Genomic DNA, 144179 nt, shown 5'->3' on the forward strand with positions numbered 1-144179 from the left:
ATACTATACTTTTTGCACCATTTTAATTGCTTTCCAACCTGCAAGTGTCTCCTATATTTAGGCACAGTAGTTAATTTGGCAGTTTTGGAAGGCTCACAATTTTCACCACACACATACTAGAGGAGTAGAACTTGGGTCTGGATTAGAGGTCTGCACGGGAACGGGGATCACGGGAATCCCCCGTGGGAATCCCCTCCTAACCCACAGGACTCCCACGGGGACCCCCTCTGGCCCACGGGACTCCCACGGGGACCCCTCTCTAGCCAACGGGACTCCCACAAGGATGGAAGGCTTTGGAAGCAGGGTTCGTCCATATAATATAATGGACACGTCAGCCTTAGTAAAAGAGGGGGTTTATAAGTTAATTACCTGAACAGAAAACAAAAAAAAGGGTTCCACCAAAGAGATTCCACAAGGAAAACAGCAGCACAAACACAAAAGAAACTGTGGAATTGATGATCCTGTCAGAAGTAATTGCTGCTTTTTATGGGGACGGGTGGGGATGGAGGTAATTCCTTGCGGGGATGGGTGGGGACGGAGAGGATCCTGACGGGGACGGGTGGGGACGGAGAGTATCCTGGTGGGGACGGGTGGGGACGGAAAGGATCCTGGCAGGGACGGGTGGGGATTGAGAGGATCCTGGTGGGGACGGGTGGGGACGGAGAGGATCCTGGCGGGGACGGGTGGGGATTGAGAGGATCCTGGCGGGGACGGGTGGGGATTGAGAGGATCCTGATGGGGACGGGTGGGGACAGAGAGGATCCTGGCGGGGACAGTGGGGACGGAGAGGATCCTGATGGGGTCAGGTGGGGACGGAGAGGATCCTGGCGGGGACGGGTGGGGACGGAGAGGATCCTGAAGGGGACGGGTGGGGACAGAGAGGATCCTGACGGGGACGGGTGGGGACGGAGAGGATCCTGGCGGGGATGAGTGGGGATTGAAAGGATCCTGGCGGGGACGGGTGGGGATTGAGAGGATCCTGGCGGGGACAGGTGGGGACGGAGAGGATCCTGGCGGGGACGGGTGGGGATTGAGAGGATCCTGGTGGGGACGGGTGGGGATTGAGAGGATCCTGACGGGGACGGGTGGGGACAGAGAGGATCCTGGCGGGGACGGTGGGGACGGAGAGAATCCTGATGGGGTCGGGTGGGGACAGAGAGGATCCTGGCGGGGACAGGTGGGGACGGAGAGGATCTTGACTGGGACAGGTGGGGACGGAGAGGATCCTGACGGGGACGGGTGGGGACGGAGAGGATCCTGGCGGGGACGGAGAGGAACCTGGCGGGGACGGGTGGGATTTCTGTCCCCGTGCAACTCTCTAGTCTGGATCCTCATCTTCACAGCTCACTGCAGTAACCACTAGGCTACTCATGGGAGTTGCTTGCATATGAGCAGGAGTATGCTTATAATACTTGATGCTGTCATAGCACTTGGTATCACCTTTCAGTTTCAGTTCTTAGGGGGGCAGGACAGGGGCAGCATCCATTTGGGGATTACAGAGGGTAGGGTTACCAGATATCCAGAATACCCTGGACATGTCCTCCTTTTGAGGACGTGTCCGATAGTCAGGAAGGCTTTTCAAAACCCAGCACTTTGTCCGGGTTTTTGAAAAGCTGTTTCGGACAGGGAGGAAGGCCGCGCAGGTGTGACCGTCACGCAATGATGTCATCATGTAGCGTTCGTGCATGCGCGGACTTCCTCCCTGTCTGACAAGAGCAGACAGTGGGAGGCGGGGTTCGTGCAGGCCTGGGGGCGGGGCTAGGTGGTCCGGATTTTCCGAAAGGAAAATCTGGCAACCCTATGGAGGGGTCAAGTCTTAATCCATCCAATGCATTGCTTGTTTGGTTTATTTTTAATCTTGGATGTGATTGAAACAGATCTAGATAAAAGCATAACATCTTTTTAGATGTGGATGTGGCTCCTTGTTCCATTATCACTGAAAGACTATCTAATTTTGGGACTGTCCTACTTCTGCCCAGAACATGCTCCCTGGACCCTTGCCATTCGGATGAATTCAGTGGAAAATGTCCTAACTCTGCCTGTTCAAAAATCACAATTTAGACACTTTTGACAAATGGACATGTTTTTGGCCATATTGAGACATCTAGCTGCTTTGAAAATGAGTGCCATAATTTAGACTCCTTTGCAAAAAGGGCAGACTCTTGAAGGCATTTGTTCTGGAATCCCCCCCCCCCCCCAAAAAAAAAAAAAAAAAATCACTATGAACAATTTTGGGCTGCCCATTCTTTTTAAAATCCTCAAGCTCCACTTTTCATCAGTGAATTAACATTATCAGAGATGGGCTATCTAGGGCCTAGCTAGTCCAGTCAACCTTTTTTTGTTCTGGCTCATGTATTTTTTCAACTGAGGCCCTGATGCTCAAAGCTCTGGTAACCTAGTAAAAAAAATACCAGGTTGGGAGTGATTTTTCTTTAGCGAGAAACACTCAACACAAAGAGCATGCAAATGATATGCCTTCTATTTGTGCAGAGTAGCCTGTTAAAAGGGGGGAGGGACTGTGCCCGACGCCTGCTCAGAAGAGCTAAACAGTAGGTACAGCTCAGAAGAGCTAAGTAGTTCCCAGGCTCCTCTGCCCTTGCCTGCTGCCACCGTGAAAAGTCCCAAACCTTTTCTGGCTTCTTCCGTCCTGATTGCTGACAGTGTTGCCACTCTTCCCCTGCCCACAATCAACTGAGCCAGCAGGGAGAGAGTGAAGCCTCGATCAGCTGAACCGGCAGGGGAGAAAGCAGAACCACGATCAGCTGATCCGGCTGAGATTGTATGTCCAGGCAGTACCCTTAATCTTTCTGTATATGCAGGGTTACCATTTTTCGGCTGCAAAAATCTGGACACATGGCCCTGCTTATTCCGCCTCCAGTCTCACCCCAGCCCCTCCCAGTTCAGCCTCAAGCCCCGCCCCCCCAAACCTACTCTCTTCTTCCCCGGCAAGCTTCGCTCGCGTCTGGAGGGCTTGGAGCATGCATAGATGTGTGTGACATCATTTGCGCAAAAACAGATGCTCTCTGGATGCGGCTGTAGCTCATTGGGGCTTTCCAAAACTCAGACAAACTGTTGGATATGGGCTCAACTCTTGTGTGTGTGTCCTGCACATAGGTTTGGGACATATATTCACGCAACACATGCACAAGCAGCTACCAGCAGCTCCAGACCTGCTGGTAAATTTTTCTCACTAAAAGATGGGTGATAGAGAATGACACGGTGACAAAATTCATCACCGTTCCCGTCCCCGCGGATAACCGCGGGAAACCATCTTCATGTCATTCTTTAAGGAGAGAGGAAAGAATCAGAGACGCGGCAGAGGAAATTAGGCCAGTAGAAGACCCGAAGCAGCGTTTAGTGTGCCTGCGACGCTGCTGCTCCTGCCGGGTTTGTCAGCCCTGTAGCGGTGGGAGGGTCAAAGGGGGTTTCGGTTGTGCCGAGTCGGCGGTGGCGGGGGGGGGGGGGGGGGGGAAGTCAGGCAGGTAGAAGGGGAATGGGAAGGAGGCAGGCAGGCTGGCATCGGAGGAGGAGTGGGGGGGGGGTTCAATGGAAGGCAGACAGGATGGCATGGGGGGGGTTCCATGAAAACATGCTGCTCAGGGGGATGGGAGGCAAGCAAGCAGGCAGCAGGCATGGGGGGGGGGGTTCAGTGGAAGGGGAATGGGAGGCAGGCAGGCTGGCATCAGAAGGGGGGTGGGGGTTCAATGGAAGGCAGACAGCCAGGATGGCATCGGGGGGGGGGGGGGTTCCATGGAAAAATGCTGCTCAGGGGAATGGGAGGCAGACTGGCATGGGGGGTTCAGTGGAAGGGGGATGGGAGGCAGGCAGGCTGGCATTGGAGGGGATGGGGGGTTCAATGGAAGGCAGGCACGCAGGATGGTATCGGGGGGGAGGATTTCCATGGAAATATGCTGCTCAGGGGGATGGGAGGCAGGCAGGCTGGCATTGGGGGGTTTCAATGGAAGGGTTATGGGAAGCAAAGGAGGGGGTGGGGGGTTTTCAATGGAAGGCAGGCTGGCATCGGAGGTGGGGAGGAAGGAGGCACTGGGGGCACTAAGGACATAGAAAGGGGCACTATGGACATAGGAAGGAGGCACAGGGAGATTCACAGACAGAAAAAATGACAGACAGGCAGCATGCAAGGAGAGAGAGACAAAGAAAAAAAAATACCCAGACAGACAGACATCTACTCTAGCACCCGTTAATGTAACGGGCTTAAAGACTAGTATAATATAATTGTTTCAAGAGAAAATCTGTCTCTCCAGGAAATTAAGCATTCAGAACTGAATTGTGACCTCTTAAATGACCTCTCCTGTTCTTCCCACAGACTGGAATTTATATTGGCTCTCCATATAAATAGCATACCAGCAGAATATGCTATTTTGAGCAATTCTTCAATGCTAATCCCATTTTTTTTCAAGACAGCTGGGAAAAAAAATACACAACCTACTTGCATAAATAGGAAAATGTGAGTTTTACATTTGATCTACAAAATGATTTTCTCATCTTTGCTGTCTGTTTGAGGATGGTTCAAGGAAAGACTGTATCTTGATGTCTGCATTCCAATACCACTGTCCCAGAAACAGATCAACTGAACCATTATGCAAACTGGATGGTTTCCTTGAATAGGCAACATTGGTTTTTTTTTAAAGGGGAGTAACTAAAAGCAGCAAAACAATAGACCCCCACTAGCCCCACAAATTCAAAGAACCACTGGCACTTACTTTTCATTTGCAGGGCTGATGGGCAAATTTTCAAATAGTCCCACTTACTCAGAGAAACATTATTTGAAAATAGCCCTTACTGGGGGTAAATTTATTAAAAATAATTTTGCATGTAGACACTGTTTTACACACAGAAAAGGCCTTTTATAAAATTACCCTCAGTATATCCTTGTATAAGGTATCCATGTATAGGCATTCTCTGGAGTAGAACAGGAATGAAGTAGCATTGTACTCATGTGACATACATTCCGCCAGATAGAGCCTGACCAAAACCGAATCTGTGATTGAAGTTGGTTGCTTAGTTTCAGCTGAAACCGAGGATGAAAATGAAACTGACTCTGTCCACCCTCCCTGACCCGTCACAGCAGCCCCACCTCCTGAACCCAACCATCGGTGGCAACCTCCCTCACAACCCTTCCTTCCAGCGGCAGCCACCTTTTGAAACCATATCCCCCTTGGCGGCAGCCCCTTCTTAGGCCTAATGTATCAATAATGGGTAGGGAGCATAGGAACCATCCCTGCTCACTCCTGTGCTTGCCGGCTCCTCCTTCTAAATGGTGGCACTTTAGCCATACTGAGATTGTTCCTGCTTATACTGGTTCCAGTCTCAATATGACTGCTGGGACCTCTCACAGCAGTCTCATGAGACCGCTGCTGGAAATCCCGAAAGCCATTTTGAAGTTGTAGTGGCACTGGGCAGGAACAACAAATGAGCTTTGTTCGTGCCCCACAGAGGCCACTAGACTAGTGGTTCTCAACCCTGTCCTGGGGGACCCCCAGCCAGTTGGGTTTTCAGGATATTCCTAATAAATATGTATGCCGGTCTCCTTCATTATATGCAAATATCTCATGGGGTAGGGGAGTGGGAGTGAATGTTGATTCAGCTAAAAATGCTCTGGAATTTTTTTTTTTAAGTCAAGGTTTATTTATTGAAAATTTTTGTCAATCAATAAAACAAATACGCAATAGCAACTCTGGAATTTTTGGCCAAAAATTTAACCTGGATTTGGGCTGGTTTCAGTGCTAAATCTGAAACCAAAACTGAAATTCAGTTGGCCTCTACCTCGGATTCTATATAGGTCACCCAAATTTGGGCTCGGATACCAGATCTGTGTGTAATTAGTTAATTAGGTGCTAGCATAGATAGATCTTAAGAATCTACAGTCGGGTGACTGGTAGGTGAAATTTTTATTATCTGTTAGGTTTCAGCTTAATAAATTCTTAAGATCCATCTTAGGTTGTAATTTATTAAATAAAACAAATAAAGTCTTTCAGTGATGAATTTTAATTGTTTGTAGAGGGATCCTTGAAAAAGCTCCTAGTGAAACATGTCAGATCCAAATCTCCCCAGGTTATAAACTTAAAACGAAAAAGAAATGAAGATATACAATACTTGAGATAAGTACATATTTATTATCAATAATAATCAAAATTAAGGTTTATCTTAAAAACAACAATAATAGACAATGATTTAAATAAATAAAAGGTCAGTGATGAATTAACACCTACGATTCTCCACTATAAAGTGATTTTGAGCGGTGGTGGTGGTATAACTGAGGCCTGTTAGAGATCTAAAGTAAATTAACATAGAAACATAGAAATAGACGGCAGATAAGGGCCCACGGCCCATCTAGTCTGCCCACCTTAATGTCCCTCCCCTACCTTTGCCCTGTGAATAGATCCCATGTGCCGATCCCATTTGGCCTTAAAATCAGGCACGCTGCTGGCCTCAATCACCTGTAGTGGAAGACTATTCCAGCGATCAACCACTCTTTCAGTGAAAAAGAATTTCCTGGTGTCACCTCGTAGTTTCCCGCCCCTGATTTTCAACGGATGCCCTCTTGTTGTCGTGGGACCCTTGAAAAAGAAGATATCTTCCTCCGCCTCGATGCGGCCCGTAAGATACTTGAATGTCTCGATCATGTCCCCCCTCTCTCTGCGCTCCTCGAGCGAGTATAGCTGTAATTTGTCAAGCCGTTATTCGTATGGTAGATCCTTGAGTCCCGAGACCATCCGGGTGGCCATTCTTTGCACCGACTCCAGTCTCAGCACATCCTTGCGATAATGCGGCCTCCAGAATTGCACACAGTGTTCCAGGTGGGGCCTCACCATGGATCTATACAATGGCATAATGACTTCCGCCTTACGACTGACGAAACCCCTTCGTATGCAGCCCATGATTTGTCTTGCCTTGGACGAAGCCTGCTCCACTTGATTGGCAGACTTCATGTCCTCACTGACGATTACCCCCAAGTCTCGTTCTGCTACCATTTTTGCTAGGATCTCGCCATTAAGGGTATAAGACTTGCATGGATTCTGGCTGCCCAGGTGCATAACTTTGCATTTTTTGGCATTGAAGTTGAGTTGCCATGTCCTAGACCATCGCTCCAGTAGGAGTAGGTCGTGCATCATAAATTCTGGACTTTGGACAAGCTGTACTGTGAACATACACACTCGAAGGGGTTCATTGTAAATTGAGTGACTTTTATAAAATAGGCTTAAGATAAGTGTCTTTTTGGACTTCTCACATGGATGTTCTGTTAGGGTGTGCCAATTTTGGAGATATAATTTTACAAAGTACTAGTGAAAAATGGTTCAGTTTCATGTGGAAAATGAACAACTAGCTTTAAATTTTGTGTAATATGTTATTTACCTACCCGGAATTTCTAGGAAATTATGCAAAAATACATAAATTACTGAAATATGTTAAAGTGCTCTGATAATAGTTTTTATGTGTTTGCATTTACATATTAATGCCTTCTGTGCCTCAGTTATCAGTTTATCTTATTTTCCCATTTGACACTAATCCCCCTCTTTTATTAAATTGCGTTAGCAGTTTTTAGCGCAGAGAGCCGCGCTGAATGGCCCGTTCTGCTCCCGACGCTCATAGGAAGTCTATGAGCATCGGGAGCAGCACGAGCCATTCAGCGCGGCTCACTGCGCTAAAAACTACTATTGCAGTTTCCTAGAAGAGGGGGGTAACAGTTTCATTTTCACTTTCATAGGTTTTCAACATAGCGTTGTCATAGCAATAATCTAATATTGAAAATGTTCAAAAGAAAAACTAGACTGCAAGTTTGGACTCATTTACATGATTTGGTGGTGGGGTCAAGCAGAGAACTACCTGTAGCTGAACTACCAACTGTCAGGGATCTCATTAGAGATGGGAGGTATTTGAGAGACATCAATGATCAAGACAATTACAGCATTGATGAACTGGCAAAGACCTAATGACTGGATTACTTACTCAGTGGTACAAAGCAAATCCACAATTCAGTGCAGTGACGTAGTAAGGGTGGGGTAGTCTGCCCTGAGTGCTGTCTTGGTGGGGGTGCTGGCACCTGTCCTCATCTCCGCCCCCACTCTTTCCTGACCCCACCCCCACGCATGAGCGCCCCTTCCCTCACACCTCTTTCATTTTCCCGGTGCGAGCAGTATCATGAACCGGCTGCCCACATGAGTGTCAGCTCTCTCTGATGTCACTTCCAGGTCCTGTGCTGAGGAAGTGACATCACAAGGAGAGGTCAACAAAGAAAAATGGGGAGACCCAATAATCCACAGTGAAAACAATCCACTGATGAAAACAAAAACAAAAAACTGTGGATACAGATGTTCTGGAGATAATTTATTATACACTGACATATAAAAACATGAAAATTCAATTTAAAAAGTACAATGATAGAAAATACAGTGATAAATATCCAACTGGACCCAACACCCTAGTGGGGTTTTTTTTTTGGTTTGTTTGTTTTTTGCTACTTCACCTTGTCTGCGGTGTTCTTTGCTCACATGTTTAAAGACAATAGACTGTTTTCAGTCCAATTCTTTATATGTGAGTTTGCAAACCATTGGACCCCTGAGGAAGGCGTGTTCGCCGAAACACGGACCGTGTAGGGTCCGGTTGGATTTTTATCACAGTATTTTTTATCATTGTACTTTTTTAATTGAATTTTCATGTTTTTATATGTCAGTGTATAATAAATTATCTCCAGAACATCTGTATCCACAGCTTTTTGTTTTTATCACAAGGAGAGCTGACATGATGCGGGCAGCAAGTTCACGATGCTGCTCACGCTGGGAAAATGAAAGAAGTATGGGGGAAGGGGGCGGCACAAGCGGCAGGGAGTCGGGAAGGAGTGGAGTAGAGGGCGGGGGAGGGGCACTACCACCCCGGGTGCCACTTACCTTCGCTAAGCTACTGATTCAGTGGTCCTGTTATGAACAGCCATGTTAGGATTAAAGCAAAGTTGAAATCCGTGTGGGAATAAGCCAGCAAAATTTCTGTGGGTAGAGCAAAACTTTAAACAGCCATGTTTTAGGATTAAAGCAAAACTGAAATTTGTGTGGGAACAAGCCAGCAAAGTTTCTGTGGGCAGAGTACAACAAAAGGAGAAAGACAGATTTATGGAAAAGCTTGACACACTGATGGGCATACTTACCTGCAACTGTGAAATAAGAAGTACTGATGTGGGATGCAATTCTGCCTGTGTCAGTGAAATGCACAAATTGTGATTGAGTTAGTCTTTATAAAAGACCAAAGAAAGAACGCTGGGAATGTTGAACCTCATCAAATTGAACCAGTCCGACTCCCTGAAACCAGATGACAAGAACCGCAGAAAGGAAGGAGGGAGGATAAAGGTAAACGGAGAATGGAGAGTGAAAAAAGAACAGCAGAAGAGCAAGAGATCTGTGTTTGAAGTGGAACAGGGAAATTCGGATAACGTGGGGAAGAACCATTAAAGCGGGGATCTCAAAGTCCCTCCTTGAGGGCCACAATCCAGTCGGGTTTTCAGGATTTCCCCAATGAATATGCATTGAAAGCAGTGATTGCACATAGATCTCATGCATATTCATTGGGGAAATCCTAAAAATCCGACTGGATTGCGGCCCTCAAGGAGGGACTTTGAGACCCCTGCATTAAAGGAAGCTTCTGTTGCTCTAGAGCAGTGGTTTCCAACCCTGTCTTGGAGGACCTCCAGGCCAATCGGGTTTTCAGGCTAACCCTACTGAATATGCATGAGAGAGATTTGCATATAATGGACGTGACAGGCATGCAAATCTGCTCCATGCATATTCATTAGAGTTAGCCTGAAAACCTGACTGGCCTCGTGGTCCTCCAGGACAGGGTTGGGAACCACTGCTCTAGAGCACATGTGTCAAACACAAGGATGGTGGGCTGAATCCGGCCTGCCTGGCCGTTTTATGTGGCCCGTAGCTGTGCTCCTGGAACTTCCCCTTCTCACAGCCCAGCATGTCTTCCCTCCAGCGCCGCCCTGATGTCGCTATCACGCTGAAAAATCTTCCGGCCTCGGCAGTGATTCAGCAATGTTGTCCACGGCTCCCCTTCCTGCTTTCCGTCAAAATGATTTTTAATGTGAGCAAGTGCAAAGTGATGCATGTGGGAAAGAGGAACCCAAACTATATATATGTGTCACTGGGTTCTATGTCAGGAGTCACTGCTCAGGAAAAGGATCTTGTTGAGGATACATTGAAACTTTCAGCTCAGTGTGTGGTGACGGCTAAGAAAGCAAATAGAATGTTAGGAATTATCAAAAAAGGAATGGAAAGCAAAGATGAAAATGTTATAATGCCCTTCTATCGCTCTGTGGCATTGTTGCACCTCGAATACTGTATGAAATTTTGGTCGCCTTATCTCAAAAAACATATAGCGGAATTAGAAAAGGTACAGAGAAGGTCGACGAAAATGATAAAAGAGTTGGGACAACTTCCCTATGAAGAAAGGCTAAAGTGGCTAGGTCTCTTCAGCTTGGAGAAGAGACAGCTCAGGGGGAATATGATAGAGATCTAGAAAATAATGAGTGGAGTGGAAAGGGTAGATGTGAATTACTTGTTTGCTCTTTCCAAAAATACTAGGACAGAGAGCATGAGATGAAGCTACTAAGCAGTACTGTAGAAACAAACCGTAGAAAATATTTCTTTACACAATGGAATTCACAATTGGAATTCATTGCCAGAGAATGTGGTGAAATCAGTTAGCTTAGCGTGGTTTAAAAAAGGTTTGGATAATTTTCTAAAAGAGAAGTCCATTATTGAGATGGCTTGGGGAAATCCACTATTTATTCCTAGGATAAGCAGATAAAATCTGTTTTGCTACTTGGGTCCTGGATTGGCCACTGTTAGAAACAGGACACTAGGCCTGATGGACCTTCAGTCTGTCCCAATATGCAATTCTTATGTTCTTATATTTCAGCTGTCATTTGATGTAGGTAAGACTTGCTTTAAGAAGTTTCTGAAGATAGATTGAGCAGTGATTACTGCGTTGTTTTGAGATTGCGCTTTTTCAGCCATTGTGCCAGGAAGCAGAAATTATGTAATACTTACCGCAAGTAACCTCTCTTTTGCTTGATTTTATGCAATTTGGCGCCATCTATTGGGCTACATTTTACACCCCTGAGAAAGGCCTCTTTGGCTGAAACACAGACCGTGTTGGGGTCCAGTATATGTTTTATTATAAAGGACTTTCTATGCCTGTCATGTTTTATTCATATATTTGTGTATTTTTAACTGAAATTTGTTGACATTTTAAATAAACACATTGTCCACAAAGTGATTTGACCTGTGTCCCTTCCCCACTTCTTTATTCTGCTCTGATTCCGTACAAATGTAAGGAAGTTCTTCTTCACCCAGAGAGTGGTAGAGAACTAGAATGCTCTTTTGGAGTCTGTTATAAGGGAAAACATCCTCCAGGGATTCAAGACAAGGTTGGACAAGTTCCTGCTGAACCAGAACGAACGCAGTTAGGGCTGGTCTCGGTTAGGGCACAGGTCTTTGACCTGGGGGGCCGCCGCGTGAGTGGACTGTTGACCGCAATGGACCACTGGTCTGACCCAGCAGCGTCAATTCTTATGTTCTTATGTATCTAAAAATGACTTAGGCCTTCACAGTGCTGCAGTATGCCCAGAGCTAAAAAGGGTGTTTTAGGAGGAGTGGTGAGGGCGGGATTTGGGAGGGCCATGGGCTGTCCTAGACTTAGATGTTCTGCATGTATAACCGAAAGTTTTACAACACTGCCTAGACGGAACTTGGACGTTGTGACTTAGGCCATCTAAAACCAGGTCTAAGTCACAAGAAGGTATCCAAAGTGACCAGATAACCACTGTAAGGACAAAGTTCAGACCCCTACACACTCCTCCAATGATCACTGACTCCTCCCCCCGCCATAAAAATTGTAATAACAACTTTACATATCTGCCTCCAGAACATCAGCACCTGGCAGCCTGGCATAGGACAGCCTAGTAGAGCTGCAAAGAGGTGGATTAAGTGGTCTGGGAGGTGGGCTAGTGAACCATGGAGAGGAGGACCCAGGCCCATAAGCTACTCTAACCACTGCATGCATGGTGAAACATGTGCACCCCCCAATAAACCCTCAAACCCATATGTACTGTCATATAAGTGGCACCTGCAGCCATAAGGGCTATTGGAGTGGTAGACAGGTGGGTCTAGTCGGTCCTGGGGGGGTGTTTTGGGGGACTCACCATGACCTATAAGGTTGTTGTGGTGAGGTGTATGTGACACCCTTTTTGTGAAGTTCACAGCAGTGCCCTGTAAGGTACCCCACTACTCTGGTGCAATGTTTGGGTGTCCAGTCCATCGCTTTGCTGGCCTCGCCCATGTCCAAAAGGTCTTTTTCTAGGTGTTTTTAACTTGGATGAATTTTTGGACAAAAATGGGGTATACAGATGAACTATTAGTAGTCTGGACGATCAGACGGCTGGACGTACAGTTAGACGATTTTCAAATAAAAATATATATTGGACGTATTTTTAGAAAATGGACCTTTTCCCATGTCCGACTTGCAACTTAGGCCCAAAACGGACTTAGACATATCTTTTGATTATGCCCCTCCACGGCGCTATTCTATAAATATGATTTGTCCGACAGCATGAGGCATAGAAACATAGAAATTGACGGCAGAAAAGGGCCATAGCCCATCGAGTCTGCCCATACCAATGACCCACTCCCTGACTTTTACTCCCCTATAGATCCCACGTGAATATCCCATTTTCTCTTAAAATCTGACACGCTGTTGGCCTCAATCACCTGCTGAGGCAGGACCTGCTTTTACTGGAACATTGGTCCACAACCTGGCAGCTGGGCTTCAATGCGAAAAAATGCAAGGTCATGCACCTTGGTAACAATAATCCGTGTAAGACATACACACTGAATGGTGAAACCTTGTCCAGGACTACAGCAGAGCGGGATTTGGGGGTGATCATTAGTGGAGACATGAAATCAGCCAATCAAGTGGAGAAGGCTTCATCTAAGGCTAGACAAATGCTGGGATGAATCCGTAGAGGCTTTGTTAGCCGGAAGCCAGAGGTCATAATGCCGTTGTACAGAAGCATGGTGAGACCTCATCTGGAGTACTGTGTGCAATTCTGGAGGCCGCACTACCGTAAGGATGTGCTGAGAGTTGAGTCGGTTCAGCGAATGGCCACCAGGATGATCCTGGGGGCTCAAGGATCTCTCGTATGAAGACAGGCTGCACAAGTTGCGGCTATACTCTCTCGAGGAACGTAGGGAGAGGGGAGATATGATAGAGACATTTAAGTACATCACTGGCCGCATAGAGGTGGAAGACGACATTTTCCTTCTAAAAGGACCCTCGTCCACAAGGGGACATCCGTTGAAAATCAGGGGGGGGGGAAATTTCATGGGGATACCAGGAAGTACTTCTTCACTGAAAGAGTGGTGGACCATTGGAATGAGCTTCCGGAACAGGTGATCGTAGCCAGCAGCATACAAGATTTTAAGAATAAATGGGATGCCCACATCGGATCCCTACGAGGGTAGCATAGAGGAGGGCAGCTTGGGGACGAGTGATAGAGTGTAGATTAGGGGAGGGTTGTTGGAGTGGGCAGACTTGATGGGCTATGGCCCTTTTCTGCCGTCATTTTCTATGTTTCTATGTTTCTATGTTTCTATAAGTGTGTTTTTCCATGGATCTGCCTTTTCTGCCCGTTTTGGTGCCTTACACTCATTAGAACGCATTTTTGCACTGAACATTCAGCACAGAAGTAGCATCTAACATTCAGCGCGATATATAGAATTTCCCCTTATCTGGATAGCGCCTACTAGAAACACATACTTATTAGCAATAAGAGGGGAATGAGGGCTTGTGAGCTGTAAGGAGAAAGGTTTATGTCATGTATGGAATTTTATCTTGACGGTAAGAAGGCTGACCAATTCTCTTTGTTTCTATTGGTTCTCTTTGTCTCCATTAGTATTGCAACTAGGTACCACTCTTTTCATTGTATCTTGCCTTAGGCCAAATTACTATAAAAATATTTTTGTAGCTATTATTAATGACACTTCCTCAGACTTTTTGAGAGTTTATTTTTAGTGTAAAGAAATACTGTAGCAAATCAGTGGAAAAAATGCAAATTGCATTTTAGAAAGAGTAGTGAGCACAGATACGATATTAATTTCTTTGTTAGTTTTGGACAGAGATTTTCCCACAGTTCTTAAGTTCTGCATAGATGTAGCAGTTTTTCACATTTGATTAAGAACATAAGAACATAAGAAGTTGCCTCCGCTGAGGCAGACCAGAGGTCCATCTCGCCCAGCGGTCCGCTCCCGCGGCGGCCCATCAGGCCCATTGCCTGAGCAGTGGTCCCAGACTAGCCCTATAACCTACCTCTACTCCTATCTGTACCCCTCAATCCCTTTATCCTCTAGGAACCTATCCAAACCTTCTTTGAAGCCTTGTAACGTGCTCTGGCCTATCACAGCCTCCGGAAGCGCGTTCCATGTATCCACCACCCTCTGGGTGAAAAAGAACTTTCTGACATTTGTTCTAAACCTGTCCCCTTTTAATTTCTCCGAGTGCCCCCTTGTACTTGTGGTTCCCCATAATCTGAAAAATCTGTCCCTGTCTACCTTTTCTATACCCTTCAGGATCTTGAAGGTTTCTATCATGTCTCCTCTAAGTCTCCGCTTTTCCAGGGAGAACAGCCCCAGCTTTTACAGTCTGTCAGATATGAGAGGTTTTCCATACCCCTTATCAGTTTAGTTGCTCTTCTCTGGACTCCCTCAAGTACCGCCATGTCCTTCTTGAGGTACGGCGACCAGTACTGGACACAGTATTCCAGATGCGGGCGCACCATTGCAGGATACAGTGGCAGGATGACCTCCTTCATCCTGGTCGTGATACCCTTCTTAATGATACCCAACATTTTGTTTGCTTTTCTTGAGGCTGTGGCGCACTGTGCCGATGCCTTCAAAGTTGTGTCTACCATCACTCCCAGGTCTCTTTCAAGGTTACTTACCCCTAGCAGTGATCCCCCCATTTTGTAGCTGAACATCGGGTTCTTTTTCCCTACATGCATGACCTTGCATTTCCCTACGTTAAAGCTCATTTGCCACTTTTTGGCCCATTCTTCTAGTGTCGTTAGATCCCTTTGTAGATCTTCGCAGTCTTCCATGGTTTCAACCCTGCGGTAGAGTTTGGTGTCATCCGCAAATTTAATAACTTTGAAATTTGTTCCTGCCTCCAGGTCATTAATAAATATATTGAACAGGAGCGGTCCCAGCACCGACCCCTGCGGAACTCCATACTGTATTCACTTAAGGGGTAATTTAAATATTTTCCATGTTTAAAACATGTTTTACACACACAAAATAATTATTAAACTGTATGGGCCTAATACACATATACAAGAGCACATATATTTTTACACAATCTGTGTGTAGAGGTTCCTGGGGACCAGGGCATAGCCAGACACTCACTTTTGGGCAGGCCTGAGCACTATCCTCTGGCATCTCTCTCTTCCCCTCCCCCAGGTCAGTGATCGGGGTGGGGGTGTTACTTAACTTCACTCCCTGACCCTCCCCTTGGTATATTTAAATCCTTTAGGTCTTTATCAGCAGTAACTCATTCCACTTGCTCATGCCAGCTGATTCTGCAAACAGGAAGTTACATCAGAGGGAAGGCTCAGGCCCATGTGAGCAAAGGGGAGTGCATTGCTACTTGGTACCAGTGAAAATCTAAAGGATTTAAATGTACTAGGGGGAGGGGGAGTTGAATTAATTGACTCCCCAAATGTCCTAGAGCAGCGGTCTCAAACTCAAACCCTTTGCAGTGCCACATTTTGGATTTGTATGTACTTGGAGGGCCTCAGAAAAAATTAGTTAATGTCTTATTTAAGAAATGACAATTTTGCATGAGGTAAAACTCTTTATAGTTTATAAATCTTTCCTTTTGGCTAAGTCATAATAATAATATTGTAATTTATAGCTAAAGAGACATATGATCAAGAAACTGTTTTATTTTACTTTTGTGATTATGATAAACATACCGAGGGCCTCAAAAAAGTACCTGGCAGACCACATGTGGCCCCCGGGTCGCGACTGAGACCACTGTCCTAGAGGGAGAGATGTCAGGAGTCTGAAGCTGGCAGAACTTGGGGATCCCTGCCAGCCATCACTGTTGTGTCAGTGCTGGGTGGGCCTGTGCCCATCCAGGCCCACCTCTAGCTACATCACTGCTGGAGACATAGGGTGGGGCTGTGTACTTATGCATGGTGTAATCAAACACATTTACGCTTTCTTTGGATACATGTATGAGAGAATGTGTGTGTCTATAGGGATAGCTCTGAGATCCTGTTTTATAAGGCAGAAGAATTGTCATACTAGGTCAGACTAAAAAATTCATCATACTCAGTATCTAGTTCCCAACAGTGCCCAATCTAGGTCACAAGCACCTGGCAGGATCCCAAAAAGTAGCAAGAGTCCATGCTGCCTAACCCCATAGATAAGCAGTGGCCTTTTCTCAAAGTCTGTCTTAATAATGGTTTATAGATTTTTCCAAGAACAAAACAAGGAAAACTGCAGATTGGATGTACACGATGCAGGCTCTTTATTCCTCAAGGTACCGGTGATTTGGAACACTAAAGGGTTTGAAAGATCTGTATTTATCTGCATGAATTAGGATAGTCTTGCTTAATCAGGTAGCTGTGCTCTCCATTACATTGTGAATAAAAATACAGGGGGTAGCAATCAAATGGTATGCACTGGTGCAGAGTGCAGACTCCTTGGGTAGGTGTTACTTGCAAGGCACAAACCAATATTCAAAGCAAAAAAAAGTATCCACAGGCGATTTGTTTCTGCTTTCTCTGTGTCCCTTTTCCTGGCTGAAACCTGTTCCTGACCTAAGCCTCCCAGTCATGCAGCTAAATTTACACTGATTCCTATGAATAATGATAATAATTTTTTTAATAAAGTGAAAATGGCTTTGAAAGTTTCTCTCAAGCACCTTTACATAGTGGGTAACCTTTAAATATATATTTATTGGAAATATTTCATAAGAAAAAAATAGACCTCTTTTTGGGAATGAGAGCCAAGATGAGTCCCGACTCCTTTCCACATAAACAAAGAAAAAAGGGTATACTTTTTATCAGGGCGATCTCTATTGCCTTTTGTGTAAAACAGGTTAAGTCAGAAGCTTCTGTACAGCTGGGAGAACAAATGACTTCATGATACGCTCACTAGTTTTGCTGCGTTGCAGCTGATTCCCGAGTAATAGCTTCAAAACACAGCAAATTTTATCGAGGCAGTGAAATGGGGGCAGACAGGAGAATGTAGGATTCAACAACAAAGTGAGCCAAAACCTCGGACTATTTCCTGTGATGCTTTTCACTTCAGCTTCCTTTTAGCCTTATAAGTAGGTTCCGACTGATTGCACTGTTATCCTGTTCAGCATCTTTTTGTGCCGTCTCACTTCCGGCCAGGGGTTCAGCCAAAGAGAATGTTTGGCTTCCCTTTATCGCATGCCATGAGTAGACTGGGATATACTAAACAGACATTCCCTGAAAAAGGGATCTCTTTCAGTATTATTTAGCAATCTGGCTTGTGCAAGATTTCAAGGATTCTGATTCTGATTAGCAACAACACATTACCACATGCTTAGTGCATGATAAAAATGTGTTATTGCATGCCACAATTTTGGTCAAATTAATGAGCAGCATCTCATGCAAATACATACAGAGTAGCTTATTGGCATACAAAAAGCTTAACACAGATTGTAATGAAGGCTGCGTCCATGTTAAACCAGGGTACTGCTACTATTTATTATTTCTATAAGAACATAATTTCTATAAGAACATTATTTCTATAAGCGTAATTTTTAGTCACCCATATCCTTCTATGCCTCTCGAAAGGAGATGTGCATCTAGTTTGCTTTTGAATCCTAGGACGGTCGATTCCGCAATAACCTCCTCTGGGAGAGCATTCCAGGTGTCAACCACTCTCTGCGTGAATTAGAACTTCCTGATATTTGTCCTGAACTTGTCCCCCCTTAGCTTCATTCCGTGTCCTCTTGTCCGTGTCAAATTGGACAATGTAAATAGTTTTTTCTGCTCTATTTTGTCGATTCCTTTCAGTATTTTGAAGGTCTCGATCATATCCCCTCGCAGTCTCCTTTTCTCAAGGGAGAACAATTCCAGTCTCTTAAGTCGATCCTCGTATTCCAGTTTCTCCATCCCTTTTACTAGTTTCATTGCTCATCTCTGCACCCTCTCCAGCAGTTTTATATCCTTCTTTAGGTTGGGAGACCAATGCTGGACGCAGTATTCCAAGTGGTGTCTGACCATTGCTCCGATCTACTCGTGACTCCCTTCTATCAGTACACCCAGGTCCTTTTCTTGTTCGCTCTTATAGTGCTTATAGTGCTACCAGATGCACGCAGTGCTGTACATTAAACACGCAAGAGACGGTTCCTGCTCAAAAGAGCTTACAGTCTAATTATGAAAGACAAATGTTGAATCTATGTATGTTGTATAGGTATGGAATTATAGAGGGAATGATGCAGTAGAGAAGGTAAGGGATTACAGAGGGAATGACAGATTTTTGTGCTTTGCAAGTTGGTAAGGTTAGGAGTAGGACTTAAATGCAGCTTTGAAAAAGTGGACTTTAAGCCTGGATTTGAATATCAAGTTCAAGTTTCAAGTTCGAGTTTAATAGATTTTGATTTTTATGCAATATCATATATTTCAATGCGTATTACATGTTTCCAATACATAAAAAGAGAGCAGGGTGGACAAAATAAAATATGATAAGACATTACATACAAATCATTTTGTTCTATTACAAATTAGTACAAACTGGTACAAATGGGTAATGGGAAGAACACAAAGGATGGGATCATTTAAGAAGAAGTATAGAATGAATTGATTGAAGATGCTTTAATCATTTGTAATGAATTCAGTCGGAATATCACCAAGAAAAGGGGTACCATATTTTGTGGTGAAATATCCTGGATGCATAGCCATGCCCCAGCCCCACTCAGTTTTGCCACCAGCCCTGCCCCATTCTGAATCTAGCCCCATCCTGTTCTGTCCTCAGCCCCGTCCCCAGAAAGCTTAATCTTTTTATTGCTGACCTCCGGGGCCACGTCCGAGGGCCTCTGAGCATGCGCGGACATGTGTGACATCATCCACATATGCTCAGAGGCCCTCTAGGCGCTGCCAGAGCTTTACAAAACCTGGATAAACTGCTGGGTTTTGGGAAGTCTATCCAGACACCCGGACAGTCCTCTAAAAAGAGGACATCTCTTGGTTTTCTCAAGATGGCTGGTAACCCTAGTCAAAACAGAGAGGCCTAACCAGCTCCTGAGAGCACTGGTAAGCCATTAAAACTCATGATGCTCTTGGTAGATCGCACAGAGGTTTACAAGGCCATATAATTCCAAGTCCAAGCCTCCTTGCAGACAACCTCTTGTTTTCAGAAAAAAATGCTCTCTCCTTGCAACTTCCCGTTGCCTGCCTGAGTTTCATTTTAGAGAATGACACAGGGACAAATTTGTCCCCGTCCCCGCAGGAACTCAATTTCCCCTTTCTGTCCCTGCCCCATTCCTGTAAGCTCTGCCTTAACCGCACAAGCCTCGAACACATAATTTTAAAGTGTTTGAGGCTTGTGCAAATGAGGATAGAGCTTAGACATTGGTGGAATGAGGCATTATGACATCACAGTCTGAGCTCTAGAATGTTGCTACTTATGATTTTAAAGTGTTTGAGGCTTGTGCAAATGAGGATAGAGCTTAGACATTGGTGGAATGAGGCATTATGACATCACAGTCTGAGCTCTAGAATGTTGCTACTTAGGATTTTAAAGTGTTTGAGGCTTGTGCAGATGAGGACGGAGCTTAGGCATTGGTGGAATGAGGCATTATGACATCAAAGTCTGAGCTTTAGAATGTTGCTACTTATGATTTTAAAGTGTTTGAGGCTTGTGCAAATGAGGATAGAGCTTAGACATTGGTGGAATGAGGCATTATGACATCACAGTCTGAGCTCTAGAATGTTGCTACTTAGGATTTTAAAGTGTTTGAGGCTTGTGCAGATGAGGACGGAGCTTAGGCATTGGTGGAATGAGGCATTATGACATCAAAGTCTGAGCTCTAGAATGTTGCTACTTATGATTTTAAAGTGTTTGAGGCTTGTGCAGATGAGGACAGAGCTTAGACATTGGTGGAATGAGGCATTATGACATCACAGTCTGAGCTCTAGAATGTTGCTACTTATGATTTTAAAGTGTTTGAGGCTTGTGCAGATGAGGACGGAGCTTAGGCATTGGTGGAATGAGGCATTATGACATCACAATCCGAGCACTAGAATGTTGCTACTTATGATTTTAAAGTGTTTGAGGCATGTGCAGATGAGGACAGAGCTTGCAGGAATGGGGCAGGGACAGGAAAAGAACTTGTCGGGATGGGACGGAAAATGAGTTCCCGCAGGGATGGAGAAAGTTTTGTCCCCATGTCATTCTCTATTTCATTTGTGAGGTTTAAAGTCAAGCCTTCTCACCTGCTCATTAAAATATCTAAATAATTCTGCAGCCATGACCCCATCTCTGTATACCACTTCCTGAATGAAAAATAGAAAAACACTGCATAGGGCAAAAAATGAAGATTTGGATTGTGTGCTGATTGAGTGGGTTTGGCAAAGAAGGAGTGAATGCATGACATTGACTACTTTGATTGTAATAAAGCAAACCAAAAAATACCATCAAGAACTGAACACTGACTGTGGGTGTGAATATTCAGAAGGTTGGCTGCAGAAATTTAAGAAGCGCCATGGTGTTAAATTTCTCGAAATCTGCGGTGAAAAAGCTTCTGCTGATTATGAGGCAGCTGAAAGTTACATAGATGAATTTGCTAAGAGAATATCTGATGGAAACCTTGGTCCTGAACAAATTTACAATGCTGATGAAACAGCTCTCTACTGGCATTATGTTCCTAGAAAAACACTTGACAACAGCTGATGAACAAGCACCATCTGGTTTTAAGGACCCAAAGGACAGGGTAACTGTTTTTGCATGTACCCAAACTACAGACATACACAAATTACAGTTGGCAGTGATTGGAAGCAGCCAACATCCCTGATGTTTCAAAGGTGTACATCGTCTACATATGGACCATTAAGCTAACATGAAAGCATGGGTAACCAGGAAAACATTTAAGCCTGGATTCTGTTTAGGACGCCCAGTCTCAGAAGCCGACAGGCGTCCTATATAGAATCAGGCCTAAGGTCGCCTAAAATAAACCCGATTCTGTAACTGACGTCCATGTTACAGATGCCGGTTACAGAACCGGATTATTGTAGACGCAGCTGCTAAACTTATCGCGGCAAGGGTTCTCCCTGCCACAATAAGTATAGTGGTCGTGGCAAGGGATCTCCCTGTTGCAATAAGTATAGTGGCCATGGCTGCGGCCGCCAGTTCCCCCCTGAATGAATGAACAAATGAGGCAGGAGGGATGCCCAATCCCTCCTGCCCAGAAGACCCCCACCCACTCCGAAGATCGCTGGCAGGAGGATGTCCAACTGCTTCTGCTGGAACCCCCCCTCCCAAAGATCACCGGAAACCCCCCATGCGCAAACACCCCCCCCCCACATACACTCATACACATGCGGAACACCCCCTGCTAACCCACCCACTAACCTAAGATTCCAGTTGGTCCATGTGCCTAAGGCCACGCCCATAGGCAGTCTCCCATCCCCCTTTACTATTCCATTGGCTGATGATATCAAACCTCTTTGCTTATGCCAGAAGTCTGTCATCTGAAAATATTAATAAGTTAGAGGTGCTGATATTAATAAAGTGCCAAATATTGACATAAATGCACCTATTGTGCATTCCTTCAGCGATGGCGAGATCGCTGAAATGGTGTTAAATAAAAAAGTGCATGAGGATAATAGTGATGATGAAGACCTTGTGAACATCAGAGAAACATCAGCCGCATGTGGCTCTCCAGGTTTTATTTGCGGCCCGCGGTCTGGACGCGATCAACAGCATTCCTCTTCCCCTTTCCCTTTCCCTTTTGGAGCAGCATTGTGTCTGGCCAGCTTGTTCTGTTCAAAGCCACGGGTTGGCGGTTCCTCACGCTATCCACTCCTGCATCGGAAGCCTCTCTGATGTCATAACATCAGAGAGGCTTCAGACGCAGGCGCGGATCTCGCAAAGAGCTGCCACCCGCGGCTTTGAACAGAACGAGCCGGCCAGACACGCTGCTGCTCCACAAGGAAGAGAACGGAAGGGGAGGGGAAAGAGAAATGCTTCTGCTACATAGGAAAGGGGGACCCTAGGGAAATGCTGCTGCTGCTGTACAGGGAAAGGGAGAGGGAGGGAAAGGGGAAGAGAAAGGGGGGAGGGAACTGCTGCTTCTGCTGCTGCTGCATAGGGAAAGGGAGAGGGAGGGAAAGGGGAAGAGAAATGCCTCTCCTGCACAGGAAAGGGGGAAGGGAAATGCTGCTTCTGTTGCTGCTGCACACAATTGGGGAAAGAGAGGGAAGGAAGGAAGGAGAAGGGAGAGGAGAGGAACAAGAGAAGAAGCCAAGTTCATGGGAGGGAAGGAAAGGAGATATCAGACCATGGAGGGGGAGGGAGAGATGCCAGGGCATGGGGGAAGGGAAGGAGACAGATGCCAGACCAGGGGAAAGGAAGGAAGGAGGGAGGGAGAGAAAGGAAGGAAAGAGATGCCAGACCATGGAAATAGGACGGAAGAAGAGAGAGATAGGAAGGGAAGGTAAGACATGGAAACGTAGATTTTGAAAAGAAAGCAGAAAAATGTAACATTAAGGTAATGCCAAAGATGGATGCAAGGCAGAAAGTGAAGACAGAGAGAAAAACAGTCAAAGGACAAGAAGGCCCTGGAAACATAGTTAAAAGCACAGAAAAATAAAGTCACCAGCCAACAAAGGTAGGGAAAATGATTTTATTTTCAATATAGTGATTGAAATGTGTCAGTTTTGAGAAAGAAAAGATATTAAACTTTAAATGTGAGGGCTGCAGAAAAAATAGAGTACTTGGAGGGCTGCAGAAAAAATAGTTAATGTCTTATTAAAGAAATGACAATTTTGCATGAGGTAAAACTCTTTATAGTTTATATATCTTTCCTTTTAACTGTTAAAGGAAAGTTTTATAAACTATAAAGAGTTTTACCTCATGCAAAATTGTCATTTCTTTAATAAGACATTAACTATTTTTTCTGCGGCTCTCCAAGTACCTACAAATCCAAAATGTGGCCCTGCAAAGGGTTTGAGTTTGAGACCACTGCTGTAGATGATATGGTGAAAATGTGTGACCAGTTAATTGCTGGCATGGAACAAAGTGCATTTATCAGTGAGCATGAGATTATGGCAGTCTACTCGATGAAAGAGAGACTGCTGAAACAGAAACTTCCTGATTTCTCTATTTTAAAAGAAGCAGGCTTCGTTCTCTGGGATAAACAAATTAAGATCTAGCTACCTTCCAGCCTGCTGCAAACAATCTCCCATCTCTCCCTCTAACCAGCTCTGTGGGAGGACATTTCTTTATTCAAAACTCTTGTCTTTATCAGCTTATAAAACACAGAGCCCTTTTATTTTTGTATTTGCTTTTATTATAATATAATTCAAAGATACCTTTGAAAAAGGAAATACAAAGAAAATCACAAAAAAACCAATTAGCCTGGGTACAAAGGAACATTTTCTATTTAAATACTGTATAGTCTATCAACTAGAAAAGGACTTTCTTGGGACATTGAAAATAAACAAAGAAAAGGCATAAGAAAATAAAGAACAGTACCTGATGCTAAATAATTCATAAACCTAATCTACTAAGGCACATTTGAGGTTATACAATACAGACACCCTTACATTCCACAAAAAAAATTGTAACTGAGCTATTTCATAAAAAAATATATCTAGCACCCTGTTAGGTAATAAAACATTTACAAGGAAAACTTAATTAATAAATCAGCTCCTAATGACGGAATTACTTGACGATACATTTGAAATTTCTCTCTCCAAAGCTGCATCTATCTCGAGACATCAGGGAATATTAATATTTGTCTTCCAAATAGGAGACTTGCTTAAGTTTAGAGTAAAGTCTCAACCTCATTTGTATTTCATCAAGATAATGAAAAGAGACTAACATTGCTCTTTCAGAAATCTCTATATCAGATGACTCTAAGGGGCAAATTCTATACACGGCATCCTGATTTTAAGCGGCCTACCACTGTCCAATCGAGACACACTTTTTTTAAAAAAACATCCCAAGGCAGGCCGTCTACATTGTAGGTGCTCCGTGAGCCTAATGAGGTGCATAGGGCCACCTAAGCTCGCTTGCTTAGGTGCCCCTAGGCGCCTCCCTAGGCCTGCAGTAGCCACCTGAAATGTAGGTCAGCAAAATGCTGGCCTACATTTCAAGTAGACGTGACTGCTGAACTGATTGTGGCAAGGGAATCTCAGAGAGAGCGTGAACTCGCAGGCCTTGAGCATGCGCAGATGCTCAAGGCCCAGCAAGAAGAGGAGACCGATCTTCAGGCACTGGCACCAACGCACAGGACATGCCGGTGCCGGTGCCCAGGCCCAGATGACAGTAAAAAGCGGCGAGGGGGTGCCCAATCGCAGTGGGGGGGGGGGGGGTGCCGGATCATGGGGGGGGGAGGGTGCCGGATCGCGGGGGGAGGGTGCCGGATCGCAGGGGCGCCGCTCGCAAATCGAGGCACGCTCGGTTTCCGAGGCGCCGATTTTGCGAATGTTTTGCTCATCTTGCAAAACACTCGCAAACCGGTGCACTCGTAAACCGAGGTACCACTGTATATTAAATCATATTATTTATTACAATATTATATTTAAATATTTTTAAACTCTTCCAAATACTTTCCCCTCCCCTCCCCCCACCCTGGATGTGTAAGGAAATCTAAGAAATAAAAGATATACATTATCTCTATTATCGTATGTTAACAAATGCAGTCAATGGGCTCCATACTTTATTAAATAAGGCACTTCAATCACTTAAGACACAAACTGTTCTGCACTGACTGACGTGTCTCTAACTCAAATTTTCATGCAGGCAGTGGCATTATACGAGTGAGCGGCACCCGGGGCAGTGGCACCCCTCCCCTGCCCCCTTCCCCACCCACCCACCCCTGCCGCCACCGCGTCCCCTCCCCTTTCCCCATACCTTTTTTAACTTCTCCAGCGTGAGCAGCATGCCAACGTTGGTGTCAGCTCGCCCTTTGATGTCACTTCCTAGACGCAGGTCCCGGAAGTGACACCAGAGAGAGTGCCAGTGCCAACACGGGCGGCAACCTCATGCTGGCGAAGTAAAAAAGGTACGGGGGGAACGCCAGGGGCATGTGCGGGGCAAGGAGAGGAGCAGGGAGGGCAGAGAGGAAGAAGGGTGCCACGCCCTTTGGAAGACCGTGCCCGGGGCGGACTTCTCCCCCCACCCCCCCACACACACCCTTACTACACCACTGCATGTAGGACAGATATAAAATAAAATATAGGAATGCATGCACATCCCGACCATTTTCATAGCCTTTTATTTTCCATGTTGTTGAGTAATCTGTACTCTTTCAGAAAGAGTGTGCACGACTGAGGAAAGAGTCGCACTATTCGCAAGGGTCTCTTTTACAAAACCGTTACGACAGCTTTGTAAAAGGGGCCCAAAGAGTGCGCATTACTGGGGAAAGAGTTGCAAACGTCAAACACTTCAAGCATTTTAATCACAAACTTGTTCCAAACTATGGTACTGGAGCAATAGCTTAATGGAAGCTTTGACATGCGCCATCTTTAGTCGCACATAGTCTTTCTTAGCCAAAAACATCTAACACGTATTATCATCTGTCTGTATTTGGCTATCTGACGATGGTGCAGGAAGAGTGGCAGTCTTCTTAAAAACTTCTTCCAGAGTCATCGGTCTAAGTAACAAAGGTTCCTGTTCTAATGGTCTGTTTAAATCACAGATTGAAAGGCAGTCAAGGAGATTGCCCGAGAGTTAAGCTAGCTTGCAAATAAATTCACCCTGAGTGCAATAGGTGTTGAAAACAATGGTTACTGGTACTGGAAAAGCTGAGTGTAGAGTAGACTCTCTCTAAGCTATTACTTAGGTCATGTCTACTGCACCGAAGGGCTACATACCATCCTGATTTTCCCATCAACCTGCACAGGAGGCAGAATGCCCAGGATCTCATCACAGTGTGTTTCTGCACAAGGTTATATATAGTGGTTTAAAGTGTCAAGATTTGAAGATTCCTGCTCATTTGTTTATAGATGTCAACAGCTGTGTGGACAAGCTGTTCTGAGATTTTCAGACAGCAAGCATAGTTGAGTTTCATTAATAAAAGGAGCTGGCATTGGAGTAAGATCTGACTGAGATTGTTTGTAGGTCACCCTAAACCTTTGGCAGATGGCTGCACATCTCATTCAGCATCTGGCCTCTCTGTAAATAAGACTCTCAGAATATTCAACATACCTCTTCTTATAACACTTCAAAAGCACTTAGGGAATTCCAGTAGGTAAATAGACTATATCCATCAGTTAAATACGAAGGAGATGCAATGACATAAAATTTTATGGCAATCAAAGTACTTTCTGTTCCATTTGAAAATAATTCAAACTTTAGATAACATTTACTTGTTCCTTCCTTCCAATATTGTGATATGTTTCTTTATTAGCTCTTTGGTGCTTTACACATCCAGGGAGGGTGGGTGGTTGGGTGGTTGGGAGGAAATATTGATAATGATATTTTAGGTAACTTGGTTTCATATTATATTATTTACTTGGTTCTTATGTTATTACTATATGCAAAATAATGTAATTATTGAATGATAGTTCTGTTATCTATATAGATATTAGTGTCATGACTGAATGCAATAATATACTGTTCTTTTATTTATATAACACTGTTCTTGTTTAAAAATCAATAAAGAATTATAAAAAAAAAAAAAAAAAAGAAAATAATTCAGACTTTAGATAACATTTACTTGTTCCTTCCTTCCAATATTATAATATGTTTCTTTATTAGCTCTTTGGTGCTGGCAGACACTCAATTAAAATGTTTAACATGTTTATTATACTTTCAGAGCAAAACAGATTGGTTGTTTGGGAAGTCTCCCCATTCCCCTGCTTCTTATGTGTTCCTACAGTATCACCTGCTTTGGTACAAACTTAAGGGGGCAGCAGAGCCCTCTGGAGAAGGAGGAAAAGTTGAAAACCTGGAGTGGATTCTTTCTGCATGATTCGCGAGCATGGAGAGAATAACCTACTGTTCAGGAAGACACACCTATCTACTAGAAAAGATATTAGCAAGGTAAGAACCTAATCTCTTTTGTGCCTATAGAAAGCTAATTCTCTTTTAGAAAAGAATGATGGTCAATATATGTTCAAGACTTTGTCTCCATTTTTACTATTTAATTCATGTGAAAACTGATCTTCCTCAACTAGCAGATTTCAATTAAACATAGCTATCTTAATGACTTGATGAGTTATCTTCTTTAATCTTTCTCAAGACTCTGCTGGACATACTACATAAAAAAAAATCTCATTCTTTGGGATGGTTCACCCTTGGCATCTTTGGGGTTGATATTTAAAGCAATTTAACTGGTCAGAAACTGCTCCTGGCTGGTTAAATCACCTGTTTAGGGCTATCCACTAATTTTCAGTGGCATTTAACCGGTTAGTGCAGAACTGAAAAATGGTTATTATGGGGGCGTTTTGGGGGAGGAGTTGGCACTTGGCTGGCCAGATTAACTGAATACATAGAATTACATAAAAGTCAATCCTATCTTTATGCAGTAACTCATAGATGGATAAGTGCTGAATATCACACTTTACTGGCTGTGTTAGCTGACCGGCTGAGTCCTTGCGTCAAGCCCCTTCACTTGTTCAAAAGTAGGTTGAAAACCCACCTTTCTGAGATTAGCCTTCAACTCTTAATCTTACTACATGCTTTCTTTTTTTTTTTTAAATTCTTTATTCATTTTCAATATTTTCAATAAGTGCAATACAAATTAAATACATTTTATATTTAAGACATCACTTAGTACTCTTTCAAGAAACAAATCAATCTATATCCCTCCCCCCTCCCTATCCCATAACTATTATAAATTTTTAATTTAATAATCAAATCTTCAAAAAGCTCATTAGATATACATTTCAAATCCATAAGAGATAATAAGCACTAATAAATAAACCAATACATTAATTTTACAAGAATTCAGAGAATCATTTAAAAATAAATCCACCCTCCCTCCCTCCCCCTGGATGTGCACATAATATATCAATAAAAATCAAATCTACAATAGATCAACAAAAGACGTCAATGGACCCCATATTAGCTTGAAAATTTTATATTCCCTAACGATTCTGCAATCATTTTTTCATATCTGTATATCAAGCATAAATTTGCCCACCAGAATGTCAAGTTAAGACGGTCCCAATTTTTCCAGTTACGCATGATCAGCTGTACAGCAGTACCTGTCATAATTAGGAACGGTCGACCTTTATATTTATCTAACGGACCCCTGATATGCAACACAGTTCCACAAATAACTACTTCATAAGATAAAGGGATTTTAGATTCTAAGATATTATTAAAATGTCCCCAAATCGACTTCCAAAAAATCAATATCCTAGGACAATAAAATAGTAAATGATCCAATGTACCTATAGCTAGATGACAGTGCCAACATCTATCAGACTTAGACTTATCCAACTTATTTAATCTCACCGGGGTCCAAAAAGAACGATGCAACAAAAAAAACAAAACCCATGTTTGTCTCATAGATGCTGACACTGTACACCTCATTCTCCAAGACCAAATACGTGGCCATCGAGACGCAGAAATATACTGTCCAATCTAGATGCTCCAAATATCTCTAAGAGCATTTTTAGGTTCCTTATTCATTCATGCTTTCACCACCCTAGCCAGTAATCTAACCATCCCCACTAACTGTAACCCCTAACCAGGCATCCTTTTTAAAAAAAAAAAAATCCTGTCTTGATTGATTGGATTGTGAGCTCATTTGAGAAGGGATTGTCTCCTTCATGACTTTGTACAGTGCTGCATGCGTCTGGTAGCGCTCTATAAATAGCTGACTCTGGAAATCTGAAATTCAGTGCTTAGACATTGGGTCCTTTGCATCCTGCCCTGTCCTGACAGCCTGATATCACTTACTGTTGTCCAGTTCAGCGATCTTGTCCTGAATCAGTTATCTTTGGTCCCTACATCGATTACAGTGGAATCTGGAGCTTCTCTTAAAATTGAAAAAAAACAACCAAAGTATTAGGTCAGGGGTAGGGAACTCCGGTCCTCGAGAGCCGTAATTCCAGTCAGGTGTTCAGGATTTCCCCAATGAATATGCATGAGATCTATTAGCAAGCACTGCTTTCAATGCATATTCATTGGGGAAATCCTAAAAACCTGACTGGAATACGGCTCTCGAGGACTGGAGTTCCCTACCCCTTTATTAGGGGTTATTTTGGACCCCGCCTTGACACACAGTGATCAAATTGCAAATTTATGGAAGAAAGTCATGTATGCAATGAGACAGTTGAGATTGGTGAAATCTTATTTTTTTGAACATCATTTTGCATTGGTGGTTCAGATGTTGATATTATCACAACTCGAATATTTGAACTTAAACTCAAAATTGGTAAAAAAAATTAAAAAAAAATTGCAGCTGATTCAAAATACTGCAGTGAGATTGATATATGGTCTGAGGAGAGATGATATTGTTTCTATATTTCATTGGCTGCTTATAAAGAAATGTATAGCATTTAAAACTGTTTGTCTGATTCATCATATTATACAGGCAGAGGCTTCCGATCACCTCACTTTCCCCCTCTTTTACTAAGGTGCGCTATGCTTTTTAGTGCACGGTAAATATTAGCATGCGCTAATCACGTGCTAAACGCTAACTCGTGCATGTTATCCTATGGGCGCGTTAGCAGTTAGCGCACACATTGATTTAGTGTGCGCTAAATGCGCGGTAAAACGCTTAGCGCACCTTTGTAAAAGAGGGCCTTTGTTTTTTTCACATGTGCATTATTCGTCTAATAGACTGAATAATACATTTTTATTGCAGCTTCCCCCTTTTAGAGGTATGCATTTTAAACGTCATAAGAATAACCTTACTGGGCCAGACCATTGGTCCATCTAGCCCAGTAGCCTGTTCTCACGGTGGCCAATCCAGGACAGAAGTTAGTTATTAGAAATTTCATAGAACATTTTTATATGATAGATTGTAAAGTTAGTACTTTTAGTTAAAGAATTGTAAGGACATCTTTATATCCAAGGAATTGTATATGGCTTTTTTATGTAGATCCCTTTGAACTAAATGGTATTAAAGCAATTCAGAAATCTTGTATTAGATCACTGGTTCCCAACCTTGTCCTGGAGGACCACCAGGTCAATCGGGTTTTCAGGCTAGCCCTAATGAATATGCATGAGAGAGATTTGCATATAATGGAAGTGAGAGGCATGCAAATCTGCTTCATGCATATTCATTAGGGCTATCCTGAAAACCTGATTGGCCTGGTGGTCCTCCAGGACAGGGTTGGGAACCACTGTATTAGATTACATTAGATTAGAATCACAGAGGCAAGGATGATAATAAAATTTGGTATGGAGCCTGCCAGGCCCTGTGATATACCATGCTCTCCTCTCTCAGATCTTATCATTCCTGGGCAGGTTCTATGCTGAATTTTACTAAGAGTTGCTTCCATGCCCCATATTGCATTCAATATAAGTATTTAACCATCATTCATCAGATTTTGTCTTTAAGTCTACCAGAAACCCTGTTTAATCTCCTAGTTCTATATTCTTCTCGCTAAACTTTTTGCTCATGGTTTATGGTTTATTTCAGGGGTAGGGAACTCCAGTCCTCGAGAACCGTATTCCAGTCGGGTTTTCAGGATTTCCCCAATGAATATGCATTGAAAGCAGTGCATACAAATAGATCTCATGCATATTCATTAGGGAAATCCTGAAAACCCGACTGGAATACGGCTCTCGAGGACCGGAGTACACTACCCCTGGTTTATTTAGTTATATCCCCTTTTTACAAGGCGGGTTACAATACCACATTCACCATAAGCATTACAAACAGCCATAAGATACACATGTATAAATTTAATCAACGTGTCATACAAATTACCCAGTAAAAATGCTCAGCACCCATGCAAAAAAAGATGTCTCTTCAAGAGCCTCTTAAAAACAGTCACATCTTTTTGCTTTCTAATATACAGTACAAAGGAATAGGATTCCACGCTTCTGGACCAGCACAAGAAAAAGCTCCCATTCTTGTGACTTTCAACCTTGCCTGCTGTATAGTAGGAACATATACAGAGCCATGCAAAAGTTTTGCATCACCTCCCAGTACTACATTGTTCCGTCTTTCTTGCTGGATCACAGCAATATTTCTGACGCCTACTGCTGCATATTATATACTGACATGTTCAGAATTTTATTCTCTATCACCCTGCAAATTTTAAATTGATTTAGGACTTCCGATTTAAGACTTGTAACGCATAAACTGCAGAATGTCAAAAAATGTTGATATTTCGTAAATGGATTACATTAGCTATTTCAATATGTACTAAGTTTATTTGTATTTTAACTGTTACCCCCTTCAAGAGGATGTAGCCCTGAAAAGGGCTGGTTATTTTCTGCTATTCTAATAATGTATGGGCCAGCCTTTGTTCTTGATTACAAGCTTGAGGCATGGAGTGAACCAATTTTCAAAGTTCATCTGGCTGTACAACATGGTGCCAACCATTAATCAGAGCTTCAATCAACTCGACCTTTGTTTTGGGGTGTTTTCTGAACACCTTGACAGCAAAATTATTCCACAAATTCTCAATTGGATTGAGATCTGGTGACTGCCATGGCCATTCCAGTCAATGAATATGGCTCAATGTCATCCACTTTGTCACCATCTTTGCCCGATGACAGGGTGCGTTGTCATCCTGGAAGTGGAAGTCACCCTGGAAGAAACTCCTTGCAGATGGAACCATTACATTTTGCAAAGTGGAGAAATACTTGGCACCGTCCAAGCCATCAATCACTTGAAAGCGTCCAATGCCATTGGCTGACATACAACCCCAGACCATGATTTTTGTTGAATGCTTTACAGTCAAGTCCAGGCACTGTGGTTTGAAAGCCTCATTCTTAAATCGTCTTACAAACGTGTTGCTTTGGCCTCCTAACACACAGAAAGTACTCTCATCGCTGAAGATAACGTTTTCCCACACTTCTTGAGTCCACATGCTATACTTGCTGGCCCACTCAACCCATCGCTTTCTTTGCATTGCCGTTACCAACAGATTCTTTCTTGCTGCACAGCCATGTAGACCAAACTCCGGGCACCGCCACTGTACTGTTGAGGCAGATATGTTCATTGAACACATTTCCTGCCACTTAGCTGACAATTTTGGTGATGTGAGTTTGCAATCTGCCACTGAGATCCGGTGAACAACCCTGTCCTCTCACACAGTGGATTTGTGTGGTCTTCCACTTCGAGCCCTGTCAGTCACATTTCCTGTCTCTTTTTTCTTACTGAGCAAGCGTATGACTGTACTTTGATTGCACTTCACCCTGGCTGCAAATTTGCCGGCTTGAATAGCCTTTTTCATTAAGCACAACCACCGTCACACGTTCTTCTTTTGAAAGATTTCTACCTTTTCCCATGTTGTGATTACGCTGTTACTGGAGTAGCAGATGGTTATGAAAACTGATTTTCCCGCTTCACCATATATGCACGTGAATGCTGCACTGTGATTGGTTCCTCAAAACAAATGCCATTGGTTGAAAATGGAGTAATCTGATTGGACTGTTTCGATCCGGTTTTGACGCGAAATATCGACCTGTTCAACATTCCGCAGTTTATGCATTACAAGTCTTAAATCTGAAGTCCTAAATGAATTTAAAATTTGCAGGGTGATAGAGAATAAAATTCTGAACATGTCAGTATATAATATGCAGCAGTAGGCATCAGAAATATTGCTGTGATACAGCAAGAAAGACAGAACATTGTATTACTTGGAGGTGATGCAAAACTTTTGCATGTCTCTGTAGTTCTCCAGCTTGAGCAGAGCGTAAACTGCGTGATGGTACATGCTCAGATATACAGTTGATCAGAGCCCTTCCTTGAAGGCAAAGGTAAGTTAACAACGGCACTTTATATCGTATTCTAAAATCAATTTTCAACCGGTAAAGATGCACATAAAATTCAGACACATGGGGCTCCTTTTACAAAGGTGCGTTAGGGCCTTAACGCGTGGAACAGCGTGCGCTACAATGCCGCACGTGCTAGCCACTACTGCCTCCTCTTGAGCAGGCAGTAGGTTTTCGGCTAGCGTATGCTATAGCGCGCGCTAATCCGGTGCGTGCGCTAAAAACGCTAGCGCGCCTTTGTAAAAGGAGCCCGTGTTCCATTTTCCCAATACCAAACAGAACGCGGATAATTGAGTTTTGTGTAACTTGTAGCCTAATGAATGAGACTCTTGGGAACACTTAGCAGCACCAAATTGCAACTGTGTGTCAATCAGGCTCGGGTGCCGTTTACAGAATCTCAGCTAACGATGCCTACCAGAAAATGTAGGCGTTTTACTGGCCTACATTGCAGATGCCTAGTGAATCGCGCTTAATGGTGACTGAGTCCCGCTCCACCCCTAAACACGACCACTTAGGCGTAAGGCACCATTAGGCATCCTGCTGTATACACGATTCCAGCATCTACTTTTTTTTAAACAAGTTTTTAATCAGTTTTAAATGATGTGGCCAATTAACGCACCAATCACAGCGGCATCTACTTACTCTTCCCAGCTTTCTCCGCATATGGCGTGATACCATTCGCAATACTTCTTTCAGTGTTATAGCTCCATCTCTCCATTACTCAGGAATGCTTCCACAATTTCAAAGGTAGTGAATATATGACAGAGGCTGTTATATTAATATCTTTTAAAAAAAATTGCTTTATTACTATACATAACAAAAGAAAATACATAGAAACATAGAAATAGACGGCAGATAAGGGCCACGGCCCATCAAGTCTGCCCACTCTAATGACCCTCCCTATTTATCTTTGCGGATAGATCCCACATGTCTATCCCATCTGGCCTTAAAATCTGGCACGCTGCTGGCCTCAATAACCTGGAGTGGAAGACTATTCCAGCGATCAACCACCCTTTCAGTGAAGAAGAACTTCCTAGTGTCACTGTGCAGTTTCCCGCCCCTGATTTTCCACGGATGCCCCCTTGTTGCCGCGGGACCCTTGAAAAAGAAGATATCTTCTTCCACCTCGATGCGGCCCGTGAGATACTTGAATGTCTCGATCATATCTCCCCTCTCTCTACGTTCCTCGAGTGAGTAGAGCTGCAACTTCCCTAACCACATACGAGGGTATGGGAGCTCCTTGAGTCCCGAGACCATCCTGGTGGCCATTCTCTGGACCGATTCCAGTCTCAGCACATCCTTGCGGTAATGCGGCCTCCAGAATTGCACACAGTACTCCAGGTGCGGTCTCACCATGGATCTATTCAGTGGCATAATGACTTCCGGTTTACGGCTGACGAAACTCCTGCGTATGCAACCTATGATTTGCCTTGCTTTGGATGAAGGCAAGGCATTTCAGTATAATCAGGAAAAAAATAATTAGCATAAAAGAAAACATATTATATCTTTTTTAGTCCACATTTTTTGAGGGTGTCTTGTTCCTTAATGGGCTAAAGAAAATTATATTAATATCTTAATAAAGATTTACTTGTTTGACCTATCCCTGGTTGATGTGTACAGTTTCAACCCCTCTTGCACGATCTCCAGTGTTTTTCCTTGGGGTTCTTTCCCTGTTTTTTTGCATCACATTTCACCGAGCTGATGGTGCCACCTGCTGGTTCTGAAGTGTCTTTGGTCTCCTCATAGCTAATCTAATCTAATGCTTGACTTGATATACCGAGTCATCATTCAAGGAAAGCTCGACTCGATTTACAATAATTAAGTTATCGAATAAAAAACCAGAAAAGAATAAGACTAAGTTTGGTAAAGTTAATGTTCAAAGTGTTTAGCAAATAAAGATAGTTTTTAAGGATTTGCAAAAAGGTTGAAGTGAGCCAGAACTCCTTAAAAGAAGTGGAAGGTCATTCCACAGTTGAGATAGCTTAAAAATCTAATCTCATATACTTGCATGCTCAGTTAAATTCTCCTAGCGCACAAAGTTGTGTGTAAGTTACAGAATACTGGAACTTATGTATATAACATAATTGTGTAATTAGCATTAGCAACCAATAATTGACTGTACTTGGTGCTAAGATTACATTTACAGATATGTATGTAACTTTCCTTCAGTCGGCATTCATATCATTCCCTCTATAATTCCCCACAGTTTGTCTGTCTTGACTAGATTGTAAGCTCTTTTGAGCAGGGACGGTCTCTTCTGTGTTTTGATGTACAGCGCTGCGTATGTCCAGTAGCGCTAGAGAAATTATTAGAAATAATAGAAGTAGACTTCCAGAGACGGAGAGATCTTCACTGGTAAGACTTTGCTGGAAAATTGCTTCAAAACTTGAGGAAAGGGAGACTTAAAGTTAAATAAGTAAGCTCAGGAACTTTATTTTAAGTACTAGCAAGGAAGTTTAAGGGATAGTTTTTTTTCTTAGCATAGAATGTCTCTGTTATAGCTGATAGGCTAGCTTTTAACCCTTTCAGGACCATAAGGATCGTAGGCCAATTTTTGTGGTTTTGACAACATTTTTATGGTAAAAAGGGCTTGCAGATGCCAAAAAATTGATTTTTTTTGTGAAATATCATTATTTTTATTTAAAAAAATCACACTTCTGGCTTATGGACAGTGTGGCAAGTGAATCTTCTCGTCAATCTGGCAACGACGCTAATGAATGAATGTCGGAACCAGTTTGTTTACATAAAGGCAGTATCATATGGAATCCATACATATCAAATTTAGAACTGTAGACTATCCCAATCAAAATTTATAGGATTTTAAAGTTATGGAACAAATATGTCCCTTGGTCCTGAAAGGGTTAAAGAGGCTATTTAAAAATTGTTATAGTATAAATATAATGCACAGCTAATAGGTAAAAGAAGCCTCAATTCAGACTTTAATTTATTCCCTCCCTCCTTCCGTCCCACCCCAACCCCTGCCTACCTCTGGCCTGATCTCTGATTTATGGGCCTTTAAACCAATTAGAAGGCAACAAAAGTAATTAGGGCATCTATATTAGTAAGTAATTAGCTCTTAGAAATACAGTCTACTAGATCCTTAGAGGGGAACTTACCAATAACATTACAAAATAATAATAACTAAATATTACCAAAACCTAACACATAACTAGCAATCTTAGGGGACCTTAAGGTACATATTACCATCCCTTAAGCAACCTAACAAAGAAATCACCAATATTAAGATGCAGGCAGCAGTCCACAGCAAGATGGGGATTATACAGTCTTTTGCACTGTCACATGTTTGATTATCTCCCAGTTAGTGAGAGGTTGTATGTGTTTGCTGAGTGCAAAGAGCTCCGAGTCCTAGCACTCAGGGAACAGGTCCAATCTCTAAAGTAGTAGACTTGGAGGAGCTGAGGGAGACAGAGAGGTACATAGAGGAGACCTACGGGGAAAACACATATCAACCAGCCTTCATTGATAAACTTTTAATTCCTTATGCATCTTACAGAACTCGCCAATCTAGTAATCAAAACCTGCTCACTATTCCTTTTTTTAAAAAATTCTTTATTCATTTTCAAAATTACACTAACGTGTTAAATATATTCATTCACAGTAACAATAAATACATGACTTATAAACAATCATTGGTATATTACATAAATTCTTATCCCTTCCCCTTTCCCATCCCTCCCATATAAAATATGTAATAATAAAATACCCCCCTCCCTACACCTTAAACTGATAAATATAAGGGAAACAATTTTACTTAATCCTTACAATACAATATTTTGTTAATGGTTTTCACACATCTTGAAATTTCTTAAAATCTCCCCGTTGTAAAAGCAATAAATCTTTCCATTTTTATGTTCAAATCTGTTTTATTAAGCAATAACAACAGGAAGTACAACAGCAGTAGGAAACATGGTATACAATGTCACCCAACAACAACCGCAGAGGACTGGACTCTGATGTCTCCCACGATCGAACACCACCCCCTCCCCACAGAGAGAACCCCCCCATCCCCCCCACCCCCCCCAATGAACATACAACTCTCAAGCAGGGAACATCAATGGTAGGGAGAGGCACGGACTCACAGGTGGAGTCTGTTCAATATTCGGCTACGACTGTCAGGGGTCAAAGTGTTCAAAAATCTTTCCATTTTATAGATATGGCATAAAGAGTTCCACTGCTCACTATTCCTCCAATAAGAGAACTCTTTTACGACACTACACGCAAATCCATCTTCTCTGTCACAGCTACCACAATGTGGAATGCTCTTCCCACTGATCTTCGTCTAGAAAATTCTTTAGATAAAAGATGCCTTAAAAGACGCCTTTACCTTGTAAATGCTATTCCCTTTGAAATTCGATTTTTCAGAAATTTTAAGACAACCAAAACGCTTTTTTTTTAGAAGCGATCTCCCCAGCCTAATTGTACCTCCCTCTCCCATTTCCCTCTTTTATTTTTATCTCAGTGTATTTATTAATCTTTCCTTCCCATCCTTTCCTAATGTATCATTATGTTCATGCGTAAATGTCTCCCCCCCCCTTTTTTTAGTTTAGATAAGTTTTTATTCTTCTTTTAATTTTTACTACATATTATTATAAACCTGTATGATAAATGGTCTATCAAAAATAAAGAAACTTGAAACTTGATGTTGTAGAGAAGTCCACCTCCAGTCTGGCAGCCCCTGGGCCGCCTTGGACGAGGGAGTCTTAAAGAAGAGCATCACCCTGGGGAATTAGAAAGCAATCCTGTAGCCAGGACCTGCCCACCAGGGAATGTAAAATCCTCTCGCACCAAGCAGGGCAGGATTAATTTGTCGAAGGCCCCTAGGCACACAAGTACACTGGGCCCCCCTGCCCCGCCCCACCCCACCATGCGCCCAGGCGGAAACAGGAAGCTGTGTCAGAGGGAAGCTTTGGGCAAGCAGCACTGCTTGCACAATTACAATTACCGTTGCCTTTCTTACCCGCGTTGCTTGCTTGTCTTACTTTCCGTCAATGGGAGGGGGTTTGTGTTGCCGATCGGGGGGGGGGGGGGGGGGGCCCCGCGTTGCCGATCGATGCTGGAGGGGCTTATCACCATTTGGAAAGAACAATGTTGATGCCCTCCTTCATTGGGTCCCCCTGACTATTTCGGGCCCTAGGCATGTGCCTACTTGGCCTATTGGTTAATCCTGCCCTGGCACCAAGGATATGTCTCCAGGGGCTTCTTCCCAGGAGGGAAGAGTTAGGAAGGCTGATGCTTCAAACTGAGTTTTTTGAGTACCAAGTCGTGCCATTAGAAATGAATTTAGAGCAATTAGAGTTTCAGTATGCGTGAGATGACAATGTTGAATTTCACAATTTTGATTTATTTATTTTTTTTTTTGCAGTCTCAGACTCATGAATTTCCTGATGCTGCCATGGGATGAAACACTGGCCATCGCTGGTTGGGCTGAGAGCTTGTTTTGTTACACCTGCTAAAAGATAAATATGATATTTTCACTTCATACATTTGAAGCAATATGTGAATGAATTGTTATATGTGGTTTTTGGACATTTTGGCCCAGGTTCTCAAACTGGCACCGATATCGGTGGTCGCCTTAAAACTGGCTGACGATTGAGTGTCAATCACGCATTGGCACTGGTTTTGGAATCACACTGATGTGAAAGATAAGCACCAGAAATGTAGGCCTGGGTTTTCTGGGCCTACATTTCTGGTGCCTATCTTTAGGTGAATTGTGCCTACATAGGTGCTTTAGGATGCCTAACGCCACTTCTGGCGTTGGCCACGCCTACTTTGGCTTTCAATGGCCTAAAGCGCTTACATAGGCATGATTCCAGCACTTATTTTCTAGGCACCAGTATGTACCTCAAATCTTGGTTAAAAACACCGTTTGGGCAGCATTTTTAAAGAAGGTATGGGTGCCTACCAGCACCTAGAAAATCGGCGCCAGTTTGAGAATCAATGCCTTTATTAACTATGATAACAATTGTGAGAAATTTGAACTACTGGAGGGTTTTATGCCTATGAAGTGATTCACCTTGTCTAGTTAGCGTCCTCTTTGACAGGGTTCTGAGACTTTTCCTCTGGCTTTACTCATTTTTTTAGGACTGTTTTAGCAGCTTGTTTTGGATATTTGTAAACAGTGGAGTTCCCTGGGGCAGGGCAACAACCGCTGCTTTTTAACATACTTATCAATGATCTAGAGATGGAACTAGCTAGTGAGATAATTAAATTTGCTGATGACACAAAACATAAGAACATAAGAATAGCCTTACTGGGTCAGACTAATGGTCCATCAATCCCAGTAGCCCGTTCTCACGGTGGCCAATCCAGGTCCCTAGTACCTGACCAAAACCCAAGAAGTAGCAACATTCCAGCATCTCAAAGAATAGCAAGATTCCGGAACCCCAATGAGATCAACATTCCAGAGCTGAGATTGTGATGTCATAATGCCTCATTTCACAGTGCCTCAGAGCCAGCCTCATCAGTGGCGTTACAATAGCTTGATTGTCCGATACTTGGCACATTTAAGAGCATAAGAATAGCCTTACTGGGTCAGACCAATGGTCCATCAAGCCCAGTAGCCCGTTCTCACGGTGGCCAATTCAGGTCCCTAGTACCTGGCCAAAACCCAAAGAGTAGCACCGTTCGATGCTACCGATCCAGGACAAGCAGTGGCTTGCCCCTGTCTTTCTCAATAACAGACTATGGACTTTTCCTCCAGGAACTTGTCCAAACCTTTCTTAAAACCAGCTACGCTATCTGCTCTTATCACAACCTCTGGCAATGCGTTCTAGAGCTTAACTATTCTCTGAGTGAAAAAAAAATTTCTTCCTATTGGTTTTAAAAGTATTTCTTTGTAACTTCACCAAGTGTCCCCCTAGTCTGTAAGTTTTGACGGAGTGAAAAATTGATCCACTTGTACCCGTTCTACTCCACTCAGGATTTTGTAGACTTCAAGCTTCAAAGTTGTTAAATCACAAGAGGATTGTGAAAAATTGAAAGAGGACCTTGCGAGAATGGAAGACCGGTCATCAAAATGGGAGATGATGTTTAATGTGAGCAAGTGCAAAGTGATGAATGTGGGAAAGAGGAACCCAGACCATAGCTACCTGATGTAGGGTTCCACGTTATGAGTCACTGCCCAAGAAAAGGATCTAGGACAGTATCATCATTGAGGATATGTTGAAACCCTCAGCTCATTGTGCAACAGCACCTGAGAAAGCAAATAGAATGTTAGGAATTATCAGGATTGGAAGACAAAGATGAGAATGTTATTATGCCCGAATATCTCCATGGTGTGGCCGCGCCCTGAATTCTGTGTGCTATTCTGGTTGCCACATCTGAAAAAAGATATAGCAGAATTCGAAAAGGTACAGTATTTATTTATTTAATTTATTTTAAAAATTTGTCAACCGCCTATTCCTAAGCGGCATTACAGAAGTAACATACATAAAGTATAACAAACACGACTTATACACATATCTAAAAATACAAGTAAATAATTATATCTTAAAACCAAGATTTCATAAATCCTCATAAAATCATACATCTTAAAACCAGCATTAATCAATGTATCATTTATTAAAAAGCTTATAAAAATAGAGCAGTTTTAACATCTGAATATCAGACAGATAGGGTGACGAAAATGATAAAAGAGATGGGATGACTTCCCTATGAGGAAAGGCTAAAGCAGCTTGGGCTTTTCAGCCTGGAGAAGAGCCGGCTCAGGGGAGATATGATAGAGGTCTATAAAATACTGAGAAGTGAATGGGATGGGTAGATGTGAATCACTTATTTACTCTTTCCACAAATACTAGACTAAGGGCTATGTAAAGAAGATATTAAGGAGTAGATTTAAAACAAACTAGAGAAAATATTTCTTCACTCCATGTGTAATTAAACTCCAGAATTTGTTATCAGGAACGTGGTGAAAGTAGTTAGCTTCGTAGGGTTTAAAAAGGGTTTGGATAATTTCCTAAAACAAATGTCCTGAAGGACATTTGGGGAAATCCACTACTTATTCTTAGGATAAGCAACATAAAATCTGTTTTACCTTTTGGGATCTTGCCAGCTACTTGTGACCTGGGTTGGTCACTGTTGGAAACAGAATACTGGGCTTGATGGACCTTTGGTCTCTCCCAGTATGGCAATATTCTTATGTGTATGTTGTATTGTTTTCCATATTGTTTCTGGGAATTTTCATTTTGTTTCATTTCCTTCTTTTTTTTGTCATTTCAAGAGCAGTTGAATGCACACTTATTTTTTTTTTTTTTTTAAATAAAAAAGTACACACATTTCATAATACATGAGTACTATTTATGAAAAGTACACTTTACTTGCAAATACTGTTTCCTGATACTGTGTGCATTATTTGTGCATTCATATTACATATAACATAATAACAAATTTCTAGACCACATAACCCTTAGTTCAATGCGGTTTACAAAAGATTATGCTATGAGTACATGGAGAGATAATATAATACACAAAGAATTGGCTAGCCAAAAATTTAGAAAAAAGAAAAGTTTTCTATAATGTTTATAGGATGTTGATCTGGTCAATAATGGGCGAAATTCTTTGTCAAAATGAGCTGCTTGATAGGAAAGACATTGCATTCATATTAGTTCACACATATGTACTATTGCAGTGTACAGTGCTCCCCCACAAATTCGCGGTCGGCGGTTCGCGGTCCCGGTCATTCACAATATTTTGCAACCACAAATGACCGGGCAGGAGAGGGCAGCCGGAGAGGCAGGAGAGGGCAGCTGGAGAGGCAGGAGAGGGCAGCCTGAGCACCGGCGAGTGAAGGAAATCACTCACTGTATGCTCCGACCGCCTCTTCCTGTACTAAAGTCGGGCCTCACCAATCAGGAGTGCTTTGACACGTTTGACAGGTTTACTATTGTAGCTAAGTACACTATACTTACACACCCCTTTCCTGTACCCTTTAGACCTCTCTGTAGGAGGTTGTGATGGACTGGTTCCCCCATTCTGGTGTTCACCTGAAGCAATCGAGCAGCTTTCCCTCCCAGTTTCTTTGGGTCAGAAATAGAGAATGACACAGGGACAAAATTTTCCCTGTCCCTGCGAGTTCATTTCCTGTCCCTGCCCCATTCCTGCAAGCTCTGTCCTCACCTGCACAAGCCTCAAATACTTTAAAATCATAAACGTTCGAGGCTTGTGCTGTTAAGTCAGAGCTTACAGGAATGGGACAGGGACAGGGACAGCGACAAAACTCGGGGGGACAGGAAGGGGAAATTGAGCTCCTGTGGGGGCGGGGACAAATTTTTCCCTGTGCCATTCTCTCTAGTCAGAAATTCTACTAGTCAGAGACCTTTCTTTCAATAAGTAACAGAATGCTGTAACCTTCAGAGTTGGATTCTGTGCCTATGCATTGGTATTACAGGAACGGCCTTGGCCTCGGTGTTAACATCTCCAGTGGCAGTGGCTGGAATCTGGAGCCCAAGACAAGGAATCAGCCCAGGTTTTCTCTTTAAGGGATGTATCCCTCTTACCGTGTCATTCATGAAGGAAGACCCTGTTCTAGAAAATATGGGGTAAGGAATAGTCAGAGTTCCTTTAATCTGGTAGAACTGCTTTGCTCAACAGGCAGAACCATAGCTATCTCCATTTCCAAGAAGACGGTTCTTTCAGTCTTAGATGGGGAAGGCTCTGCTCTTCATCTCCCCACTTTGTCTCTCATCCTTTCAACTGAGAACTTTAAATACCAACTACAGCCTCCGCACCCTGAGGTTGTGGGTTCAAATCCCATGCTGCTTCTTGTGACCCTGGGTAAATGACTTAATCCCCCATTGCTCCAGGTCCATTAGATAGAGTGTGAGCCCACCGGGACGGTTAGGAAAAATTGCTTGAGTACCTGAATGTAAGCCACCGAGACTATGGGCTCCTTTTATCAAGCTGCGCTAGCGGGGTTAACGCGCGCAACTTTTAACCCCCGCGCTGGCCTAAAACCTACCGCCTGCTCAAGAGGAGGCGAGAGCTGCGAGCGCGGCCGGCGGTTTAGCACGTGGTATTACGCGCGTTAAACTGCCAGCACGCCTTTGTAAAAGGAGCCCTATAAGAGATACATAAATGCTAAAAATAATAATAAATAACTCACAATTTCCTTTTCTTTCTTCCTATTGCTTGTCACCCACTCTGTCATTCTTCCTCCTGATCCCTTTCTATCTCTCTCCTGCCAGTCTTTCTCTTCCTCCTTCCTGCATGATGGCAGCTGGTTAAGTGCACCAACTACCCCTCTTCCAGTCAACATAACAGTGATTAATGCATTCCCCAGTGGCTCCTGGAAATGCAAGAAGGAATTTTTATGACTCAATGACAGTTGTATAATATCAGTTAAAAGGAGGTAGGGTGACTTATTCAAGGTCGTCCAGAATTTACTGGAGTGTAACCTTCAGCTCACACCCCAGTGCTTCTTCTTGATGCACAGCTGTTCTGGACACAGAAGGCCCCTGAACTAACATGTTTGTGAGTTCTGTTCACAATTTTGTTTTATGTTCACGGGGATATTATATTTAGTTTGTGGACTCGTAATGAAGGCATTTACACTAGGGAATGACACAGGGATGAGGATTCACAGTAAATCCATGGTAATGATTTAAAAAAAAAAAAAGACACCTGAAAACCCCCACAGAAACAGTAAAAAGCCTTGCTCCTGCAGTAAAAAAAACAAACAAACAAACCCAACTCCCCCCCCTCGAACAACAGCTGCAATTACCGCTCCTGTGGGTCTGGCATCTCTATGTCTTCCTCCACTCCCCCATCCATGTTTTCCACTGCAGTATGTACCTTATGGAGCAATTAATGATCCCCAGAGGCCTGCTTGTGGCTTTCCCTCTGCCAGGTCCCTAGTGTTTGTGAATGTAACTTGCCTTTTGCTATCACTGAAAAAGTTGTGAAATGTATCCTAGATTAAGGAATGACTCAGGGTTCATAATTATGAACCAAGAATCATTATCCTTTATATTTCTTGAATTTACTTTATTAGAAAATAGCAAGATAACTCCCCATTAATGTGGGCTTGAAAGGAGCTTTGTATGTATGATTTGATTATGTATTGTTTTATGTGATTTTCCTTTTTTCTCTGTATCTTTGGATATTGTAAAGTATTCAAAATTATTAAAAAAAAAAAAAAAAAAAAGAAAAAGTTGTGAAATAATAATAAATAAATAAATCCCTGTGCCAGATTCCTTCTAGCTTTTATGCTTTCACAAAATCACTCTTAATATCTTGACTCTTATATCTCAGGATTATTAATACAGGAAGTCAGCCTATGGAAGGATGTGGCAGGACTTGAGCCCTGCAGTGATTCAGAAGCCCAGTGCTTGGTTTGCACTTCCTCTTTGCTTCTTTGGCGGCTGTACAGTTTATCATGCGCAAGCAGCTGGTCGTCCCCAGTCCCAACTGCCCACAGCACTCACTGCACCAGTTCATGCCTGAAGCCAGTTCGCCCCTAAACACCAGTGAAAACATAACTCTTGAAATAAACATTTATGCAAACAAAAATGGAAAGCTGTCACTCCAACAAGTGGAAAAAATGTTTTCTGTTCTTAAAAAAAGGATCAGTTGAATTTGTGGCTTTATCATCGGCTTTGACTAACAAAGCTGAAATCACAGCTGAAGAAAAGATCTGTGGTCTCAAAAGTTTATCTATTGCAATATCCATGTTTCAAATCTTTGATATGGTGTTACAATTGACAACGATGCCAAATTTCTCCAGGACGTATGACTTCTAGAATGCAACAATACTAAATTTATCACAGATATGAAATGTCAAAAGTTAATTTTTTTTAAATAAAAACCAAAATGCCTCTACATAAAATAATCTCAATTAATTCAAATAAATATAATATTAGAATAGAACGTGTTGAGTTAGCTCAGTACCCCCACACACCCGGTCATTTGTACAGTGACCAATGGTACGGAGAACCATCACGGCCACATTCTGTTCTCTTTACACCATGAATATAATCCAGGGCTGTGGAGTCGGTAGATAAATGTTCCGACTCCGACTCCTCAGTTTTTTGTACTTCAGACTCCGACTCCAGGTACCCAAAATTTCCTCCGACTCCGACTCCACAGCACTGGTTAATTTTCAGATCGTTAAAATAGAATGTCAAGTTGAGAGAAATGAGCATTTTCGACACCACCTTCTTTTTGCTTTTAATCAAGGTTCTAAGGCCGCAGAAGCTGCTCGCAACATTTGTGCTGTGTATATAGTGGGTGCTGTAGCTGAAAGAATCGCTCGTGATTGGTATGCCAAGTTCAAATATGGAGTCGGTAGATAAATGTTCCGACTCTGACTCCTAAGTTTTTTGTACTTCTGACTCCGACTCCAGGTACCCGAAATTTCCTCCGACTCCGACTCCTCGACTCCGACTCCACAGCCCTGATATAATCAATGTAATATGTTACCAAGATGGTTGGAACTTCACGTGTTTTGGGGCCACACCAATTGGACATTTGGCCGATGGTTATTCTACAAGTGCCATATTGACAACAGAGGAGACAGGCAATTGTACATGTCTCATCAGTATTCGGATAAGTGGCTTCTTTTTTGCTTTGTCATTTTAATCTTTTTTTGCATATTATTTATATGTAGTTCAGAAGCATAAGAAAGCTATTTTAGTCTGTTTGATGACTATAATAAGACCATAACAAGTATTTTGTATCATCATCTTGGTAACATATTGCATTCATTATATTCATGGTGTAAGGAGATCAGAATTTCGCCGTGATGGTTCTCCGTACCATTGGTCACTGTACAAATGACCGGGTGTGTGGGGGTACTGAGCTAACTCAACATATTCTATTCTAATATTATATTTATTTGAATTAATTGAGATTATTTTATGTAGAGGCATTTTGGCTTTTATTTATATCTTTAGTGGAGTGCCTATGTTATAGCATTATCCCCAAGATATTTGTTAAGAAATCATTTTTACAAACACTTGTTAGGAAACAAGGCTCATCTCAATCTGTTTCCTTTTGAAATTAATGTCTTGGTTGCAGGGGCTAGCTTTGTGAGTGCAGAGGGTGCTATTCAGCAAACTCCTCTATGTCCAGGGAAGGATAATTTGTGTTGCATAGGACACCACCAGTCATTATGAAAAGCTGGTTCCCAGGGTTGCAGTTAATAAAAACAGTCAGTAGATGTCGCCATAACATAGGACATTAGGCACAAATTTTGATTAACATGGAGCCACATGCTTGCTTGCAGAATGTATGCCTGACTGAGTATACATTAACATGTCACAAATTATATGTATAAATCTGTGAATGATAGGTAAGGGGGATTTCTAAATGTATCATTGGGAAAATTAAACTGAGTGAGAGTCTTGGGTAGGTTCAGAGCTGGCCCAAAGTATTTAATGCCCTGGGGCGACTTTCAGCCATGTGTGCCCTCCCCGTCCCAGAATGGAAAAAGGAATGGAAGAAAGGATGCTGGTGCCACCTCCAAAATAGTGTCTCTCTAAGAAGTTGCCTAATCTGTCTAGCAGCAAGGTTGGCCCTGGGTAGATTCTATCACAGAACACAAATAAAAATATGTATTCAGTCTGTACAGATGATGACTGCAAAATAATTTTTTTTTTTTAATGGACTGATTACATGCATTATTTGATTTATTAATCCTCAGATTCTAAACTCGTAGCACCTAAAAGTAAAAACACTAGCCGTCATGCACATAAGTGTTGATAGGGCACTATGGCACTAGTGATGGTCCAAATATTTAAATAGCGGGGAAATAACATGTCACTACATCCAGCACTACAGAATATTATAACAAAAACCTCACATGCTGTTTATGGGATTTGTGCACTGTTTCTACATAATGAAGGCTTATTATTTCAAAATGGCATTTGAAACTAGTTCCTAATAGTTTGTCGATTTGCAACTTTTGCCATGACTTGTGGCTAGGGAGTCATTATCTCCGCAATATTTTCTCAATAATTCTCACTAGGTAGTTAAGTTCCTTGTAAATTTTTCATATTACTTGTGATCAGGTAGTCACTATCTTATGCTTATCTTTATTTTTCTTATTCTTTCTGTCTCCTACCCTCTTGTTCCTATCCTGCTTGTTTTCCCCTTAAGATATTGTAAACCTTTCCTGCTCTTTTTGTCCTCTTGTGTCTAGTTTGCTTAATTTGTTTGTGTACATTCCCCTTGTTATGTTTTTATTTTAAATATTGCCCACTGTTTCTATTTATTGTACACTGCTTTAATTTGATTTTTTTTTTGTTAAAAATGATGGTATATCAAATAAAATAACTGTAACTGCAATCATGTGTGGGTCCCACTCTCACACGCTTAACATAGAATAGTATAAATTACATGCTACAGTGCAACCTTTGCGTGCTCAGATTTATGCCTTTTACATGGTGGCCTGTTCAAATGTGGATTTATGTTCTGTTTTATAATGGAATCTGAGCACCCAGATAGGCTTATGGAACTTGCAACTCAGTGCCCTGCAATTTGATGCTCAGATTTGTGTGGCCTTTATAGAATTGCTCTCTTCAATCATTGTTCAAACGAAGCTTGCTTATTGCAATGCTTTATATCTGGGTGTAACTAAATTGATTTGGGGGGAAAGGGAAACCTGAGCATTGTTACTCAGTTATTGAAGCAGCTCCATTGACTGCCTGTGATGTATCATGTTTAATATAAGGTTTTGGTGTTTATCTTCTAGACCAGGGGTAGGCAATTCCAGTCCTTGAGACTCGAGAGCCACGGGCAGGTCAGGTTTTCAGGATATCCACAATAAATGCGTACGAGATAGATTTGCATCTCAAGGAGGCAATGCATACATATCCATCTCATACATATTCATTGTGGATATCCTGAAAACCCGACCTGCCTATGGTTCTCGAGGACTGGTGTTGCTTGAGATCTGGTAGTGAGAGGTGAGTTTCTGCATCAGCACCAAATACAATTTGCCATGCAGAGACATCAGCAGGTGCCTTCTCTATTATGGGCCCAGCACTTAGGAATAAGCTCCCAGGACATATTTGTTTTTGTCCAACATGGCACCATTATTATTAACTTTCAATTTTGCTAATTTTGGCTAGGGTTCTCTACACAGTGCTGATCGCATGTCAATCACATGATGGCATCATATAGAGAATTGCACCTCTGGGAAGATAGACACCAGAAATGTTGGCCAGGCTCTTTCCAGGCCTACATTTCCAGCACCTATCTGTGTTGAGAATCACGCCTACGTAGGCACTTTAGGTTGCCTAACGCCACTTCTGGCATTAGCCACACCCATAGTGGCATTAAGCGCTGTAAAGTGCCTAAGTAGGCACGATTCCAGCGCCTTTAATTTAGGCACTGGTAGGTACTGTAACGTTTTTTTGATGCTTTAAATGGCATTTCTCAATTAACTTAGGCGCCATTTATAAAAATTTTCCCCTTTGAGTTTACCTCACTCATTATATTTCGTCTTTTTTTACTACTGTTATACTCTTAACAAAATAGTTTTTTGCTGAATTGTACTTGCTGTACACCACCTTGAGCGAATCTTTTCATAAAGGTGGTTAATAAATCCAAATAGAGAAATGAGTTTAAGAAGCTAAGTTGTTTACATAGGCATTTTTGTTTTGTTTTTTCAAAGCAGTTTATTGAATGACAAAGTACAGACCAACAAAGCAGCTGAAACAATGTTTTCAGAATACAAAATACTGTGCACAAAACAGCAAACCACCAAAACAGGCGGAGACAGTCAGAGACCGGATTGGATGGTTAGATCCAGACTCAGCCAAGCACAGCCCTACAAAAGGATCCCACCTGCCCCTCCAACCCCCGCACTGCCCCCCCTACCCTCCCTCCTGTCCCACCCTTAACCCACTGGCAGCACTGGTAAGGCTTTTTTTTTTTTTTTTTTTTTTAATACTGCTTAGCTGAAAGCTTTATGTCCCGGATTCTGTTTACGTTGCCTAAAAAATCCACGCTACAAAAATCTGCGCTTATTGCTATTCTATAAACCGCATCTAGAGTTAGGCGTAGTTCACTGAATACAATTAATGCCTATCCTTAAACATACTCTCAAGAATTTTTCAAAATATTGTTTAAATTTATATCATGCCTTATGAAACTGTTTTTTATACTTTTAAATGACACGAGGGGAATCTCTAAGGGCCACTTGTCCGCTCTCAATTCCTGCAGTACAGTGTGGCAGCACTCGTCACTGGTTCACCAAAGTGTGTCCTCTGTTCTATCTTATTCTCTTTTTTTATATTTGTGAGATTTCTATCATTAATAAATATATCTAATCTTCATATTGTTTCTAATTCTTCATATTATTTCTATGCATTTAATAAATAAATATTCTAAAACATCTTCAAAATCATTTCCAGGATATCAATCCATTGTATTTTTATCTGTTCCGTATGTTTTCTTAGTCATTTCAGCAAACTATCATTCCTTCTAATTCATTTTTAATAGAGTTACTGAAATGTTCTTGTCCCCTAGATAATTTAGCTTGTTTTTATCTGTTACACTATGCCCCACCAACGCATTTCGTATCTTCCTCAGGATGGGGAAAGTGCCTTAACTACAACAAAACAAACACAGCAACATATGCTTTAGTCAAAGGGGAAAATAAATGAATTATATCCTAACTTTGTATCATTCCCTTCAACTACTCACCAACTACATTCATTCATTTGCTTAGTCGCACTGCTTCCAACAGGTCATCAAAAGATGGCGGCGATGTTCAGTTACTACATGAGATACACCCCCCCTGGTGACATCATCCACAGGTTACCCAATCACGCACCACTCTTCAAGCTGGGTTCTTCAAAGAACTTTATCAATCATCATCAATCCATATACCAATCCTACCATTATTTTCCTGTATTGTTCATTCAACTAGAGTTAGCCAGTCGCTGGTTTCATTCAATCCTAAAGGCTGCATACTTTGTAATTCATGCATCCAAAGGAGCTCTTTTAAATTTAACGTCCGAGTGAGATTCCCACCTTCCCACCCTACCTCTACCGCATCTAACACCCGCCATTTGAGATCTTTCATAGAATGTTTAAATAACTTCCAATGACGCACTAGGGGGGTGGTCTCATTCTGGGTATGAACCCGTGACTTGTGTTCTGTTAATCTCACCTTTATCCTTAAACATAGTAAATGACGGCAGATACCTGAATGGTCCATCCAGTCTCCCCATTAAAAATACACGATTAAATGAACTTGTTTCTTCTTTGATATTTCAGGGCCACAGGCTAAAATCAACCTGGAATTGTCCTCTACTCCGTCCCTCTGCCCCTCCACTCCTTCCCGACTCCCCTGCCACGCGCACACCCTCATTCCGGTCCTCTGTTCCTCTTTAATTTTCCTGGCACGAGCAGCGTCATGAACTTGCTGCCTGCGTCGTGTCTGATCTCCCTCTGATGTCACTTCCTAGGCGCGGGACCCGGAAGTGACATCAGAGAGAGCCGACGCTGATGCGAGCAGCAAGTTCATGATGCTGCTTGCACCAGGAAGATTTAAGAGGTATGAGGGAAGGGCAAGGGGGCAGGGGGGTAGAGAAAAGGATGGGTGCCGGCGACCCCACCAACATTGTGTCTGGGGTGGACCGCCCCATGCCCCCCATTACTATGCTACTGCTTATGACCTTTAAAAAAAAAAAGCGCTCAAAACTTTCTTGTTTCAGAAATTCATTCGTAGTTGTTAATGATTGGGATAATATCTTCTTTTTCTATATGTATATCCTAGTTAATTAATCCTTCTTTGTATGTAATCCGCTGTGAACTATTTGTTGGCAATAGCGGAATATAAATGATTTAACTGTAACTTAGAAAGTTGTGCGTAAATATTCTAATTAGTGCCAGTTAATGCCAATAAATGCTTGTTAATTGGCAATTATCAGTGTAGAGTGACTGTTTTTTTTAATTTTTGAACATTTTAATGCTTCACACACAAGTAACAAAAACTTGTACTGAAATTAAGATATAACAAGGAAGAACATTCCATTCCATCCTCCAAGATGCAATGGAAACAATATACTAAGAAATAGAATATCCTCTCTTGGCTCCCAAAAAGGGATCCTTCAGAAATCCTTAGAGAGATACATCAATAGGAAAAAAAAAATTAAAGAAATATAATCATTTGCTTACTATCTTTCCATTGGCTCGAATTATACTACCTTTAAATCTCTAAACAGGAGGAGCACTAACCGATTGTTTAAGACGTACTGGGTCATAGAAAACATATCTCACTTGTTGACATTTAATCAAACATTTAACTGGATATGGCAGAAAAAAATTCCTCTTAGGTGGCCCGTCACTGGACACTATGGGGCAAATTCTGTAAAAGTCGCCTAAAGTTAGGCGTCCACGATGTGGACATCCAGCAACTTAGGCGTCCAAATAAATTGGATAATAAGCCAAATTAACGACTTTAACAAGCAATAATTGAAAGTTAGATGTCTAAAGGCTGTGCGTGATTCACAAAATAGGCGTCCACAATTTCATAGATGCCCATCAGAAAAAGCTTTGCCTAAAGGAATAGGCGTGGGCGTGGCTTTCATCCGGACGTCCATTTACAGAATCGCATGTCGCTCTGCGTCCTAACGTGTCTACATTCTCACCTAAAATGTAGGCGTTGCAAAACCAGGTCTACTTGTGGGTGTTAGTTTGGCATGAGTTAGATGGACGCGACTCAGGCGTCACTTAGGCGTACCGGAGGGGTCCACATATAGGTGAATGGGGCTTCTATTTTTGGGGGTAAAGAGGACTCCTCTTTGATAATAATGGAAAATGAAGTTTAACTCAAGCATAGTACATGATAAAATGTATTGCATACTAAACATCATTCCCAAAGTTTAAGAAAATAAGAAGAGAAACCCTACTCACAATGGCTGTGGCTCAGAGCAAGTAGACATGTCTGATGTACAATCTTGATATCATTGTGACATCATCACTATGCACCAGGGGTTGTGTGAAGTGATAGAATCCCCGATCATCCCCATACACTCCTGACATCCCACCCCACACCCCTGTACCTTCAATGAAAAATCAGCAGGACGGAAGCCCACTCCCTCCTGCCGATATGGTCGCCTCTTCAAAATAGTGACCCTTCCCCCTCCCAGTGCATCTTGGGATATACTGGGTGGGGCTTAAGGCCCTGATTGGCCAACTAGGTTATGTATCATTAAGTTTTCCAATACTCAGATGAAAACTCTTAAAAATCTTTGTCAGCAGACTTTTCCACAAGCAGCTCTTTGGTGTTTTATGTTTTAGTTCTAATGTTTTAATTTGAATTTTTGTTTGAAGTAACTATTTTATGTATATCTTTTATAAGCAGCTTAATTTTAGGTGGGGTATACATTTTAAAAATAAATACAGGGCCATGGATTTAACACTTAAATGATAGGCAATAACTGAGACACAGGGTTAAGAGCCAGCTGTGAGTTTATACAGAAAGAGTAGGGTTACCAGATTTTCCATTTGGAAAATCTGGACCCCCTAGACTGGCCCCCGGGCCCGACCAGTTCCACCCATCCCTGCCCCGTTAAGAACCCATTGTGGCCCACGAGTCAAAAAGTTTGCCCAACCCCTGGACTAGACCAATAGTTCTACATCTAGAAATCATGATTGCTATGTGCAAGTCTACATAAAGATGTAGGGCCTGATATTTAACAACAGTGGTCAACAGTTAAGTAAAATGTCAGCTGGCACAGCTAAGATTAAACTGGATATTCATCGCCCATGAGAGATGTAGCCAGGATTCAATTTTTTGGGGTTGCCCAGAGGTGGATGGGAGGGGTGCAATCAGTGGCATAGCACGGGTGGTGGCGCCCCTCCCCTGCCCCCTTCTCCACCCCCACTCCATCTGCTACTGTCCCACACCCTCCTGCACCCCTTCCCCCACACCTCTTTAACATTTGTGGCGTGTTCAGCAACCCCAACCAGCCGGCTCGTCTTCTGATGTAACTTCCTAGGCGAGGGTCCAGGAAGTGATGTCAGAAGAAGAGCCGATGCTAGCACGAACATTAAAGAGGTATGGGGGAAGGGCAGCAGCATGAGCGGTAGGGGGGGAGGCGGGGAAGGAGCAGAAAGGAGAATTGGTGCTGGCACCCCCACTAAGAGGGCAGACGGAGCAGACTGCCCCTCCCCCTCTTACTACACTACTGGTGCAATGCATTTTATCTCTTCTCCTCTGTCTTCCCTACTATGTTAATCATTTTGCTTTTGCGTGCAGGAATGTTCAGTCTCCCCACCAGCTGAGATTCACCGACTTAGCGGTAAAGAAGTTGGCAGCTTCCGTTCCAGCCACTCCCGCCGACACTCATTGTGTATGCTCAGTACATGCGCAAACTGAGCATGCGGGTGGAATCGGAGATCAGAAAAGAGGCCACCAACTTCTTTGCCATTAGAGACAATGTTAAGTGGGGCTTAACTCCTACCTTCGCCATCCTGCTGTACTTCAAGGGATTTCAGGTAGGCCTGGGAGGGAGGGGGGTCTGTCCTGTATGGGTGGGGTAGAGAGGAAAGGGACTGTCTTGGAGTAAGCTTGAGAGGGGGGAGAAGGAGTCATATGGCTCGGGCCTGCATAGCTAAGTGAACACAATTAAGATAGGTCATAAGCCACTGAATATTGCCAGCATCTGCATAACTGCTGGCTCCTTCCCCAACCCCTCCCACTATACTGCTCCTGACCTGCACTTTTTTGGCGGCTGGTCAGAGCTGATTTTCAGCGACACTGCCTGGTTAAGTGCTGCTGAACACCAGAATTGGAGGGCCTTGAGTGATTTAAGTGGATATGAGCCTCTCCTTCCTGCTTAAATCACTCGGAATATCTTGCAAATTAACTTATTTTTTTTAATATAAATGGGCTTACTTCCTTCTGCCATTGCTGGACAGAATATTGGGCTGATGGTATATAGAAAGAACATTCTACGTGAAACTCTACATCAGGAGCAAATCAAACATCCAACTAGTCACAATTTCAATATATATATATATATACCAGTATATTTTTAATCAATTGAACCCCTGCCAGCAATGTTTAACTTAGTAATTGATGGTCATGGAGCTGGCTAATATTTGCACATCGTTTGAATGAACAGGTTCCACAAAAAATATAGCATTTACATGGTTTCAGATAGCCACTTATTGATCTGAAGTCTACATGCAGTCTCTTAGCCCCTGTTTCACACTGGAACAAGTTTACAATAGAAAATCTGATTAGAGGAGCAGTTCCATTTATCACACATGGACATCATAGCACAAACAGTTTAAGCATGGCCTAGTTATAATTTGCTCATTGGATGTCTAGTTACAGTTTACCTTTCTGTTTACTGTGCCATTTTTATTGAATAAAGAGAATCACAGGTACAAGATCTTTTTGCTGGTGCTTCACTAGTATGTTGCAATGCTTTTGTTCTGGATGGGATTTTTTTTTTTTTTAAATAAATGTTATTATTTTCCAATATGAACAGTGCAATATAAATATATACATCTGAAACATATCAAACCATTACAAACACTTTTGAACTACAGAAATTAAAAGACATCATTACCCCCAACCCTGTATAACTCAGAAATGTAAACATACATCAAATATACATGCGGTAACCCCCCCTTCCCTCCCCCGGATGTGTATGGGAACAAAACTTAATTTAAAAGAGATATAAGACATGAATATATAACGACATATCTTAAATAGATGCAACAAAAGCTGCTAATGGGCCCCAAACTAACTTAAATACCTTATTATTCCCCAAAAATTCTGCATTCATTTTTTCATATTTGTAACTAGAACAGAAATTTGCCCACCAAAAAGGAAAATTTTAAGTATCAGAACTCTTCCAATTTCTTGTTATCATTTGGATGGCTATCCCTGTCATTATCATGAAAAGCCTGCCTTTATACCGGTCAAATGGGGGTTTAACATACAATAAGGTACCACATATAACCATCTCATATGACAATGGAATTGCAGAATCAAGTATTACGGTACATCGATTTGTCCCCGTATCGATTTCCAGAAGCTGAGTATCAGAGGACAAAAAAAACAGCAGATGATCTAATGTTCTGGGTGGGATTGATGAAAGATGTGTTACCTTCTTTATGGCTGCTTCTGTTTTTTAAAAAAAATCTCCTTTCTTTCAGTTGTAAATTGAGCTTCCTCCTCTCTCCACTGTTGTTAAGTGGCTCCATAGGAGAAATGTTAATCTCTCCTCAGGGACTAAAAGCAGCATTCAGAACGAACAAGATGAAAAGTACATGCCAGGGTCATAGCATCCGAGTGCATTTTGTGCCTTTAAATTTTCACTATGTGAAATAGATTTAAATGCATCGCCCAGCATGATTAAATATGCAGATTGCAGCTTTTGCAAGTTGAGGTGGTTTGGGACACGAGATAGATGAGCACAAACCCTTCTCAAGCACTCCTCCACATCCCATCTCAAAAAAGTTAGCAGGGTATGTAAATGCCAAAATGGAAATTTTCTGAGGTACAGGTATATCACAGTTCTAAAATACAGAATATACATACACATTGGAAGGTCTGCTCAAACTAAATCATATGCATCATCAGAAGACATCATAAGATAAGATAAGTGTCCTTGACATTATTTAAAGTCTTTAAAAATTCTAAATATTTTTATAAAAAACACATTTTCATATATATTGATAATTTTGCACATTTAAATAATTATGGAGGAGGAGGAGGAGGAGGACCAATGATTAAAACACAGTTGCCTTCGGCTAAACAGCTGTTTCAGCTGGTTTGAAAACAGTAACAACCAGTCTGAGGTCCTTTCTCCAAAGAAATACATGAATAAAAATGATATTTAGGGTTGATCTACAAAGAAGAAGCACTTTTACTATTTTCCCTAAGATTATAAGATCCACTTTTGGTTCTCATCTGCAATTTCAGTTCGTGGTGGAATCTAGACATTTCTTGGTTGGTTGCTGCTCAAACTACAGCCATTCAGGTACTCAAGCATTTCTCCTTATCTGCCCTGGTGGGCTCACAATCTCACTAATGAACCTGGGGCAATGATCCTTGACCTTCCATCGCCTCAAGCACAAAAAAAGCAAACAGGATGCTAGTTATTATGAGGAAAGAGATAGACTATAAGACAAAGAATGCTATAATGCCTCTGAATTGCTCCATGGTGCGATCTCACCGTGAGTATTATATTCAATTCTGGTCGCCGTATCTCAAAAAACATATAGCAGAATTCAAAAAGGTTCAAAGAAGAGCAACCAAAATGATAAAGGGGATGGAACTTCTTTCATATGATGAAAGGCTAGATCTCTTCAGCTTGGAAAAGAGCTGTCCGAGGAGAGATATGATTGAGGTCTACAAAATTCTTAGTGGTGTAGAACAGGTAAAAGTGAATTAATTTTTTACTCTTTCAAAAGGTACAAAGACCAGGGGACATTCAATGAAGTTACATGGAAAGACTTAAAACAAATAGGACAAAATATATTTTCACTCAATGAATAGTTATGCTCTGGAACTCGTTGCCCACGGAGTAACTGGTTTTAAAAAAGGTTTGGACAAGTACCTGGAGGAAAAGTCCATAGTCTGCTATTGATATAGACATGGAGGAAACCACTGCTTGCTCAGGGATTGGTAGCATGGAATGTTGCTACTATTTGGGTTTCTGCCAGATACTTGTTACCTGGATTGGCTACTTCTGGAAACAGGATACTGGGCTAGATGGACCACTAGTCTGAACCAGTATGGCTATTATTGTGCTGTTATGTTAAGACTGGGAAGTGAGAAACCTGACTTAGAACTTGAACCAGCTCACAATTTGGTTTTATATAAAAACAATGTTTTCACCCAGAGCAGAATGGACAAAATGGACAGTTCTTCAACATGAAAATAAAATATTGCGTCTTTAAGGGACATTTTGATATCTAATGACTTGGACATAGCCCTTTAATAGTATAACAAACTATACAGGAATAACTGACAGTTGCACTCTCAATCTATGACTTAGATGATGCACCATGATACTACAAATTCTATCTGTATTTTCTGTCAGTATGGAAGCAATTTTTACTGAGATTCTGCAAACCATTTTATCTTTTCTGCCTACGGTAATTGTAACAATATTTGCCCAAATTACAGTTAGTTTGCTCAGCAAACTGCTCTTACTATCCAAAGCACAGAATGTTCTGTTTTCAGAAGGGCTTTTGTTTGCACAAGCCTTTCTCGGCAAATATACCGCCCTCAGCAGGCCACTCACCTGTCACCTATACAAGTGATAACACTGTCACCTGCGTAGGGAGACACCTCCCCATCCCTTCCTCCCACAGACGAATCACTGCCCAATATGGCGCCAGCCAGCCAAGCTACTCACTCAATCAGTCCTGGCAGTGTAACATGAAAATAAACAGAGATTATTAATTCTTCCAGCAGATTATGACGAGCTGATACTTTGTTATCTAAACCTTGCCTTAGTCATAAATGCATAGCTACCTACACTTGCCAATAAATGAAATTACAAAGTGTGTGCACCTATCGAGGGCAAAGCTCTCTAAACACAAACTAAAGGAGCCATAGAAAGGTGAAAGGCCTTTGAAAATGGTAAATTAGCAAATGCTTCTTGGGACTGAATAAAGATAATGATAAACGTCCCTGACCCGTGTTTAAAGAAATGTTATTTGTCTTTACCCCTCTTCTCTGGTGGCATTTTCGTAGCCAGGTGAAAGGAAGGTCACAGTAATCACTTCCTGTCCCATTTTGCCTGTAAGGGCAGACAAGTTTCAGAAATCTTTGGCTAAACATTTGGGAAGGCTCTCGTGCAATATGAACCTGATCCTGTAGATGAACCAAAAGAGCTCTCTTTCTGGAAAAATGATGTTAGCAAGAGGTGGGCAACTCCAGTCCTCCAGGGCCGGAATCCAGTCAGGTTTTCAGGATTTCCCCAATGAATATGCATGAGATCTATTTGCATGCATTGCTTTCAATGCATATTCATTGGGGAAATCCTGAAAACCTGACTGGATTCTGGCCCTCGAGAACCGGAGTTGCCCACCCCTGTGTTAGACTATCTGCAGGATCTTTATTACCTCAGCCTACCAAACTGCACCACAGTTGCACCAGGTTTCAGCAGGAGTTAGTCTGGCACCCAAAGTTAGGGCCCTATTGTTTTAACCCTTTTTGTTCCTCTTTACTACAATAATTTGTAGTTCAGCCCCTCCTTCCCTGAACCTCATGCAAGTAATGTTGATGTCAGTTACTCTATATTGTGTTTATCCCTTTTTTATTATGATGGAAATCGCTTAGAAATTTTATAAGCGTGCTATCAAATTTTTTAATAAACTTGAAACTCGAACTTGGCACTAGGTGTGCACTCTTTATAGCAGTGTATCATAAATTGTGTGCCATGGCGAGATTCAGGGTGTGCAGCGAGACGCCGGCGCCGGATGTCTCCCTAAAAGATGTGCTTCTCGCAGTGAGAGGCACATCCTGTAGGCAGTCAGCGGGCGCTGGTACCTCTCCGCCTCTCCTCAACTCTCCTCCCAGGGTTAGCAAGCTCAGGGCCCCATCTGGATGCCCTCTGTGCAAGTATGGACGTCAACATGATGACATCACACATGTGCATGATGTCATCATGTCGATGTCTGCACATGTTTGGATATATGTGGATGTGGATGTATGTGCATGGATGTACTGTATATGTATGTATGTATATGTCTGCGCATGTTTGGATGTATGCGCCCCAAGTTTAGTGTGGCGTGGCTTCAAAAAGTTTGTGATACACTGCTCTATAGAATTGCACTTAGCGCTGATCTTTTCCAGTGCCTGCAGCATTTCTAGCATCCAGAGTCCAGGGGTCTCAAAGCCCCTCCTTGAGGGCCGCAATCCAGTCAGGTTTTCAGGATTTCCCCAATAAATATGCATGAGATCTATGTGCATGCACTGCTTTCAATGCATATTCATTGAGGAAATCCTGAAAACCCGACTGGATTGCGGCCCTCAAGGAGGGACTTTGAGATCTTTGATCCAGACCATAGTGCACAACTACAAGGGAGTGTTAATAGAGGGGAGGGGGAGGAACATGGATGTTTTGCCTAACAGCATACGCAACTTATAGAATACTATCAGTTGCATGCATTGCAAGGTGCACTTAGGTGCAGTAGCATAGTAAGGGAGGGGGTGGGGTGGGAGGCGGACCACCCCGGGCACCATCTTCATGGATTGTGCTGGTGCCTCAACTCCTCTCTGCCCCCACGGACCTATTGAAATATTCACTGGCGCGAGCACCACCTTCCACTTGCTGCTCGTGCCAGCCTCGCCTTCCTTCTGACATCACTTCCTGGTAGCAGGACCAGGATGTGATGTCAGAAAGGAGCCGAGGCCAGCCTGAGCATCAGGTGGAAGGTGTTGCTCGCGATGGCGAATAGCTCAAGAGGTACTTGAGGGGGGTAGGGGGCGCTCAAGCAGCGGGGAAGAGTGGGGGAGGGGTGCACGGTGCGCCAATGCCTGGCACTACTGCCCCAACCACCAACCTTCCTCACTACGCCACGGCTTAGATGCATTCACGTATGGCTGTCATTGACATGGCATGTGACTGTGCCTACCATTAGTAGATTTATGCTTGTATTTACACCAGCTTAGGCACACCTGGTTGGCATGATAGAATTTGCACCTAGCACGCAACTTTGCGCCACTTAAAATTAGGCACACTTTACAGAAGTACTCCTCCGGATTGTCAGAAGCAAGAGCCACGTCATCACCTGTTTGAATCGATTCTCAATGGCAACTTAAGCTGGTAAAAGGCAGCTGATTATACCAACTGAAAAAAAAAAAGAGAAATCGAAGGCAAACAATAATCCCGGATGGAGCCTGGAGCCAGTAGTTATTTCCTGACAGTATTTAATCAATTCCTTGGTTCAGCTAAAACCCGTTTGCTGCCATTGTCAGAAAATATTTCATGGCCAGGCTTGTCATGGAATCTGGTCTTTACCCCTAAAAGGACAGACAGTTCCTGATGCAATTCAGCCCACTAAAGCAGCTTTTTGAAGCCATATGATTGCTAGTGCCAGAAACTAATGTCCTCCATGTACTTTCAGCATGGGTACAGCACAAGTAGTTCTGACAGAGGTTTTTTTTTTTTAAAGTTCCAAAATTTTATTAAAATTTTTGAAATATACAATAACAAAGTCAAACAGGAGAGAATATATGCTTAGAAAAATATGGTCACAAATACAAACACATCCATAGCATAGGGTATTTGAGAAATCACATGAAACGAGCTGCAAAAACAAAACCCCCCATCAAACCCACCCAACCCCATTTCCTTATGCAGAGTAGAGGTCTGCACGGGAACGGGGATCGCGGGAATCCCGCGGGTCCTGCGGGGGTCCCACGGGAATCCCCCCTAACCCACGGGACTCCCACGGGGACCCCCCTCTGGCCCACGGGACTCCCACAGGGACCCCCCCTCTAGCCAACAGGACTCCCACGGGGATGGAAGGCTTTGGAAGCAGGGTTCGTCCATATAATATAATGGACACGTCAGCCTTACTAAAAGAGGGGGTTTATAAGTTAATTACCTGAACAGAAAACAAAAAAAAGGGTTCCACCAAAGAGATTCCACAAGGAAAACAGCAGCACAAGCACAAAAGAAACTGTGGAATTGATGATCCTGTCAGAAGTAATTGCTGCTTTTTATGGGGACGGGCGGGGATGGAGGTAATTCCTTGTGGGGATGGGTGGAGACGGAGAGGATGCTGACAGGGACGGGTGGGGATGGAGAGGATCCTGGCGGGGACGGGCGGGGATAGGTGGGATTTCTGTCCCTGTGCAACTCTCTAATGCAGAGAGCACATCACCCATCGGTATCCATACGTTCATTCTTTCAGCATACACTCATCCATGTTTATGTATTCTATTGTGACCCGCCTTGAGAAAGGCAGGGTATAAATAAGTAAATACAAATCCATTATTATCCACATATTAATGTATGGGTAACCACATGCTATGAAATTTAGCCTTCTTGCCTCTCATCTCCATAATTGCAGCCTCATATTTCACTGCCAAGCATTCAAAGTTCCACCAAAACTAAAAATGACGCATTCTCCCACGTTTTTAAAATGGCCTGAATAGCAATCACAGTAAGAACCGTTATTAACATCTTATGATCATTAGTTATATCGACAGAAGCATTAAAGATATTGAAAACAGCTCCAGCATACGTCAAAGAAACATCTATATGTAACAACATCTGAGCATGACTCCATACCTGTTGCCAAAAATCATAGACTTTAGGACAATAGAATAACATAAGATCTAACGTTCCCTTCTCACAGCAGCAGGACCAGCACAAAGGAGAACATCCAGAGTTGAATTTATTCAGTTTAACAGGAGGAGGGTTACCAGATGTCTGGATTTCTCCAGACATGACCCTTTTTTGAGGACATATCCAGGGGTCCGGACAGTTTTTCAAATCCTAGCACTTTGTCCGGGTTTTGAAAAGCCTCCTCTAAATCGCATTGGGCAGGAGGAAATCTGTGCATGTGCGGATTTCCTCCTGTCCAATGAGAGCAGGCAGTGGGGGTCAGGGCTGGGATTGTATTGGGGGCGGGGCTTGGGCATAAAGGGGCAGGGATAGGTGAAACTGGGCAGCTCTGGAGGTGGGTCTTGGGGTCCGGATTTTAGTAAAATCTGGCAATCTTAAACAGGAGTCAACATCATACGTCGGATCACAAAAAATAGTGATTGTCTCATAAAAACAGATTGACAGCAACGAAGTCGCCTGAGAGATATAAATTGCCATTGTTCATCAGTCAGAGCAATTTTCAATTCACGTGACCATACATCACAGAAACCTCCTATGTTCTGCTTTCGCTGTTCCAGTTGTACTAGTATTTTGTACCAATTAGATGCTTCATGACCTAATCCCATAATCTTTTTACACAATGAAATTATACTTGGTTCAGACAACACCAGTGGGTTTTTTGAGCAGATAATAGCATGGCAGAGTTGTAGCATTTAGAGCTTTGTTAATGTATTTGGACTATACTCTGGAGTGGTCGTCTCTAGGAAGGTGGGGTCTTCGACGTATATAACAATTATAAAGCACCATTTTGTTGTGGAGAACTCAATTGATTACTCTGTTGCTTTGGGAATGTCAAGCTATCGTGGATTTTACTTCTACACAGGGAGTTTTGTTCCAAGCCACTTGGAAGCCTTTCTGGTTGACTCTGACTCCCTATGCTTGGAGTCGTATTTTGAATTGTTGATGTTGGTTTTTCTACCTTTAATTTGATTTTCTGGCTGTTCTTGGGTACATTGTTGTCTCTGGAAGAGGACGAGGGTGGGGGATTTGGGGTTGTTCTTTGTAATATTTGGTTTTTATTGTAAAACTGAGCCTACCTTTGCTTTACTTTACTTTACTTGGCTCAATAAATATCATTGAACATAAAGCACCCTTGCAGAGGCTTAGCTAGACACAAAATGGGTGGGCACAAGACCTCTTCCCTCTTGGCATCTATAACTCCCTCCCAGGTGATCTGGGGGGGGGTGGTCTGTTAACCTCACTCCCCCAGTACTTTGTAAGTTCTTTAGTTCTTCACCAGCAGTGAGCAATGACTCATACCTGCTGCTCAGGCTGGCCTATATCTAGGGAGAAGAAAGGCATATTACATCGGGCAGTCATACAAAACCATAATCAAATAAGATCTAAGAAAGAAAGATCTTGACATTATAGAGGCTTAAATAATTCCTATTATACACATCTCAACCTCTTCAGGGTCCATGCTTACTTAAAAAAATTCTCCAGTTGAAGTGAATCTAATATAATAAAAGCCTAAGCCGCGCATGCACACTCCCATCGCGTGTTCCGTTTTCTGTGCGCTGTAGGGCACCCGCAGATAGGAGTGCGCATGCGCATGAAAAACTCTCTCTCTATCTCTCTCTCCCCCCCCCCCCCCGAGGTGGATGTAGGTCGTGGAGGCTGTCGGCGGCCCGAGGTGGATGTCGGAGAGCGCCCATAGCTTCCTGGGAGATGCGAGTGACACAATGATGCTGACCAATCATAGGAAGAGGGGGAAGGACCCTAGAAAATCTACAAAGTAACCCGCCAACCGTTTGGAGGAGTGGCGCGAGGGCGCAGACCAATTGTAGAGCGATAACTTACAGGGCAACCCGCCTACAATTGGAGGCTAGGCTGGGAGTGACGGGACAGGGCGGTGGATAATGACGACAGACTAAAGGTGGGGTTAGGGAACGGCAAAGGAACACAGCCACAGTTCTTGCTCGAATGCAGTACTGTATAGCAAAAATCTCCTTGGTGGAACACATGTACAGTATAGCTCGGGGTGGTCATGGGATGATCCCTCAGGCAATCAGCCAATCACAACAAAGGGGGAGGGATCTACAGGTATTGTAGACATGAAGTACGTGCCCAGTTGAGGATGGACAGTGGGAACGGTATAACCTCTTAGGAAAAAAAACAAACCGGAAAGAGTGAATAGCCGGGCAGAACCAAGACCGCGGCGGCTGTCGGCGGTTCAAGTTTATTAAGTTTCAAGTTTATTAGGATTTTATATACCGCCTATCAAGGTTATCTAAGCGGTTTTACAGTTAGGTACTCAAGCATTTTCTCTATCTGTCCCGGTGGGCTCACAATCTATCTAACGTTGCAGGCCGCGGTGGCTGTCGACGCCTGCAGGTTGCGGCGGTTGAGCACGGACGGCATGACAGCAGTGGGATGGAATGGAGAATGGAAAAGGAGATGCAGGCTACCGTGGTGGGATGGGAGGAAGGGGAGTTGCTAGCTACCTTCTAGCACCCATTAATGTAACGGGCTAAACAACTAGTCAAAAATAATATACAATATTGCTTACTCTGAAAAGTGACTAAAGACTTACAAGGGAAGTGTAGATAAAATGTTGCCCCCTTAACTATCACTATCATTAAAAAAAAAAAGCCTATCTCTTCATCTGAGTTGTCCGAGACACATCTGGAAAGACTTGAATTGTCTTCCCATAGAATAACACAACTTTCTTCCTGAAATATGTTCTTAATACTGCAGTTTAATTCACTTCGTTGAGGAAGGTGACCAGAAGGGTAGATCTAGTTGAAATAGTGTCAGATGAGTCCTTCAGAAAGGCATATTGACATTCTCTAATGGACCGTTTTCCAACAATTCACTCTCCACCAAACGCTTATTAGGTAAATAGTAACATTTCACTAAGGAAATATGATTAGAATGAGGTAAATACAAAACCTCTTTTAAAATATTATGATCAAAATCTCTACCGAGAGAAAATGTGTTAGCAAAGTTAATAATTTTCTGAGGCCTCAATTATCTGATCTATACATAGATTAGTCTCTTGATGTGAGGACACCTTATTGTCCATAGAACAAACTTGTATATTTAATTGTTCAATTTTACTGTCCAACTCTTTAAACTTAAGGACCAATTCAGAAGAGAATTGGCATAGTTGAGGGACTACATCCTTCAAGAATCCTGAGTGGAGTAGAACGGGTACAAGTGGATCGATTTTTCACTCCGTCAAAAATTACAAAGACTAGGGGACACTCGATGAAGTTACAGGGAAATACTTTTAAAACCAAGAGGAGGAAATATTTTTTCACTCAGAGAATAGTTAAGCTTTGGAACGCGTTGCCAAAGGATGTGTTAAGAGTGGATAGTGTAGCTGGTTTTAAGAAAGGTTCGGACAAGTTCCTGGAGGAAAAGTCCATAGTCTGTTATTGAAGAAGACATGGGGGAAGCCACTGCTTGCCCTGTATTGGTAGCATGGAATATTGCTACTCCTTTGTTTTTGGTCAGATACTAGTGACCTGGATTGGCCACAGTGAGAACAGGCTACTGGGCTTGATGGACCATTGGTCTGACCCAGTAAGGCTATTCTTATGTTCTTAATGTCTCTCTCCTAGAAAACACAGTCCAAATGTCCTTTAACATTATCTCTTTATCTGAAACTAGAAGTTTAAGAGGCAAATAAGATGGAAAAACTACCATACTTCTTTAGGTATAGGTATTGATACTGTTGCAGCATTCCTTACTATGGAGTCTTGCTGATCTAACATCACTGGCCTTATTTGTAAACTAAGTTGAGATGGAGGAGTTCTGGAAGTAGAGGTCAAAGAAGCTCCATCAGAAAAAGAACCCTCCTGATCTAGGACCAGCAAGCAGATGCCTAGCCATTGGCCCAATCACATTGTGAGTAGATGTTACAATTTCCTCTGTCTTGTTCTTGCTTTCCCCCCCTCCCCCACCACATACTCTTTGAAAAGAGTCTGAACCTGGCCTGAACAATACAGGATCTCACCACAGATGGCCCAAATTTCCAGCTCTCCCTGATGCTCCAAGGGGCCTGGCATGCCCCTTAGAGCATGCAGCTTGTTTCACACCAGCTGGATCTTTATAGGGAGAACCCGCATCTTATGATAATGTCAAATGCCATTGACATCGAGGGAGCCGCCCAGAAGGGAGATCTCTGGTCCCGGCCTGCTGGTATGCCTCAATCTTTCCCGTCTCCGCTGCTGCCATCTTTAAAGGGAGAACTGGCATCTTATGATGATGTCAGACACCATTGACATCAAGGGAGCCACTCTGAAGGGAGATCTGATGTTGTTCTCTGTTCCCAGCCTGCCGATAAGCTTCACTTTCACCCTTCTCTACCCAGATTAGTTGATGTTTTAAGGATAGGTGCTCCTTCGTGGATTCTGTTTTTCAGCTGAACTGTTGTTAGGTGCCATCGATTCGTGCTCAAGTCCTAGTGACTTGATGAATTACGGATCTAAAAAGAAATCGGTTTTGTGCTAGTCTGGAAAGGTCCTCTAGCATCATCCCCATGGTTGTTTTCAACGTGTCCAGCCATCTGATTGCAGATTGCCCTTTTCGCCTGGTTTCTTCAATCTTCCCAAACATGATATCCTTCTCCAGTGATCTCTCTCTTGATGGTGTGACCAAAATAAGACAGCCGTAACTTCATCATTTGAGCTTCGAGTAACATAGCCAGTTGATCTCTTCCAGAATTGATCTGTTAGTTATTCTGGCAATCCACGGCACTCAAAAAATCCCTCTCCAGCACCAAAACTCAAATGAGTCAATCTTCTTTCTGTCTTGTTTCTGTAGTGTCCAGCTTTCGCAACCGTAACTGCCCACTGAGAAAATGAGTGCGTGGACAAGTCTGATCTTCATTTGGAATGTTACCTCCTTGCCTAGGAATACTTTGTTGAAGAGTCTTCATTCAAGAGCGACCAAGTGCTACTCTGCGGAGTATTTCCTCCCTGCTAGCTGCTTCTTTGTATACAAAAGAGCCCAGGAGATTGAATTCCTTTACAACTTCTAATGTTTTAAAAATGTTTTATGCAGCCTTCCTAAACATACTAAACAGTCGATTCAGTGATTGCATTGGGCCCCAGAATGTGTTCTGGCTAGACTGGGGAAGAAGAATTTCCCTCCCTCTCACTGGTAATGGTTAGAGAAAGTTTGAGATAGTTATGCTGGGGAAGAGTTAACTTGGTCCCATTTTTCTCTGTATGATTCATTAATTGAATTTGACCTGGGTATTCTGAAAGCTCATACTCTCTATCTGTTCTGAGAATTATGACCTGCTTTTATGGTATACTGCTCCTGTATCTGAGTGGCAGATAAGAAAGGGGGAAAGATGAAAGGGAGGGTGGGGTTATGTTTAGACTTTTCTTCAGAATATGGTGCTATGAGGTTTTCTTCAGATTTTCAGATGCCATTTCAGTTTTGTAACCTGCCATGTGAGCAAGATGGAATTATACACTATTCCTAATATATATGCTCAAAAACATATGAGAAACAATGTTTTACATGCGTTATACTCTCATTTTTGCTGATTCTGGTGACATGTAAATTGTGTGACATTTGTGTTAGCTTTGTTATTTGAAAGGGAACTAAGTAGTGCTATGGCAGCAGCTTTCTGATTGTTTATGAAGAGCTGCCAAAGAGCTGTAAAGAACAGCAATCTGTCCTTCCACTTACTGTTACTGAAAAACAGATCCATGAATGGCCTTTTCTAATTCGCTTAATGCAGGACATGCATCTGTGGCACTCTGAGAAAATTAATCATTGGCTACTTCCCTCCTATTCTGCCATCCTTCCTCTGCAGCCATTCTTCCTGGTTGTGCTGTTTCTGCTTCCACTGGGAAGACATTTTATAGCAAATAAAATGTAATATTACTACTGTCAAGATATAGTGGCACTAGAAAAGGTTCAAAGGAGAGCGACCAAGATGATAAAGGGGATGGATCTCCTCTCGTATGAGGAAAGACTAAAGAGGTCTTGGAAAAGTGACGGCTGAGGGGAGATATGATTGAAGTTTACAAAATCTTGAGTGGAGTAGAAAGGGTACAAGTGGATCGATTTTTCACGCTGTCAAAAATTACAAAGACTAGGGGACACTCGATGAAGTTATAGGGAATTACTTTTAAAACCAATAGGAGGAAAAAATTTTCACTCAGAGAATAGTTAAGCTCTGGAACGTGTTGCCAGAGGTTGTGGTAAGAGCGGATAGTGTAGCTGGTTTTAAGAAAGGTTTGGACAAATTCCTGTAGGAAAAGTCCATAGTCTGTTATTAAGACATGGGGGAAGCAACAGCTTGCCCTGTATCAGTAGCATGGAATGTTGCTACTCTGGGTTTTGGCCAGGTACTAGTGACCTGGATTGGCCACCGTGCGAATGGGCTACTGGACTTGATGGACCATTGGTCTGACCTAGTAAGGCTATTCTTATGTACCTCTCTCAGCAGTTTCTTTTTAACTCCTCTCATCCATGTGTTCCAAAATCTCCCTCCTTGCTTTTCTCCAATTTTTCCCTCAGCCATACAATATGAGGCTCATAATCGAAAGAGAAAAACATCTAAAATCCAGCCTATCGGCACTTGGACGAACATTTCCCAAATATGTCCAAGTGCCGATAATAAAAATGGGTTTTGGACATATTTCTAAACGACCTAGGCCTTCATAGTACCGCTGAACGACCAAAGCTAAATGGGGCATTCCAGGAAGAGTGTCGAGGGCGGGAGTTGGGCGGGACATGGGCCGGCTTAGACTTAGTCATACAGCATGTATAACCGAAAGTTATATAGCCCAGGATCGACGGAACTTGGACATTGTGACTTAGACCATGTAAAACATGGTCTAAGTCACAAAAATCCACTTAAAGTCACCAGATAAGCACTGCAAACACATAAAACAGACCCCCACACACTACCCCAGTGATCACCGACCCCCCCACCCCCATAACAATATTAATCACACCTTTAAAATTCAGCCTCCAGACCATCATCACCTGGCCGCATGGCATAGGAAAGCCTAGTCATCAAGCACAGAGGCGGCTTAAGTTGTCTGGGGGGGGGGGTTAAGGACCTATAGAGAGGAGGACCCATTCCCATAAGTCCCTGTAATCACTGCATTGATACTTAAACATGTGCACTCCCCTATACACCCCCAAAACCCTTTTTTACTGGCATAAAAGTGGCTCCTGCAGCCATAAGGGCTATTAGGGTGGTAGATAAGTGGGTCTAGACTCTAGGGGATGCAGGAGGTGGTTTGGGGGACTCACCATGACCTATAAGGGAGCTGTAGTGAGGAGGAGAAGACGTGGCACCCTTTTTGTGAAGTTCATAGCATTGCCCTGTAAGGTACCCCACTATTTAGGTGGCATGTCTGGGTGTTCAGCCCATCACTTTTCAGACCCCTCCCACTTCCAACAGGGCTTGTTCTAGGCGTTTTTGACTTGGACGGAAATGTGGTATAAAAATGAATGATTTAGCGGCTTGGATGATCAGATCGGCAGGACGTATAATTAGACGATTTTTGAACCAAAAAAATTTGGGATGTATTTTTCAAAAATGTGTCCTAGGCTGTTTTTTAGTTTGGACGATTTTCGACTTGGACGCAAACGGACTTAGATGTCACTTTTGATTATGCCCCTCCACCTCTTTAGGATATTTCTCATTCAGCCTATAATCTCATTTTTAATCTTTATTTTTATTTTTTCAATCCAAAAATATTGGAGCATATAAGGAAAGCACAATAATAGTAAGAGAAACATCAAAATAAAAACACACAATACGCCAAACTAGTCTTCATTACTGAAACTGTTAATTGCCATCGACAGGAATACTCACCAAATCTTAGAGTCTAAACACACATTTTAAAATACATAAATAACATCTTGATACCTTCATTGCTTCCACATTGGGAAGAGATACGATCACTTTAAGGTATTTCTTCAGAAGATATTTTAAAGATGCTCTTCTAAAAGGCAAGTGCCTAACTCCCATAGCATGTATCTCAAAAGGGGCATCAATGGCGTAGTAAGGGTGGTGCGGGGGAGGGGGAAATCCACCCTGGGTGTGGTCTTTGTAAGGGGCGCAGGCACCCGTCCTTCTCTCCACCCCCAGCTTCTTCCTGACCCCCTCTGTTGCGCACGTGTGCCCCTTCCCTCGTGCCTCTTTAATTTTCCCTGCGCGAGCAGCATTACGAACTTTATGGCCACGTCGGTGTCGCTTCTCTCTGATGTCACTTCTGGGCCCCATGCCTAAGAAGTGACATCAGAGGGATTGCCGACATGATGCGGGCAGCAAGTTCACGCCGTTACTTCCATCTGGAAAATTAAAAAGGTATGGGAAGAAGAGAAGGGGCGCACGCACGGCAGGGGGTGACAGAGAAGAGGGCGAGGAATGGGCGCCACTCACCCTCGCTACACCACTGAGAGGCATACATAGTAACATAGTACAGTGTTCCCCCGCAAATTCACGGTTCTTGAATCACGGACTCGCTCATTTGCGGTCTGCTCCGACTGTCAATTCCTGTAGTAAAGTCGAGCTACACCAATCAGGAGCTGCATGTCAAAGCAACTCCTGATTGGTGTAGCCTGACTTTACTACAGGAAAAGGCAGTCAGAGCAGACCGCGAGTGATTTTCTTCACCTGCCGGCATTCCAGCTGCCCTCTCCTGCCTCCCTTACCTTTTGACAGGCAAAAAACCACATTTGTGGTTTTTCAAAATTCGCAGGGGTTCCTGGAAAGGAACCCCTGCGAATTTCGGGGGAGTACTGTAAATGATGGCAATCTGCCCTGTAACTACACGCACTACAATTTCATGATTGAATTGCCTTTTTTTTTTTTCTTTGTTTCTTCTAGGCCACAGACCTTAGAAGTCCACCCGGTATCGTCCTTAGGTTCCAGCTACTGGAGATGCCATTGAAGCTCACTCCAGCCTATCCAAACCATCTCCTTTGCGGGATTCAGACCATGAAAATTTGCCCATTCATATTCTAGCTAGAGATCCTCTGTGTTCATCCCCATGATTTTTTAAATTCCGTCACCGTTTTCCTCTCCACCATCTCCCTCGGGAGGGCATTCCAGGCATAGTCATAGGAGGGTAATGGGAGGGGCATGAGGATGGCAAAAGATTGTGCATGTAGTTATAGAATACTGGGGCAGGGAGCCCAACTTGGGCACCAGCATTTATACCAGGTTTCAGCGGGCGTAAGACTTGTGCTAAAAGTTTAGGCATGAGAATCAGCCCTTTATAGAATCACACATAGTGCCTTCAATTTCTAGTGTCCATTTCTGAGTGGCATTTACCGAATCTGGCCCTAGGGGGAATTTAGTATATGATGCCAAAAGTTAGGCGCTAGAAAGATCTGCATTAAGATAGCACACAACTCAAAAGGGGGCATGGGCAATATAGACGGGGCATTGATGGGTCAGGGGCGTTACCAGAACCTAGGCATGATATTATAGAATAGGGTTATTTATGCGCCCAACTGTCATTAATTGTGTATCCCAAAAAAACAAAAATCCCACAGATCAAAACATGTTCATGTTAATGCTTCCAATAATTTCAATGTGCTCCAAGACGATCTTCATACTGAAAAAACGGTGACAGGTCAAAAGCGTGCAAGACAATCGCGCGCAGACAAAAATGCCCAGACAACTCAGCGCTAAGACAATGGCGCTCACAGACAATTGCGCTAAAGACAATTACGCGCAACTATATCTCTGCGCAAGACAATTCAGTGCAACCATAACTGAGCGCAAGACAATTTAGCACAAGATAACTGAGCGCAATGACAATTCAGCGCATTCAGCGCGCCACTAGAGGCCGTTTGGTGAACGAAGGACACGCGCACATACAGCATGTTAACACGTGATGTTAACACGTGATCACATCAACGCGTGTTCAGTATGATTCCCTTCACTCTTTGCATTTTCAATATAAGTCACGTGAATGCATTTTCGTTACTATGGTTACGTTTCCTCATTATATATATTCTCCGAACAGCATTTCAATATAAGTCACGTGAATGCATTTTCGTTACTATGGTTACGTTTCCACATTATATATGTCCTCCGAACAGCCCGCCTTCCTTTCGCTGCCTGACCGTGTCCGTTATAGGTAAAGATCTGGTTTTGCTAGTACTTGATCTATAACGAATATTTGTCTTGCGCGGATTTTTATCGCCTCTGGTGAGAGCGAACGTACTTCCACATTTCTTCATTTACAGGTATGCTTATATTTTCGGTTCGCACGCGCAAGAAAAGCGAGGGTATGATCATAAAACTCAGCGTTGTGTCTTGCGCGCAATTGTCTATGAACCGAAAAAACAACCATGAAGTTTGACAAAACTAGTGGTTGTCTTGCAATGTTCTAATCACGGCACTATAATGTGTTTAACAGCTCAAACAGTCCATCATAATTAATGAAAATAGGTGCACTTATCTTAATGTATAAATCCCTGGCCTCGACATGGGCCTTGTTTCGCAGGTCGCTGCGACATGAAGCCAAATGTACCAATCTTCTAGTAATCAGTTTAAAGTGTTTCTCCATGTATTGCTCGAACTCATGAAAACGCTCTAAGAGTTATTTTTGCGATATGAAGATGGTCTATGAGCACATTCAAAATATTTAAATATATATTTTCATGTTAATATAGGAAGCATCAACGTGAAAGTATTTTGATCTGTGGGATTTTTGTTGTTTTGGATAATTTTGTATGATAGAGACTTATAAGATCATGAAGGGCATAGAGAGAGTAGAGAGGGACAGATTCTTCAAACTTTCTAAAAATAAAAGAACAAGAGGGCACTCGGAAAAGTTGAAAGGGGACAGATTCAAAACGAATGCTAGGAAGTTCTTCTTTACTCAATGAGTGGTGGACAACTGGAATGCGCTTCCAGAGGGCGTAATAGGGCAGAGTACAGTACTGGGGTTTAAGAAAGGATTGGACAATTTCCTGCTGGAAAAGGGGATAGAAGGGTATAAATAGAGGATTACTGCACAGGTCCTGGACCTGTTGGGCCGCCGCGTGAGCGGACTTCTGGGCATGATGGACCTCAGGTCTGACCCAGCAGAGGCATTGCTTATGTTCTTATGTTGTTTTCCTCCAGATCTTTCGTGAGGTTGAAAAATTGTTGCCCCGGTTTTGTGCTGCATCATGCCATTAGTTGTCGACCACCATTTACACCAGGCGTCAGCAAACATAAATACAGTGCCCAAAACTAGGTGTGAGATCTGTGCTACACCAGTATTCTATAAAGGGCGATCCATGCAGAGCACCCTTTGCAGAATGCTAGTTTAGCGCAGATCTTCCCAGCGCTTAACTGTGCGCGACATTTAGTGTCCTCTCTCTATGCATTCTCTTTCCCCAAAAGGTGTGCATATGCAATGGTTCTCTTCTTGGTTGGGCTGAGAACTTTTCAGCGGCCCCTTGTATTGTGATGTCATAAGAATTCATGTTATGCTATGTTATAATGCCTCATTCTACCAATGCCTAAGAGACAACCTCATTGGTGATGTCACAGTGGCTTGGTTTCCTTATATTTGTGCCCATTTACTAGATGCATTGACCTCATTGAAACAAAGTGTCAAGAAAAGTGTGGAATAACTGGCAGGTTTATCAAACTTCAAGAAAGCAATAAAAACCCACCTTTTTACCTATTGAGAAAGACTTGGGGGAAGCCACTGCTTACCCTAGATCGGTAGCATGGAATATTGTACTCCTTGGGTTTTGGCCAGGTACTAGAGACCTGGATTGGCCACCATGAGAACGGGCTACTGGACTTGATGGACCATTGTTCTGACCCAGTAAGGCTATTCTTATGTTCACATGTGAGTGGTAGTCTGCACATGCACCCTCAGGGGAAAAGAGAACACATTATGGGCAGGGATAATCGAATGTTTTACTAGACATCCTGGACAAAACTTAGACGTTGTGGTTTACACGATGGGAAAACAGGTATAAGTGCCAAAAAGGTATCCAAAGTGACCAGCTTACCACTGCAGAGACAAGTAAAGACCCTCCACACTCCACCCGTATTCACTGACCCCCTTCACACCCCCACAAAGATCAGAATACAAAAAATTAGCACATGAGCCTCTACTGCTTCCTATGTTGTAGGTGGTAAGAGCATGTATTAGGCTTTTTTTTTTTTTTTTTGGGGGGGGGGGGAGTAGAAATTGTAACAGGTTAGAAATGTTTACCACAAGATGTTCTCTGGTCACTTAGCACAGACACAGGGACACAGGGGGAGTATGTCCGGGGGGGGGGGGGGGCAGACAGTGGGCATAACATGCCCCCTGTGTGTGTGTGCAAAAATGCTCAGAGAACATCTTGTGGTAACAACATTTCTAACCTGTTACAATTTCTGCCCCCCCAAATGCCTAATACATGATAATTGTTCATGAGCAAATTTTTTTTTAGTGGCTGCACACTAATGGCAAAATTAGTGATGTCTAACAATTTATCACAGAGTGTGCATTACAAAACATAATCATCAAATATATGAATAAAAATAAAAAAATTTTATATGAAGTGCTCGGACCAACCACCTACGTACTCAATGGGTTCAAGCCACAGAGGCTCAAAAAGTCCCATATCATCCAAAAACTTCAAATAAAGCCAAGATACTTATCTTTGCCTTATTTGCGGCAAGACCACTTATCTTTGTTTCCTTGGCGTGGGCCTGGCTGGTTGTCCTTCCCTGTTTGTGCAGTCTTTGAAAGTTTCCCCTCCTGATAAAGCATTTTGCAAAATCCGGATCGATGGGGGGGGGGGGGGGGTTCCCTTCACAGGGGAGTGTAGCATGGTGTAACAGCATACAAGGGGTAGCAAGTAGTGGCTGAAATGGAATAACACCGCCAATAAGGCAAAGATAAGTATCTTGGCTTTCCCCTTCTTTTACAAAACTGCGATAGCAGTTTCTAGAGTGGAATGGTTCGCGCTGCTCTCGACACTCATAGGAAGTCAATGAGCGTTGGGAGCAGCGCGGACCATTCAGAGTGGCTCCCCGCGCTAGAAACTGCTATCGTAGTTTCGTAAAAGGAGGCCTTTATTTGAAGGTTTTGGGCAGTCTGGAACTTTTTGAGTGCTATGATGGTCCCATGAGCCACTGTTGCTTGAACCCATTGACCACGTAGGTGGTTGAACTGAGCACTTCATATATAAAATTTTTTTAAAATTTTTATTCATATATTTGATGATTATATTTTGTAATGTACACTGTGTGATAAATTGTTAGAGAAGTATATTTTTTTACACCGAGGGTTTTGTATTACATTTCTCCCTATTTTGGCCTATTTGAATATTAGTGCATGGCCATTAATTTGGAAAATGGAAAACTGGCCATTTTCTGCTCCCCCCGCCCCCCCCCCAAAAAAAAGTCTAATACATAGAATTTAAAAATATTACAACCATAGTCCTGTCAATACTCCATGGTCAGCAGCAGCTGATGACTGTATAAATGACTTTTTTTCAAAATATGTGCTGTTTGGACAATTTGCAAAATGTCCTAAATTTAAATGTATTGCTTAAGGCAATATTCAATCACTGATCAGATAACTTACGGTATTTGCACAAATGGCAGGTGAAATGGACAACTTTTCTATTGAACTTTATCTGAGTTACTTCAGCAACTTGACTTGAATAGATAAGATCTCAAAAATTATGTATAAAGTTAAGAGGATAGGTTATTTAACTTTATATGGTTTTCCCACAACTGGAAATTCATCTCAATGTTTATATAAAGAAAACAAATTAAATTAATGATGTTATAAAAGAAATAGTCTTGTTCATCCACAGGAAGCAACAATTGACCATCTCCTGCCTTTGTGCCTGGGTGGAGAACCAGCAACCATGGAGAACTTGCATTTTTCAAGCACAATACAGGTGATTTCAGCCCTGGGAAAATTGGAAGTTTTAAGCTGCGGTATACATGTAGCGTCCATCTTTGCTTGCCTTTTAACAAGATTAGTCTTGCCTTGCTCCTTCTCTTTATCCTGTTGCTTAATGGCCACCTCCTCACTCTCATGCTAATGTGATTAGCCGGGCAAGCGGGCCACACTGTCAGAAAGATGTCTGCTTACTTGAGTGCACCTCTTTCCTGAATGAAACATCTATGTTTAGAGAGTCACAGGAGGTATTGTTAACTGCTGGATTCAAATGGAAAGGGATATTTATGATCACTCCATAAAAGCTGATTTAGGAAGACATTTGGGAAAGAAACGGACAGAAGGCAGATGTGTTTCCTACGCAGATGCTGCGACGGTTCCATTGTTTGTCATATGTAATGACTTTATATGGTGCTTTACAAATGCCTTTTTTTTTTTAACATGGGGAAGAAGGCTCCCAAATTAACTGCTGGCAGATATTGTAGACAACAGGAAAACAACACAGTGGGCATCTTGTCTTTAAATCTAATGTGATTTTCCAACACCTACAAGAATGAAAATTTCTAGTAACTTTAGCTTTTTCTAGAGTTGGTGACCCGCAATGTTTGAATGTATTCATACATCATATTATAATATGTTAAGCTTTTAAGAAGGTGCATAGAGCGTTGTGGACCCGTTAGGTTACAAAAATTAGATAGTTCTTTGTCTAATAGATGTTGGCATTGTCATTTGGAAGCAGGAATTTTAGATCATTTATTGTTTCATTGCCCATTTATTATGAATTTTTGGAAATCAATTTGGGACCAAATTAATAATTTGTTAGATAATCCGGTGGCATTATCCTATGATACTGTGATATTTGGCATGGAAATGAGAGCAAAGAGTCAGATTTCTATAAATAACAATAAATTATTACTCATAATGACTGGTGTTGCCATTCAGCAAATCACATATAATTGGAAGGATTGGAGAAGATTGAATTACAACTTTTGGTGGAACTCTCTATGCCATATCTATAAAATGGAAAGATTTATTGCATTACAAAAGGGTTATTTCAAAAAATTTCAGGATGAATGGAAACCATTAACAAAATATTGTACGGAGTAGTAGAGTTTGTTTCCCTTAAATTTATTAGTATTAACTGGGTAGGGTGGGGATATTTTATTAATACATATTTATATTACACTGGATTACATGGTAGGGAGGGGGGAAAGGGGGAGGGATAAGATTTTAAGTAATGTGCAAATGATAGTCTGTAAGTGATATATTTATTGTTAATGTGTTTGAATATATGTAACACTTAATGTAATCTTAAAAATGAATAAAGAATTTAAAAAAAAAGGTGAAGCATGGATAAACCTGCAGCATTTTACAGTATTGCTAGCTTGTAGAATTCTTTTGCAGGTACACAGGCTAATTGTAACATGATATAACACATTTGTTTTCATTTTTCTAAGTGAGAAATTTCGCTGCCTGGCTGCTCTGTCTTGCAGGGCATATGCACCTTTCCAACGTGTATTTCAAAAAATTTCAGAGTACTTTTCACAAACAGCTGAGAAAGTCAAAACTTAACATATAGACTAGAGAATGACATGGGGGACAAATTTTTTCTCGTCCCGGGGAGTTCTTTGCCTGTCCCTGCCCCATTCCTGCAAGCTCCGTCCTCATCTGCCCAAGCCTCAAATACTTTAAAATCATAAGTGTTCGAGGCTTGTACTTCATCAAAATCTTCAGTAGCAGCGAGCAGCATATCCTAGCTGCTGCTTGTGCTGGCCTCAGCTCTCCTTGACATCACTTCCTGGTCCAGACATGGCCCCAAGCTCAGAAAACCCAAACTATCAGGGTTTAAAAATCTATCCGGGCTCCTGGACAGTCCTATACAAGAGGACACGTCCAGGTTTTCCCAGACATCTGGTAACCCTAGTAATGCCCATAATAGCTGAAGCTGTCCTAGAACCTAGTATCCCCTTTCAGTGGAGAGGGAGGCGGACAGCAACTACTGTGGGTCTAAGGAGATATCATGCCTTAATTCCTTCAGTGGACAGCCGCTCAATCAGAGCACCTTTCTTTAACCTGGACATGCCAAATACCAGATCCTAATAAGAATGTCCTTTTTAGATATGATGATTTGTCCACTTTGGTCATCACTGTTGGATGGTTTCAGCTTTCTCTAGTCTCGCCCAGAACATGCCGTCATCCAATATCTGCCATTGCAAAATCGTCAGAAGGAACAAATCATTTCAGTCTAAAGATTCCAAGTTGATTTTCTTATTTCATCCACAAGGTGGCCCTGTGTGATTTCCTTTATCTCATCTTTATATCTCTTCTCCAGCGACTGTGTTCTGCAGGAATGTTTTCTTATTTTCCTCTGTAACAAAGAATGTATCGGCATCCTGTTTGGTCACAACTTTAGTTTATGTTTATATTCACAAATTACCATGAAAATATTAATTTTTTCACAGGTTCCATCCAACACCCAAATAAATCATCTAATAAATTTTGTCCTTTCTCACTATCTAATGATTGCATTTTGAAACATCTATAGGATGCCAAGAAAAGTATATAAGTACCTACTAAAGTGTGTAAAATTACCCTTGTAATCAAGTTAACTACTTAGGGGCCAATTACGCAACCACATTAAGTGGATCAAATCATGTGTCAAATCTCATATTAAACCCTAGGGGACAATTCCATAAGGGGTGCCACCTTTGAGGCATCCCAGTACCACATAGTGAGAACCTATTCTATACAGCAGCTGGGCACCCAGATTCTATTATAGAATACTAAGGTAACATTACATACCTACAAGGACACAACCAATGTTGTTACACCAGCCATACACCTGATGTGACTGCACTCATGTAAATGTGGCAAGAGCTCATGAAACTTTCAGTATTCTGTAAGCTGTGTATGTAGGTGGCAGTCTCGCCCATGACACTTTCATTTTCTATGCATGTAAATTTCCCTTTCATTTACGTGTTCTACCATTTACCTGTGTCCTTGTGGGAGAGCCGTTACTTACTTTGCTGATGCTTACAGGCATAAGTGTGCATTTACCTGCAAAAGTGTGGATATTCTGTACATGTATGTGCTCAGGTGACATATAAATGTGAGCAAAGAAAAACCTATGGTGCTCAATCTTTTTATTCACTCAAGACCTGACACGTATGTGTTTTGGCCTTAAGGCCTGCCTCAGGAGTCTACAAAATAAAATAAATTCAAAACATAAAAATCATATATACAGTGGAACCTTGGTTTACGAGCATAATTCGTTCCAAAATCATGCTCGTAAACCAAATTGCTCGTATATTAAAGTGAGTTTCCCCATAGGAAGTAAAGGAAACTTGTTTGATTAGTTCCACCTTCTCCTCTCCCCCCCCCCCACGAGGCCACCGGTGCTGCTTCATCACAGCCCCCCCCCCTCCCGAGAACCGCATCGCCCCATGCTGGAAGCGGCATCCGCCCGTCCACCCAAACAAGCTCCTTACCCCATCTGCTTCATGCCGGTGCCAGTTAAGGAAAGATCCCGCCTCTTGCCTGGGCTGGGCCTTGAGCATCTCTGAGATCTCGGAGAGAACGAGAGCCAGAAGGCCTTGAGCATGCGCAGATGCTCAAGGCCCAGCCCAGGCAAGAGGAGGGAGCTGATGGTTCTTCTCTCTCTGATGCTGCCGTAGTGACTGTTCTAAATGAGCGAGGTCTTGCAATACAAGTACGTATAGTATTTTGTATTAAAGTTTTTGGGTTGTGGAATAAATCGTCTGAGTTTACATTATTTCTTAAGGGGAAATTTGCTTTGATATACGAGTGCTTTAGATTACAAGTATGCTTCTGGAACGAATTATGCTCGCAAACCAAGGTTTTACTGTATATATAGCCGTTTTAGCGCAAGCTAAATATTAGCCCACACTAAACGCTAACGCATTCCTAGACTATAATGGACGCATTGGCGTTTAGCGTGCGCTAAAAAAGCTAGCGCGCCTTAGTAAAAGGACCCCATAATTTGGTTTGTTTTAAATTTACTACTTAGTAGATTCATCATATACCCCCTAGTCCTAGTATTTTTGAAAACAGTAAACAAGTAATTCACATCTACCCTTTCCACTCCACTCAGTATTTTATAGACCTCTATCATATCTCTCCTGAGCTGTCTCTTCTCCAAGCTGAAGAGCCCTAGCCACTTTAGCCTTTCTTCATAAAGAAGTTTTCCCATCCCTTTTATCATTTTAATCGCCCTTCTCTGTACCTTTTCTAATTCCGCTATATCTTTTTTGAGATAAGGCGACCAGAATTGCACACAGTATTTGAGGTGCGGCCGTACCAGAGTCATACAAAGGCATTATAACATTTTCATCTTTGTTTCCATTCCTTTTCCTCATAATTCCTAACATTCTATTTGCTTTCTTAGCAGCCACCACACATTGAGCTTAGGGTTTCAACGTATCCTCAACAATGACACCTAGATCATTTCCTGGGAATCACATAGCTATAATTCGGGTTCCTCTTTCCCACATGCATCACTTTGCACTTGCTTACATTAGAAGTCATCTACCATTCTGATGCCGTCTCCCAAGGTCCTCTTGCAATTTTTCACAATCCTTTTGCGATTTAACAAATTTGTGTCATCAGCAAATTAAATTATCTCACTAGTTATTACCATCTCTAGATCATTGATAAATGTTAAAAAGCAGCATTCACAGCTGGATAGGGGAGAGGCAAATGCTTGGAAAGGGATAGGGTGAAGAGAGGTAGCAGATGCTGGCTGGGGAAGGATGGGGTGATAAATGCTGGATTGAGGAGGATGGGAAGAGAGTGAGAGATGCTGGCTGGAGGGACAGGGGTGAAAGAATGAGAAATGCTGGCCGGGGAGGGGGGGCAGGGGTGAGAGAGATGCTGTCTGAGGGGGCAGGATAACAGATGGTTCAGGGGGATAGAAGGAGATGGCATGAGATGCTGACTGGAGGTGTTGGGGGGGGGGATTCTGGCTTAGGAGGGGTAGGGGAGAGTGAGAGATGTAAATTTGAGGAGGTAGGGGAGAGAGGCACAGAAACAGAGAAAAGATTCTAAATGGGGACTGAGAAGAGGCAGGGACACTAAAGTAATGCTGGACACAGAGAGGAACAAACATGGAGAATACTTGTTGGGGAGAGAGCATTGAGACAGGGGCATAGAAGGACTGCTAGACACAGGGATATTGCTTGAAAAGGGGTGATGGATGCAACGGAATGGAGAGGGACACAGAGGGGAGAAATTCAGGATAGAGAGGGGGGGGGAGAGATACTAGACAGAATACATAGAGACAAAATGTAAAATAGACAGGCGATCCTAGGAAGACAGTTATGAAAAAAAAAGAAAAGCAGACAGAGTGGGCATCATCCCTCTTGCCGTTTTTCTTTTTAAAGCTCAAGGGTGGGGAAGGGGAATCATCATCGAGGGGGTTCTTTTCATTTTTTATGGGCACAGTTGTGGTGCTGAGCAGCAGGAGGCTATTTCGGGGCTTTCTCTGAAGCTCAGCTGTTCGGGAATGGGGGGCACTTCTGCTGCTGGCTCTCTGCACATGCCAGTCGATTTTTCCAATGACTGGTCAGATGCGATTATGCAATCAGACAATTTAGGATTTTAACGGCAATTTTAGAGCAAACGGCACTCAGTAAGACACGGAAACAGGCAAACTACTGCAAAACCCCGTAACTGTTTTCAGAACCTTAACCCAGCGACGTTTAGTAAAGAGGACCCTTAGCTTTTTTTCACTCTGTCTATCCTCCAATGTGCCTATGCACAAAACCGGAAGAATGATCAAAGCCCCGCCTACTGACAAAGCGGGAGTCGATCTCAATCTCGATAGGAGGAGGGGGGTGCAATGAACTAAGCTTATCGAATACTTCCGACACGCTACAGATGCATCGAAAAATTCGCAATTGCACACGTCCTGGTTAAGTGACTGCAGGCTCTAGCACTGAGTAAAGCGAGGGACTTAGTTGTGTCGAGAAAAGTTTGTAGTTCTTGAGCTGATTCCCTCTCAATGAACCGCTCCAGGGTGGAGCGAAGAATTTCACATTGTGCTGTAAAACGTAGGGGTGTCCAGAATCAGTAGTTTTTACTGTCGCTGAGGTAGGGGGGGAAGTCTGAGGACTGTGCATGTTTCTGATATAATTTGATTCGGGGCACCATTTCATTTAGAAGTTTCTTCGGCCAAAAGATCGGGCTAGAGAGATTTTGTAAGCGGTAATTTATCTCCCTCCAGTGGAATGGACCATGTGGCCTAAAGACACAGTGAGCCCGTGTAGAGATGGAACTGGCTGCTGGTAGTGCACCGGCGTGTGCAGGGAGCGGGGTGGGGGAAAGGGGGGTAATAGCGAGTTGTGTGGCTCCACTGAAGGGGTTCATTTGTTCCTTTCCGAATTGTGATGCTGCATTCAGTAAAAGCTGGAGGCTGACGGCTCATCTGTGTAAGCACACTGGCGAGGTAAGGGAAGGAGACGTGCGAGAGCTTCTAGCCTAATTTGGGCGATTTGGGCTACTGTTCCGGTCATCTCTTTCATGGCTATAGTTTGTAAAATGTGATGGTGTATTCGGGACACCGGAAAACAGTGAGAAAGACTTGAACCTTGGAGGAGAAGAATCTACTTAGATGCATGAAATCTAGTTAAGGAGTTGGGTCATCATAGGTTTATTTTGTTTACATCTTTTTTTATATGCGCTTCTATTCGAAGTGAGTTACATTCAGGTACCTTAAGTATATACCAGTAAAAAAAAAAAAAAAATACATGGCAAGCACTGAAGTGCAGTTCAGGATTTGGAATGTTGTTGATTGCTAATAGTAGCAAATCCCACTGCAGCTCCTTGTGATGTTGAGCAAATCATTTAACTCTCTTCGGCTACAAACTTAGGGGCCCATGCAGAAATGTGGACAGTTAATGAGCAATTCACCTGCTCATTGATGGCTATTGCATGTTAAAAGGGTTGCTGCATCATGACTTTACACCAGTGGTCTCAAACTCAAACCCTTTGCAGGGCCACATTTTGGATTTGTAGGTACTTGGAGGGCCTCAGAAAAAAATAGTTAATGACTTATTAAGGAAATGACAGTTTTGCATGAGGTAAAACTCTTTATAGTTTATAAATCTTTCCTTTTGGCTAAGTCAATAATAATATTGTAATTTATAGCTAAAGAGACATATGATCAAGAAATTGTTTAATTTTACTTTTGTGATTATAATAAACCTACCGAGGGCCTCAAAAGACTACCTGGCGGGCCGCATGTGGATCCCGGGCCTAGAGTTTGAGACCACTGCTTTACACACATCAGTGCAGAGCATTGTAAAATGTACACTAAAGAGCCTATTAGTTATCCCCAAATGCAGGGCCATGTGCTGATGTCTGCCATGGTGGGGGGGGGGGGGGGGCTCAGTTCCTGGAATCTACTACCAGGTCTGAGGTGATGGAGTCCTTGCAGTCAGCATCAGCCCTATCTCTCACCAAAATTTCAAATAAGAAATGGTCCTCTGGTGCCTTCCCCCCCCCCCACCTCCATATTCAACTTGATTTGACTTGTTCCCTCTCTTCCTCCCTATTGAAAATAACAAAACACTTAGTGTCTAGTTGCCTTCCCAGTCTCACAGTTCCTGCCGCCCTGTTAACTGGACCTGCCAGCCCTCCTTCCAAACTTAAAAAAAATGCCCTGGTATCTAGTGGCACCCCTTCTCCCATCCTGCTTGATCTGAAGAAAAAAAAAAGTGACAATGTAATGCATTCTATAACAAAGCAGCCTGATAAGACAAAGGTGAATTGACCTACTTCCTGGATTTCAAATGACAAACCTTTGGGAAAGTTAATACTGTAACTGGCTCCTAAATTGCATAGCTTAGTGTAATCTTTTCTGTGTAGCTTTTTTTTTTTTTTTTTTTTTTTTTGGGGGGGGGGGGTGTTCTGGGTTCAGGCCTCAGAGGCAGTGAGAAGTAAAATAATAAAACAATAGCCTAAGGCAAGGGTGTCCAATGTCGGTCCTCGAGGGCCGCAATCCAGTCGGGTTTTCAGGATTTCCCCAATGAATATGCATGAGATCTATTAGCATACAATGAAAGCAGTGCATGCAAATAGATCTCATGAATATTCATTGGGTAAATCTTGACAACCCGACTGGACTGCGGCCCTCGAGGACCGACATTGGACACCCCTGGCCTAAGGTGATTTAGAAAAGGTATATTATATAAAACTAGTCTTTAAGCCCGTTACATTAACGGGTGCTAGAATATATGTATGTCTGTCTTTCTTTCTGTCTCACTCCCTGCCCTTGTGTCTTTCTTCTTTTCTTTCTGTCTCCCTCCCTCCTATTATTTGTCTTTCTTTCTTTTTGTCTCTCTTTCTGCCCCCTATGCAGCATTTATGTCCCCTTGTCCATTTTCCTGTACAGTAGCCATATCAGCATTCCCTCCCCCTCCATTTCTTTGTGCATCAGCATTTCCTCCCTCCCTACTACCCTGTGCAGCATTTTCCTCCCTTGGGTGCTAGAATATATGTATGTGTGTCTGTCTTTATTTCTTTCTCTCTCTGTCTCCTTAGCCACTTGTTCCTGTCCATTCTCCCTTCTTTTTACCTCCCCTGTGTCCACCACCACCCCTTCACTGCTCCCCTTATCCAGCAGCAGCCCTTCTCCCTTTGTTTTACCTCCCCCCTGTCCATCAGTACCTCTTCCTGCTCCCCCTGTCCAACAATAGGCATCCCTTCCTTTTTTCCCCCCTGTCCATCATCACCTCTTCCTGCTCCCTCTGTCCAGCAGTAGGCCTCCCTTCATTCCCCCCCCCGTCCATCAGCATCTGTTCCTGCTCCCCTTGTCCAGCAGTAGGCCTCCCTTTATTTTTTCCCCCTGTCCATCAGCATCTCTTCCTGCTCCCCCTGTCCAGCAGTAGGCCTCCCTTAATTTTTTCCCCTGTCCATCAGCACCTCTTCCTGCTCCCCCTGTCCAGCATTAGGCCTCCCTTCATTTTTCCCCCCCGTCCACCACCACCTCTTCACTGCTCCCCTTATCCAGCAGCAGCCCTTCTCCCTTTGTTTTACCTCCCCCCTGTCCATCAGCACCTCTTCCTACTCCCCCTGTCCAGAGTTTTTTATTTACTCGGATAGAGTCCTTGCGGCCCCCCCCCCTTCCCTTCCCTTCCAGCGTAACTCGGCGATTCAAGCAGCCTGTGCAGCAGTCTTCACACGCTGCTTCGGGTCTTTCTACTGCCCTTATTTGCTCTGCCGCGTCTCTCAAGCAAATGTCTTTGTCATTTCTTTTGAAAGTCCAGGACTTGAGGATACTCCCAAATACTAGGCAAAAGGTCTTAAGTACTTGGCTGCAGGAGTCATCTAGTCTGCTTCCAGTGGCATTCCCAGTGTTATACTTGTTTAATATAATATCCCAGAAACCTTTGCTTGCACTCTGGATATGCTAACACACTAATGCTGACAGTAGAGAATCCTGCAGGTTTGCAGTGCAGTAAAGAAAGTAAGTTTGTAAGTTTCCACCAGAAGGTAATGTTTGACAGAAGGAATATCAAGTAGATTTTTTCCTTCAGATTGTAAAGATTTTGATGGGTGATTAAATTCTTAATATTGCACGGTCTGTCTCCCATATATGGCAATTCAGTTTCTAGTACAATGTGTCTAGTAGTCTCTGAACTAGCAAGTTGCTTGCAGAAAACTGTCAATCGTGTTTCCAAATCCACCTCCTTCCCAGGGAGCTGCTCCTGCCCCCTCAGTTTGTTTGTTGCAAGCAAGTTGCTCAGAAGAATTTCTGCTCTATGGTTGCATTATTTTCTGGTAATTTTTTTCTAAGTATCCAGTATTCAAAACTGTTTATTGGTCAAAAAACACAATCAAAAACCACAATGACAACAAGCAACAAAGACCAATTTTTCATAAACCCAAAAACCACCCCCTCCCCCCACCTAAAAGGCAAAAAAAAAAGCATGGAGCAGCCTGAGGGCAAGTACCACAGGTACGACAAGAAAATAATAACTATACAGTCAAATATTCAGTACATGGCTACGAGCATACCCAGTCAAAGAGGCCCAAAAAGGCTCCCAAGTAAGTTGTAATTGACGGCCCTTAACTGAGTCCATCTCAGGAAACAGTTCAAAAGATGTTGACAGCATTCTTCAAGCAACTTGCAGATTCAGATGCAAAACCCTAGCGTTCAGACCCACTAGACAAGAAAATTAGGTAAACACCTAATCTTTCTTTTAAACTTGATGTCTTTTTACCTGTTTCCTGCCCCTCCACCCAACATCAGGTTGTTCCCTTGTGTCTAATTTCTTGACAACATTCTGATGGGATTTAAAGAACAGTCTGATTTTTGTGTGAACTTTACCACCCAAAAAAGGTTGCATGTGACATTTAGTTAATATATGAATCACCCATATTAATGGACCATTGCTGCACAGCCCCCCCCCCCCTCCCGAGTTATGTTGAAAGGGGCCTATTATATAGCCTTATGGATTCGGTTGATGATGATGTAGCCAACATGGACCATGCATCGCACATGCCCCCCCCCCCCTTTTTACTAAACCGCCATAGCAGTTATTAGCGCAGGGAGCTGCGCTGAAAGCTCCACGCTGCTCTCTGCGCTAATAGAGTTCCTATGAATGTCGGGAGCAGAGTGGAACATTCAGCGCGGCTCCCTGTGCTAATAACCGCTATCACGGTTTAATAAAAGCGGGGAATAATGCATAATATAATGTCGGATAATTTAGAAACTTCTATATGTGACTATAATGCTGAATTATTTAAAGGTCCTTGGCTTCCTCCATCAAAAAAAAAAACAACTGACACAAAAGGAGGATATTGTTATAAACATTTCTTATAGAGTGTGATTTCAGAAGTCATGTGTCTCCATGACTGTACTATATTCATAGAAGAGCTCCAGACCCAATTCTTTTCTATTATTTATCCTTAGTTTCCTGTTTTTTGTTTTTTTTTTTGCTGTTATTTTTGCTTTCTAGACACCTTTCATTTGTCAGTACGAGGGCTGTGGGAAAGGCTTTACCAGAAGTTTTCATTTGTCCCGACACATCCTAGGACACAATGGAGAAAAACCATTTTGGTGAGTAGACCAAAACTATTTTCTTTCTTGTTAGTTTTGTGATGTGCAAACTATTTAGTCAAATGCTGATCTTTACTACACTTCCCCCTCCGTATTTGCGGTTCCGTATCTACAGATTCACTTATTCGCGATTTTAAACCTAAAATTCGCAAACGATCCTACAGCCACTTCATTCCACATCTCTGGAACCAACTCCCCCCTCAACTCAGGCAACAGAACTCATTATTGACATTCCGTAAAATGGTAAAGACCCTCCTCTTCAACTAAAGGTCTCCCTCAGTCTACTCCCCCCCTTAAACCCCACCTCTCTCTTCTCTCCCCTGTCTAACTTCTCCCTAAATCTCAGTATAGTCCTCTCTTAGTCTGTACTCTGATAAATTGTATCTAAACTCAAATAACTTGCATTAAACTATTCTACTTATACTAAACTAAATGACTTATCTAAACTAAACTGCTTATACTTAAACTCTACTCTTAATTTGCTGTATACCCCCTGTATTTAACTACTGCAGTCTTGTATGTCCATACATTTAAACCTATTGTACACCTTATTGTCTAATTACTTCCATTGTGTATGTTTACTTGTAGACCGTTCTGAGCTACTGGGAGGACGGGATAAAAATCTAAATAAATAAATAAATAAAATTCCTTTTTCTTTTTTCGGGCTATTTTAAGCCCTGTAAGCCCCCCTTAAGCTTTACCTGGTGGTCTAGCGGGTTTTCGGGGCAGGAACGATCTTCCCACGCTCCTGCCCCGTGCAGATCGCTCACAGTAAATGGCTCAAGAGAAGATTGCTCCTGCCTGAAAACCCGCTAGACCACCAGGTAAGGCTTAAGGGGGGGGGCTTTCAGGGCTTAAAATAACCAGGGGAAGTGGGGGTTAGGGGCAGAACCGGCCCGAAGAGTATTCACGTTTTTTAAATATTCGCGGGTCGGCTTTGCCCCTAACCACCACGAACACGGAGGGGGAAGTGTACCATTTTCTGTTGCTGCAAGCAAGTGAGGCTTAGTCGTGCTGCACATAACCTCTGTGCCCCACGTAAAATGCAGAGGTTCACAGTAGCAGGAGGCAAGGGCAGGGGAGATATCAGCGGTCTTGCCTACAGCAAGAAACTTTTAAAGCTTAGCAGCAGGAGAAGGGAGTCCAGACGGACTGCCCGCAGAAGGTCTTCCTACTGTACGCCAAGCTCTGCTAGACTTTTCCATTTCCATCAGAGCATGCGTGGGATGTACTGGGTGAGATTGTAGACATTAACATCCAGAGGAAATGTGCTGGAGGAGGGTACTGGGAGTTCATAGGAAAGGCCAGTGCTCAGAACTCTGGTACTGTTCCATACAGGGAAAATACTGCAAGCACAACGCAGCCAAATAAGTTCCCAAATGCGCAACACTAATAGCATGCTGTCAGCGTAAAGCATTGGGAAGTTGAGGAGGAGGAATGTGCCTGGCATGTGTGCATAACAGCTGTGTGTTAAGGATGGCTTTTGTGCTCATGCTCAGTCAAACTGGGGCAGAGAGAGTTAGCGTATGTATCTTTTCCTGAAAACTCTGTGTATGTATGCTTGTAACCCGTTCTGGGCTCCTGGGGAGGACGGGCTATAAAAATGAATTAAATATTGAAAAAAAAATCTGCAATGTTGTTGTTGGTTTGGGTTTTTTGGGGTTTTTTTTTTGAGAGCTAGGACCAGATCCTATAGCGATATTATTCTTCAGTGAGATTTCATGACTGTATTTTGCCTATCTGTTTTTTGAAATGTGCTTGGTCCTGTTTAGGACAGCAGTGGAGGGGGGAGTGCTACTGCTGCCTGGGAACATTGCTAGGAGACCTACATGTATGAGGTAGGTCGAAGGGTTCTTTAGGGAGGGGACGAAACCATGGCTGCAGTCATTTTCAGGGGTAACATTTTTGTTTGGAGGGGGTGAAATCATGATGTATGGGGTAAGGGTGTCTGAAAGGATTTGCACTTTATCTTTGCACCAAAAGCTGCATATTGGACAAATGCCCATTGCCCCTCTACAACCACATCTCAAATGAACTTATTCATTGGCTAACCACATTGATGAACAGCCTACTAAAAGAGGGCCATCTGCCCACACAAATGGGTCACATTGCTCTTGCACCTATCCCAAAAAGTCAAGGAGCCAACCTATCCACACCCTCCAATTTCAGACCCATAGCCGGAATACTACTGCTTGCAAATCTTGTTGAAACACTGGTCCTGTGCAAAACTCACAGCCTACCTAGACAAATATTCCTGCCTAAACCCCTCTCAGTATGGTTTCAGGCCCCAGCACAGCATGGAATTATTACTACTCATACTAGCCATCAAAATCAAACAGATGCTCAGAAGGAGCACCAATCAATCCTCCTGCAATTTGACATATCAGCTGCATTTGACTCCATTGATCACCGGCTCCTGAATAAACTAAGGGGTCCTTTTATCGAGCCACGCTAGCGGGGTTAGCGCGTCGGACATTTCATCACGCGCTAACCCCCGCGGCCGGCTAAAAAACTTGCGGCAGGCGGTTTAACGCGCAGTATTACTCACGTTAAACCCCTACCGCAGCTTGATAAAAAGACCCTTAAATGAACTAGGTCTGACTGGAACTGTCCTCAACCGGTTCAATGAGTTCTTGACAAAAAGAGAATACAGTACTCTCCTGATATTCGTGAGGGTTCCGTTCCAGGAACCCCCACGAATTTTGAAAAACTTATTTGTTTGAAAAACTTGTAAACTGATCTTATTGCTGTATGCCTCTGATATGTTTATTCACTGATTGTACAGTCTTGATGTGAGCCACCTAGAACTTTGTGGTTGGGCGGTATATAAGAATAAAATTATTATTATTAACATCTCCGGAGGGGTGTCTCAATGTAGCGAGAGCCATGTCCCATCTGTATTCTATGGCACAGGAGTGTCAGTAGCTTCTAGTTAACCTCTAGTGGATTCCTGGGCTGTCCAGGTCTCTGAGCATGCCCTCTTCCTAGAACCAATGGAATGAAGACATTGAATAAGTGTGCAATCAACAAGATCAAAAGCAGAAGAGAGATTGAGAGACACCAAAACCACAGGTTGAGAAGAATCCTAAGGAAGATCGGATTGAATCATAAAGTGATAACGGAATGGTTTCGGTCCTGTGATACTGATGAAAACTAGCTTGGAATGGATGAAGAACATTTGTTTTTTGGGTGTTAATTATATAAAGACCAGTTTCTCAATTTTTGAGAAGAATGGTAGATTGGTCAGAAGTTTGAAGGTATGATTGATCAAGTTGAGATTTTTTTTCAGTAGTGGCTGTACGACTGCATGTTTCCAAAGCTGAGGATTTTTCTGCAGGACTAGATTGAATCGGAGGAGGAAGATCAATTATTTGTGTAGAGAGCTGGTTTGGTTTTTTTGTTTTTTTTTACCAGAAAGTTAGACCAAGGATCTGTTTGAGAAGAAGGATTCAATGAGGAAACAACTGTAAGAAGATCAGCAGAGACTGGCAGATTGGAGGTGGTTCACAAGGATGGACAGTGGGGAGATGGAGAGATATCTATGTCATTCAAAGGTGAAGAGCTTATGGCATAAAACTGATTGTGGTTTGTAGAGAGGAATGAAGAAGAACAATCTTGTTTCCATGCAGAAATTGTGGAAGGATCTGTGGATGTAATCATCTGAGTTCAGTGAGAATTTTGGAACAAGGAGAAAGGTGTGCGAGAGCGATTTTAAAGTTTGCAAAATGCATTTAGAAAAGTATTCTCTTTTAGCTGTATGATATTCCTTGTATCTCAGGTTAGAGACTGAACTGAAGATGTCCTGGATTTGCACCTGGTGCACTCGGCTCTGCGCAGATAAGAACAAAGCTGATGGAGTGAGGCAAGGAACCAGGGGGCCGCCGTACAGACACTTTGTATAATGGAGGAGAGGGGTGCATTTTCATTGATATGAGAGAGAAGCTCATGGAGAGTTTCTACGTTTGTCAAGTAGCATAAAGTGAAAATTACAGGGTGTCAAGGCAGATGCAATAGAGGAGATACCTTGAGTATGAAAGGAGCGAGTGGGGAAAAGAAACAGAAGGGAGCTTAGGGGCATTCATCAGAAATAGTAAACTTAAAAGCTATTAACCCTTTCAGGACCATAAGGATCGTAGGCCAATTTTTGTGGTTTTGACAACATTTTTATGGTAAAAAGGGCTTGCAGATGCCAAAAAATTGATTTTTTTTGTGAAATATCATTATTTTTTTTTAAAAAAAATCACACTTCTGGCTTATGGACAGTGTGGCAAGTGAATCTTCTCGTCAATCTGGCAACGACGCTAATGAATGAATGTCGGAACCAGTTTGTTTACATAAAGGCAGTATCATATGGAATCATGGAATCCGTACATATCAAATTTAGAACTGTAGACTATCCCAATCAAAATTTATAGGATTTTAAAGTTATGGGACAAATATGTCCCTTGGTCCTGAAAGGGTTAAACAGATATCAGGCCATGGGTAGGGTACTGTCTGAATAGATGCAGTTTGAAGTTGAAGGTCCGAGGAAGTGTATGTGTTGGTAAAGAAATATGTTGAGTCAACCTAAGGCTAGAGGTGAAAGTAACGAATGGGCAGTTGTTCATAACTGGGAGTTTAAAATCATCTAGCAATAAGAGAGTACCATAGAGTGTTGCACATTTCAGCAGTAAATGAAAATAGTTCATCAAGAGAACATATTATGGAAGATGGTGGATGGTAGATAAATGCTAGGAAAAGGGGTTGACTAAAGTTAAATTGAGAAATGCAAATTATTAAAACTGAGATAGCAAAAGATTTATGGGTATAAAGGTAAATGTTGAATCTTAATTAAAAAAAACTCCAAGCTAATCGGCGCGTCGAGAGGGGTAGGGAACCTGCAATGAAGCAAAGCTGGTAGTGGGGAACAACAAGAGTCTAGTAAGGTAGAAGTATCCCCTGGGCAAAGCCATGTTTTAGTGGCACAAAAATGTCGAGATGTTGAGTTAGAATGAGATCAAATATTGGCTTCCTGTACAACAAAGAATGCAATATAAAGTACTATCAGGTCTTGAATCATATAACTCCCCCCTGCCCCGGACGTTTTTGAGATTTGTTGGAACTGTTTTGTCCAAGAAGAGAATTGATACCAGTATATGATATGAGATTGTCATTGATGAAAGAGAGAAATGTGATACATACTAGGGTCGGGAATTATCTGTTTTTAATAGTAGGAGTGAAATTCTGGAACTCACTGATGGGTCAGTTACGATTATGTAAACCCAGGGATACTTTTTCAGTGCATTTATGTGAATGAAATGAGTAGTAATTGAGGATGCAGGATAGTTTTGTGTATATGTTGTGTGGTAAACTGCCTAGATTTTTGGTGGTATATAAATCTTTTAAATAAATAAAGAAGCCTTATGTCTTAGTGAATGTAAATTAAGAAGTCCGACTCTTAGGGGAAGGTGTTTATCGAGAAGAGTGAGCGAGTTGTGTTGAAGGTGAGGAAATTGGTCTCGGACAAGAGTGCATTGGAAAGCCAGGGTTGTTGGAGGTGAATTAAGGGTAGGAGAGAATAAACATGATCTGTTGAGGACAATTTGTTGAAGGAATAGCACATGGTAGGAAGAAGATTGGAAGTCTTGGGATAACATAAGAATTGTCGCTGCTCTTTTCCTGAAGGGTCTCCTGGATGTCCTTGTGGAGGGTCCAACTCCCACTGTCCTTTTCCACATAGAAGTTCCCTCTCCTTATGCAATGGGGAATGAATGTCTTTTTTTTTTTCTTTATTTTTTTTTTCCAACATACCCAAAACCCTCCCAGACCACATTCCCTTGCCAGATACACATTCTTCAGTTTTGGGTGTTCATATCCTGGCTTTATAAAGTTGGAATTTAGATGTCCATGTGGCATAGCCATCAATATGACAGTTTATGAGCGTCTAAAACACGAAGAGTGCTTCTGAAAAGAGCACGCTAGGCTCTTGTGTAACAAACATTTAAAGAAGACGTTGATGTACTTTTTTCTTGTTTTTTTCCTTCCAAAATAAAGCTGCTTTGTTTATAGGTGCACAGTTGATGGATGCAGTGAAAAGTTTGTCTCAAATTCAAACTTGAAAAAGCACATTGGACGCAAGCATAACAAGCAGGGAAAGCAGTATGTGGTATGTTAATATCCTTTCTTTGTTTGGGGCACATGTGCAGAAGTGAAAGAACCATAAGATAAGGGTAATAAACAATGATACCTGTCTGTTTCAGTTGGTCCAACAGAACTGGAGAAAATACACATTTCATTACGTTATATAACTTCTAATTATATAATATCCTTCATTCAAACAGGATTAGAACATGTTTTATGATTTTTAGTAATTTAGAAGCATACTATAGATCAGTGGTCTCAAACTCAAACCCTTTGTGGGGCCACATTTTGGATTTGTAGGTACTTGGAGGGCCGCAGAAAAAATAATTAATGTCTTATTAAAGAAATGACAGTTTTGCATGAGGTAAAACTCTTTATAGTTTATAAAACTCAGTAGCGTACCTAGGGGGGGGGGGGACGGTCCGCCCCGGGTGCACGCCCAAGGGGATGCACAGGAGAGAGCTGAGTGTTCTCCCTAGGGCAGGGGTGCCCAATAGGTCGATCGCGATCGACGGGTAGCTCGTCAAGGCAAAGTGAGTCGATCACCCAGGACTCACTTTGCCTTGGCGATCTATCGGGCTGATCAGTTTTCTTCTCCCCAACGTCAATTCTGCCATCGGAGAGGAAGTTCGGGCCAGCCAATCGCTGCCTGGCTGGGCGGAACTTCCTCTCCGACGGCAGAATTGACATCGGGGAGAGGAATGCTGGTCGGCCCGAAGTAGGGAGAGCTTGGGTGGGGCGGCGGCCGGCGGCTTTGGGGCCTGTTCCCCGATGGCAGTGACATTGGCAGTGGCTTGGGGGAGGGCAAGGTGAAAGAAAGTAAGAGGGCAGGAAGAGAAACAGGAAAAAAGAAAGGGGGCATGAAGAGAGGAAGAAAAAGTTGGGAGGAGGAGAATGAGGTCAGGAGGAGAGGAAGCATACAGGCTGAAAGAAGGGAAGAAAGATTGGATGCACAGTCAGAAGAAGAAAGTGCAAACAGAGACTCATGAAATTACCAAAGGTAGGAAAAATGATTTTATTTTCAATTTAGTGATCAAAATGTGTCCGTTTTGAGAATTTATATATGCTGTCTATATTTTGCACTACGGCCCCCTTTTACTAAACCGCAATAGCGTTTTTTAGCACAGGGAGCCTATGAGCGTCGAGAGCAGCGTGGGGCATTTGGCTATTAGTAAAAAGGGAGGGGGAATATTTGTCTATTTTTGTATAGTTGTTACTGAGGTGACATTGCATAAAGTCATCTGCCTTGACCTCTTTGGAAACCCGCGGAATATAAATGATAATTAACATTTTCTCTGCGTACAGCGTGCTTTGTGTTTTTAAAATTTTATTGTTGGCAGATCATTTTGACTTGGCCACAAAGGTAAGGGGGAGGGAGGGAGGGGAGCTGCTGAAATTCATCTAGTAATCAATCCTTGCAGGCTTGACTGTGCAGGGAATTATTTTTGTAAAATCATGTTTTGTTATGTGACTGGCATTATTTAGACTTTAATTTCTATGAATGAATAGAATGAAATTGCTTGTTTTTATGTGCGTGCGCTGAAGGAAAGTGGAGAGAGAGTGGGCTGAGGACGCTGAAGGGAAATGGGGAAGAGAGAGTGGGGAGAAGATGCTGATTTATAAATTGACAATTATACAGAATATTGTTTCTTTTTATACTTTAATATAAACAATTCAAAGCTTGTGTGGATGGAATCAGGTGGCTTACGGGGATGGGGACCGAGCTTACAGGGATTAGTCCAATAATGGTATTTTTTTATTTCTCATTATTTGTTTTATTTTTATTTGTTAATTTGTAAAGTGGTGATTGTTATGTATCAGTTTTTTCAAATTTACATCTACTGTCTTTATATTTTGCACTGTATTAGAGGACATGTGTTACTGTTTTTGTGGTGTTGCATTGTATCCAGGGTCTGGTTTCTTGGCGGTTCAGTTTAACTTTTGTCTACATATTTCTATTTTTAGTTTGTGATTATTCCATATTTTAGCGAGGGTGTATCTCTGTTCTGTGTGTATGAAAAGAACATAGTTTTCAGTTGGCATTGACTACAGGATCAATTGACTGTGCGGGATCTGGCTTGTTTAGTTTTACAATGTATGTGTTGGTGTTCTAGTGCTCACTGCAGTGTTTAAGATGCTGCCTTTTCCTAGGTACACTCTTGTGCGATATGTGGATTGTTACTAAAAGTCATATTTTTCATATAGATGGGGGGGGGAGGGTGACAAAAATGATGGGCCCCGGGTGCCACATACCCTAGGTACGCCACTGTATAAACTATAAAGTTTTACCTTATGCAAAATTGTCATTTCTTTAATAAGACATTAACTATTTTTTCTGTGGCCCTCCAAGTACTCTATTTTTTCTGCAGCCCTCACATTTAATGTTTAATATCTTTTCTTTCTCAAAACTGACACATTTCAATCACTATATTGAAAATAAAATCATTTTCCCTACCTTTGTTGTCTGGTGACTTTATTTTTCTATACTTTCAACTATGTTTCCAGGGCCTTCTTGTCCTTTGACTGTTTTTTCTCTCCGTCTTCACGTTCTGCCTTGCATCCATCTTTGGCATTAACTTAATGTTCAATTTTTCTGCTTTCTTTTCAAAATCTACATTTCCATGTCTTACCTTCCCTTCCTATCTCTCTCTTCTTCTGTCCTATTTCCATGGTCTGGCATCTCTTTCCTTCCTTTCTCTCCCTCCCTCCTTCCTTCCTTTCCCCTGGTCTGGCATCTGTCTCCTTCCCTTCCCCCATGCCCTGGCATCTCTCCCTCCCCCTCCATGGTCTGATATCTCCTTTCCTTCCCTCCCTCCCATGAACTTGGCTTCTCTTTTTTCTCTCCTCTCTCCTCTCCCTTCTCCTTCCTTCCCTCTCTTTCCCCAATTGGGTGCAGCAGCATTTCCCTTCCCCCTTTCCTGTGCAGGAGAGGCATTTATCTTCCCCTTTCCCTCCCTATCCCTTTCCCTGTACAGTAGCAGCATTTCCCTAGGGTCCCCCTTTCCTTTGCAGCAGAAGCACTTCTCTTTCCCCTTCCCTTCCTTGTGGAGCAGCAGCGTGTCTGGCTGGCTCAGTTGATCTTTCCGTTCAAAGCCGCGGGTGGCGGCTCCTCGCGAGATCCGTGCCTGCGTCTGAAGCCTCTCTGATGTTGTGATGTCAGAGAGGCTTCCGATGCAGGAGTGGATAGCACGAGGAGCCGCCAACCCTCGGCTTTGAACGGAACGATGGACTGAGCCAGCAAGACACGCTGCTGCTCCAAAAGGAAGGGAAGGGGGAAGAGAAATGCTGTCTTGATCGCGTCCAGACCGCGGGCCGCAAAATAGACCTGGAGAGCCATATGCAGCCCGTGGGCCGCGTGTTTGAGACCGCTGCTGTAGATGGAGCCACTCTTAGGATGGCTGACTTTAATTTAATTTTTAGCCTCTGAAGTGTAAATAACATTTTGAGGAATATGTTGTTATTACTCGGTTACAATTGTATATGTGAGAGGCTATGGAGATAGTGACTAGCCTTCCCTTTTGCCGAATCAGCAACAAAAAGGGAGCCTTGCATGTTGTATCCTAGGATTTTGCCAAGCCCCAAATAAGCCTATGCATTAAATCAAAAGATAACTTAATTCCTTTTCCCCTAATATTTAAAGCTACCAAGCCAGAGATATTCATTAAAATCAAAGTTTGAAGTGGTGGTAAAATGTAGCCATTTGGCCTGTCTCAGGAGTCTGAACAGTAATCTAATAAAGGAAATTGGATAATTTAATCTATTGTAATACAGTGGTGCCTCGCATAACGAACGCCTCGCACAGCGAACGCTGCGCACAACGAACTTCATGTCTTGCTTCCTACAACGAACTTCGTTTCACACAACGAAGTCGCCCGAGCTGCATCCTTCCGCGCAGGCACTGCGCTTAACTGCCCTCTCTCCGCCTGGCTCCCTGTGCAGTGGCGGACCGTCGGCTCGCAGGGGCCCGGTGCCTACTGCTGATGCGTTGGGGGGGGCGGAGCTACTCTCGCCGCTTCCCCGATGCTAGAAAAAAAAAAAAATGAACAGTTAAGTCCCAGTTTTTGCCGCTGAGACTCTGCCCTCTCTCACTGTAAAATTATTGTTTATACAGTATATCATGGCTTCTAAAAAAAGCAGGAAGGTGATTTCTGTTGAAATTAAACGGGAAATAATTAGAAGGAGTGAATGTGAGGTAAAACAGTGTGACCTCATCAAAGAGTTTGGCCTCAGCAAAACCACCATTTTCACTATTTTGACAAATAAGGATGCAATAAAATCAGCCAAAGTAGCCAAAGGAGTATCAAAACTATTTCATGAAAAACATATGTCTTCAATCCACGAGGAAATGGAGAGGCTATTAGCAATTTGGATTAAGGACAGGCAGGTGAAAGGTGATGTGTTGTTTTAAAAAACAATTATGTTTTTAGATGTATCTAAATAAAAATAATAACAAAAAATTTATCTTTTTTTATGTCATCTTAGCATATTTTATGCTACAGAACGAATTATTTTTTTTAACATGTATTGTTATGGGAAAACGCGTTTCACATAACGAACTTTTCGCATAACAAACTTGCTCCTGGAACCAATTAAGTTCGTTGTGTGAGGCACCACTGTAATTGTCTTCTCAGAAATGCTCTTGAAATTAAGGGCTCCTTTTACTAAGGTGCGCTAGCGTTTTTAGCGCACGCACAAGATTAGCGTGTGCTATAGCACGTGCTAGCCAAAAAATTACCGCCTGCTTAAAAGGAGGCGGTAGCGGCTAGCGTGCGCTAAAACCGCTAGCGCACCTTTGTAAAAGGAGCCCTAAGAGTGACAATTTCTCTTTCTTTGGACCTTTTGAAGCAACTTTTCTTTATTACATTACTTTTCAGACTCCTGAGGCAGGCCATTGGCCGAAACATGTACATGTCGAGTCTTGAATGATAAAATAAAGAAATTGAGCATCCTAGGTCGCTTTCACTGTTTTTCTTACTTTCTACCTTGTGAAAAGGTAGCATCTCCTGTTTAATTGTGGTAAAATGTAGCCTTCATACATTTAAATATGGGAAGATTTTTTTTCGCTTTGCCCTTGTAGCTCCCTCCATTCTTAGGGCCTTCCAGCTCAATTTGAGCCAGTCTTTCTTGGAGGAGTAGTACCATGAGCCTTCATGCACACCTGACTTAAGGGGCGGGAAGCCATTCCTTATTTTCACTTGCTCTGGCCAGTGCACTCACAGGTCCCGACCAGAGGCAGAGGCTTCTCCAGCATGTGGTGTGCCTGTGCCAGGAGTCTGCTGCTGAACAAAGCAGATTCCAAACGAAAAGCTCCAAAAGAAGATTCCTTGCATTTTGCTTAGGACCTGCTTTTTTTTTTTTCTGCATCATTTTCATGAGTACCAGCTGAGGCTCTCTGTTTGCTATGCCATGCTTGGCCACCATCGCTAAGTGTGGCTACTGCCAGCACAAGTAGCAGAAGTCAGTCTTAGGAACTTGGATCTCCATACAGTCAACTGGCAGGTCCCTTCTGATGTTGTCTAATTGCACTTACTCTAATATTTTTGAACATGGTTAAAAATAAGTTATGATCCTATAAGGGTTTTTTTATTTTTTATTAAATGGCTTTGAAAATAGAAAATAATCTCCTTCAAATGATGTCATAGACCAGTATCCTTAATATATATGGGCTTTTACTGGATCGAGTTGGTCAATGCTGTTCTGTTTTGCACTTATATTTTATTTTGTTTTCGTGCTTACTATGGGGGAGAAAAAGACCTCAAACTTGGACTTAGATTGGGATTTTTAATGCCAGCTTGTTAGGCCTTAAAAATCCCAAGCTACGTGTAAGTTTATTGGGTTAAGGGTTCCTATAAAGGACATATATCAATATATGAATATAAAGGTATTCAGATGAACAAAAAAAAGAAAATATAAAGAAAAGTATACAAAATATTAACATCCTCTTTTACAAAACTGCGATTGCAGTTTTTAGCGTGGGGAACCGCGCTGAATGGCCTGCGCTGCTCCTGACACTCATAAGAACTCAATGAGCGTCAGGAGCAGCATGGGACATTCAGCACGACTCCCCATGCTAGAAATTGCTATTGCAGTTTCGTAAAAGGAGGCCAAAACTTTAAAATAAAAAAGGGGCTTTTGGACCAGTGATAGGCCGCATATGGCTGAAATGCCAAGACAAGTTCTAACAGCAGGCAGCTGCAGGCGCTAGAGGTCTTTTTCTCCCCCATAGTAAGCATCTGTTAGTGCACTAAAATAAAATACAAGAAATACATGAAATTCCAAGGATGACATGATTGAAACTTTTATTTTTTAAGTTTTCAAGTTATTGTAGGCTTCAGTTCTGAGTTCCCTTTACTTTCTAGTAGAGGAATAATTCATCGTTTTTGAAGGGTCTTTTTGATTTGGTAACTTCCCCCCCCCCTCCCTTTTTACAAAGCTGCGTTAGGCTTTTTTTATCACCAGCCACAGCAGTATTAACTCCAACGCTCATAGGAATTCTATGAGCATCAAACCTATTACCACCGCAGCCAGCGATTTAAAATAAATTAATAATAATAATAACAGGTCTTTGTAAAAGGATCCCTTTATTTGCAGCTTTGTAGCTTTAAGCCTTAACAAAATTTGAACCTGAAAAGCTGCCTTGCTTTTTAAATACTTCTTAAGTTTGGCAAGAATCCCCAGCTCATTTTTTTTCCCTTTAGTACTTAAGCCATGTTTTGGTCTCCTACTACCAAATTTTAGCATTATGAAGATTGCAAAACAACTTTTTCATTTTGGAATTAGTAATGAGGCTGAATTCTTTCAGGATTTACTCTAAACATGTCCCAGTTCTGCTGGAAAAGTTGATACAGCACTCCCCCCAAATTCACAGGGGTTCCGTTTCAGGAACCCCCGCAAATTTCCAAAAACTGCAAATGTGGGTTTTCACCCATCAAAAGACAGGGGAGGCAGGAGAAAGCAGCTGGAGCACCGGTGGGTGAAGAAAATCACTCGTGGTCTGCTCCGACCTCCTCTTCCTGTGTCAAAGCAGCTCCTGATTGGTGTAGCCCGACTTTACTACAGGAAAAGGCAGTCGGATCAGACTGCGAATGAGTGAGTCCGCGATTTGCGAATTCGCGGGGAAACACTAAAGGAATTTCCAAGGCAGTTTGCATCTGTTTTAGCATCTTCTATAAATCACTTGTGTTATTTCAGTGAGAATATTGGGGGCAGCATTGGGGAGGGAACAAATATATTTGTGTGGAGCAGACTGAAAGGAAGGAAGTCGGTTCTGCCTTCAGCTGTACTCCATCGATTTCTGTTCAGTCACTTTGTAAAGAATTGCTCTTTTTCTTAAAGTGTGACTTTGAAGGATGTGGAAAGTCCTTCAGCAAGCATCAACGATTGAAAGTTCATATATGTCAACATACGAATGAGCTACCGTTCAAGTAAGTCAATTTGTGATAAGATTGTTGTTAAAAATGTTATAAGCAGATTCAGATTCAAAAAATAAATTGCTGTATTTCCAGAGTTGGTTTGCATTTAAGAGCGATTCTGTTCATAATTCAGTGGGATATAAAATACTTATATATATCAGTGGGATATAAAATATAAAATACTAGACTTTGGTCTAGTCCATTGGTTAGAGTTAGTGAAAAATGACATCAAAATGGCAGATGTTGTCATACTGACATAGGGACTTTGGATCATCTGTTATTTTTTTGTCCGCTGATAATTTGGTTTTTGGAAGTCAATTTGGGGACAAATAAATCTAGTCTTAGATTCGGATATTCCATTAACTTATGAAGCAATAATTTGTGGTACCATTTTACATATCAGACCTCTCTTTGATAAGTATAAAAGCCGTCTTTTCTTGATTTTAACTTGTATTGTGGTCCAAATGATCACAAAAAATTGGAAAAATCATGATAGGTTAAATTACACATTTTGGTGGACAACTGTATGTACTACATATAGATTTGAAAGGGTAAACGCAGAGTGCTCAGGAAGTAATGTTTTATTTAATAAAATTTGGAATCCATTGACGTTATTTGCAAATTTAAAGTAAAAATAACATATTGCCTTCTGAGTTTTTTCATTGCACATCTGGGATGGGATGGGAGGGTTGGGTAGGGATAGATTTTGATTAACGTAGATATTGAATCTTCATATTAAGACATTTAATATTGTTAATATTAATAATTGATGGAAGGGAGGGGTTATAGTTATGGTTCTATACTTTCTGCTTGTACTAGTGGTTTTTTTTTGTCATATTTCATGTTATTATTCTAATGTATTACACTATTGTATTTTAATAAAATAATAAAATTATTTTAAAAAAAAATATGGCAGATGATGTTTAATGTGATGCATGTGGGAAAGAGGAACCTGAACTATAGGTACATGATGCAGGGTTCCACGTTAGGAGTTACTCTCTGGGAAAAGGATCTAGGTGTCATCATTGAGGGTACATTGAAAAACTCAGCTTAATGTGTGGCAGCGGCTAAGAAAACAAATAGAATGTCCAGAAAAGGAATGGAAAACAAAGATGAAAATGTTATAATGCCCTTGTTTTGTCCTATGGTATGGCCACACCTCGAATACTGTGTACAGTTCTGATCATCATATAAAAAAGATGTAGTGGAATTAGGAAAAGTACAGAAAAGGGTGACAAAAATGATATAAAAGGGATGGGATGACTTCCCTATGAGGAAAGGCTGTAAGTGGCTAGGGCTCTTCAGCTTGGAGAAGAAGAAGGCTCAGGAGGTGATATAAACTAAACTAAACCTTGGGTTTATATACCGCACCATCTCCACGAATGCGGAGCTCGGCACGGTTTACAGGAAGAAAGATGAGAGAGGAACTACAGTGGAGAGATTAAAGAGTTAGGTGTAAAGGGGGAAGGTGAGAGGCCTAAGAGGGGGGAAGTGTTACAGTTTTGAGAATAGCCAGGTTTTTAGGTGTTTGCGGAAGAGTTGGAGGGAGCTTGAGGTTCGGAGAGGGGAGGTGAGGTTATTCCAGATCTCAGTGATTCTAAAGGGGAGGGATGACCCAAGTTTGCCTACATGGGAAATACCTTTTATGGAAGGGAAGGATAGTTAAAAAATTTGGGAGGATCTGGAGGAAGTAGGGGTTGGGGAGTTCCAGGATAGAGGGATAACGGCAGGAAGGATGCCATGTAGGATCTTGTAGGCCAGACACGCACATTTGAAGTGGATCCTGGGAATTACTGGGAGCCAATGGAGCTTAGACAGGAGTGGTGAGACGTGATCAAATTTGCTTTTCGCGAAAACAAGCTTAGCTGCGGCGTTCTGAATCCGCTGAAGTCTGTGGAGGCTTTTCTTGGTTAGGCTGAGGTAGATAGAATTGCAATAATCCAATCTGGAGAGGATGACCTGTGACCTCAACCAATGCCCCTCATATCTCCTTACCACCTCTAGTGTAAAATTCCGCACCATAACTCTACAATGGATCCAATTCACGCTCACAGAAGGCACATTCCCTGCTGACCTCAGCGAAATTGTCATCACCCCAATCCAAAAAGACCCAAAAGCACCACAAAACCTCCCATCCAACTTTAGACCTATAGCCTCAATTCCGCTATATGTCAAAATTATAGAAGGCCTAGTAGCCAAACTCCTCACCAATTACATAGAGGACCACAACCTACTCCACCCCATGCAATCAGGCTTCAGAACAAACTTCAGCACAGAGACACTACTAGGCTCCCTTATGGATACCGTCAGACAACAACTTAGTACAGGGAAAAAAATGCTACTCATACAACTAGACCTATCGGCGGCATTCGACCTAGTAGACCACAACATCCTTCTACAGATCCTAGATGCAATAGGCATCTCAGATAAAGTATACTCCTGGTTTGAAGGATTCCTAAAACTCAGAACCTACAGTGTAAAATCAAACAAAGAAAAGTCAGAATCCTGGTCAAACCCCTGCGGCGTACCACAAGGATCTCCACTATCCCCTACCCTCTTCAATCTCTACACTGCTTCTCTAGGAACGCATCTGGACAATCTAGGCATAACCTCCTATAGTTATGCGGATGACATCACCATCCTCATCCCATACGATCATTCTAAACCTACCATGACAGACAAACTTCACCAAACACTTGAAGCAGTCACAACCTGGATGAAAAATCACAAACTTAAACTCAACCAAGACAAAACCAAATTCATCCTCCTAGAAAATGACAAGATCCAAACCACAACCAACCTAGACATAAACGCAACCAAATATCCCATCCAAACCACCATAAAACTACTAGGCATGACCATAGACAGATGCTGCACTATGCAACCGCAAATAAATAAAACAATTCAAAAATCATTCGCAATCATGAGAAACCTGAGACAAGTCCGAAAATTCTTTGAAAGAACACAATTCCAACTTATAGTACAATCCCTAATACTAGGTATATTGGACTACTGTAACATACTCTTCCTTCCATGTCCTGCAACTACGATAAGACAACTCCAAACAATCCAAAATACAGCTTTAAGACTCATCTACTCATTGAAAAAACATGATCACATCACTGAAGCCTTCATCAACTCACACTGGCTCCCAATCCAAGAAAGAATCCAATTCAAATTCTACTGCATATTATTTAAAACCCTACACGGAGACAGCCCATCATACCTGAACAATCGCCTCATCCAAGCACCCAGTACCAGACACAGAAAAACGCACTCCCCATTCATACCCCCCCCAATCAAGGAAGTAAAAAGAACAAAACTACACGACGGCCTCCTAGCCACTCAAGCCGCAAGACTGGACAACCAGATCTCCAACCTTCTGATGACCACCCCAGACTATAGGACGTTCAGAAAAGAAATAAAAACCACACTTTTCAAGAAATTCCTGAAACAGCAATAACAACACGACCTCTAAATGCTCTTAAGATCTACAACTTACCTCTCTAGCTAATCATTGTAATTCTGTCTTTTTTAAATTAACCTTTTGTAATCCGCCTTGAACCGCAAGGTAATGGCGGAATAGAAATCCCTAATGTAATGTAATGTAATGATGGATTGTACTAGGACTGCGAAGTGTTTTTGGTGAAAATAGGGTCTGACTTTCCTTAGCATGTGAAGGCTGAAGAAGCATTTCTTCACCAGGGATTGGAGATGTTCGTTGAAGGATAGAGAAGAGTCTAAGGTGACACCCAGAACTTTGCTTGAGAACTCGAGCTGTAATGGGGGGCCGGTGGACAATGGGATGGAGGAAGGTAGATGGTCTAATTTTGGGCCGAGCCAAAGGAGTTTTGTTTTGGACTCGTTTAGTTTCATATGCATTGTGAATGCCCAGGATTGGAGGTTCTTTATGCATGAGGATATGTTCGTGGAGAGGTTAGTGAGGTTCGAGTCGGTCTCAAGGAGGATGAGGATGTCATCAGCGTAAGTGTAAAGAGTTTCAAGGGGGGATAGTTGGAGTAGTTTCAGGGAGGACATGTAAATGTTAAAGAGGATTGGGGAGAGGGGTGAGCCTTGTGGGACACCACAAGTCGGGGTCCAGGGGGAGGATGAGGTGCCGCTCATGTTAACCATGTAAGAGCGGGAGCGCAAGAATTTGGAGAACCAATCAAGAACTATGGAGCTAATGCCTATCTCGGAGAGTTGGAAAATTAGAATGTCGTGGTGGACAACGTCAAAAGCTGCGAGAGAGGTAGAATTGTAGAAGGACAGCAAACTTGTTACGAGAATGCAGTTGCTGAACCTTAGAGATTAGAGAGGCCAATAGGGATTCAGTGCAGAAGTTGGGTCTGAAGCCATATTGGTAAGGTAAGAGGATGGAGAATCTTTCTAAGTAGGAAGAGAGCTGGGTAGATATGATAGACTCGAGCAGTTTGGTGAGGAGAGGGATATTTGCTATTGGACGGTAGTTGGATGGTATGGAGGGGTCTAGGTCAGTTTTTTTCAGTAAAGGGGTCAATGCGATGTGTCCCATTTCAGTGGAGAATAGGCCTGATAATAGGGCAGAATTTATGAGTTTGGTAAGAGATGTGATGGCCTGTGCAGGGATTTTCTCAAATAGGTAGGAGGGAAATGGGTCCAGGATGCAGTTGCATGATTTTAACTTGAGGCAGAGTTTAAGGGTCTGAGAATCAGATATGAGCTCGAAGACAGTCCAGGATCTGTCGGCAGGGATGGGGTTGAGAGCAGCTAGGGTGGGGTTGGGTTCGGGGGGCACCAGAGAATTGTAGGAGATTGCGGGCGGGAAGGAGCGCCTTAAGGTAGAGATCTTATCATTGAAGAATTTTGCTAGGACCTCGGCTGAAGGAGATGAGGGAAGAAGGGTGGAGTCATTTTTAGTGGTTAGGGAGCGCCAAATGTTGAACAATGTGCCATTCTGGTTTTTGGATTTGGAGATCTTGTCTCCATAGAAGTTCTTCCTTGCTTTTTTTAATATTGAGTTGTAGAGTTTGATATTGATTCTCCAGGCCTGTCTGTCAGATGAGGATTTGGATTTTTTCCATTTTCGCTCTAAGGCTCGACATTTTTGTTTCAGGTCTCTATGGAGTGGAAGGTACCAAGGGGCTTTATGGGGATAGGTGATGGATTTAGTGGTTTGGGGGGCGAGGGAGTGGTAGGTGGACTTGGAAAGGGCGATCCAGTTGTGCCAATTGTTTTCAGAGTCTGCAAGCTTGGGAATGGAGGGGAGGAGGTTGAGGAATTTGGTCCAGAACAGATCGCTCGAAATTTTTTTCCTGAAGGTAATAGAATTGGGGGATCGGGGTGGGGATCCGAGATGAGACATGAAGATGGGGAGGCAGAAGGCCCCTAGGAGATGGTCTGACCATGGGATGTGTTCCCCTTCGGCAGACGTTTTATAAGCGGTGAGTCGAGGAACTGGATGAGGTCTAGGGTGTGCCCTTTTTCGTGGGTAGGAGCGGATGTGGGGGGGAGAAACCTAGGGAGATGAGGAAGTCATTGAATTCTATCGTGTCCTTGCTGGTGGAGTCGTCAAGGTGGAGATTAACGTCTCCGATGATTAGTAATCTTTGGAATTTGAGAAAGGCATTAGTTATGGTCTCGAAGACAAGGTTAGAGGAATTGGACCAAGGGATAGGTGGACGGTATAGTAACAGGATGCCCAGTGGGTGAGGACGGAGCTCATCATTGATTGAGGCTAGCAAATATTCTAATGAAGCGTGGGTGCCTCTCTCGAGGAGCTGGACATCAAAGAAGGATTTGTAGAGGAGTGCCAGGCCACCTCCTTTGCGGTTGATTCTGGGTGAAAAGAGGCCTTGGTAGCCATGGGTGCAGAGTTCGTTTTGTGTGAAGAGGTCGTCTTTTGAGATCCATGATTCTGTGATGCACAGGAATCCAGGATCGAGGTCCTCAAGGAGGTCCTTCAGAATTTGAATTTTATTGCATGCGGATCTGGCGTTGCAGTAAAGGGTCGGGACAGGGGTGAGAGAGTTAGAGGCATGGCAGGGGAGGTTAGCATGGGGGACAGGCTTTAGAGAGGTGGGATTGACTTTGCGGGGGGTTTTTCTGGTGGGGTGATTCCTGGGGCGCGTCAGGGTGGGGATTCTGGTGCCAGGGCCAGAATTGTGACTATTTGAGGAGTCGAGCAGGTTGGGAGAGGGAGGGTTCAGGCAGAGGGAGGTATTGAGAGATGAGCAGAGCAGGAGTATAAGGACCCAAAGGGGTGGCTTCATGGTTTTTGTTTTTGTTTTTTTTGTTTTTTGGTCAGAAAAGGGCCTTAGCAATGGGCAGAGACTAGTAACTGGACAAATTCCAGCGGAGGGGCTTAGTGATGGCTAATTGGGTAAGAGCCTTTATAATGCAATCAAGTAAACTGTACAGATCACGATGGAATTTGAACATGGGAGACTTAAGCCAGGCAGGCAGAGTGATATGATGGAGGTCTATAAAATACTGAGTGAAATGGAAAGGGTAGATGTGAATCGCTTGTTTACTCTTTCCAGAAACATTAGGGTGCATTCGATGAAGCTACTAAGTAGTAGATTTAAAACAGAAAGGAGAAATTATTTCTTCACACAACATGTAATTAAACTCTGGAGAATGTGGTGAAATCAGTTAGCTTAGGGTTTGAAAAAGGTTTGGATAATTTCCTAAAAGAGAAATCTAGCTAGATACTTAGGACCTGGGTTGGCCATTGTTGAAACAGGATCCTAGGCTTGATGGACCTTTGGTCTGTCCCAGTATGACAATTCTTATGTTCTTATGATAAGTTTGACTAATTTTGTAGCTGAATATTACTGAATAGTTCATCTTGTATTGAGTTTAAGTGTGAGCCCCCATGATGCGCATTGCATGATATCAAATGTATCTTGGCACAATTGGGACCAAGAGTAGAACAGGAATAATAAAATTGGAACAAGCCAACTTTTACACTTAATTGTACAACACTGAAGAAAGATGGGTTGATATGGTTATGAATCCTGTATTTGACATTTGGACATAATCTGACTCATGACTTAAGGCTTGACACAGGCTTTACTCATGTTCTCATAACACATGTTTTACTACTTAGATGTGGGCATAAAGGATGTGAGAAGGCCTTTATTTCACCTAGCAAATTAAAACGCCATGAGAAGGTGCATGAAGGTAAATATATCTCCTTTTTTCTTTTTTTAAAGTTCTAGAATATTGTATTATTTATCAGAAGCAAATGCTAGTATTTCCTTGTGAGCAATGTATTTGTTGTCAGCTTTGGTCTGAATGACCCCTTACTTTTGTGCTGTTTTAGGTTTTCAGGCTATCCATAATGGGCGATTGTGCACATTTAGGACGTCAATTTGCATGGTTTGATGTGCAGTAGGCATGGTTAGGAAAGGGGTGTGTATATATAATAATAATAACTTTATTCTTGTGTACTACCATAACCAAAAGTTCTAGATAGTTTACACTAAAAAGAGCTGGACAATTAGCGAAATACAATAATACAGTAAAAAAATACAAATATTTGTAAAATAGAATTTCAATAATAAAACTCTCATTAAGTAATAAACTTATCGAACAAAGTGGTCTTAATTAATTTCCGAAAACAGCAATAGGATAACATAGCTTGCTGAATACATTTACCTAACCAAGATTATTGCCTACCAGCTTGAAATGCTAGGGTCCTATCTAAGAAGGTCTTATATCTACACCCATTAATTTTTGAATAAGCAAATAAGTAGAAGTTTCTAGTTTCTGTTGATGGTTTATGCAACAGAAAATGAGGAAAAAGGTAAGCTGGAGACAATCCCCATATCAACTTAAAGCAGATACAGGAAAATTTGAATAATACTCTTGCCTCCAAAGGCAGCCAATGAAGTAAACAATAATATGGACTTATATGGTCATTCTTTTTTAAACAAAAATCAATCGAACAGCTGTATTCTGAATTATCCTTAATTGCCTTAGAATTTTTTTGGGTGCTCCTAAATAGATGATGTTACAATAGTCTAAAATAGATAAAACTAATGCCTGCACCAATAGTCTGAACCAGGGGTAGGGAACTCCGGTCCTCGAGAGCCGTATTTCAGTCGGGTTTTCAGGATTTCCCCAATAAATATGCATTGAAAGCAGTGCATGCAAATAGATCTCATGCATATTTTGAGGAAATCCTGAAAACCCAACTAGAATACGGCTCTTGAGGACTGGAGTTCCCTATCCCTGGCACTCTGAATGATAAAGGATCAAAATATTTTTTTATGGTTTCTTAATTTCCACAATGTGAAAAAAGCATTTTTGTACCACTAAGTTCATGTGTTCTGCTAGTGTTAAATGTCGGTCTAGTGTGACTCCCAGAATTTTGATAGATTTAATAATCGGGTAATCATGACCATTAAGATGAAGCAATGAGTTTATTTTGTTGTTGGGACTAGCCAAGAAAAGTTTGGTCTTTTCCGTATTGAGTTTCAATTTGAAATTAATTGTCCACTGTTCTATCTGAGTCATAATACAAGATATCTGGTTTAAAATTTCAGAGGTAAAATTATTTGGAGGGATTAAAATAGAAATATCTGCGTATATATAAAATTTTACTTTTAAACTCTGTGATAAATGTCCTAAAGAGGAAAGCTATGTTGAATAAGGTAGGCGATAGCGGAGAACCTTGGGGCACACCGGATGGGTTGCTCCATGAATGAGAATAGTTACCACCACAAGTCACTCGATATGGAGATAAAATAAACAGAAGGATGATCCAAGAAGACCAATTTCGTAACCTCACACTATTTAAATGGTAAACATTTAACAACCACTTGACAATACATGCCTAATTTTAAAACCTGTACAAAAAGGAGCAGAAGGGAATCCCTATGCAGCCAAGAAAATGCAATACAAAAGTAGGGATTGAGGAGGCTTCACACACAAAGAGGTCCAAGGAGAAAATTCAATTTGTGAGGGTTTTTTTTCTTCATGGGGGTCTTTAAATAGCTCTTTTGGACATAAAATTGTATGAAATCTGCCGCTCGCATGCTTATGTGCTAAGCATTTATACATGGAGAACCTCAAATGGTGTGGCATCTTTCTATTTAATATATTTTATTAAAAAAAAGCTTTTCCTGTTTTGTGTGCCACTAGTACTCCCCACAGCCTTATGGATCTTACAAAAGATTGTATGTTCAACAAGCCTTGTGTAAAATAAACTTCATAAGTGTAAATGTCTTGTCTTTCTACCCAAACACCCTATACAAAACTGGACTTTTATTTATTTTATTTTTTTTTAAGAAAAAGGTTAATTTGAGGGCATTTCCCTTAGGAACTTTAGGGTGGAAGGTGTTTTGTATGTCTAGAATCTATTTGCCAGTACATCTTAGACAAATGCAATGCTTGCACTTTTTTATAGAAAATTTTGGATTAAGAATTAGATAACTGTAAGTTAATAGATCTAATCTAATTCTTAGTCTTATACACCGAGTCTCCTAAAAATAGGAGCTTGATTCGTTTTACATAATTAGATCACAAAGAGAGATCCATTAACGTTCATTGGAGCTATTGCCTAAAAAGCGATGAAACATAGTGTTTTTTAAGGTTTTGCGAAAGATCTGAAGAGATAAACGCAATCTAATTTGAGGAGGGAGTCCATTCCATATCGCATATAGGAAGTTTGGAAAGGAGTGTGAAATTTTACTAATGGACTTGATTCCTCTTAATGATGGAAAAGAGAGCTTACATATAAGAGTTATTCTCGTGCCCGAAGATCTCATGATGTTCCATAGCTGGGTACATTGTTAATTCCCAGGATATACCTGGCTGTTTATTCCTTATTGTGATCCATGCTGAGCTTTTTGGGTTGCTGTGGATTGCTGTCATATGGCAGGTAAAGCGAGAACTTTTTTTCTGATTAAGGACATTTTGCTATTCCTGGTTTTCTTAGTACTGTACATTACTGGTGATCAGTTTCATTGTTATGGCGTATTCTGAGCATGTTGTATTTCCACTTCATTTGATCTGATTTTTTTTTTTTTTTCTTTTTTTCAATACTTCATTTGCCATAGCTCTTACCTACCCTGCAGCAACTACTGTTTTTTTTTAATAGGTTATGCATGTAAAAGAGACAACTGCTTATTTGTTGGTATAACATGGACAGAATATTTGAAACACATGAAGAGCTGTCATGCAGGTAAGCCTGAATTATACACATTTCATTGCTTTTGAGTCTTGCATTGTCTAGCAAAAAATGATGTGATGGGGCCATTGGAAAGACTCAGCTTGGACCTCATGCATCTTTTTTCAGAAGCACTCAGTCCGAGTTGGTCCCTATCTGGACTTTTAGCCAAAAAACAAAAGTGGCTATTTTGTATGGTACTAAAAAAAATATTGCCGTATAGAAAACGTGTAAGCAAAAGAGAGGTTTACCTATATAGGTACTCGTCAACTTACGACCTATGTAATTTACGACTGTTCGACTACGATGCGTTTACGACAGTTTCCAGCACTCCCAAGTCTCGCTATGCAGCAGTACTACACAGCATGAGAGTAAGCCGGCATCAACGGCTGGTCGCCTCTTTTCTGTCGCTGTGTTCCCGCATGTCGCTCGGCAGCTAGAGAGAACATTCTCCTAGACACGAAACGTTTTAAACAAATGTCCGAGCTCTGCTAACCAATGAAATGAATGAACTTGGAACCTGGTCTCGTGCCACCGGCTGGCCCGGGAACTTCTTCCGAAGTTTAGAAGGGGCGCGAAGCAGCTTGTTGCGATCACTCCCTTCAGTATTTAAAGGGCGCGCAAGCTGTCGGTTAGAATCCATTAAACATAATCTAACATAGGCCGACTTATGTCCCGATCAACTTATGACCTGTCAGTCGGAACCAATTGCGGTCGTAAGTCGACGAGTACCTGTATAAATCGGTGAAAAGAGATGCATATGAGACGACTCTCTCTCATGACTCGTTCACAAGTGTGTGAGAAATAAATAAGTTAGTGAATATGTGCGGGAGCCCTCCAGTTTCAGAACGTGGTGACCAGCCCTCGGTGTATAAGAGCATGAATTCAATGAAAGTCTCAATATGAGATTATCATTAATGCTATAAGTACATCATTAGGGTCCTGCTCTATGTGAACTCTGTAAATAATTAGTGAAAAAATATTTCGCAGTAATGCAAAACATTTTTGATGATAAAATCCAGTCTTTCTAACATATCTTGTGATTGCTATGTTATGTTGCTTTCAGTCCAGTCACAAGATGTTAATTTGACCGCCCTTGTGCGCTCTGAATAGTGTTGAGGCAGTCAGAGGGTGGATCCAGAAGATTCCAGATCCCATAGATATTCAGTGTCAGCACCCAAATATCTAGACAAGTTAGGACACACTATATAGACAGCACAGTCCTTACTACTTAGTAACACGGACTGTGCTGTCTAAATATTGTGTTAATTTGCTCAGGTTCATAGTTTTCTAATTGGAGTGCTCGTATATCTACATTACACAACTGATCAACACTACACCAAAGTTATAGAAGTATAGCATGCTATAGCAATCAGCAGTTTTGTGATGTTTAAATATTGTGGGCGTAATCTTACCTTTCCCCATAGTTGGTGGTTGTTAAATCAAAATTTGTGACTTCAAAGCAGTACAAGCTGTTAATGGTTTAGGGCAGAAGTGCTGCCACTTAATCATTTTCATTACAAATTGCTAGGGTCTTTTTTTTTAAATATATATATATTGTATATAAATTGTTGGCATTCTGCCTCAGATTTTTACATAGATAAGGTTTTTTGTTTTGTTTGTTCTTTCTTATGGATGAAATTACAATTATGAATGTGTGAGGGATGGTATCTCAGAAGATAATGTACTACAAAAAGGTTTGTATAATTCAAAGACAAGTCCATAAGCCATTATTAAAATGGACTTGGGAAAATTAACTGCTTATTTCTAGGATAAACAGTATAAAATATGTTTAGGATTTTGCCAGGTACTTGTGACTTGAGTTGGCCACAGGATTCGGGGCTTGATGGACCTTGATGGTCTGTCCCAGTTTGGCAACTGTTATGTTCTTATATTCATTTTATAAACTAGTTTCTGGAGCATTGACAGAAAAGCTAAAAAAATTCAATAAATGAGATTGGGAATCTAAATCTCATTCCAGCAAGATTTGGGGGGCGGGGGGGGGGGGGCGGAAGGGGGAGCTCTAGTAAGTCAGGATAGGTCAGGCCAAAGGCCATGCAGCTTAGGAAACCTATTGAAATGAATATAAGAAAAAAAGTCATAACACATGCTTCTGAACCGGCTCAATCTCTCCCTCCATCCATTCATCTTTGGAAGAAGTAATGACACATCTTAGTGGAGAGCAGAAGCCCCTGTTAGTTCCAGTTTATAATAGTAGGGAGCCGCATTCATCAAGCATGCTTAGCTTATCAGTGGATATGTCATCCAGCACTTGTCCGATAAGACTGTAAGATGTAACACTAAAATAAATGACCCATATATATATAAAAAAAGAGGCTCTTAGGTTTATAGGGTTCACTCCTATATAGATATACCACAGGCATTGCTACACCTTCCGCTTAGCCATCTCGCTCCCCTCCAATCCGTCCAGAATTCGGCTACGTGACTCATATTCCGGGATAAGGTTGGGTTGGGGGGTGGAATTTGGTTAGTTACACATAAAAATATGTAGGGCAGGGTTGTGATTGCCTGTTGTACTGGCTTTTGCCCAACATAGTAAGATTCTTTGTGCTAAAATAATATGAGAAAAATTTTAATTTTTCACTTACTACTTTGGTTCCATTTGTGTTGTGGTATTTGAAATCATTGGGTGTCATATTAGTTGGAAGGGTTTCTAAAGGGATACCATATTTTTATCTTGTATATATTCTTGAATATGTTGCTTTTAACCTCTCTAGAATAAGAACTAGTTAATACATTTTTGGCTCTTCTAAATTATTTGTGACATTGTCTTTCTCTCCCTCCCCTTACCCTATTGTCCAGAGGAGATAATTTGTCAGGTATGTAGTAAGAAATTTAAGCGCAAAGACCATCTTAAGGAGCATCAGAAAATTCATGCCAAGGGAAGAGAAGTGTATCGGTGTCCAAGAGAAGGCTGTGAGAGAACGTACTCTACTGTGTTCAATGTTCAGAGCCATATCATGTCCTTTCACGAGGGGATACGACCCTATGTTTGTGAAGTTTCTGGATGTGGAAAATCATTCGCTATGAAAGTATGCAGCATTTTGAAATTGCATTCTTTTGGCTTTCTGTAGCATTTTTGATGTGAAAAAAATACTATAAATGGACAAATGAGAATATATGTGACTCTTGAGAGGTTGAACTGTTTTTAGGAGTCTGGTTTCTTCTGGAATTTTGAGACCCAATTGTTAAAAATATTTACTTTGTTCTGTGTGGTCATTAGTTGCAAAACATAAGTGGGCACATTTTTGTAGTCATTTTTAAAAGTGGAGTGTCTGCTCCGCTTATTTAATTGATATATGATGTATTTCAGATGTGTATATGACAAACAGTGTTGCCCTTTTTCCCTTACAAATAACCTCAAAATAAATTTTTACTTGAGTTTTTGACATGTGCACAGAAATTAATATATGCAAACTTCTTTTTATATTTGGGGCTTTAATCCCCCTCAGTTTTTTAGTATAAATATTTTTGTCTCCTCTGTCCAAGGAGAGGGAGAGACACATACATTTTGGTTTCTTTTTTTGTGAGATTATTCCAGTTCTTGGCAGTGAAAATTTGGGTGCTGGTCAGAAGTCTAACACAATTGCTCAAAAATCTTAAGGCATGTATAATATGCCACCTCCAAATCAGTTATTTACAAGAACCTTCATACACATGCACTATCAACGTTATGTTCCAAATTGTTTAAATCATTTGTTCCAACGATATTGAGGAGGGAGTGGGAGACCTAGTTACTGATATGTGTTAAGGGAGTAACATGTTTGTCTTGTACACAATTTCACTATTTAATACAGGTTATTAAGTCACTGTGGACTGTGTAATGAGATGCAAATGCATGCAGAGCACTTCATTATGCAAATTTAATAACACATCTTGTGTTAATACCACAAACAACATTTAGTTTTATTAAGATAATGTCAGCTTAGTGTTCAGGGGAGGGGGGTTATGCCTGAGAGCATCAGCTGTTATCTGGTGGCCAATACTGCTACTAGGGATCAAGCTGCCATATAAGGGCCTTTTGGGTCTATAATATAGATATTCTACAGTATAACTTGTCCAAACCTTTTTAAAACCCAAATATGCTAACTGCTGTTATCACATTCATTGGTAAAGAGTTCCGGAGATTGATTACTCATTGCACCAGACTTTTTGTCAAGTCCAGAGGAGGTCTTCTGTGGAATGATGGCCTGGGGTTCTTTGGGCTTTGATGACAGAGTAATAGAAAATAGAATGCTTTATCCCGGAGATGGATAGACACATGTAAATTGCGTTGGTTGTACCACAGAAAGGTGGTACATCAAATCCTTGACACCCTCCTATCTTTGCTGTCGCCATCCTACTAGGAAGAATTTTCCCACAATTTGTAAATTGAGAACTGGTATTTTCTGGTTACTGATAGCTTAATGTTCCTGACTGCCTTACCTAATTACTCTGATTCTTGTTATATTCTCTGCATGCTTCACTAATGCATATTTTATTATTTTTTTTTTTTATTCTTAGTAATATCTGTGTGTTAATATAAAAAATCTCATGCAGAAAGAGTAGAGTACAATATGCTATGCATAGATTTAATTACAAGTTTTCCATTGTTTTAAAATTAATTTTCACTGAAATATTCCAACACTTTAAATACCAACATACAATGATACCTTGGTTTACGAGCATAATTTGTTTCAGAAGCATGCTCCTAAACCAAAATACTCGTATATCAAAGCGAGTTTTCCCATAGGAACTAAGGGAAACTCGCTTGATACGTTCCCACCCCCCCCACCCCCCGAAGGCATTTCTCCCCCCGAAGGCCCCCCCCCGCGTGATCTGGCACGTGATCTGGCACCCTCCCCCCGATCTGAAATTCCCCAGACCCACCTGAACATGCTTTTACTTCCATCTAGCCACCAGCACTGGTATGTCCTGTGCGTTGGTGCCAGTGCTGAAGATCTGCCTTATCTTCTTTGCTGGGCCTTGAGCATCTGCGCATGCTCAAAGCCTGCGAGTTCACGCTCTCTCCGAAGAGGAGGCAGATCTTCGGGCACCGGCACCAACGCACAGGACATGCCGGTGCCGGTGGCCAGATGGAAGTAAGAAGCGTGTTCGAGTGGGGGATTTCAGATCGCGGTGGGGCAGGGGTGCGATGTGAGCGGGGGGGGGGGGGGGCGGATCGGGGGGGGTGAGAGTGCCGGATCACGGGGGGGCGCCGCTCGCAAATCGAGGCAAGCTTGGTTTCTGAGGTGCCGATTTTGAAAATGTTTTGCTCGTCTTGCAAAACACTCGCAAACTGGTGCACTCGTAAACCACTGTATTTCATTAGATAGAAAAAGGGCCAATTGGACCAAAGTATAATTAATTTACAGTTTGACCACTTGAAAATAAATAAGCAAAACATTCAAGAGTATGTATTTGAATATGTTAAACTGGCTCTGACAAGCATTTCTAGTTCACCACTCAAAAAGAAACCAGATCAAAAATAGATAACCTGTTTTGTTTCATACCTGCATAGGGAAATTCACTGCCACAATTCTAGCTTTGCTTTTAGACATTCAAAAATCGGAAGATACATTTTTTTTAAAGCTGTGCCCTTTTCTTTGTTACAGCAAAGTCTTGAACGCCATTCCGTGGCACATGATCCTGAGAAGAGAAAATTGAAAGTATGTACGAGTACAAATGCATTTTCCTTTCTTATAGTTAAGCAATAATTTGCAGTAGGGAAATGATTGTGTATGTTGGGCAACTACTAACCCAAAGGTAAAGTTTTCTTAAAAGTACATGATGATTTTTCTTTTTTTTTTTTTTTGGCATAATGAAGATTAGCTAAATATCAAGTTCCAGCTAATTTTCTCTAGGATGTTTCCTGCACTTTAATAAAAGTGATTTTGATTATATAAATAGAGAATGACACGGTGACAAAATTTATCACCTTTCCCGTCCCCGCGGATAACCGCGGGAAACCATCTTCATGTCATTCTTTAAAGAGAGAGGGAAGAATCAGAGTATGAATGGCCACAACCACTGACCCGCAAGCTTTGCTTTGAAGAATGCTGGTGTAGAAGGACTGAGGTTGAGATAGACACTAAAGAATGACATGGGATTATTTCCTGCGGTTATCCGCGGGGACGGGAACGGTGATGAATTTTGTCACCGTGTCATTCTCTAAATGTGTTCACTCAATGGGAAAGATTTTTTTTTAATAAAAACCCTGCTAGATTCTATCAAGGTACAACAAAGGATGGAGAAGCACTGTGGCAACTACAAAAATCTCTATAGGAGTAAATCAAGGAAACACAACATGGCCACATTTCAGCAAACAGTCTGCATCAGAGGATAAATCCTTCTTGAAGTTATAAACATAATATTGGCCATATTGGGATGGACCAAAGGTCCATCAAGCCCAGAATCCTGTTTCCAACAGTGGCCAGCCCAGGTCCCAAGTATCTAGCTGGATCCCAAGTAGTAAAACAAATGTGACTTATCCTGGAATAAGCAGTGAATTTCCCTGAGTCATCTCAATATTGACCTATGGACGTTCTCTTTTAGGAAATTATCCAAACTTTTTTTAAACCTTGCTAAGCTAACATTTCACCACATTCTCCAGCAATGAATTCCAGAGTTTAATTACATGTTGTGTGAAGAAATATTTTTCTGCTTTGTTTTAAATCTACTATTTAGAATATTTCTTCGCATGCCTCCTAGTCCTAGTGTTCTTTTTGAAAGAGTAAACGAGCGATTCACTCCTCTCAGTATTTTATTGATCTCTATATCACCCCTGAACTATGTCTTCAAGCTGAAGTGCCCTAGATGCTTTAGCCTTTCCTTATAGGGGAGTCATCCCATCCTTTTTATCATTTTCATTGCCTTTTCTGTACCTTTTCTAATTCCGCTATATCTTTTTTGCGATACAATGACCAGAATTGCAAGCAGTATTCGAGATGTGGCCGTACCCTAGAGCAATACAAGAGCATTATAACATTTTCATCTTTGTTTTCCATTCTTTTACTGATAATTCCTAATATTCTATTTGCTTTCTTAGCCACCGCTGCACATTGAGCTGAGGATTTCAACGTATCCTCAACAATGACACCTAGATCTTTTCCTGGGCAGTGACTCCTAACGTGGAACCCTGCTTCACATAGCTATAGTTGAGTTCCTCTTTTCCACATGCATCACTTTGCACTTTCGCACATTAAATGTCATCTGCCATTTTGATTCCCAATCTCCCAGGCTCACGTGGTCCTGTTGCAATTTTTCACAATCCTTTTGCGATTTAACAACTTTGTGTCCATCAGCAAATTTAATTCTCACTAGTTATTCTCATCTCTAGATCATTGACAAATTTGTTAAAAGGCAGCAGTCCCAGCACAGACCCCGGGGAATCTTACTACTTACCTGGGGAACCCCTCTACTTACCCTTTTCCATTGAGAATAATAATTTAAACCTGCTCTGTTTTCTGTCCTTCTTAACCCATAATAGGACATTACCTCCTATACCATGACTTTCTAATTTCCTCAGAAGTCTTTCATGAGTACTTTGTTAAATGCCTTTTGAAAATACAAATACATAATATCAACCGGTTCACCTTTAACCACATGTTCATTCACTTTTTCAAAGAAATGCAGTAGATTGGTGAGGCAAGATTTCTTTTTTGGCTTTCTCTCATTAATCCATGCTTATGTATATCTTCTGTTATTTTGTTCTTTATAATAGTCTCTACCATTTTGCCCGGCACTGATATCAGACTCGCCAGTCTACAATTTCCTATATCACCTCTGGAACCCTTTTTTAAAAATGGTGTCATGTTGGCCTCTCTCCAGTTTTCCGGTACTGTGCTGGATTTTAGGGGAAAATTACAAATTACTAACAATAGCTCTGTAAGTTCGTTTTTCAATTCTATCTGCACTCTGGGATGTATACCATCCGGTTCAGGTGATTTGTTACTGTTCAATTTTGTCAAATTGACCCATTTACATCTTCCAGTGTTAGAGATTTGTTTGAGTTTCTCTGATTCATCAGAATTGAATACTATTTCTTGCACTGGTAACTCTCCCACATCTTCCACCAAAGGTTGAATAGATTTAGCAAACTATGCTGTTGGCTGACAGACCTTTGGTAGATGCAGTTCTCTGTTTTATAAGAAAGCACAGTTTACCTGCTTGACACAGTCTGCTGAATATATGCAGCCTTTGGTGAAACAGTTGAGAACTTCAAAAGGATTTGTCCTCTGATGCAGCCACATTTGCCTAAATGTGGCTGCATAGACTTATTTTTATTTGCTCTAGTAAATTTTTCACGGCTGCCATACTGCCTTTCTGTCCTCTGTTGTGTGTCCTGGCACTTCTATCATTGCACCGCAGTAATAAGGAGGACAAAATAGGAAGATTGCCTAAAGACGAGTTGTCCTGCTGTTTGGCCAACTATAAATCACTGGGGGATGGGCAGGGTTTTTAAAAAAAATCTTGTAGGTCAGGTGTGCTAATCTTGTGTATTTGTGGTTCTGGCATTGGAAAGCAAGCAATCTTCTAGAAGTTTTCAACACTTGATCTAAGATATGCATCTTAGGCAAGAGAGCTGAATGTTGGTATTGGAAAATGCCTTTTTAAAGTTTGTTTTGTTGGGGTTTTTTTCTTCCTTAACAGATGAAGCGTTCATATCCTAAACGGAGCCTTGCCTCTCGTCTCAGTGGATATGTTCCTCCTAAAGCAACATCAGCAACATCGGAAATTACTGCAGGATTGAATGGTGGTGTGAAAAGCAAACATTCTGGTGTAGGATATGATCCACCATCTTTTGAAATGTTGACCCTCTGCTAAACCAAACTATGCTTATATATATTGCAAGACAATATGAATTTTGCAACCAAAACACTTTGACAAGGTGTCGGTATTACTCAACCTCATCAGTTATCTAGTTTTGAGCTTTTGTTTAAAATATACTTCTTTATTGAAGTGTTATTTTTTTTTCCCTTTATTAAAAGGTTATACATGCAGAATGTTGATAGTTTTGATTTCTTTGATGTGCACGTTATAGTCCTTGTTTATTGATTTTTAAGTCCAGGTTGCTTCAGCCCAGTGAATATGTGTTTATATTTAAGCAGGAAATCCACAGTTCTATATTTTTTTAAAAATTGAGAATATTAGAATTGTAGTTTACTCCTTTAATTTTATATTGATCACAATAGACACACAAAATTACTTAATAGAGTAATCTTGTTCTACAAGTGAGTTTTTGAAAATTATATCTGTTTAATAATAACTACTCATTAGATGGCAGGTTTTTGATTGCCAGTCTTAACCCCTTTTCTCTATTAGAAATAATTAAAGGTAGATAAATTAATTATAAAGGTATAAATGTAAGAAAATGAATCTGGCTATAGCTTTTATTAATTTATCTCAGTCTTCAGGTAATCTAGTCTAGTGGTAAATTCATACTACAGTGGTGCCTCACACAACGAACTTAATCCGTTCCAGGAGCAAGTTTGTTATGTGAAACGTTCGTTGTGTGAAACGCGTTTTCCCATAAGAATACCTGTAAAACAAAATAATTCGTTCTGCAGCCCTGTTGTCCCATAAGAATACCTGTAAAACAAAATAATTCGTTCTGCAGCCCTACATTTCCCTCCCTCCACCTCACCTCACATGCAGAGCCTGCCAGCCTTCTCCCTCACCCAGCCGCACGATCTCAAAAAGCTGTGCACGCGCAGCTGCTGGAGTTGATCAATGTTCTCCTCTCCTGCAACTTCCGGTTTCCGGTTGCGTCAGAGGAGAAGATTGAACAACAGAGCATGCGCGCATGTGCTGTTCTTTGAAAGTGTGTGGCTGGCCGAAAAAGAAAGCCGGAAAACTCGGCATCTGAGGTAAGGTGGAGGGAGATGATGGAACACTGCATTATTAGAAAGCGGCGAGAGTAGTTCCGCCCCCCCCCCGGGCCCCTCGGGCGACTTCGTTGTGTGAAACGAAGTTCGTTATAGGGAGCAAGACAAAAAGTTCGTTATGCGCAGCGTTCGCTGTGCGAGGCGTCCGTTATGCGAGGCACCACTGTAGTATGATTGCATTAGTTGTTAGCTGTAAAAAATATTGAATTGATTGGTCTGTGGCAGATTTACTGGTTTTAATATTTACAGACTTTGGGGGTCCTTTTCACTAAGCTGTGGTCAGGTTGCCTTTAAATAAAGAGCATAGGCAATGATGCACAGACAAGGAGGACTTGTGGGTAAAAAATGCTAGGGATAGCTCTGCAAGTCTTGCCAGACTCTGTTCCTCTCAAACCCTAACTTATTGCCACAGTTTACTATCCTACTCTCAGCCCATCTGTACCACACTCATGCCCATCTTGGCCCATCTATGCAACCCATATTCTCTCCCTCCCAGCCAGTTCGCAATAGTCCTTCTTCCCTATTGAGAAGAGAGAGAGAGAGAGAGTGCGAGAGTCTTGTACAGATAACAGGTGAAGAGCCTTCCCTGAAATCCCCTAACGTATTAGGCCAATAAACACAACTAAAGGCCTAGGATGGCTGAGAATGCTCTGACTAGAACTGTCAAGCCTTTGCACAATCTATGCTTGCTGAAATCAGCAAGCTAAGTGAAAAATGAGCGAGTGAAACGAAACTTATTCTTTTACATGGCAACTGGTGTCACATCTGCTGTAATGCCAGGGAAGTGGATCTGAGAAGGATGAGAACATGTCTTAACCAAGAATATAAAAATACATTATTTTGCAAGAATATCCTGTGATGGGCAGGCTTTTACTGGCCGATGGCTTGAAATTGCTGACATGATAAATTAAAACGGCATATGCGGGAAAAGATAGATTTTCTGGTAAACAGGACATGCATATGGTGTGACACAGATATTATGAACCAATTAATGAATTAACAAATGTAATGATGTGTAAGAAATAACCAATAAAGATTTATCATGTGATTTAGACCAACATGGTGCTGGCCACCAAGAAATGTATAAAAACAGGCCTTTAAGAGAAAGTAAGCAGAACAGACATCAAAGGATCCTCAGGCCTGAAAATCACATTCTGTTACTCTATATGCTGAATGATTTATTCTTGTAAGCTGTTACTGATTTGTTAATAAATATACTTATTGATTGATACCAGTATATAGAGTGTGAGGTCTCTATCTCGGGGTAGGCCTAGACAGCTGGCCTACCTCACTATTTAACATGTTCACAACTTTTATTTACTTATTTCGATTTCTATCCCATCCTTCCTGAAGTTCAGAATAGGTTACAAAAGGACATGCTAAGGATATGACTGTTTGCACAGAGACATCCACAGTAAATTACAAAAGAAGTTCACAGTAAAGGATATAACTTGTTGCAAAACAAGCATTCATATAGTGAAATCTGTCTGCTGGCAGCTGTTCAGTTGAAGAGGCAGGTCTTCACTGCTTTTTCGGAAGGCTGTTAGTGAGTTCTGTGATCTTGTCTGTGCAGGCAGTTGGTTCCATAGCCAAGAGATGAAGTGGCTTGTAGGATTGTTTCCATACAGTTTGCATTTGGAGAGATCTTCCTGGGGGGGATGCATAGTCATGTTTTACTGCTTCTGAGCGGAGGGGGCAGGTGGGAGTGTACTGGTGCAACCTGGATGTAATTCTTTTAGTCCCTCACTGCCTTAATGATTACCAGTACCTACACCTCTTCCTTGCTCTGTTTATTCCTCCCCCAGTAGCGAGCTCTTTCTCCCCCTTTTTTTTTTAATCTTAACTGTTGTAGGTTTTACTTTGGCAACCTTGGTAGATTGTTATGCCAATAAAGTTCTTTGAATTTGTCTTTTTTTTGTCATGGTCTGTCTTACTTGCCTTTTTCATTGAACATTGTTAATGTACTACAACTCTTTCCTCCCTGAAGTCTATTGGACAGACAGTAGCCAATAACCTGCAGGGGGAGGCAGGAGCATTAGTTAGGATACAGAAGCCCTTCCTGTAGTTCTGCAGCATGGTGGTTCTCGTACAAGATCTACAGACTTAGAGAAATAATTAGCATTCACAGAGCCGGTGTCTATGCTAAGCACGTCTCCTGGTCCTAATGCTGGCTAGTCTTTTCAGTCTCTTTACAAGAGTTCCTCACCTAGGGTTACCAGATGTCTGGTAAAACTCAGACATATCCTCTTTTTAGAGGACACTCCGGGTGCCCGGAGGGATTGCCACAGCCCTGTAGTCCCTAGCTTGGGGCCACGTCTAGAGGCCCTTTGCGCATTCGTATGACATTGTGTTGACATCCACACACGCGCAGAGGGCTTCCATGCCTCGAGGAAGGAGGTTTGGCTAGGGCGGAACGAGGCAGAACAGGGCTGGGGCTGTACCAAATGTCCTTTTTTTTTTTTAAGAGGAAATCTGGCAATGCTTACCTCACACAGCATGAGCTTCCATATCTAGGTCCAAGGGTCTTATTACCACACTCTATCCCCTTAATTGGCTGTGTCTCCTGTCTCTTGCCAGTACAGTATAATCTCGTTATAATGAACTTCAAGGGACCTGGCAAAACAGTCCATTATATCCATAATATGTTAGAGCCAGAGTTGCATTTTTAAAAAAAACTTTATTTAGGTCAAGTTTTATTAAAATTTGATGTACACGCACTATCAAATATTTCAATGTGTATTACAAATTAAAAAAGAGGACTAACAATAAAACAGTTTATTACAAAATAAAATATTTACATACAAATTTATTACCGATACAAAAGGAAAGGGGGATGAAGTACAATCATTAAAGAAAGAGGAGAAACATTTATGGGTAACACATCAGGAGGGATGACAAATGAAGATAAGGAGGAAAAAGAAGAAAAGAAAAGGAGGACAAAAGAAGGGAGTAGGAATTGAGTCTTTTAACTAAGGACTGATTGATACTGAATATAAGTGCAAGCAAGTTATTTTATCTATGTCTCAAATGCATCTTTATACAATAAACTTTTTAAAAGACCTTTGAACTTTTCTAATGAGGGTTCAGTACGCAAATAATTTGGAAGATTATTCCAGAGCTGAGGAGCTATAACCGAAAAAATAGTAGATCTCCTAGTACCTATTATTTTAAGTAGGGGATAGTCAAAAGATGTCGTTCTATTGATCGAAGTGTCCTAAGTGGGATGTATGGTGTTAAAAGGCGGTCCAGGAATATAGGTGTATTAGATTGTCAGATTTTAAAGGTTAACAGCGCAATTTTGTAACAGTCACTGCACAAGTATATCAGCAACATCAATAACAAAACTCAGCAAAACATTGGTATGGCACGAAATGATTGCAAAACCAGAACACTAAAAGATGTTCTAAAGTATTGTGTCATTTTCTTCTGGGCTGCATTTCTTTCATATGTTTTAGTGTTGTATGCATTTTGATACTATATCACTGGCACATGTCTGTTATAGCCAAACAAGACTATAGCTAAAAGCGGCTCTGGGGACCAAATTGTCCATTAAATGCAAAATTCCATTATGAGAGTCCGCTATATGCTGTGCTTTTCTGCATGTTCATAAAGGCACATGGCCGGGACCAGCGGACCTCATCCGCTACAGACGATATTCCGTTATAAGTGAGTCTGTTATAAAGAGATTATACTGTATACACATCTGGGTAGGGAGCTAGAACTGAGAGCTCTGTTTTCCAATTCAAGAGCTACAGCAGGAAAAGAAATGCAGCTCCTTTCCAGGTTTACAGTAGGACATTTCCAAACACAACAAAACCTGAATTAGGTCCAGGGCAGGAGAAAGAAAACAAGAAATACCTGTGTTATTGAGTCAATGTATACTTGAACTGTCATGGAATATTCTTACTATAAATGGGAAAAAAAAAATCAACTTCATGTATTTTCTTTCACCGAATTGCTCCTGTTTTCTAAAACTAAACTCAAATTTTCAATAGATTTTAGTTGATAAACATGTCTTGCTGATCTATAGTTATATTGTAAGTAATTATATTGGATCCTGAGATTCAAAGCAAACAAACAAAAATCAGTAATTTATATAAGTCAGGTAAGTTCAGGTTCCTGCAGTTGGTCTGGCAGAAGCTATATGCCAGATCAGGACCACTTATAGCCTAAGTGGTTTACATTCAGGTACTCAAGCATTTTCCCCTATCGGTCCCTGGGGCAATGGGGGGATTATGTGACTTGCCCAGGGTCACAAAGAGCAGCATGGGATTTGAACCCACAACCTCAGGGTGTTGCGGCTGTAGCTCTAACCACTGTGCCACATATTCAAATGACAAAAAACATGCAGCGGAGCAGAGCCAGATCTACCTTTCAATTTTCAGCTCTTCAGAAACGAGCAGTAAATCTTTGCTAAAGAAAACTCAACAGTTTTGGTATACCATTGACACTTTTTGCATATTAGATTCACGGGATTTGAAGACTTGCACATGTTTGCCCAATTACTTCATGCTGTAGAGATAGTACAATTGTAATTCAATGGCATAAATTTAGCTAGTTCAGGGCAGGGCTGTGCCCTTTCAGTGACTGTTTTGTTTGGAATGGATCAGACTTGATTAGTGGGTACCACCAAGCAATTACAAATTCTTTACTGCCCCCCTGGTGAGACATGCATGCAGTCGGGTATTAATTAAGAGTTCTGAAGGGAATAGAATAATTTATCAGTGGGATGCTGTAGAAGTCACTTCTAAAACTAAAGATGAAAAAAAAAAGCACACAATATTTTGCTGTGAATAGTAGAAATCAACTTTTTTTGTGCAATGAATACACTTGCCAACTCCCACCAGACTAAAAGAATGCCACCAGCCAAAGCAGATGATGGGGCCAAGAATACTCACACGCCAAACAGAATGGAAAATTTCACCTTGCTGCAAAGCCTTACACCTGTATTCAAAATCTGCAGATAAAAATCAACAGGTGGTAAGTTTGTTATTCCATGGGAATAAAAGTCTGTCTAGTTAACACCAGTCCACACTGCTAAGGATATATCCCAGTTGTCAGTCATAAAAAGCTGACTAGGTTTAGGAAGCGATCACTTATCCAGGCTGCTTGTGTTATCTGTCAATAGTTCTTTATCACCCTGGCTAGATATCTGCATATATGAGGGGCCACTGAAAAGTTCTCAGCCCAACCAATAAAGTCGGGGCATTCTCCATCAAGGGTTGTACACTTAGTTCAGTGATTTTCTACTTTTTTTTCCATATTTTTTCAACGGAAAATCACTGGACTATGTGTATAGCCCGTGACTGCCCTAACTGTTGGGCTGAGAACATTTCAGCGACCCCTTGCATTTATCCCAGCAACTGGTCACTCACACTATGAACTATTACCCAGCTTTGCAGGAACCTAAACAGCTGATGAATGAAGTATGGCTGGTATATGAACATGTGCCCTAGAATGATTCTGGCTCTTTTTAGCATATGCTAGCTTTAATATCCAATTTATCCAACAGCACTCAATTTTTATATATAAATGTTCTTGTGAGGATTACCAATCAAACTCTCACCAAGATATATATCAAGCTCAATCAACATTCAGTGGTCATATATGTCCATGTAAAGCTTGCTCAGGGATGATATAAGCCTTGAAAAAACCTTCTTTGGGTGAAACATGTTGGCTCCTGTTTCCCTCAAAAGAAAACCACAATTAAAAACTAAGTACCCTTGAAATATGCTAGAAGGGTTGTTAAATAAAAATTTAAAAATAAAGTTTGTGAGTAAAAATTGATAACGGCTCCATTGAGGAGGTAGTACATAAAGCTTAGGGCTGTGAAAGCTTTTGAGCCCAGGTGGTACTTCTAAGGAGCTAGGGATTATACTTTAGAGGAGAGGAGTTTGAGATATATATTGAGCTTGATATATATCTTGGTGAGAGCTTTAATATCCAGACAATATAAACCTCAAACGTCAAGATTCACATGATTGTTTCTGAATTTCAACTGTTTACTTGTAAGAAAATGTAGGCAATTTACTTATAGAGCATAGTTCTAAAATCAGAAGCCTTTGCCTCAGGCAAGAGTCTTTGAATGGGGTAATCACTGTTGCAGGGGAGCTGAAAGAGACATTCTGAATATATTTACTGCATAGTGAGGGAGAAAATCTTCATGATACTGAGGGTGAAGACCCTCATGAGACCCCCAGAAAAGACATTTAAGAGAGACATTGTGCTGCTAAACTGGAGTTATACAAGATTTGTGAACAGTGTAAAAAGCATATATTTCCCCATCAGCACAAACAACATGTTTTTGAGAGAATTTCATCTTTGCCCTAGAAGCTGGCAAACATCTGCTGACTGTGACAAGTTTTGGATATTCTATTCTGGAACTTTCCAAGAAATGCTTGGGTCACCAGAGAAACCAAACCACATAACTCCAGGTCAGGATGACATGGCCAAAGTGGCACTAACCACAGGTGAAAATAACTGACAATCTACAATCCAGCCTAGGAGAGAGGGGGCCCACTCTCAGGGATTAATGACTTTAGGATTAAGAATGCATTGTTAGGGAAAATAGAGAAGTCATAGTTGACACCAAGTGACACCATGCCTCATTATGACTCAATTGCCAGTATGTATACCATCCAATCAACAAAAACGATTAGGGTGACAATCCAATAGAAACTGAGTATGTAATTAGTAACCAGGTAGCACTCTTAACCCTAGGTTACTAAACTAGGGTTTAAAAGTACTTGCTGACTTAAGCTTCAGAACGGATCACGCATAACAGATGCCGGCACTCTGTATGCCACCATCCGTTGGCCTAACTGCTGTACCATATCTTATTCCATGTAAGCTGACTTTTGTTTATTATTAATAAACCTACATTATTTACAGCAATTGGATTGTCGATGTGAGGTCATTAAAATACATTGGAGGGGCTAGCAGCGGCCTCTCCAATAGGTGGATATGTTCAATAGAATTGAAGTGGTTGAGATGTAGGATGCTGAGTTTGTGCATAAAGTGTGAAAAAAGATTCACCTTTAGGAGAAGAGGGAGTGATGTTGCTGGAGAAGGAAGGTGAAGAGAAAAAAAAATGGAACTGTAAACAAAGGAAGGGTATGCTGGGCTGGCAAAGAGAGAAGGGGGGGGGGGAGGGGTCTTTAATATCTTTAAGATCAGCATTTGCTGACCATCCCGTCTCTGAAAATAATAGGCACCAGAAGAGCTACAACTTTTTCAATCATAGCACCCCAGCTAGGGAACAAGTTACCAATTTATCTGCGTGGTGAAACTTCTTTAGAAAAATTTAAAAGCACATTAAAAAGCCACCTATACAAAGATGCATTCGAGTCATAAACAGGATAACTCTTATCAACAATCTCAGGCTCAAATATTTATATCTAACCAGATCTATATATAGGTCACAACTTTTCCCTTTCATTTTTAGACCTTGTTTTATTGTAAAACATTTTTAATTACCCTCCTGATGTTGTTTTTCCTTAAATGTTCTCTTACTTTCTTTAATAATTGTAGTTCACTCCTTTTTCCTTATGTATCATTTATTAATTGTGTACATTGATTGTATGTCTGCCTGTTTAAATTGTTTAATTTTGTCCTCCTTCACCCCAATTTTTTTATTGTTATACACATTGAAAATATTTGATATTGCGTTTGTATCAAAATTTTAATAAACTTGAAACTTGTTAAAATTGTTGAAGATAGAGGGTGATGCTAAGCCATAGCTGCTGACCAGTGTGTAACTGAGTCTCAGTGGCCTTTGGGCAGGAGAACTGAGATGGCCCTCAGTACGTGTACCCCCCTCAGATCTAGCACCCCTGGGTCCTGCAACTTCCTCCCCCCCCCCCCCCAGCTATTTACCCACCCACTGTGTTTCTCTACAGCAGGGGTAGGGAACTCCGGTCCTCGAGAGCCATATTCCAGTCGGGTTTTCAGGATTTCTCCAATGAATATGCATTGAAAGCAGTGCATGCAAATAGATCTCATGCATATTCATTGGGGAAATCCTGAAAACCTGACTGGAATACGGCTCTTGAGGACTGCAGTTCCCTACCCCTGCTCTACAGCTACAGCTTCAGAGACAGCACTAAAAGCTGCCTTTCTGGCTAATGCAGGGGTCTCAAAGTCCCTCCTTGAGGGCCGCAATCCAGTCGGGTTTTCAGGATTTCCCCAATGAATATGCATGAGATTTATGTGCATGCACTGCTTTCAATGCATATTCATTGGGGAAATCCTGAAAACCCGACTGGATTGTGGCCCTCAAGGAGGGACTTTGAGATCCCTGGGCTAATGGAACCTTTCCTTTGCTGCATCCCACCCACAGGAAATTGTATCAGCGTGGCAGGACACAGCAGAGGATAGGTCCTGCCAGCTAGAGAGGCAACCTTTAGTACTATCACTGATGCTTTTTACCTGTGGAGGACTAAGTGGGTGGGTAAGTGGCAGAGTGCAGGGGGCTAGGAGGTACCAGATGTTTGTGCGGAAGGGAAGGTTCAGTTTCAGGCGGCCTCTATCATTGGGCAGATCTGGGCATTTTGCCAGGCTCACCCAATGGTAGCTATGCCCCTGTAAGTAATTTGTAAGTGGAGCAGGGCATAAGGTTGGAGGTTAACTACAAAATTATCTCCATAATGGAGCTGACCAAAAGCGGCATCTCTAGACAAAATTATTTGGGATGGCCATAGGGAGGTAAGATAGGTTTGGGGAAAAGCAAGCCAAGATGGCATTTCCATACATCGTAATCATCCCTCCCCCACTTTTAAATGAGCTATAAAAGGCAATATAAGAAAGTACCAATGGTCTTCTGTACATAAAGAATCCCACTAGCTAGTTTAAACCACTAAGGAAAAGGACTAATGTAACTGATAACGTTATTTCACAAACTCTTCTATAAGAACATAAGAATAGTCACACTGGGTCAGACCAGCGATGTCCAGTATCCTGTTTCCAAAAGTGGCCAATACAGGTCACAAGTACCTGGCAGAATCCCACATAGTAGCAACATTCCATGCTACTGATCCTAGGGCTTTCCTCATGCCTATCTCAATTGCAGACTATGGACTTTTCCTCCAGGAACATGTCCAAACCTTTTTTAATTCCAGCTGTGTTAACCACTCTTACCACATCCTCCAGCAATGAATTCCAGAGCTTAACTATTGAATGTAAAAACATTTCCTCCTATTTATGTTAAAGGTATTTCCATGTAACTTCATTGAGTGTCCCCTAGTCTTTGTAATTTCTGAAAGAGTAAAACATTGATTCACTTTTACCTGCTCTATATCACTGAGGATTTTGTAGACCTTAATCGTATTCCTTCTCAGCTATCTCTTTGCCAAGCTAAAAAGCCTTTCCTCATATGAGAGGAGATGCCAAGTTACTCTACTCCAGGAGGGAGACAAGACTTTTTGGCCAATCCTGGTGTGGGAATTATAGTCCCCGATTCTACCCAGTGGAATCCATGCAGCAGATCCCATAATACATTTTGATAGATCTGTCAGAAAGCCAGAACTGGCCTTAAATCTCTCAGTTGGAACTGGATAACTTAGCAACTCAGTGAATCTCAGTATGTTATGTTAGGTTTGAACTTACATCCAGCCAAATCCTCCTTTGTGGAATTTTAGGCAGATTACACAAGATGTACAGCATAAATACTGACTTGTCATTGACATTTTGCAACATTTATGTATTTATTTTAAAAATTTCTATACTGTTTTAAGCCAAAACAGTTTACAAAATGTTACAAAAATTTTTTATAACAAATAAAACAGTTAAACACAAATAATCAAATCCTTCGGAAAATCAGCAAACAGGGAAAATTACTACTTAAAGAAATGCGTTTATGTGTAAACATGTTTATTAAACAAGTAAATATAAACAGCATACAGAGAATCAAAACATTTTTCTCCAAACCATCACAGTTCCCAATAAAGAAATGCGTTTATAAACAATTGTGTTTTAAGTAGTTTTCTAAATGTGCTCCTATCACTACACTTCCGTATTTGCCCGAGGGAGTTCCACAATCTTACCCCTGCACAACAAAAGGTCATTACATTGGTTTCCACGTATTTTGGATTAGCATTCACTTTCAGCAGCGCTGAATTTTCAGAGCACAATGATCTTTTCGATTGGTAACTACCGGTAGTCATCTTATTCTTAAAGAATTCAGGGATTGTGCCGTATAAGAACTGATGACAAATCATCACTGCTTTATACTGAATTCTAAATGCAATAGGCAGCCAGTGTAACTGTTGAAGATAAAGTGTAATATGCTCATATCTCGATGTTCCCATACCACACAGTCCCCAGTAGTGGAGCTAGAATCCTTTCCCATACAAGTCACCATACAAAAATTGTTATTTAAATTGTGGTATCATCTCTGGTTGCAAAACAAAGAGTGGAAATGTCCTATATAGATTGGTGGACTCAAATATGTTTCAAAAAAAGTCATTTTATTTATCCAAAGATAACTCAATGACTCGACATGTACATGTTTGGGTCAAGATGGCCTGCCTCAGGAGTCTTAAAAATACGTGGTTGATATGAATTGATTGGTTCATAATAGCACAAATATTCAAATCACGGATGCAGAACTATGGATGGTTTGATCTTCTGAAGGAAATCATACTAGAGCCAAGTTGATATTGTCCGTATCATCTCTGGAACAACTGCACTTCCACTGTCACATTACGAAATAACACAAAACCCTGCATAAAGAGACTCAACCTATACAACAGACTTGGCCCTAATTCCCAGGACTTCAACTGTAACAACTCTACCCTGGAAAAAAAATTGCATTATAAATATTACAGTGGGCCCTTGATCACACCTGCTACTGAAAAACTAGAACAAGCTGCTTTGCTATTGATCCCTTGATAGAAACTACATATGAGCATAATTCCTCACACATGAAAAACAGAGCCAGACCCTCATCTAATACAGAGTAAGGAATTCCATATTAGTCATGGAAAAAGTGTAGACAAAAACTAAAATGGAAATATTAAGCAAGTCAGACTCTATAAGCAGTGCATTTGCTAGAAACATACAACAAAAAGGATGCACATTTCCCAATGATGATACATTTCAGGACCTAAAAATTTCAAGCAATTTTCTTTTTCTTTTCTACTTTTGTTCTCTGGGCATTTAATTTTTCCAATCTTATTGATTCTAATAATTTTTCTAATTTCCTTGTGTTAATCTGCTCCTATGTTCTCTCCCACAGTCTTCCTTAGTGTAATACTGACATTTCCCATTCACTGAAGTAAAAATAAAATTGGCCCTCTTTTATCAAGCCATGTTAGGGTTTTTTGTTTTGGTTTTTTTATCACCGGCTGCTGCAGTAAAAGCTTTGAGCATCAGAGCTTTTACCACAACAGCTGGTGATTTAGAAAACCCTATTGCAGCTTGATAAAAGTAGGCCATTATTTTTTCTACCTTTGTTGTCTGGTTATTTGTTTTTTCCTGATTATGTTTATGCCAGTCTCCTATTTCTTCTTTCCTCTGTCTTTTCTTAATTTTCTTTCCAGGGTCTCCAGTACAGCTGCTACTTATCTCCCTTCCTCTCCTATATCCATCTCTAACTTTGATCTTTTCCTTTTAGCTTTCATTCATTTATTTTTCTGTATCGTACTATCAGAACTTCAATCTTCCTTTTTTTTTTTTTTTCTTTTTCTTTTTACTGCATCCACTTACACTACAGCCTTTCATATCCCTCATTCCAGCCCTCCCATTCCTTGTTATCTATTATTCCCTAGTTTGTTTGTTTGTTCTTTTTGCTAACTGTCCCCTCTCCTCTCACTTTCAGCACCTTCTCTCTTTCCTCCCCTCAGTACAGCAACCCCTTTCTATGTTCAGTCTTCTAATAGTTCCATTCTCTCTTTCACCCTCTCTGTCCAGCATATCTTCTCTCCAACATCTCTTCTCATCACCTTACTCCCCCTCATATCTAGCATCCCTCTGTGTTCTTCTCCCCCTTCTATGTCAGTTCCTCCCCTATCTCCCTATTCTTCCCATGTCCAGCATTTCCCCTTTAATTTCCTTTCCTCTTCCAATGTCCAGCACCCTCTTTGTCTTCTTATTCCCCCAATGTCATGCATCTTCCTTCAGGCTCCCAACTCACCCTATGTCCAGTATTTTCCTTCTCAACAAAACAAAAATATGAACATTGATACCTATTTCAACCTTTGTAACCAAAGCGGTGCTCAGAACCGTATAACAGTAAGAAAATCACAAATCGGGGAATACTCCCCTGTAGGTGTTTTCAGTCATCTATCATTGCACCATCTTTTTTTGGTAGAAAGGTGATAAAATAAACTTCAAAAAAACTTTAAGTGTTCATTGTGGTGAAAAAAACTTCAAAAGTTCAAACTCATAAATTATCTTGTGACAAAATCTTAACTTAACTTAAGTAAAGGAGCAAGGAAGTTGTTTCATTCCAGCGGGTCCAACAGGAAGTGATGTAATTTTGGGAGCAGATGAGAAGTTTTACTCTTTGATCCCAGCCAGCAAGTGGGAGTTCTCTGAGGAAGCCACTGGCGAAATGTGTCAGGACCCACTGGAGTGAAACAACTTCCTTACTCCTTTACTTAAGTTTAAGTTAAGATTTTGTCAGGTACTTTCATATATGAAATAGTTCCCTATAATTGGCAGGTTTGAGTTAGAGCTGCCATATATCAAGAACCCATTTTTTTTCCCTGCTGTTTTGGTTTGGACAGCCAATGTTAGCTTTGAGATCTAAGGAGATCTCAGCTGATTCATTTGCACTAAAAACACAATCAATTTGGAGTAAAGAGAGAATAATTCTGACCTCATCAATTCTGTTAGTACAGATTTCCACTAATAATGATAGAAAGAAATACAGTACATGTGATGGTTGTGTTTCAGATAGATAGATAGATGACAAATGAAACAAGCTTCTATAAAATTGACTAGATATTGAATTAGAAAGATTTTCAATAGCAATAAGACTATTGTTCTAATGAAAAAAGTGTTATCTTCCATTCCATGATGATTATCATGGCTTTCAGAAAATTCAAAGATCATTTTTCTGATACCTGCATGAATAATATTAAAAACAATCTTAACACTAATATATATATATGTGCGTGTGTATATATCTATATATATCTATATATCTATATTTATAGTTAATTTACAATACTGTTTCACTAGCAATGTACTTATTCAGCCTTTTGTTTCCATTTTGGGTTTTTTTTTAGGTCTTCCATGGATGATTTTCGATTTGATCAGGCAGGGGGCCTATTTTTCAATCCTCATTTTGTAAATCGTGGAGGTTTTATAAGACTCTTCCACCTGCGTCTCTTTTTAGCATCGCAGTTCTTTGTACTGAAAAGGAGAAACAAAAAGCATGGACGTATAAAAACTTTGTTAAGCTGCCACTTTGAATAGAATAATAAAAAAAACAAAACAAAACAATCAAACAAATGATAATGGTTCACAAAGGGAAAACAAATTGCGTCTCCTACTAAAGTTTCCTTCCAGCTTTTGTTCAAATCTATCACCTCTGATGTTAACTAAATTTAACCCATTCTGACCTTTGTGGTGGCCCTTAACCTCCTCATTATTCTGCTTCCTGTGGTTGCTGAGCAAAACTGGCCTATCCATTGGAAAACCTTCTCTGTTGCACACAAAGGCTCAGCCTAGCTGCTACTATGCCAAGAAGCCCAGAATAGATACTGGGGTCAGCACCTGTGCTGAGAAGCAGGTGACAGTGAACCGCTGGGCCTAGTCTAGGGCAAGTTGTAATAGTTTCTACCGTTTAAGTATCACACTGTGGTTTTGGGGGTATTCAAGACCATGAGGTTGAGATTTCCTTTGTGGCAGTGGACTTTAATCTATTGCTGTTCATCTAACTGTAAAATGAGTAGATTTTACTGTTGCAAATAAAATTAGAAAGGGGGAGGGGGTAGCTTTTACTTCTGTTTTAATAAGTTCATGGATGTGTCCCAGGCTACTGAACAAAACACCTTTCAAAATCTCTGCAGCTGAACTCAGCAACTTGCTAAAGCTGCCCAAGTCTCAGACGTCCAGTGCCAAACCTTTTCTACAGAGATAAGATATGGGGCTATAGATTGGAGATAAAACACCATTGAATACTGGGAAGTGTTAACTTTCACTGTATATTGCTGTTTAAGATTGCAAGCTTGTTTCATGGTTCATGCTGTGACATATGCAGCAAGTTGGGCTTTTCACTAAGTAAGGGAGAGTGTGGCACAGTGGTTAAAGCTACAGCCTCAGCACCCTGAGGTTATGGGTTCAAACCCACGCTGCTCCTTGTGACCCTGAGCAAGTCACTTAATTCCCCCATTGCCCCAGGTACATTAGATAGATTGTGAGCCTGCCCGGACAGACAGGAAAAGTACTTGAGTACCTGAATAAATTCATGTAAACAGTTCTGAGCTCCCCTGGGAGAACGGTATAGAAAATTGAAAAAAATAAATAAAGTTGTCATTCAATGAAGTTCTGTAGAACAGGATATGTTGTAATAGGAGAGTGTAAATTTTCTAATGATGGAGGGGCTTAATAAGAGGAGCCAGCTTTTGTCCAAAAGGAACAGAAGACACTGAATGGAGGGGAAAGGAGGAGAAAAGATGGATAGAAGAGGAGACATGCTAGATGGAAAAGGGCTGGAGAGAGAGAGAGAAGATACTGAAGGGGAGAGCAAGGGGGGAGATACTGAAAGGATGGGAACAGAAAGAAAGGAGGCACTGGATGCAAGGAGGGTACGAAAGAGGGGAGGCACTGGAAGTATGGGGACAGAAAGAGAGGAAATTCTGGATGGAAGGCTAGGGGGAGAAAGAGGGGCGATGTTAGATGAAAGGATAGGGAGAGAGAGGACATAATGAATGGAAAAGGATAGAGAGAGAGAAGATGTTGGGTAGAAAGATAGAGAGAGAGAGAGAGAGGTTAGACGCTGGATGAAAGGATGGAGAAAGAAAGAGGGAAAATGCTGGATGGAATTTGGGGAAGAAAATAAAGTTAATGAAAGACTAGAAAACAAGAGGAAGAAGCATAGGAGAGAACAAGGGTGAGGGAAAGTTGAAAGGCTGTAAGTAGATGAAGTAAAGAGAGGGACATTAAAGACTGGACAGTAAGAATGAATTAAATCTGGATAGATAAGCTGAAGAAAAATGAAGAGAGAAAAATGACGATTAATCATGACTCTAACAACACAACACTGATAATATCTAATGGAATAGACAAAATAAAGACCTGGGCCACATCCAACAAACTCTAAATGCATACAAAATCAAAGTTCTGTGGTTTTATAATGCTGCACATACGGCTTCTCCCACTGTAACTCTAACCTCAGGATCCACACTGGATATTGACAAGACATCCAAGGTTCTTGGAGTTATACTAGACTCCACCCTGTCGTATGAATCTCAAGTATGCAACCCAAGGAAGAAAGCCTTCTACAATATGAGAAGACTAAGACTTATCAACTCCTTTTTTCAAGAGCACCACTTTGCTGTACTAACGTAAATGCTTATACTATCCCAGCTGGACTATTGCAACTCCCTCTATATGGGTCTAAACTCTACTCTCCTAAACAAACTACAGATGATTCAAAACATGGCAAAGAGATTAATATTCAAACTAAAAACATTTGACTCCATCTCACCTTACTATAAGAACTTACACTGGCTGCCTGTCAAAACTCGTACCACCTTCAAACTATCATGCATAATGTTCCAAATCTTATGCGCAAAAACCCCTGAACTGTATTGGGAGCAGTGCGGAGTATTCAGCGCGGTTCTCTGTGCTAATAACCGCTATCATGATTTAGTAAAAGGGGGGGGGGGGGGTTAGTGCCATAAATAATTGGCACTAAGTGTGATTCTATAAACGGCAGATTGCCATGCCCTATCTTTGAGTGCCAGACATGCGCATGCAGAAACCTGGCATAAATGCTGGTGCCCAAGTATGCTGACCCATTATCCAGTAACAATTTATGCAACTATAATTGAAAAAGACATATGCTAAATCCGAAATCCCTTCCCCATTCGCTTCCCTCTAAATCTCATGCTTCTCTATTTCTTACACATTGGTATAAAGATGTACATTATGTAATAGATTATGTACATCTATTTGTAAGACAATCTTGACATAATAGAAGGGCAGTTTTATTATACTGATGTAGGAGAAATAGCAAAACATGCCCTTTTACTGACTACGTACTAGCTAATGTGGAAAAGGTCCATTATCCACAGCAGTTCCACTGGGACAGAAGTTGAGGTCAGAACAAATGGTGGCATGTTAATTACATGCAAATCTCTTGTACCATTTACTCTGTCATTTAACAAACAGTAGCATATGCCCGTATTGCTCTATAACCTTGGCATAGTATTTACATGCAGATCTGTTTCAGGTACAAGATTACATTATATAAAACTGAGGCAGCTATTTTGATCAATTTTATACCCTTTTACTTTGCTACAATTTCAGTGATGCATTTAATCAGAAATTTTCTTGCACTTCACAAATATGATTTAAATAATGTAAAAATGAAAAGAATGGTAGTAGGGATATGAAACTGTGTTATGCATGTAATCATTGCACGTGTAGTCCCTAAACACTACAGATAATATATTTCCCTTTGTTTATTTTGTCTCATTTTATTATCTTTAAATAAAAAACTGTTTTTGTTATCCTGTATCGCAAGCAAAAGCCATGAAAACATTAAAAAAATGTTGCATCCATAAGCTAATATTCAGGTACTTAGGTAGTGATTCCCAGACCTGTCTTGGAGGAACCCCAGCCAGTCAGATTTTCAGCATATCCACCAGTGGTGTAGTCATGGGTGAGCCTGGGTGGGCAAACACCCACCCACTTTGAACTCAGGCCTACCTAGAAGTGGCACAGCTGTGATATGTCTGATGAGGATCCCAAACCCCAACCAGCTGAAGATTTTATCAGATTTTGTGGAGCCAAAAAACGAACCTGTGGCCCCACCCCTCGGTTCTGCTCCAGCCCAGTCCCATTCTGCCTGGCCCCACCCCAAACAAACCTCCTCTCTTTCCTCGAGCTTGGGGCCAAGTCTTGAGGGCCTCTGAGCATTGGCAGATGTGACACAATGATGTCACACACATGCATGTGATGTCATTGCATCACACCTGTGCATGCTCGGAGGCCCTCCAGATGTGGCCACGAGTTCAGTGCTCTTCGAAAACGACAAACACCTATTTTTTGTTATTTTTTTAAAACCATCTGGTCACCCAGACAGTCCTCCAAAAAGAGGACATGTCCGGGTTTTCCTGGACGTCTGGTAGTTCTACTCCCAGCATCAGTTCCTCCCCTCTTGCATGATTGGGGATCTCTTAATTCCACTCTCTCAACCCCCTGGTACCTATTACCATATTTTTTGCTCAATAAGATGCATTTTTTCCACCTCCAAAAAGGGGGTGGAAATAAGGGTGCGTCTTATGGAGCGAATACCCAACCCCCCCCCGTTACCTTTTTTTTTTTTCGTTCTGTCGCCCTCCCTCGCTAGACACGGTTGCCTGCCTGGTCCCCGCAAGCAGTGACAGCTGACTCAGCTCGAGTCCTCTTCTTTTCCCTTGCAGCAGAGTGGTGCACAGGGCTGCCTGCCCAATCTCGCACCGCTTCCCGCGAGAATTTCTTGCGGGAAGCGGCTTTCTACCCTTCATCAGGAAATGGATTACATCCTTCAGAAAATTAGCCCCTACAGTACCAGGCTTCTCTTTGGAAAGAGAGAAGGGCGAAAACAGAGCATACTTAAAGTTCCAGGAGCATGGTTTAATTTGCAGAACTATGGAATATTTATTTATTTTATTTAATTTTTAAAATTCTATACCATTTTATAGGAGGGGTGAGCTTGGGACAATGCTCCCTCTAAGAATTGGCTGGGTGCATGCAGATTTTTTAATGTGAACAAGTTCTAAAATAAATTTTTCATGTGAGTAACAAGTTCAAAAAAATCAACAATTCTGCAGATTTGCAAGTGTGAGTATTTTTGTGTGTGACCATGTAAAATCTGTAAGAAATGGTCCTAGAATGGACCGCCACTTAGAGCAGTGGTCTCAAACTTGCAGCCCACCAGGTACTATTTGGAGGCCCTTGGTATGTTTATCATAATGACAAAAGTAAAATAAAACTGTTTCTTGATCATATGTGTCTTTAGCTATAAATTACAATATTATTATTAAGATCGCGTCAGGGAACGTGCTACCAGGTGGAAAGCGGCCTGCGAGGTTCGCTACAGTTGTCCGGCGAACCTCAGCAAGCTGCTTTGAAGAGGAGCGGCAGTGGTTGGCGAGTGAGGGCAGGAGGGGGAGTTGCTGGCGTGTTCCCTGCCTCCATGTTCCAAAATGGAATACGGCCAGGGAAGGACACAGCATGCGCAGGAATCACAAAACCCTAAGTGCATATGCGTGATTAGGGTTTTATTATAGAGGACTAGTCTTTAAGCCCGTTACATTAATGGGTGCTAGAATAGATGTGTCTGTCTGTCTTTCTTTCTGTCTCTCTCTCTCCTTGTCCGCTGTCTGTCTTTTTTTCTTTGTCTCTCTCTCTTTGGCCACTGGCTGTCTGTCTCTCTGGCCTCCTGTCTGTCTGTAATTCTTTCTGTCTGTATCTCTCCCTGGCCCCCTGGCTGTCTGTCTTTCTTTCTCGCTGCTTGGCCACTGTCTATCTGTCTCTCTGGTCCCCTGTCTGTTTGTCATTCTTTCTGTCTATGTCTCTCTCTGGCCCCTTGTCTTTCTGTCTGTCTCTCTCTCTGGCCCTCTGCCTATCTCTCTCTGGCCCCCCGAGCAAACCAAGATTGCTGCCTGCCCCCCAGCACACCCCTCCCCCCAAAGCAGCCCCTTTTCCCTTTCTTCCTCCACTTTTTTCTATCTCTCTCTTTCCCTGGCCCCCTACCTATCTCTCTCTGGCCCCCCCGAGCAAACCAAGATTGCTGCCTGCCCCCCAGCACACCCCTCCTCCCAAAGCAGCCCCTTTTCCCTCTCCCCTTCCACTTCCCTGTGCAGTAGTAGCAGCCGGATGCCTCGCAGCACCTTGAAGGACACCCTCCTGCTGTTGCTCTCACCACTGCACAGAAGCAGAAATCACGGCAGCAGGGATCACGCCATGCCAACTGCACATGCGCGGGTAAGGGTTTTATTATAAAGGATTCGATTCGATATTGTGAGCCAGTGGGCTTTAATAAGAAGCAGAGTCACATGATCAAATTTTCTCACATTTTCTATAATTTTTATTGCCGTGTTTTGGATCGTTTTCAGGTTGCCTAAGTTCTGTTTTATTGCCGCTGCCACATATCCCTGCAAGAGACGGCAGTAGAAATAGGAAATGAAGTCGGAGAGAGAGAGGTGGTGGTGGTGGTGGTGGTGGTGAAGAGAAGCAAAAGGGGAGGGGGGAATAGAAAGGAAACCGGAGAAGGCAGAATAGAAATGGAGGAAGAGAGAGAGATAGGAGAAGGAGATAATATTGGCTAGTTTGGTTTGGCTTGTACTGTAGAACCAAACCAGACTTCTGGACTTGGTTCTCGCTCAGCTTGCCTGTCACATTTCCTAGTTTCTTGTTCGTTCCAGTTTGCCATTTCTTGCTTTTTGTTTCTAATAATATTTTCTCAGCTGTATTTCCATAACATAACGTATATTAACCAATAAAACATATTTGCATTTGTTACAACAAGTCTAGCGTATGTACCGGTAGTTTGTTTAGAAATTATTTGAAAATGAATTCATAGTGGAAGTGATGGTGTGAGGGAGGGGAGGAGCTCGTGGTTTGGAATATAAACAGAGAATAAAAACATCAGAAAACAAATACATTCATTTGGTTCCAATGGTTATTTTGTCTGTTCTTGTATAATTTTTAAATAAACGTGGATAAGACTAAATGGTACTTTGCAGGGTTTGAGAGGGCATTGTGCCAGTCTAGTTTCAATAATTAGCTCAATGTGCTAATGAGGTTCTACTGGGAGAACACCAATGGGATTAATTAATGGATGAATTTCACTTTAATAAATGTAAGAGCAATTTTCTAAATGCAGATGTACAGTCTGTTCTAATGGGAGCTTCTAGCTAGGGCCACTTAATATAGTAAGTGCCTGAGAAAAGTGGTTCATTAGGGAATACTTCATGATACTGATTAGGAGAGAAATAATGGTAATGGTTTCAGCCACATTCTAAAAATTTAAATATGCTTTTTTCTTCTTCCAGGCAAATATGTTAAATGAAACTGCACGGCTCTAGGACATGAACACAAATGTAAAGAGTAATATGTTATGTCTGCTGTATCATTTTCACCTTGTTTGCAGAATTGAATCATAGATTGTCTTTAATGATATTTAATGATATTTTGATGTATCAATGTAAGGGGGAATCTGCTAACATTATGATTGAATAAATCATGTTTACGAAGAGACAAAGACTATGTCATCCTGTAAAGATAAACTTCTAAATTTCAAGCAGCAAAATGAATTAGAATGTTGGCATATTTTCCAAACAGTCTGCTGGGAAAATGCCTTTTAATGCCAGAGTGAGTTAATTCCAGTCAGAGCACACCAAGACAATGTAGGCTTGCGTGAACTGCGGAATGCTCCAGTGTAGTTATCATGCAACAACATTGTACAGATGTTTCATGGTAAAGCTGGGGGGGGGGGGAGTCTTTTACCAAAGTCCAAGAAAGTTTTGCAAGCAACATCAAGAGAGAAGTGGACAAGTTTTTAACTAGGAAGAAGGGGAAAGCCGACAGTCGAAAGAGAGAGAGAGTTGATGGTTCGGGAACCGGTGTACCCAGAGGATACCGTGCAAGAAGATAGAGGGAAAGACTTACCGGATTACAGGCAAGAGAGATCGAAAAGGACACAAGAGGGAAGGAAATGCAAGAAAGGAAAAAGCTGCAAACTCAAGTGTATGTACACAAACGCAAGGAGCCTTACAAATAAGATGGGTGAATTAGAAGCCATGAAAAGAAAATCCAACGGAATCTGCAGTAAACAAACAGCAAGCAAAAACCAAAACCAAAACTGCAGACCATGTGCAAGATGTAGGCATTGTACTTTGGAGCCGGAACGGCATTTGTTTCATTTGGTCAATGCGGTTTGTATATACCTTATCCACCACGGACCCCTGAGGAAGGTGTTGTCCTAAACACAGACTGTGTTGGGTCCACTGGTTGGTAATAAGGTGGTATATTTACCATACTGCATTAATATTGTAATAAACAGTGCCTACATCTTGCACATGGTCTGCAGTTTTTGTTTTTGAATTAGAAGCCATAGCACAAAAAGATAATGTTGACATCATAGGCATCACGGAAACATGGTAGACTGAGGAAAACGCCTGGGACACTGTGCTACCGGGATACAAACTATGCCGCAGAGACAGAGTGGCTCAAAAAGGTGGGGGCGTTGCCATATACGTCAAAGAGGAAATTGAATCTGCAGGAGAGAACACGCCACAACTGATGGATAAGTTAGAGTCTCTATGGGTCAAAATTCCAGGAAAAAATGGTCTGGAAACGAAGTTCGGCATCTACTACCAACCCCCAGGGCAGTCCAAAGAAATTGATAAAGAAATGACAGACGAGATTAAACGCAACTGCAAGGGAGGCAACACAGTTATCATGGGTGACTTCAATTATCCGGGAATAGATTGGAACCTAGGCACCTCCGGCTGCATTAGACAGACCAAGTTCTTGGATGCTGTAGGCGATAGCTCCCTGGAACAACTTGTCAAGGAAAATGCTAGAGGAAATGCAATTCTGGACTTAATTCTAAATGGCCTGCGAGGACCAGCACAAGATGTAGAAGTAGAAGGGATGCTGGGAAGCAGCGATCACAATATGATCCGCTTTGATCTGGACGCAGCAGAGAAACATCGGTCTATAACGACAGCCACAGCACTGAACTTCCGAAAAGGGAATTACGAAGGGATGAGACTCATGGTAGGGAAAAAGATTAAGAAGAGGATAAGCACTGTAAAAACGCTAGAGCAAACTTGGTCCCTTTCTAAGGACACAGTCACTGAGGCGCAAAATCTATATATACCACGTATCAACAAGGGATCCAAGAGAAAATGAAAAAAGAACCGGCGTGGCTCACTGTAGAGGTGAAAGAAGCGATCAGAGATAAGAAAACTTCATTTAAGGAATGGAAAAGGTCAAAAACGGATGAAAACTGGAACAAGCACAAACAACATCAATGCAGGTGCCATAAGGCGGTAAAATGGGCCAAAAGAGACTACGAGGAAAAAATAGCCAAGGAGGCGAAGAACTTCAAGCCGTTCTTTCGATATATTAAGGGTAGACGACCCGCAAAGGAAGTGATGGGACCGTTGGATGACCATGGAATGAAGGGAGTGCTAAAGGAGGACAAAGCAATCGCTGACAAACTGAACATATTTTTTGCATCTGTATTTACCGAAGAAGATGTACACAGCATACCGGAACCCATCAGGCTATATGCTGGAAATGAAGACGGAAAGCTGACAGGATTGACGGTCAGTCTAGAGGAGGTATGTAGGCAGATTGATAGGCTTAAGAGTGATAAATCCCGGGACCAGATGGCATCCATCCGAGGGTTATCAAAGAACTGAAAGTGACCATAGCTGAACTGCTTCAACTAATAGCCAATCTGTTGATCAAATCGGGAAAGATTCCGGAAGACTGGAAGGTGGCGAATGTTACACCGATCTTCAAGAAAGGTTCAAGGGGAGATCTGGGGAACTACAGTCTGACCTCGGTACCGGGAAAAATGGTAGAGTCACTGATAAAGGACAGCATCATTGATCACCTTGACGGACACGAGCTGATGAGGACCAGTCAGCACGGTTTTAGCAAAGGCAGATCGAGTTTGACGAACTTACTACACTTCTTTGAGGGAGTAAACAGACAGATAGACAAGGGCGATCCAGTCATAGAAACATAGAAACATAGAAATAGACGGCAGATAAGGGCCAAGGCCCATCTAGTCTGCCCACCTTAATGTCCCTCCCCTACCTTCGCCCTATGAATAGATCCCTCCCCTACCTTCGCCCTGTGAATAGATCCCATGTGACGATCCCATTTGGCCTTAAATCAGGCACGCTGCTGGCCTCGATCACATGCATTGAAGACTATTCCAGCGATCAACCACCCTTTCTGTGAAAAAGAATTTCCTGGTGTCAGCTCGTAGTTTCCCTCCCCTAATTTTCCACGGATGCCCTCTTGTTGTCGTGGGACCCTTGAAAAGGAAGATATCTTCCTCCGTCTCTATGCGGCCCGAGAGATACTTGAACGTCTCGATCATGTCCCTCCTCTCTCTGCGCTCCTCGAGTGAGTATAGCTGCAATTTGTTTAGCCGTTCCTCGTATGGGAGATCCTTGAGTCCCGAGACCATCCGGGTGGCCATTCTCTGAACCGACTCCAGTCTCAGCACATCCTTGCGATAATGCGGCCTCCAGAATTGCACACAGTATTCCAGATGGGGCCTCACCATGGATCTATATAGCGGCATAATGACTTCCGGCTTTCGGCTGACAAAACCCCTGCGTATGCAACCTATGACTTGTCTTGCTTTGGATGAAGCTTGCTCCACTTGATTGGCAGCCTTCATGTCCTCACTGACGATCACCCCTAGGTCACGTTCTGCTTCAGTTGTTGTTAGGATCTCTCCATTTAGGGTGTAAGTCTTGCATGGATTTTGGTTGCCCAGGTGCATAACTTTGCATTTTTTGGCATTGAAGTTGAATTGCCAGGACCTAGACTAGCGCTCCATTAGGAGTAGGTCGTGCATCATGTTGTCGGGCATTGAAACATCACCTATTGTGCATTTGCCCACTACATTACTTAGTTTGGCGTCATCGGCGAATAATGTTATTTTACCCCGAAGCCCTTCTGCCAAGTCCCTTATAAAGATGTTGAATAGGATTGGGCCCAAGACCGAGCCCTGTGGCTCTCCACTGATCACCTCCATCATTTCAGAGGGTGTGCCGTTCACCACCACCCTTTGAAGCCTACCTCCAAGCCAGTTCCCAACCCATTTCGTCAATGTGTCACCTAATCCTATAGAACTCATCTTGCTCAGCAACCTGCGGTGTGGTACGCTATCGAATGCTTTGCTAAAGTCCAGGTACACAATGTCCAGGGACTCCCCAGTATCTAGCTTCCCCGTCATC

At 41.9% G+C, this 144179-nt stretch overlaps 1 protein-coding gene across 3 annotated transcripts; it reads left to right on the forward strand.

Moving 5' to 3' along the window:
• The first annotated feature begins 81236 nt into the window (after window positions 1-81236).
• Window positions 81237-119142, forward strand: GTF3A (general transcription factor IIIA). Of its 3 annotated transcripts, XM_033950558.1 has the most exons (10): window positions 81237-81835; window positions 86352-86452; window positions 88225-88290; window positions 92486-92597; window positions 99908-99996; window positions 107075-107148; window positions 110072-110155; window positions 112964-113193; window positions 115756-115809; window positions 118793-119142. In XM_033950558.1, exons 1-10 carry the CDS (start codon window positions 81659-81661, stop codon window positions 118964-118966), a joined length of 1161 nt encoding a protein of 386 aa, XP_033806449.1. In that variant the 5' UTR covers window positions 81237-81658; the 3' UTR covers window positions 118967-119142. The 3 variants fall into 3 exon arrangements, with proteins under 3 accessions (XP_033806449.1, XP_033806450.1, XP_033806451.1); XM_033950559.1 differs by lacking the exon at window positions 88225-88290 and having other exon boundaries at window positions 81240-81835; XM_033950560.1 differs by lacking the exon at window positions 88225-88290 and having other exon boundaries at window positions 81244-81835; window positions 92501-92597.
• The last annotated feature ends 25037 nt before the right edge of the window (window positions 119143-144179 follow it).

Source organism: Geotrypetes seraphini, chromosome 6, assembly GCF_902459505.1.
Source record: "Geotrypetes seraphini chromosome 6, aGeoSer1.1, whole genome shotgun sequence".
Lineage (NCBI taxonomy): Eukaryota > Metazoa > Chordata > Amphibia > Gymnophiona > Dermophiidae > Geotrypetes > Geotrypetes seraphini.

Coding starts and splice junctions, on each gene's coding strand:
- GTF3A (XM_033950558.1), top strand. CDS start 81,659: ATGGAACTGGCTGCTGGTAGTGCACCGGCGTGTGCAGGGAGCGGGGTG. Junction 81,836..86,351: donor TGTGTAAGCACACTGGCGAG/GTAAGGGAAGGA, acceptor TTTGCTTTCTAG/ACACCTTTCATTTGTCAGTA. Junction 92,598..99,907: donor AGCAGGGAAAGCAGTATGTG/GTATGTTAATAT, acceptor TTTTTCTTAAAG/TGTGACTTTGAAGGATGTGG.